Source organism: Myotis yumanensis, unplaced genomic scaffold (assembly GCF_028538775.1).
Source record: "Myotis yumanensis isolate MYYU_CA2020_CCGP unplaced genomic scaffold, mMyoYum1.0.hap1 SCAF_5, whole genome shotgun sequence".
Classification (NCBI taxonomy): domain Eukaryota; kingdom Metazoa; phylum Chordata; class Mammalia; order Chiroptera; family Vespertilionidae; genus Myotis; species Myotis yumanensis.
In genome coordinates this window covers 35055191-35199369 of record NW_027223756.1, presented here as the reverse complement: position 1 = coordinate 35199369, position 144179 = coordinate 35055191, and the positions used below count along the sequence as shown (strand labels likewise).

Genomic DNA, 144179 nt, shown 5'->3' with positions numbered 1-144179 from the left:
CCGACCACGGCTCCAGTCCATCTCTTAATTGTTGTGAAGATGAAATGCGGTAGACTGTCAAACCCTTTCCTAAACTATAGAACATTAGACACATGACGTGTACGAATAGAAATGCCTGAGCCTTTCACTGCACTTCCATTCTGTGAGCACATGTTGTGTTTTCCCCTTCATGTCTTTGTTCCTTCCATTTACTCTTCAACCCTGACTTTTTGGGATACTTAGCAACTCACTCCCACCCCCCAACTTCAGTTCTCCCATCTCACTACCCCTCCCCCCACTTCAATTTCAGTCTCATATTTTAGGGCCCAGAGCAAATGCCTGGTCTATGAAATGCCCCCAAAGCAGCCAGCTAGAAGTCATTCCCCCCTCAGGACCTCCTCAGCCTTAACTTTCATGTTGCCTTTTCGCCGCTTATCACATTATGGGTAGTGACCTTCTGGGGAACTTTGCATTTTTCCACAAGAGACCTGAGTTCCTCACACCTACAGCTGGAGGTAGCTGGGGCTTAGCTCTGGAGCAGGTGTTCACAGGATGCCTCCCATCTATACTGTCATCCTCTGAGTGTCAAATTAATGGATAGTTTTTCTGTATAAGGCCCTGGGGTTTTCTAGGCTGGCAAAAGGAGTTGACTGGCTGGCAATCAGAATGCTGGAGGCAGACCAGCCAGTGTAGCTCAGTGGTTTAGCATCAACCTATGAACTGGAGGTCATGGTTCAATTCTGGGTTAGGGCAAATGCCCAGGATTGGGGTTTGGATGGGGGGGAGGGGGTTGCGGTAGGCAGCCAATCAGTGATTCTCTCTCATCATTGATGTTTCTGTCTCTCCATCTCCCTCTCTCAAGTCAATAAAAATATATGTTTTTTAAAAAGATGCTGGAGGCAAGATCACCCTTGTGGGAGCCTCTTCCCTGATGGACCAAATTCTATCCTCAGCCTCTCAGAACACACTGTTGACGCCTGGGTGGGTCCAGTTAGTCCTGAGATGCAGGACCATTGAGGCTTTAGGTTTTTTTTGGGGGGGGGGGGGGGCGGGCGGGCAGCCCTGGGCCCTTGCTGGGCCTGCTACCAGAGAAGAGGCCACAGACCCCAAAGCAAAGGAACCCACAACAGGCAGTCCAGCTTCCAGGTCCGAGGGAGGGCTTCTCTTAGATGCTCAACGTTCCTCCCAGCTATCATCTTTATTTTCACAGCAAACCTGGGAGGCAGGCAGCCCCAAACTGTGATGTGCAGAGTACAAGTCAAACATGAACTCCTCTGAGCATCCTAAGGCTTAGCGACAGAATCCAGGCGGCTTCCCTCTTCCTGAAAAGAGCCTAGTTAGCAGAAAGGAAGAGTTTCTTAATTCATTCAACAAATGCAAATCGCACTCCTGCTCTGGGTCAACTCCAGGTTTGGCCCTGAGGATATGCGGGAGCACGAGTCTACCCCTTCTCTCTCACAGCTCTGGCAGACGTGCTGTATGACACAGCAGAATAAACGTGCAGTTATAAAATTCCTAAATGCAGAGTGGGAGGTTGCAGCTGCCTGAGAAAGCACGGGGGGTGGGGGGGCCTGCAGCGCCCTGGGCTGTTCCGGAACCCCGGAGGGGGAATAGTGTCCATGCGGGCTGCCGCTGATGCCCTGTGCAGTTTCATTTCTTATAAACACCGCGATGGGAGGAAAGAGGCCTCGGCTCCCCATCCGCCCCGTGGAGGCCCCCGGAGGCGGGGTGGGGGAAGGCGGACTCAGGGCCCAGCGGCGCGCCCGGAGCAGCGCCCTCCTCCCCCGCGCGAATGGGTCCTGCAGCGCGGCCGGCGCTCACGGTCGTTTGCCCAGAGCGCTCCTGGCAGGCTTCTTCGCCTCTGTGGGGGCAGCTGTACCCCTACTTCGCCCTGGGGAGTCCGAATTCTGGCGTGCAGCCCCTCCCCCCTTCGTTCTCCCCCTACCGCCCCTCCGAGCTGGGTGTGAGTGTATTTGCAGGGGAGGGGACACTTCCACATTCCTGCCCAGCCCGGGCTGGGGGTGACTTAGGGTGAGCGGCCGGCTCCGGTCTGGCTGGCTTCCTGGAAAGGGAGGGATGGCGGGAGGAGAGGAAAGCCTCCCCGCCGGGCCGCTCGTTGGCGGCCTGGGACCGCCCCTCCCCCCCAGCGGCTGCCCCGCCCAGGCCGGGCGGCTCACCTGCGGGAGCCCAGCCACTTCCTCCTCCTCCCCCGCCCGGCCTCCCGCTGCGAGCCGGGGGTTTGCAGCCAGCTCCGCAGCTACAGGCTGTGTGACTTCGGGCAAGGTACTCAACTTCTCTGTGCACATTGTCTAGCCGCCCCGCGCCCACCGCAAGATGAAGCCAGTAACCCTTCGGGTGCAGGGCCCTTGGTAAATGCCCCCTCCGCCCCTGCCTCTGCCTCCCGGGCCGGCGGACACACAGTAGGCGCACGGCCGTGGCGCCTCCGCCGCGGCTGCAGGGGAAGGCCGCCTTCCGTGCAGCCGGCGCGACTCAGACTCGCAGCCCTGCGGGCGGGAGTCGGCGCCGAGCCGCGCCCGGACACTCGAGCTGGCTCCCGCCTCCGCTCGGCCTGCGGGGGCAGCAGGGGGGGAGGCCCGCAGGCCACCCGACCCCGCTCCGCCCCGCCCCCGAGCCCGTTCCGCGGGGCCGCGCCGGAGGGGCGGAGCCTGGGTTTCGGTTTCTTGCAAACGCCGGGGCGACAGGGAAATCGAGGAGTTTCCGGGAACCGCGCCGGGAGTGCTGAGGTTCGCTCGGCGGGCGGGCGGGCGGCGTCCAGTGCTGCGGGCCCGTGACCCTCTGGAAGTTCCAGCGGGAGCTGGGGAAAACCGGCCCCGGAAAAGCCCCACCTGATGCACCTGCCCCAGCCCGCTCCCGGCTGGTGTTCTTAGGCAGGGGACGTGGGGGTCGGTGAGGGGGCTGAATAGGCAGGGGCGGGGGGCACTGCGCAGGCAGGTAGAGTCTAAGGTAGCGGTTCTCAACCTGTGGGTCGCGACCCCTTTGGGGGTCGAACGACCCTTTCACAGGGGTCGCCTAAGACCTTCGGAAAACATATAATTACATATTGTTTTTGTGGTTAGTCACTGTGCTTTAATTATGTTCAATTTGTAACAATGAAAATACATCCTGCATATCAGATATTTACATTGCAATTCATAACAGTAGCAAAATTTCAGTTATGAAGTAGCCACGAAAATAATTTTATGTTTGGGGGTCACCACAACATGAGGAACTGTATTAAAGGGTCGCGGCATTAGGAAGGTTGAAAACCACTTAGACTCTAAGGAATGGGGAGGCCCCCTCAAAGCACTGAAGTCCCCAGTTTTACCACCCACTGTCACCCACTGTCACATGTCTTCATAGCTCTTGCCATTGCTGAAATTATCCCATTTATGTACTTTATTTGTCGGGGGATTTCCCCTACAGGACTTGGAGCTCCTTAAGGCACGGGCCCTGCCTGCCCAGTCCAGCCTGCTGGGTCCCCATGGCCTAGAACCCAGCTAACCACTAGGACAACCTCAGTGAGTAAAGAAATGGAGCTGGAGGCATCTGGAGTGGGCCTTGCGGGGACCTCTGGAGCCCACTCCTGGCCCTCCAGCCCAGTCAGGTCCTGTGGATAACCTCAGTTGAAGGAGGCCTCAGCTCCTTTGGGGGGAGTCCTCTGGCTCCAGATGGAGTAGTTTGGGCAGGGAGCAGACTGTAGTCATCACAAAGGAATGCTGCCTGTGGGGGTCGGCCACTTCCTCCCCTCCCCAAGGCTTGCAGCTCAAGCCAGAGATGTTTGTGGGTTGAGCCTGGTTGGGAGCCAGAGAGGCTGGGAGTTTGGAATGATGAGACACAGCCCAGGACCCTTCCCTGACCTCTTCAGAATAAAGCAATAGCTGGGGCCAAGGTGGGCAGTATCACCTGCAGGCCCATGTCTCTTAAATTCTTGCTTTCAAGACACCAAATCTGTGATGGGAGTCTTCTTCCTGATAGCCCTGAGACCGTAGCTCTTAGGAAGACAAACAAGTAGAACTTCCCAGTGCAGAAGAGCTGAGGGTGGGGTAAATAGCAGTAGTAGCCACCCTGGAAGCGGCCAGCTAACCAGTGGAGGGATAGGCAGACAGACCCTCAAGCATCTCTTGTCCAGGCCAGCATTGACTTCCCCTGAACCAGGCTCAGAATCAGGTGGCTGGCGTGGGAGAGAGACAGGGAAACTCCAAATTCTGCAAGAGTAGAGCTTGTGCTGCGAGCACAGCCCCTGGTGACACTGGTGACTCAGCCTGGGAATCCCAATTCCAGGGGCTGCCCTGGAATCAGGCTCAGGACAATGAGGGGTTACCCTTGAGGGGCCTGGTGACCATGACAGCAGTTTAGTGAGGCCCCAGACCAAATAGATTGTTGTCCCCTCCTCCTCCTGTGGCCCAAGGCCTGACCCACTGATGTTAGTTCTCTGCCTAGTCCAACTAATGTCTTTGAGGCGAAGCCTAATTGTGATCCAAGCCCATATATTTGACTTGGGAGAGGACCTGGTTTTCCGAGTGTCTGTGTTGGGCTCCATTTGAAGTCACATTTCAGAAACAGTAGATGTAGCTTAAGCTAGAAAATATCAATAGGAATACGACTTTGTAGCTTGGACTCAGCAAGAGCTGAGCTATACACTGAGTGGCCAGATTATTAGGACCGCCTAACGTTTGTAGGCAAATTTCACGCTGAAGTTGCTAGAGGGCCAGACCATTATAAATAGGGACGCAGGTTGTTTACCACGACAGTAGAAGTGGTTTTTTTTTTTTGAAGATATGGGTAAACAACGTGATTTAACAGCCTTTGAACGTGGGTTATATTTGAACGTGAGTGGCCAGATTATTATGACACCTGACTTTTGTAGGCAAATTAGCCTTACACTGCATCGTGTGGGGTATGGAAGCCGAAGGCCTGTTCGAACACCTTTGCTGTCTGCAGTTACCAAGATAAAACGTCTCCAATTTGCACAGGACCACAAGGATTGGACAGTCGAGCATTGGAAAAAAGTCATGTGGTCTGATGAATCATGTTTCCAGTTGCATCATGCAGATGGCAGAGTGAGAATTTGGCAGAAACAGCATGAAAGCATGCACCCCACATGCATGAGTACAACTCTTCAAGCTGGTGGGGCAGTGTTATGGTTTGGCGCATGTTTTCCTGGCTTGATTTGGGCCCTTTAATTCGTGTGGAACAATGTCTGAATAGCACAACATACCTAAGTATCGTTGCTGATCAAGTTCATCCTATCATGTTGATGGTGTATCCCAATGAAGATGGCTTCTTCCAACAAGACAATGTGCCATGCCACAGTGCTCGTATTGTGCAGGAGTGGTTTCAAGAACATGAGAGAGACTTTACCTTGCTTAGGTGGCCCCCACAATCACCAGATCTCAATCCAATTGAGCATTTGTGGGACGAAGTTAAAAGAGCCATCAGGCAGCTGGTTCCACAACCATCAAATCTCACAGAACTGGACAGCTATTCATCAGGCATGGTGTCAGATTCCTCGCATCACCTTTCAACATCTCGTGGAGTCAATGCCAAGAAGAATCGCCGCAGTATTGAAGGCAAAAGTGGCCCAACGAAGTACTGATGGGGTGGCCACTCAGTGTGACACACACACACACACACACACACACTGATGGGGTGGTCATAATAATCTGGCCACTCAGTGTGTGTGTATATATTTATACACACACATATACACACACACACACACACACACTGAATGGCCAGATTATTATGACAACCATCAGTACTTCATTGGGTTGTGGATTTGATGGCTCTTTTAACTTCGTCCCACAAATGCTCAATTGGATTGAGATCTGGTGATTGTGGGGGCCACTTAAGCAAAGTAAAGTCTCCCTCATGTTCTTGAAACCACTCCTGCACAATACGAGCACCGTGGCATGGCGCATTGTCTTGTTGGAAGAAGCCATCTTCATTGGGATACACCATCTACATGATAGGATGAACTTGATCAGCAACGATACTTAGGTATGTTGTGCTATTCAGATGTTTATAATGGTCCGGCCCTCTAGCAACTTCAGCTCGAAATTATAGCTAATTTGCCTACAAACATCAGGTGGTCATAGTAATCTGGCCAATCAGTGTAGGTACATTCATGGAAGGAAAGCAGGACAAGAGGCAGGAGAAGAATAAGATGGCCTAGGGCCCTGGTTTGCAAACTGCGGCTCGCGAGCCACATGCAGCTCTTTGGCCCCTTGAGTGTGGCTCTTCCTAAGCCTTAGGAGTATCCTAATTAAGTTAATAACAATGTACCTACCTATATAGTTTAAGTTTAAAATATTTGGCTCTCAAAAGAAATTTCAATCATTGTACTGTTGATATTTGGCTCTGTTGACTAATGAGTTTACCGATCACTGGCCTAGGGGTACACTATCATGAGTACTGTACTCTGGCTGAGCACAGCAGGTGCCCTGTGAATCAGTGTGACATGGAGGATGGGTGGATGGATGGATTCAGATTGTCTCAGCAGTATGCACATTTTCCCTGAGATGGTCGTGGCAACAGGACAGTTTCCACAGAAACACACCTATGCCCCAAAAGGAGAGAAGGAGGGAGGTGCGTGGCTTCCCTGAGCAGCACTGCGATCATTTCTGCTGGTTCTGTCCCTCCAAGGGGACCTCTGCTCTCTTTCCCATTGCCTTGTTTACATATGTGCCCCCTCTAAGTCCCACAGAGAGATTGGGAATCCAGTGAAAGGGCTAGCCAGCTAGAGAACACGGGAAAGGGGCTGTTAGCATCAGGTGAGTGTGCTCTTCCTCTCCTGAAAGGTAGGTCCACACAGGAGATCGATTTAAAGAGGACCATAGCCAGGTGTGAGAGGTTTCAGTTCTTTCTCTGCGTGCATAAGTCTTCAGGAAAATATCTCTTCCCTGACTGACTGATAGGAGGGTTAAGGGTCAACAGTGACCCGCCTGCCTGGATGGTCCGGGAGAAAGCATGACTATCTGTCCTCCGGCTTGGCAGTTGACAAGCCACAGTGAGTGTGTTACCATGTCAGATAGCCGATGTGAAATGCTGCTCTGGGAGTATTTCAGAAGACGGAGTCCATATTGGGGGCACAATGGACCATGGTGGGTTGGGAGGAGCTCTGAGCGAGGGGACCTCTGGTGACTGGTCACCCCAGGAATCAAAAGCCATTCTCCCTTCTTCGAGAACCTTTGTGAATGTTGGGGGGGGGGGGTTCCCCCAGCCTCATGGGCTGGAGCACACGTGGATGAATGTGCTTTTCGTAGAGCAGTTACTCCAGAAGTCTGAAGACTTGGGGGCATCTGGTGATCACAGAATGTTGCTCAGCCCTGGCCCCTACCAGCCGTGTGGGGCACTTAGAAGTGAGCCGCCACAGTCCCCACCACTAATGTGGATGTGAGCTCTCTGAGAGCAGAGTATGTGACCGTTACGCTCACGGCGTCACCTCCCTGCCATCTAGCACACTTCTCAGAAACTGTAGGCACTTAGTGCGCTCTGACAGAATGACATGTGTGCCATATCTGGAGTACGAGACAAAGGGACAGAGGTCCTGGGTGTGAGGACAGCGGCAGTTTATCTCAGCCAGTGTTCAGGTGGCTGCTCTGAGGACGAAGTATTCAGCAGGGCGATGGAGTCAAAGTTTAGTAGGCTAGCAGTGGGAAAGGACATTCCAGGATAGACCAAGGAAAAGCCTGGAGGCTCAAAAGTGCACACACAGCCCGGCCGGCGTGGCTCAGTGGCTGAGCGTCATCCTGTGAACCAGGAGGTCACGGTTTGATTCCCAGTCAGGGCACATGCCCTGGTTGCGGGCTCGATCCCCAGTGTGGGGCGTGCAGGAAGCAGCTGATCAGTGGTTCTCATCATTGATGTTTCTGTCTCTCTCTCTCCCTCTCCCTTCCTCTCTGAAATAAATAAAAGTATATATATTTAAGAAAGTGCACACAGATCCTGCTTGTGGTGTGGCTGCCCCAGGAGCTAAGGCTGGACCAGCCAATGGGGGACACGCTGTGAAGAAATTTGAATGCTGTACTCAGGAGTCTGGACCTTATCCTGCCAAACAGGGAGCTCCTCAGGGCACGACCCGTGGTTCCCCCCCTTCTGGAGAGCCAGGGTCTGTCATCAGATGTTTGTTGAAGTAAATTCTAAGGCAGACCCTGTGAGGGTCACTGGGAGTCCTACCTGTGCTTTAGAACTTTCTGTGGCTGCCAGGAAGATGAGATATGTGGGGTACCGGGGAGGAACGAGGGTGAGGCAAACAGTCTCCTAGGCTACAAAACCCGAGGAGACACTCTCAGGGGCCAGCTCTGTACTCGCATGACCCTCAGAGTGAGCACCCCCTTAAATTTGCACCCTAGGCACTTACTTGTCTTACCCTAGTCTGGGACCCTGCTGCGTCCTGGGAGCAGGGTGATGGACAGGAGGCAGCTCAATGATTCAGGTGGATTAGGACTGTGGCCATAGGGGATGGGGAGAAGTGGGCCTACTTGAGAGCAGGATCGGTAGACAGAATTTGGGGATGGCCAGGATGTGGGATGGGTTGGAGCAGGACCTTTCTGAGGCCCTCTCTAGGTTCCCCATTCTGGGCGCCGTGTAGGGATACGAACCCCAACCCTGCCAAAGGGGCCTGTATGCCTGCTGCCAAGGCCAAGGCAAAACTCTGAGCCTTGGCTTCCATCCTAGGTTATGAGTCTGGGGAGTCAAGGACATTGAGCTAAAGAGAATAGGGCAGGAGGTGAGAGAGGTCACACAGCCTACCCCAGGAATGCCCAGGTCACTGGTGACTCCAGCTAGAACATGAAATATGCATCAAGACTGCTCTACCATACCCTTTGGACACTAGGTGTGTGGACACAGCAGCAGGGAAGGATGGATAAGGGTGCCCCCATTTCTGAATGGGGCATGTCTATCAGTTCATCATCCCCCTTCTGTCCAGCAGGACCAGAATCCATCTCAGGTCAACCTGTGTTCCCAGGGGATTAGCAGTTTGGCTCTTGTAGCTTCAGACTCCTGGAAGCTCTGACCCTGTGGCAGCAGCGCCCCCTGCTGGCTAACACACACCCTCTTCCCCTCTTGGGGGAGTCTAGGGGAGGGAGAAGGGCTCAAAGGGCGGGGCAAGGAACTGAGACTGGACTTTGGTTAAGGCAGATAGGCGGGTGCTGCCTGGTAAAAAGCACCTGTTTCCTGGTCAGTATCCTTTGAACAGGTGACAGAGAGTAGGAACCCAAGCAAAGGCAGGCAGAGATGGGTTTTCTAAAGTGACTGCCAAGAGAGGCCAAACGAGGACCCTGTTCTCTCCGCTGCCATGGTGGCCAGGAAGGCCTGCATCCTAGGCTCAGCACACTCCTCAGATGGGCTCAGGCGCCTCCTGGGTTCCCCCAGAGCAAGCCCCCATGGGCCCCACAGAGGATTTGGCCTGGGACTGAAGGCCAAGGGATAGACCTGTGAAGGCGCAGTGCCCTAGGCACTCTGAAAGGGGGGAGAGTCATCCCTAGACAGAATTCCTGCCCCACTCTCCAATCCAAGCTGAGGATGGAGGCAAACCTCATCTGGACTCACGCCCCTCCTGAGCCCCGGTCCATGCCTCGGGGCACAGGGGGCAGTTTGGAGTGCTGGATGAGATGGACAGAGGAGTGAGAGGACTCCGTGTGTGCTGCCTTGGTCCCTTACTTCCAAGCCAAGAAGTCCACAAACAGGGCCACATCCTGGGCAACCACTTCCCAGAAATTTCTGCCACAAAAAAAGTGGCTTTGCCTGATAAGCCCTGCCCAGACTCGGCCCTGCCATCTGGAGTCCCCACCTCAGATAAGAGGCTCTGGGAGTGTGTTTACATCATTCATGACTCTTAGTTACAGGGAAGGCTGAGGCCTCCGTGGACGCTGGGCAGGGTTCTTGACCTCAGGGAAGCTTCTCTCCCAGGCCAAAGCAGCGTGAGTGGCCACATCTCTCTTCAGGGCTCAGAGTGCTGAGTGCTCAGGAAAGCCGCTCCTCTCCACGCCCCAGGGGTGGCCCTGGATTCACCAGCGCAATGCAGCCTCCTCACAGGGACTCCTCAGACTGCTTCCCAACCACGCTCTCAGGGAGGGCTGAGGCCTACGGGAAAGTCCCCGAAGAGAAGAAGCTGGCGCTGTGTGTTACCCTGTCTGTGCAGCCCAGGTGCCATACGCAGCCAGCAGGCCTGGTGCCACAGGGTCTGGGAGAGGGTAGGAGCCAAGGGAACAACAAGCTGTCACCAGTTCCTGGGAGGGGACCACCGTGCTGAGGATTGTGGGATGGGAAGATCAACTTGCAGACACCAGGATGTGCAGGAGCACAGTGAACAGCAGATGAGGTCCAAAGGGTCTCATTTCCTGACGGGCAGGCCCTGTGAAGGTTCTTTGGGCTGCGCCGGCCAGCTGTTCCCTTGCCTCGTGTGCATTCTCTGGGGGCCTAACAGCCCCAGCAACCAAGGGAAGGCTGTCCCTTGGGTGGAAACCCACGCCAGAGCCAGGGACATGGCAACTCTGTCACAAGGTCCTAAAACACTTCTGGAGAAATTGATCCCTTTTAGGCTTCTCTGCAACTTTTCTTTTGTCATATTTCTATATGTGTGTCTTTACCCTCCCTCTTCTGGCCCAGGAATGCTTTTTTTAAAAAATTGATTTTGTAAAGAGAGGAACATTGATGAGAGAGAGAGAGAGAAACATCGATCGACTGCCTCCGGCACACCACTGGGGATTGTATCTGTAATCTGGGCATGTGCCCTGACTGGGAATCGCACCAGCAACTTTTCGGTGCATGGGATGGTGCTCAACCTACTGAGCAACACCAGCCAGGGCCCAGGGCTGCTTTTGACCGTTGGTGCCATAGGGATGGATTACCTGACAAATTCAGGCGGCAAACATTTACTCTGTGGCCAGGTGCCAGGCACAGAAGTAGGCACAGACACTCAACAAGAATTTATTGAGCCTGTGCTGCGTGCCAGGAACTGCTCTGCACATTAGGGATATAGAAATAAAGAAGACAAAGTCTCCGCTTTCATGAAACATATTCTAGTGGAGGCAGGCAATACAACAAGGGAAGTGTTGTTTTGTGATAACTATTCTGCAGAGAAATAAAATACTGTAGCACGATGTCAGAGAGAGTATGGAGGTAGCCACTCCAGATGTGTAAGGAATGTCTGTCTGAAGTGGTGACCTTTTAACTTGCTAAATGACAGAAGAGTCAGCAATGTGCAGAACAGGGCAAAGAGTACTCCAGGCAGAGGAAAGAGCTTGTGCAAAGGCCTTAGGAACAGAAGCTGGTGTGTTTGAGGAAAAGGATCATTGTGGCTGCAGCGTGGTGGGCAAGGGGTGGGGGATGATAGAAGATGGGACCAGGAAGACAGTTAGGGATCAGATAGTGAGCATTTGGGACCCATTGTCAGGGACTTGGGTTTTATGCCAAGGGAACGGGGAGCCTTTGAAGGATGTTACACTAGTACATGGAGGTGAAGTGATGCGGTGTGCATTTTTAAATAGACTGAAGTGTAGGCCAGTCCAGGTGTCCGATGGTGGGGCAAAGGTGTAATGGACACCGTAATGAGAAGGTATCGTAAAACCGACAAATGAAGCAAACAATTCAACAGATTATAACAATTTGTTATAGGGGAATTTACTTACAGGATGATTGCTTTGGAGCAGAAAAGACAGCCCAGCAGTCTACTCAGATTATTCTCTGCTGGTATTATTTTTTACAATATATCTTGAGTGCTAATGATTGACAAGACAAAGGGTCAAAAATTGCAGTAGTACCAGGGGCCATCCCTCCTGGTGGTCTTATGATAGATGATTGTTTATAATCGATACTATTACCAGTTCAATATTTATCTTGATTGCCATGCCATTTGTCTATTACTAAAAACAAATTTATGGCTACATTTTAAGGAACATGGGTAATCATCAACTAGAAAGCTTTGATATGTTTACTAAGAACAGTGAGGTTGGTCAAAGATCACAGCATGAAACCTAAAAAAAATGGAATGAAATCTGGGACACAGAAATGGAGTTAGTTTTGTTCACATGTTCATCTATACACCCAGACTTTCTGCCAGTGTGGAAGCAAGGATACCATGTGAGGCCGGAGCAGGAGAATGGTCCAGGAGAGGTGAACCAGGGTGGCGGTGATATCAATGGGAAGAACAGGGAATGGATCCAGGCAGAATATGGAGGGAAAGCCAAACAGATGAATAAAATGTGGTGGCTGTGGATTGGGAGAAAACATTGCAAATTATATATCCAATAAAGGACTTGTGTGTAGATTATATAAAGAATGCTTACAACTCAACAATAAAACAGGACAGTGTTTTAAATGGCCAGAAGATTTGTATGGATATTTCACCAAAGATAATATACAGATATGCAGGCAAATATGCAGTTCAAAAGATGCTCAACATCATTAGTCATTATGACATGCAAATTAAAACTGCGGTGAAATCCCACTACACATCCTCTTGGAAGGCTAAATGAAAAAGACTGTGCCAAGTGCGGAGCCACTGGAATGCTCCTAAGCTGTTGGCAGGAATGTAAAATAATATAACTATTTTAAAAAAACATTTTGGCAGTTTCCTTTAAAAAATGTTATTTTATATATATATATTTTATATATATAAAATGTTATTTTATATATATATAAATGTTATTTTATATATATATCTCATATATATAAAGTTATATATAATATATGGCATATAATATATATATATAATTGTGTGTATACGTATATATATATATATATATATATGGCATAAATATGTATATACATTTTTCCATTCCATACATAGTTTTTCCATTCCAAGATATTTATCCAAAACAAATGAAAGTATGTGTCCACACACAAAGACTTATACTTGAATGTTCATATACTTGAATATTCATAGCAGCTTAATTCGTAATAAGCAAAAACTGGAAACAACAAAAATGACCATCAACAAGAGAATGAATAAACAGGTTGTAGCATAATCTATACAATGCAATACCACTTGGCAATAAAAAGGAATGAACTAGGTAACACGGAGTAAACATATTCCACTCTGTCTCTTCCACTAAATGCAGCCATAAAACCTGGACGGGATGCATGGAGGACTCTGAACAGAGTAAATAGTAGCAGGTGCGTTGGGGAAGAAAATCCGTATTTGGAGGACCATTGACCAGGGGATGAGGCCCCATTGTCCCTCCAGCGCTCTCTGGGCTGGTTAAAACAGTCTGAAATCCGAACGTGGACTACAGGGCACAGACAGTGGAAACTGTAGAAGCCCTTTAGTTCTGGTTTGAAGATTGGGAAAGAAACTCCTAATGCTCTCCTCTCCTTATACATTTTCTCATGCTCCAGACCCACCCCCAACATTCCTGCTGCAGTGATATCTGAGGCTTGCAGGCACCTAAAACTCTAAGGGAGGGAGTTTGCCTGGAGGCGTCCCAGGGTTTGGGACAAACCCTATTGCTGGCCCTTGCTCTCGCTCTCTTGGCTCTCCATCCTTTTGCCACTTGGCCCTGGAAGGGGGCACAGTTGCAGGAAGTGCACTGCAGAGCAAAGGAACTAAAACTCCAGCTTTTTGACCAAAAAGAGCGGCCCCAGGGAACCCAGAACTACTAGGGAGATTGTGGAGAAGGAGGAACTCGGGAAACCAATTCGTTTGTGAACTCCTGAACTTAACTCCAAGCTGAGGATTTGGTCCTAAGCAGCATACCAAGTACTTAGAATTGAGCTAAAGGATAAACCATGCCCCGCCAGCGTGGCTCAGTGGTTGAGCATTGACCTATGAATCAGGAAGTCACAGTTCTATTCCCAGTTAGGGCACATGCTTGGGTTGTGGGTGTGGGCTCAATCCCCAGTGTGGGGCGTGCAGGAAGCAGCTGATTGGTGTTTCTTTCTCATCCATGTTTCCAACTCTCCTTCTCCTTCCTCTCTGTAAAATCAATATTTTTTAAAAAAGGATAAACCACTACCCAATTCTCAGACTGACCACTGGATGGTGCACGCATGGGACAAATCTAAACAGTACTGCAAAGGCTTCCAAAATGGAATTAACATCGAAACCACAATCCACAGAAGGCTGGTCAGAACTTGTGGCCGAATCCAATAGTCAATTCCCTGCTAAAATATAAATATCAACATTCTTCATAGTATTCAAATAAGACCAAGTCTCAAAATTTAAAATGTCTAAAATTCAAAACAAAATTACTTGGCATACAAAGATCCAGGAGCCCTAGCCGGTTTGCTCAGTGGATAGAGAGAGCATCAGCCTGCGGATCGAAGGGTCCCAGGTTTGATTCTAGTCAAGGGCATATACCAGGATTGCAGGATCCTCCCTGGTCAGGGCGCTTGCAGGAGGCAACATATTGCTTTGATACATTTATAGGTTGAGCGTCGACCTATGAACCAGGAGGTCATGGTTCGATTCCCAGTCAGGGCATATGCCTGGGTTGCAGGCTCGATCCCCAGTGTGGGGCAGCCAATCAACGATTCTCTCTCATCATTGGTGTTTCTATCTCTCCCTCTCCCTTCCTCTCTGAAATCAATAATAAAATATTTTTTTAAAAATGTTATGAGCAAACATAGTAGACTATCTTCATGACCTTGGGTTAAATGAAGATTTCTTAGCTGTGACTCCAAAAGCATAATACATGAATGAAGAATTGACAAACTCAACTTCAAATGTAAAACTTTTGCTTTTCAAATACATCTTCAAGAAAATGGAAAGTCAAGCCAGAGACTTGAACATATTTACAAATCCTGTATTGAATAAAGGACTTATAGCTAAAAGACATAAAGAACTTAGGAGACAGGGGAAAACAACAACAAATAAATGATAAATGAGAGAATGAGCAGAAAACAAAATATAAGATGGCAGGCTGAAACCATAATATATCAATAATTACATTTACGCAAATGTTTTGTATTATTAGTCATTAGGAAAATGCAATTAAAACTACGATGAGATACCACTACACATCTATTAGAATGGTTAAAATAAAAAACATTGGCAAAGCTAAGTGCTGGTGAGGGGACAGAGCAGCTGGACTCTTCATACTTTCAGATGAAAATACAAAAATGATACAGCTACTTTGGAAAACAATTCGGCAGTTTCCTTATAGGGTTAAACATGCACTTACTATACAATCCGGCAGTCCTAGTTCTAACTATTTATCCTAGAGAAATGAAGACATGTGTTCACACAAATACCTGTGCACAAATGTTTATAGCAGCTCCATTCGTAATTGTCAAATACTGGAAGCCACTCAAATATCCAACAAGTGAATGGATAAACAAACTCATACCTCCATGCAGTGGTATACTACACAAAAAAAGAAAGAGAGAAACACACAATTTAGATGAATTTCTAAGTCTTTATGCTGAGTAAAGAAGCTGGTCTCAAAAAGCTATATACCACCTGATTCCATTAATATGATGTTCTCGAAAAGACAAACTGTCAATGGAGATCTGATCAGTAGTTCCCAGGGGTTGGGGTAGAGGTAGGTGGGATTACAAAGGCATTGATAACACCAGGGAGTTTTTTATTCTGTATTCTGGTTGTGGCGGTGGTTACACAAATCTATACCTATGTTAAAATGCATAGAACTGTTCACCACAAAAGTTTTTTCTTCTTGTACATTGTGGGGAAGCACTGGACTTGGTTGGACTGTCTGTAAGGAAGATTCTCCGAGAGGTCGGGGGCCTCTGAGGGGACCGTGCCCAAGGCGGCAGCCCCCACCTTGACTTTTTCACACAAGTCCGATCCTGATCCCCCAGGGTGTTTGCTAGAATCTCTATTGTTTAGTCTTTAAAGACCTGATCTTACCTTGGCTGGTTTGGCTCAGTGGATAGAGCATTGGCCTGTGGAGTAAAGGGTCCCAGGTTCAATTCCAGTCAGCGGCATGTACCTTGGTTGTGGACACATGCACAGTAGGGGGTGTATAGGAGGCAGCATGATCGATGTTTCTGACTCTATCCCTCTCCCTTCCTCTCTGTAAAAAAAGCAATAAAATATATATATAAAAAATAAAGACCAGACCTTGCTTAAAGGACGCATATATTTTCTCAAGGATACTTACCCTGCTAATAGTATCTAATAGTTAATTTTAGTTCTAGCTTTTGTACCAATAAAAGCCAAAGGAGGCAGGCGAACAGGGCTCCTTGGCGGCGACAGCCAAGCAGTGCCTTAGCCCTCTCTTTCACGGAAACGCGTGACAGAGTAATCGCTCGGGGTCTGCCGGTCAGCCCCAGCAGTACGTTAATTTAAAAATAAAATAAATCAGCCCTAGCTGGTTTGACTCTGTGAATAAGAGCGTCGGCCTGCGGACTGAAGGGTCCCAGGTTCGATTCAGGCCAAGGGCACATGCCTAGGTTGTGGGCTCCATCCCCAGTAGGGGGTGTGCAGGAGGCAGCCGATCAATGATTTTCTCTCATCATTGATGTTTCTATCTCTCTATCCCTCTCCCTTCCTCTCTAAAATCAATAAAAATATATTTAAAAATAAAAATAAATCAAATAAGGAATGCACTATTAATACGTGCAACAATATGGATAAATATTAAAATAATTCTGCTGAGTTCAGGATATCAGGCTGAGGATGGTCCCATTTTTATAAAATTCTAGAAAATGCAGACTAATCTATAGCGGCATGAAACCGATCTGTGCCTGGCTGGTGTAGCTTAATAGCTGAGAGTTGACCTATGAACCAGGAGATCATGGTTCAATTCCTGGTCAGGGCACATGCCCGGGTTATGTGCTCGACCCCCAGTAGGGGAGACGCAAGAGGCAGCTGATCGATTATTCTCTCTCATCATTGATGTTTCCATCTCTCCCTCTCCCTTCCTCTCTCTTAAATCAATAAAAAAATACAAAAAAAAACTGATCCGTGATTGCTTGGGGGTAGGGATATGAGAAGGAGTGGAGGAAGGAATTGCTAAGTGACCGGAGGAAGCTTTCAGGTGATTGACCTGTTCACTATCTTGACTGTGGTGATGGTTTCACACGGGCATAATGGTCCAAACCTACTGAATTGTACACGTTAAGCCCAGTTTCTCCTGCATTAATTAAGCCTCGGTAAAGCTGTAAAACACAATAGAGTGGCTGTCCTCCAGCAGCACAGGATGCAGTGGCAAAGCTAAGGGCAGTTTTGTAACCCAGAGTTGCAGGAACAGAAGCTGGGGCAGCCCCTTGCCCAGCTAAGTCTCTGGTGGCTGGTCACAACTTGCACTGTTTCACTTTTGCATCCACAACCTGAGCGACAAAAGAAGAGGGCCAACTCATGATAAAGCCGAGCCTTTGAGGAAATTTCTCACTCTGTCCAGAATGCCCTCCCAGTACTTAAACTTTTGTATCCCTCATGCTGTATCCCAACCTACCATTCAAGCTGTGTGACCTTGAGCAAGTAACTGGACCTCTCTAATCCTCACTTTCCTCATCGGTGAAACACGGATAATCAAAGCGCCCACGTGGCGGGGTTGGTGTGAGGAGTGAATGACATCAAGTCTATAAAGCAGCAACAAATCCCCACCTCACAGAGAGTACTTCTGGGAGGGTTTTGATTTATTATCGTTATGAACGTGTATATATTTTTATATTATGCACAGAACACTTATAATGCTGGAGAGAGAGGAAAAAGCAACAACTCTGGGTCAGAATACCGCAGTCCTAAGTAAGGTTGGGTACCTTCCCATCCCACTTACTTCCTAGGGCGAAGAGAGCCCCATCTCAGTTTACAGATAAGGCCACAAGAGCCAAAAGAGCTCATTGATGGCAGAGCCGGGACTCCTAACTCCTAGCCCAATGCTCTGACAACAGGGCAGATTTGGGGGACCAAGGTCAGAGGAGAACCAGAGAAATCATCACTTGGGGGCTGGAGGCTGGAGAGTAGGGGAGGCAGTTGAGTGAGAAACCGTTTTAGGAGCCATATAGCAGGCTGCTCTCTAGGGTCAGGATGAGGAGGCAGGAGGGAGTGAATGAGGCACATTCATTACACTTATTCATTCCTCCATCCATTCATTCTGGCATCTGATGTTTATGGAGTGCCAGCACTGTGCTAGGATCTGAGGGATGAGTAGGACAGGCCCCTTGACCCCACAGAGCTAACACTGCTCTGGGCCTGAGAGATGAGGACATAAAAAGGGATGTTTCTTACCATTCTAATTCTGTCAGTGCCTATTGGCCAGTCACCCTTGTCCCCTGGGTTTGTTCTTGCTGCCTATCGGTCTAGTGTTTAGGGTGGGGAACAAGAACCTGTGAGGGATGTAGTGGTCAAGAGAAGGATTTGAGACCAAGGATGGTTAATCTCTTGATACTCTAGGCCAGGGGTTCTCAACCTGTGCGTTATGACCCCTTGGGGGGTCGAACGATCCTTTCACAGGGGTCGCCTAAGACCATCGGAAAACACATATATAATTACATATTGTTTTTGTGATTAATCACTATGCTTTAATTATGTTCAATTTGTAACAATGAAATTGGGGGTCACCACAACATGAGGAACTGTATTAAAGAGTCACGGCATTAGGAAGATTGGGAACCACTGCTCTAGGCCTTCCAATCTCAGGATCCCACCTGACTTCTCTCCTTTTTTTTTTAAGAAATAAAGGAAACCAGATCCAACATTTATTTTTATTGATTGATTGTTCTTTTTAATATATTTCAGAGAGGAAGGGAGAGGGGAAGAGAAATAGAAACACCAATGATGTCCCCTGCATGTCCCCTACCGTAGATCAAGCCCACAACCGAGGCATGCGCCCTGACCAGAATCGAACCTGGGCCCCTCAGTCCGCAGGCGGACGGTCTATCCACTGAGTCAAACCAGCTAGGCCCTGACCTCTCTCCTTGACTGGACTCAGGTCATGTTGAGAGTCACCTAGGTAGACAGCCCCTCCCCCTGAAATGTAATGGCTCCTGTGCAAAATACAGAACTTGGTCTAAGGATATGACTTCGCCCACACTTAATGTATGGGCTGTTGGAGATGATGCTGGGAAGGCTACTGATTTGTCTCTGAATTAACATCTGTCAACCACCAGAGGGCGGTGTTGGGGTATGTCAACACCCAGGAAACTACCTCAGCCAGAGAATGATAAACAGAGCTTATCTTCTTTCAGCCCAGGCTTCTGTGACAGACCTCATTTGTTTTTATAATATGTCTTGAGCACCCTAAACTCTTAGAACCACCGTGTGTGCAGGGGCTTTCAATGGCAGCCTTGCAGACAGTCACAGAACCCTGCTTTAGTAAGAATTCTTGGGAAATGCCTGGACCAGCCAGGAGAGGGAGGTAGGGAGCTGAGATCTTGAGTGCGCGGTGAACAATGAATGAGTTGAGGTCACTAAAGGGCTACAGAACTTGCTCTGTATTAGAAATGAACTGTAATTGAGTGAGAAGGGAGGAGGAGTTGGCAAAATGGCAAAAGGTTGGAGACAAGGAGAATGAAAAAGGGTGGAGATTAACCAATGTCATCCCAATAAATTCAATTGAAAAAAAAGGGGTGAGGGATGGAGAATTGGAAAATCCACCACAGTTGGGTGGCCATAGGACTTCAAAGAACAGGAACCCCAGAACTAAGTTTGAAGTTCTTCTGCAATCTGGGTGGCTGGTCAGCTTTGCTATGTGAACAGATTCAGTGGGAAGGGTTGCATTCTGTCGGGTGTAGGACAGGAGCAGCACTCCTGTAGAATGTTCTAGATGAACTAACTCCACAGAGAGCAGGGGCAGGGACCCAGTGGTGGTCATGCGAACACGGGCCCCTGGATCTTACAGACACCTTGACAAAGGCTTTGGACTTGCACATGGGCAAATGGGAGTTCGAGTCTCCGCACGCAGGTCTTGGGAGCCCGGGGACCCCAGTATACATCTGCGTTACAGGAGAGGGCTCCAGGACCATTAGACAGCAGGTGGGGGAAAGGAGGCAGAGACCTCAGGTCCAGGGAGCCCCACCACCTTCAGAGAGAATGGAATTCAAAGTCGGGGAGTGCTTTTCCTACAGAAAGTGGAATTCAGATATGGATACCGAAGGAAGAGGAGAAGCTGCACGGAGTGGGAGGAGACAGATCAGGTGTCCATGAGAAGCTCTGGGTCCTGCCTCCTCCAGCCCATCCCTCACCCTTCACCCCATATCACACAGAGACCCAAGTTCAAGCCACCAACCCCAGGCCAATAGCTTTCTAATTTATTTACCTGATTAAACACTAACATCCTTTCTTTGCTTTAAAGTTTCAGCGACTTCCTATTACTACGAGAAATGCAGAATCCTCTCTGTGGCCTTCATGGACACTCCCTTTTCTCCCTAGTGCCATCTGCTGCCTGCCCACTAATATGTTCCAGCCATCACTGTCTTCCTGCTACTCATCAACCACACCAAGTTCATTCCCACTTCAGGCCTTTCACACTTGCTAATTCCTTCTGGTTAACTCTCTCTTCCCCCAGCCTTTCACATAGCTGGCTCCTTTTCATCATTTAGCTAAAAAAATGTCACCTTCTCAGAGAGGACTTCCCTGACTCCCCAGCACCTCCCTCCCTAATCTCACTGTCACATCAGTCCTTATCCGTGCCGCTATCTGAAATGGCCTTTGTATCTCCAGTGACTCTTCCTCCACTATGATGTAAGCATTTGAGGTCAAGACCTGGCCTGTCATCTTCACTACTAATCCTTAGTGCCTGGCACATAGAGGTGCTCAATAAATACATATTTTAAATATATTTTTTTTAATCGATTTCAGAGGGGAAGGGAGAAGGAGAGAGAGAGAGAGATAAACATCAATGATGTGAGAGAATCATTGATCGGCTGCCTCTTGCACATCCCCTACTGGAGGATTGAGCCCGCAACCCGGGTATGTGCCCTTGACCAGAATCGAACCTGGGACCCCTCAGTCCGCAGACCGATGCTCTATCCACTGAGCCAAACCAGCTAGGGCAATACATGTTTTCTGAAAGAATAAATGTTCTATCAACTCTATTCAGCAGGTTTGATCATCGCTTCCAATTTATAGAAAGGGAAACTGAGGCCTAGAAAGGTTAAATAACTTGCCCAAAGTATAGGTGCTAGCAGCAGAACTTGAACTCAGGCTGCCTGACCTTTGTGCTTACACCTTGACAGTGGGTTATTTTACCTCTACCTTTGTTCTTTCCTGGATAGTACTTAGCACAATTTGTAGTGGTTTTGTTTGCTTGTTGTCTGGTCCCTGTGCTGGCTGTGATGTTGCTAGAGCAGGGTTGTGTCCTGCCGCCTGACGTGTTGCCAGGGCTCAGAACAGTGCCTCGCACACTGTAGGTGCTCAGTGAGTGTTTGCTGGGTGAATGGATAAACAGTTGAGTGAACAGACAAGGCAGGGCTGGAAGTGGAGGCACATGAGCGCACCGGCAGTGGCAGACTTTCCCAGCCCCAGCTGGAGTCCAGTGCCCCAGCCCAGCAGTCCCTGGGCAAAGGGCTCAGCTGAGAAGTTGCCTCTTGCTGTTGCAGGAAAGCATCTTTTGGGGTAGATGATGGTGGCCTCACTCCTCTTAGAGTGAGAGTCACCTGCTCCGTGAATCTTCCAACTTGGGGTCATTCCCTGACCAAGGGCCTGACCGTTGCTCTGACCACAGCTGAAGGCACAGCCTGTCTGGGGTGATACCCAGGGTTCCGGGTGGATCTCTGCGAGAAGCCTCCCTTCCACTCATTACATTATGTCAGCAGCTTTTTCAGCTTCTGAGAAACAGGAAAAACCATGTGGTGGGGTTTGAAAGGGTGATAAGAGACATGATCATATTTCTTTGGTTTGGGCATGGAGGGCTGGGGTTCCTGTTTGCTCTACTCTAACTCATCCCCTTTTACCCTAAAGCCAGAATTTTGGAGGATGGGGACTGTGTGGAAAAAATGCTTTAGGGGCAAAGAAAAAGGCAGGGGGGATAAGAGTTTTAAATTATTATGATGAAACATATACACACAAAAGAAAATATACCCGACATGTATGGTTTAAAACATAACAAAATAAAAATTCACGTGTTCACCTTCCCGCCCCCGTGAAAATGTTTCTTCCATAACATCACACTTCCTCCCATCACTACCTTGATGTTTGTAGTGAATCATTTTTTTTTGCTGTTCTTTAAAGTTTTATTACATACGTAAATATCCTCAAATTATATATGATTTTATTTTGCCTCATTTTGAACTCTTTATAAATGGAATCGTGTTGGATATGTTTAAGACTCACTTTTACTGCTCAGCAAAATGTTTTCGGACTGATGCAGCTGTACATTCATTTACTCTCTCTCCTGTATCTACCTTACTATATAATCCAGGGAGCGAATAAACCACAGTTTATGAATCTATTTTATCCTTATGAATATTTAGGGAATTTTTTTTCAGTTTTACTTATTAAAAACAATATTGCAAAAAGGACATGAGGTAAATACTGAGGAAATATGAATAAGGTATAGACTGTAATAATAATAATGTGTCAGTATTGGTTCATTAATGTGACAAAGGTACCACACACATGTAAGACGTACTAATAGGGAAAATTGGGTGTGGACTGTATTTTCTTCACAATTTTTTGTAAATCTAAAATTATTCTACAACAAAAAGGTTATTTAAACATTTTTTCAGTTACAGTTTACAGTCAATATTAAAAAAAAGGGTTACTTTTTAAAAACCCAATGCTGTTAGGAACATCCTTGCTTACATTTCCTGATACACATGTGCAAGAATTTCTCTGAAATGCACTCCAGATTGGAATTCTGGGTTGCAGGGTACACGCATCTTCCATTTTACTAGGCATTACATGTCAAAAGTACCAATTCATTGTCCCGGGTACAACATATAAGAATTCCTTTGGCCCTGACCGGTTTGGCTCAATGGATAGAGCATCGCCCTGCGGACTGAAGGGTCCCAGGTTCGATTCCAGTCAAGGGCATGTACCTTGGTTGCGGGCACATCGCCAGTAGGTGGTGTGCAGAAGGCAGCTGATTGATGTTTCTCTCTCACCGATGTTTCTAACTCTCTATCCCTCTCCCTTCCTCTCTGTGAAAAATCAATAAAATAAATTTAAAAAGAAAGAATTCCTTTGACTTCACCTCCTGGGCAAAATTTGTAATATCCGACTTTTTAAATTCTTTCCTGTCTGGTGGGTGTGAAATGTTATCTCACTGCGGTTTAATTTTGCATTTCCGTGACTATTAACAAGGTTGAACATCTCTTTGTATATGTTTATTGGCCATCTGTGTTTCCTGTTCTAAGAAATGCTTATTCATGTCATTTACCTTTAAAAAAAAAATCTAGTGGGTTATTTATCTTTTTCCTATTGATTAGAAGGACTTTGTTACACATCCTGGAAACCACTCTTTTGTCATTTAGAGTGACATAAATTTGTTCTCACTTGTGGCTTGTCTTCTCATTCTCCTTATAATAAATTTGATGAATGTTAAATTTGGGTGATTTATTTATAAAATCTTTCTATTTGGCTGGAGAGCTCCTGTTTGCTTCTTCAGATTTGCTCTTATTTAGCCTTGCCTGTGTCCTGGGAGGGGAGGTAGACCTGTCTGGAATACATTAATGACTTTTTTGGTCATGGGCTCCTATTGGGTTAGGCCATGAGCAGTGCTGACGGGCAAAGGTAAGTGAAGTCAGGGTATTTGTCATCCCAGCTCTCTCCTTGCCGGGTTGTTGCAGGCTGGCCGTGCCCCAACTAAAGTTTCTGGCTCCTTCCAGTGTCCCTTTCTGCACTCTGAGTCTTAGTAGCTATTCCCTGTCCTGTTATAGCTTCTATTAGCTCCAGGGGACTGCATTTTTCCTCTTGGTTTCTCTACACCCTATTCTCACTTTTATAATGGTCCCTTTATTAAATAAACTCTCATCAAATTACCCAATATGAATATTACAGCTGTTTCCAGCTGGATATGCTCACCCCAAGGTCATATATATATATATATATTTTTCTTTTTTAATTGGTCTATCTCTAACCCTAGATTTCTCAACCTTGGCACTATTGACATTTTATTTAATTTATTTTTGTTTTGTTAATCCTCAGAAGAGGATATTTTCCCATTGATTTTTAGAGTGGAAGGGAGGGGAAGAAAGAGAGAGAGAGACATCGATGTGAGAGAGACACATCGATTGGTTGCCTCCTGCTCATGCCCTGACCAGGGCTGGGGATCAAACCTACAACTGAGGTATGTGCTCTTGACCAGGAAACGAACCCAGGACACTTCAGTCCACAGGCCAACGCTCCATCCACTGAGCCAAACCAGCTAGGGCATGCCTTTGACATTTTAAATGGGATAATTTTTTGTTATGAAACTCTGCATTGTTTAGTAGCATCTCTGGCCTCTACCCACTGATGACAATAGCATCCCCTCCCTACTCTTCAGTTGTGACAACTAAAAATTGCCAAATGCTCCCCCGGAGAGGGGGGAGTCCTCCTTTGTTGAGAACCATTGCTCTACCACCATGTCAATACCACACTGACCTAATTACTAAAACTTGATATCTAGTAGCACACATTCTCCCAATTTGATCTTCTTTAGGATTGTATTGTCCATTCTTGGGTCCACATTCTTCCATGTACATTTTTTTTCCTTTTTAAAAATATATCTTTATTGATTTCAGAGAGGAAGGGAAAGGGAGAGAGAGATAAGAACATCAATGATAAGAGAGAATCATTGATCATCTGCCTCTGGCATGCCCCTTAGTGGGGATCAAGCCCACAACCTGGGCATCGAACCATGACCTCCTGGTTCATAGGTCGACTCTCAACCACTGAACCATGCCAGCCGGCCCATGTACATTTTAGTAAGCACCATGATCATTGAGGTTTTGATATGAGTTACATTAAACTTATAGATCAAATTCCAAATTGTAGTATTGGTTTTCCTATCCATGGACATAGTATAGTAGGTCTCTGCATATGTTAAAGTTCTTTGTAATGTCTTTCAATAAAGTTTAAAAATTTTCCCCATTATTTTCTTGGATTTATTTTTTTGTGGCACCTTATTTTTTGTAATTATTATAAATATCTTTAAAATTACATTGCTAATCTATAAATTCAACGCACTTCCCATTAAAATACCAATGGCCTTCTTCAAGGATCTAGAACGAACTCTCCAAAAACTCATCTGGAATAAAAAAAGACCCCGAATAGCTGCAGCGATCCTGAGAAAAAACAAAGTAGGTGGGATCTCAATGCCAGATATCAAGCTGTATTACAAAGCCACTGTTCTCAAAACTGCCTGGTACTGGCACAAGAACAGAAATATAGATCAGTGGAATAGAATAGAGAGTCCAGAAATTAGCCCAAACCAATATGCTCAATTAATTTTTGACAAAGGAGGCATGAACATACAATGGAGCCAAGATAGTCTCTTCAATAAATGGTGTTGGGAAAATTGGACAGATATATGCAAGAAAATGAAACTAGACCACCAACTTACACCATACACAAGAATAAACTCAAAATGGATAAAGGACTTAAATGTACGACAGGAAACCATAAAAATTCTAGAAGAATACAAAGGCAACAAAATCTCAGACATATGCCAAAACAATTTCTTCACTGATACAGCTCCTAGGGCAGTTGAAACTAAAGAGAAACTGAACAAATGGGACTACATCAAAATAAAAAGCTTCTGCACAGCAAAAGAAACCATAAACAAAACAACAAGAAAACCCACTTCGTGGGAAAACATATTTGCCAACGTCATATCTGATAAGGGCTTAATCTCCAAAATTTATAGGGAACTCATACAACTTAACAAAAAGAAGATAAACAATCCAATCAAAAAATGGGCAAAGGATCTAAATAGACACCTTTCAAAAGAGGACATTCAGAAAGCCAAGAGACACATGAAAACATGCTCAAAGTCACTAATCATCCGAGAGATGCAAATCAAAACAACAATGAGGTACCATCTCACACCTGTCAGAATGGCCATCATCAACAAATCAACAAACGACAAGTGCTGGAGAGGATGTGGAGAAAAAGGAACACTTGTGCACTGCTGGTGGGAATGCAGACTGGTGCAGCCACTATGGAAGGCAGTATGGAGGTTCCTCAAAAAATTGGAAATGGAACTCCCATTTGACCCTGTGATCCCACTTCTAGGAATATATCCCAAGAAACCAGAAACACCAATCAGAAAGGATATATGCACCCCGATGTTCATAGCAGCACAATTCACCATAGCTAAGATCTGGAAACAGCCTAAGTGCCCATCAGTAGATGAATGGATTAGAAAACTGTGGTACATCTACACGATGGAATACTATGCTGCTGTAAAAAAGAAGGAACTCCTACCATTTGCAACAGCATGGATGGAACTGGAGAGCATTATGCTAAGTGAAACAAGCCAGTCAATGAAGGAAAAATACCACATGATCTCACTCATTCATGGATAATAAAGACCATTACAAACTTTTGAACAATAATAGATACAGAGGCAGAGCTGCCTCAAACTGATTGTCAAACTGCAGTGGGAAGGCCAGGGAGGGTTGGGGGGGAGGAGGGAGGGGATTAAGAGATCAACCGAAGAACTTGTATGCATCCATATAAGCATAACTAATGGACATAAGACACTGGGGGGAAAGGGAGGGCAGGGGTTTGTCAAGGGCGGGGGGGGCGGGGAAGGACACTTATGTAATACCCTTTGTAATACTTTTAGCGAAAAATAAAAAAAAAATATTTTTTGAAAAAATAAAATAAAATAAAATAAAATTACATTGCTATATATAAATGACTTTGTATATGATCCATCAACTTGCTAAACTGTTTCCTTTTAATCATTTGACTGGCTCTACATTCTCTTGGGTTTTTTAAAAATATATTTTTATTGATTTCATAGAGGAAGAGAGAGAGAGAAAACATCAGTGATGACAGAGAATCATTGATCAGCTGCCTTCTGCATGCCCCCTACTGGGGATTGAGCCCACAACCCGAGCATGCGCCCTTGACCAGAACCGAACCCAGGACCCTTCAGTCCACAGGCCAACGCTCTAACCACTGAACCAAACTGGTTAGGGCACTCTTGGGTTTTATTTTTGTCATATTTTATCATCTGTGTGAATATGCATTACATATATGCATATATATATGAATTTTGTTTCTTCTGTTACAATCTTCATATTAATTAGTCCTACTTATACCATATTGGAAAGCCAGGACCTTAAGTCACAGTGTTTAATAGAAATGGAGTTAATATCCAAGGCCACCACTAGCTCATATAAAGCCTGTGTGCAAATAGGGAAAAGAAGCCTCTTCCTCAAGACACTTTACTTCCACCTGGGAAATTGTCATAATATATATTGAAATTTACAATGTCTAGCCCTGGCTAGTTTGGTTTTCTGAGGAGACCTGGGCTATGACAATTGTCCAGAAGGATGTCTCGTCTAATTAGCATATTACACTTTCATTATTATAGAAGATTGCTCACCTCTTTAAAATAACAGAAACCTATCGCTGAGGATAAGTAGGTTGGCAATAACTTTTAGCACTCGGTGGCTTTTCCATTTCTTAAGCTTTTACTAGTAACTGTTTATTTTTGGATGAAGGGCAGATGGAGAGAAACACAATGGAAGGTAAAGTGGTGGAACTTGTATAGGATAAGTAATCAAATAGAGCTGTGGCATAAATCATTTTTATATCCTGTGATTATTTTCGTAGTTCTTTACTGTATAAATAGGATAAATATTCCTAGCACCTAGGAGAACTTTCGCATGGGTTCTGGGGTCTAGAAGTAAGGGTCAAGTGGAAGGGCTTGAAGCGATCCCAACCCTGATCAAGATAGTACATCAAAGGCAATACACACCACAATACTGTGTTCCTGGGCGGTTGCCACCATGACAACTTGAACGTGCAGGAGTACTGGTCCCTCTCGCATTCCCATTCAGCGCACCTTCCTGGTCTCTGCAAAAGCCAGGACAGTCAATCCAGGCCGTGGCAGACTAGCTTGTATAGACCAGCCCTCTAGTTAAGAACAATCAGGAAAGCTTGTCAAATAGTTTTAAAAATCTGCTTGAAAGAATCAGAGAACTAACATGGCAATGAAGTCTTAAGAGACTAAGTTCTTAGACAGAAAGCATAGAAGTGAGTCTGACAGTTGGCAAAGCTTTTCGCCTTGAGGCATTTACAGGTTGAAAAGCTGTGATCTGGAGGTTGAGAAGCTGAGCAACTGAGAAGCTGAGAGAAAAGCTGTGGCTGAGGGACTGTGGATAAAGTGAGTTTGGGGGCAGTCTCATGGGTATAGAGGAACAAAAATGGGAATTCGGGGATCCCAACTAGGAGGGGTTTCTGTAAATACTGCTAAGCTTCCCATCAGGGCTCCTGAGGAGTTATACTCTAGGTTAAGAACCAAAATAGATCAGTCTTTTAAAGCAAACCCAGCTTTCCAGCAGCTGTATCTCAGATTACATTGAGATGATCTGTTCTTACCCTAATTGCATGCCAGAAGTAAGTAAAGCATTTCTGGAGGAAGATAACATCATGCTGCATAAAACAGTAACCGTGTAATTCCTTCTTGCATTCTTTCTGAGATGGTTTTTCTCCTTCCAAAAGTACCATTTATCAAAGTCCTTTTAGTGAGAGCTTGTTGATAATGTTTTTAACTGAATTTTAAAAATGGGAAAAAGACATGAACAGACACCTCCCCAAAGAAGATATACAGAGAGCAAATAAGCATATGAAAAGCTGCTCCACATCATATGTCATTATGGAACTGCAAATTAAAACAACGAGATATTGCTCACCACACACCTATTAGAGTGGCCAAAATCCAAAACACTGACAACACCAAGTGTTAGCAAGGAGGTAGAGCAACAGGAACTCTCATGCATTGCTGCTGAGAATGCCAAATGGTAGAGCCACTTTGGAAGACAGTTTAGTTTGTCAGTTTCTTAGAAAAATGAAACATACCCTTAACAATAAGCTGATAACTTATATGCACACAAAAACCTGCACATGGATGTTTATAGCTCCTTTATTTATAATTGCCAAAACATGGAAACAGCCATGATGTCCTTCAGCAGGTGAGTGGACAAATAAATTGTGATACATCCACAATAGAATATTATTCCGTGCTAGAAAGAAATGAGCTATCAAGCCATGAAAATGGAGGAATCTTAAATGCATGTTACTAAGTGAAGGAACCAATATGAAAAGGCTACATTCTGCATGACTCCAATGATATGATATTTGGAGAAGGCAAAACTATGAAGGTAGTAAAAACATTAGTGATGTCCAGGGAGGAGAGGGGAGGGAGGAATAAATAGGTGGAACACAGAGGGGTTTTAGGGCAGTGAAACTATTCTGTATGATACCATAATGGCAGAGACATGTCATTATATATTTTCCAAAGCCCATAGAATGTACAACACTAGGAGTGAACCCTAATGTGATAATGATGTGTCAGTGTAGGTCCATGGATTACAACACATGTCCCACCTTAATGCAGGGTGTTGATTATGAGGGAGGTTGTGTGTGTAGGGGCAGGAGGTATCTGGGAAATCTCTGTACTTTCTGCTCAGTTTTGCGTGAACCTAAAACTGCTCTAAAAATAAAGTCTATTTTTAAAATATATTTTATTGATTTCTTTTACAGAGAGGAAGGGAGAGAGATAGAGAGTTAGAAACATAAATGAGAAACATCGATCAGCTGCCTCCTGCACACCCCCTACTGGGAATGTGCCCGCAACCAAGGTACACACCCCTGACCAGGAATCGAACCTGGGACCCTTCAGTCTGCAGGCCGACGCTCTATCCACTGAGCCAAGCCAGTCAGGGCTGAAGTCTATTTTTTTTAAAAATGCTTTTAGTTCATCTTTATTTTTGAAAGAAATGTTCACTCTTCACAGAATGCTAAGTTAGCCATTTCCCACCCTCAGCCTTGAGATAACATTCTGCTGTCACCAGTCTTCTGTGTTTTGCTGTTGAGACGTCAGCTCTCAGTCTTATTGTATTTCCTTTGTAGGCAATCTATCTCTTCTGGCTGCTCTTAAGATTATTTTCTATGGCCCACAGGGGAGTGAAGCTCCTGGGTCTAGGTTTGGGCACTTACCAGGGTGCCATGGGGTGTACCTGCCCTGCCTCAGAGGTCCTGCAGGGGCTACCTTGTGTGACTGTCCGGGCTGCACTCTGTCAGAAAACCCTGGGCCTCCTGAGCTGGTTTTCCACACCTGTGTCAGCACTTTTTCATGAAAAAATAATTTTTTTTTAAATTGATTTCAGAGAGGAAGGGAGAGGGAGAGAGAGATAGAAACATCAATGGAGAGAGAATCATTGATTGGCTGCCTCCTGCACATCCCCCACTGGGGATCAAGTCCGAAACCCGGACATGTGCCCTGACCAGGAATAGAACGGTGACCTACTGGTCCATAGGTCAGCGCTCAACCACTGAGCCACACTGTCCTGGCAGCACTTTGTTTTCAGATGTACAACCTGCTCTTTCTAACTTCTGTGTGTTCCTAAAATAGAGAAGAAGGAGACATGTGACCTGTCTGCTCCTCATGCAGGTGGACGCCTGTGTCATCCCAAGTGCCTGGGGAAATGTTTCCTGTCAGTGTACATTATGGATGGAATTGTATTCTCCCCAAATTCATGTGTTGAAGCCCTAGCCCTCAGTACCTCAGAATGTTGACTGTATTTGGAAATAGGGCTTTTAAAGAGGTAAGTGACAATGTGGTCTCTAGGCTGGGCCCTAATCCAATCTGACTGGTGTCCTTATGAGAAGGGGAGATTAATCCATGTAGAGAGATTCCAGGGATGCGCACACACAGAGGGAAGACCATGTGAGTACACAGGGACGAGGCAGCCATCTGTCAGCCACGGAGAGAGGTGCAGAGGAAACCAACGCTGCCAGAACCGTGAGAAAATAAAGCTCTGTTGTTAAAGCCACCCAATCTGTGGGTTTGTCATGGCAGATTACCAAGTGAATACAGTGTGAACTGAACTTCAGCCCCGCTAGATTGTCAGCAAAGCAGAACTGGACTGGGCTGGGGGAAATTCGTCCTGGAGTCAGATGGCTCCATCTCAGTGTTTGTTCAGATTTCAGATGCACCTGAGCCATTTCCTCCTGGGGCATGTTTGCCAGGGCTTGGCTGACCTGGTCTAGGAGCAAATCTTACATTGTAGTGGGGAGGAAGGAAGGGAATGAGGCCATTTCCAGGCTTTGAGCATTGATTCCTCTGCTCAGAGGTAGCTAGTCCCATGGAATTTTTTGCGTGTTATCCTTGCGCAGGGGCCATGCTAATCTTCTCTGTATCGTTCCAATTTTAGTATATGTGCTGCCAAAGCGAGCACCCATGGAATTTTTTGGCTTCTGTACTTGACTCTGGGAAAAATTGTTTGGAGGAAGATTGCTTCACAAGCACTTGCTCAGGTTGTCTGAGCATCATAAGACAGAAACATCCTGGATTGCAGAGCCAACATGTGAACAGCTGCTCTGAAGGGTTGCTCAGGACCACACCACAGTAGACTCTATGTGACTAAGAAACAAACTTTGGTTGTGTCCCCCACCACTAGGATTCAGGGATGTCTGTTATTGCAGCATCAGCTGGACTATTCAGACTGATACATGTACAGTGTTGTATACGATGTACCTGGAAACACTGCAATATAAAAACAAGAACTATGATAGAGAAATGTTCAAAGTAATGCAGGACACTGAGAAGGGAGCAGCTAATACTGCTAGGCTAGGCAGGGAAGGAATCAAGAAGGAAGCATTTGAGCTGGACTGTGAGAGCTCAGGGAGAGGAATGAATGAAAACATCTAGGGGACAATTCCATGTTCCCTGTGTGGGGAAAGACTGATGTACTGAGTCAGTGTGGGCAAAGGCACACAGGTGTGAAAATTCTTGGGGTGTTACGGGAAGAATTAGACCTAGCACTTCCTCTAGAACAGCGGTTCTCAACCTGTGGGTCGCGACCCCTTTTGTGGTCAAACCACCCTTTCACAGGGGTAAGACCATCCTGCATATCAGATATTTACATTATGATTCATAACAGTAGCAACATTACAGTTATGACGTAGCAACGAAAAGAATTTTATGGTTGGGTCACAACATGAGGAACTGTATTTAAAGGGCCAGAAGGTTGAGAACCACTGCTCTAGAATGTCTCCCCAATGAATGTTTTCTGCATAAAACATTTCTTCATGGAACATATCTATCTTTCAATACCTTGCTTGTCTACCAGTATTTATATAGGGAAATATTATATGTATGTCCCCAAACTTGATGCATTTTTAACAAAGTGATGGGAGGGAACTCAGCAGAGAAAATTGGTAGGTTCACTCCAAATATAATTGGGAACATAGAAAAGTTCATAGAAGACAATTAGAAAGGCTCTGAAGGTCAACTAAGGGGATGTGTAGCATGTTATACAGACAAAGCAGCCACGTTGATGTATTCGTGATCAGAGAGTACTGCTTCAAATATTTTACATCCTTATTTTATCACAGTTTATGGAATAAATAAATAAATAAGTACACCCCCCCGCCCCAAATGTACAACCTAACATGTTAGCATCCATGCAGGCCCTCCCTCCACACTCAGCCTGTTCTCACACAGTCTGCACTCACTTCAAGAATAAGACAAAGGCCAACAACAAATTGAACCAGAGTTGTCTATTTTTGTTTTATTGGAACACAGCCTGACATGAAATAAATAGTATTTTTCCAAATTCTTAACCATTTCATAAATAACATTAAGTTAACAGACATTTTACAGAATGTTGCATTAAATAAGATAAAAAGTACACATCCATTTTGTTTGGAGCGAACTGGAGGAAAGTACTTCCCTGATTCCTGTCTTTGGAATATATCTAGAACATTGTGTTTTGATGCTTTCTGCCTAGATGAGGTAGTGAAGCAGCAGTATGCCTGAAATGCTGCTACTTTGCCTCAGAAGCTTAATTAAACTGAAGAGGAAGGCCCTGCCCTTGATTGGCCCTCATTCTCGCGGCAATAAAACATCCATTATCGCTACAACAAGCCAGTTGAGTCTCAACTTTCCATTGTCCACTCAGTGTTTATCACGCCAAGAAATACTTGCAGGTAGTCTAGGAACTTTTTTACTCTCAATCGTTCCCCTTCACACTTTTTCTGTGAAAAAGAACAGACAAGAGGTATTGTAGGAACCTGTCAATTCCTGTAAAAATAGGCACAGCCAGACAAACATGCTTAAGTTTCCACTAAATGTTTTTTACTTACTTTTTCGCCATCTATGTAGTCTTTTATTGAAGACAAGTTCTGGAAGAGTTTTTCCACGGCATCCCCTTCTGCAGTTTGATTCCTCAATGTGTCTACCCCCTGAAAGACTTCTTTAATGCATAGTTGGTACTAAATGAGGAAGATTTTCAAAATATAAGTAATCAAATCAGGATCTAAAACATTGGTCCAAAAAGCTAGACTTTGTTTTGTGGTGTTTACACGAGTTTCCTTTTCCAAAGAGTTTTTCATTGTTCCTTTTCTAGGTGGAACCAATTCATATTGGGATATAATTTCTAAAAGTAGGTGAGGTTTATTTAATTACTGAGGAGTTTTACAAGTGATATAAAATAAGTATTTAACCAAAAATACAATGTTTAAGAAGAATAATGATTGACCTCATGTCAGAGTTTCCTTTCATAGTTCTAGTTGGTAATTTTGTTCTATTCAGACTAATGAAATCATATATTTTACACTTTAGTATGACCATGACATACTCCAAATGCATACAATTCTGTTACATGTCATGATCACTTTAAAATGTGGAAATGACTGTTAATGTAGATCATTCACTGTATATTGTAATGTATACTGACTAAGATTCTAAAAGTATTACCCTAAGTTGCTAATACTTTCAAAAAGATATTAAAGTGAGGAAAGCAGTAGATTGTCAGAGTTGAATGGAGATGAGGAGGCACCTCTTAACCTGACAACATCCCCAAAGGGCCTTGTTTAATGGATTCTACTAGTTATAAATTCATTCCTAATATTTATAAGTACACACATTCACATCACACACACAAAAACAAAATATAAAACATAAATAGTTCCAATGATAACTATGGCTTTAGAGCCTAAAATATGCAATTCACTTATTCATGCTATCATAATTTAACTTACATTTGTATGTCCTGGAGTAGGAATCATCAGGTTCTGAAAAGGAAAGGAAATACATTCATTTGTAAAGCACTCTAGCATTCACCACTTAATAAAATGATTGTGAAATGGTTACCAATCATCTATTGCTAACACTCATAATTTCATTAACAGATCTTTAAAAGTTAACCGTACGGATGATTATCGATGCCTTTTAAAGACTGTAGGACTCAAAAAAGAACATTACCCCTTCGCCTATCAGCAGAGTCCGATGAGTGGAGAGCAGTGTCAAGGTCTCTGCCACCAGTCTCTTCAAGGGACTTTCTAAGGCAATGGCACCAACGTCAGCAGCTCCGAGAGCCAGGAAAGTCAAAAGCAGAAGCATTATCGTGGCTCTGAAATGTTCAGCGACTGCCTTTGGCAAAGAAAGTGCATTGTACAAGATTGTATCCCCAACCAATTTATTCTCTCTCTTTGAGGAAATGAATAATTTCCAACAATCAGATAGAGACTGTCTAATAATGGCATGTTGTGAAACCAATGTTTCCAATGCCTTGTGTCTTAAAAAAACAAGTTTACTTTTATCTTTTAATAATAAAAATCCCTGTTTTTCCCCCTTCAAAAACATTTTCTAGTATAAAAGAAAATCTCTGGGTTGATACATCACTGCCCCACATTTGCATTTCTTAAACACTGATGATGAATTTCCTCTTAAAAAGATATATATATAAAAAAGAGAAGTATGACGTAATCCACAACATCGAATTTTAGGCTAAAATACACAAATATTGGGAACTGTCTTTCCCCCTCCCCTGCCGAGGTCTACTGAATTCTATCACAGTTGTTGCTAGATTGACTTGCCTTACACGGAATTGAAAATACAGGTGGGGAGATGGTGATTAGGGCAGAGATCATCAAAACGGACGGAGCTGGCTCAAGTTGTGTTCACTGGGGTGCTGTGAGGACCCTTTGTGTCGCCAGTGACCAAAAACCAAACCCAAACTGGTCGAAGCCAAACAGGGAATTTATCAGCTCGTATCACCAAATGGTCCAGTGTGGAGGCACCTTTATATTTTGCTGGCCTCAGTGGCTCTTCTTGACTCCCTTCTCAGACAGCTCTCCCACTGTGGTCCCAAGACGATGTCAGAACTCCCGGATCTATGTGAATCCTGTTCTTGAGAAGCAGGAGAAAGCAAATTGTGCTTTTCTGATTGCTCAGTCAAAAGTTCTAGTATTCAGCCTCCTTGTGACAAGGGAGCACATACATGTTCACCCTTGCACGGTGGCCAGGGGTACGGGATATACTGATTGTCTCTCTCTGGAACTGGCAGTGGGCTTCATCCCACCCAAATGGCACACCTAAGAAATTGGGGGTCCTGGGTAGTAGTAAGAGGGATGTGGATGCTGGGAAGTTGACCAGTAAGTATCCATCACAACCACATAATATACAGGCATGGCCTCTCCTTCACGTCCGACAGGGTGGGGATGTCCTTTCGCACCCTGGGTGGGCCAGGTCTGATCAGAGGACTCAGCTGTTGTGTTCCTTAGGCTCAGACCTGTAATCCCAGAAGGGAGCTTATTAGCTTCCTACTCAACCACACACTTCCTTCCTCCCAGGCCTGAGCACACATAATGGAGCTGTAAGCCACTTGCTTTCAATGGAGGTTTTCAGTCAGTGTCCCAGAGTGGGTCTGTGTTGGTGCCTGGAAGCCTGACTTTAGAATGAACTATCTTGAGCATCTAGGGCAGATGGTACCAAATGCAAATGGCTATGTAGAACCCTTTCCCAAAGCTGGACAGAGTTCTGTAGGAGAAACAGAGGCAGCTGGGGGGTAGACAAGCCTTATACATGCATATAATCAGAGCTCTGCCCAGGTCGGTGTCGGACTTCGGGGGCAGCTTTCTGTAGCATGTCTGGTTTTGTTTGTGTGGAAGTTTGGGACTCTTGGCTAGACACGTCTGATTTGAACACTTGAAAGGCCTTGGGGCTATGGTAGCTGCAGCATGTATGACCTGTCTACAGGTGGCAGGTGCTACACAGCTCCAGCTGATTGATGCCATGTGACACCGGAGGCCTTATGTTGCCAGATCATCAACTTTTTCAAAAAAGCCAGAAATCCTGATTATTATGTATAATCTCTTGATTTTTAAATGTTGGCAAGTCATATTTTCAAAAACCATTAAGTGTGTCATTTTTCAGCCTCTGACTTACAGTATAGTTGTGGATCCCTATTGGAGGGCTAGTTGTTATTATTTTGTTAATCCTCACCCAAGGATATTTTTCCATTGATTTTTTAAAAAATATTTTTATTGATTTCAGAGAGGAAGGGAGAGGGAGAGAGAGAGAGAAACATCAATGATGAGAGAGAATCACTGACCACCTGCCTCCTGCATGCCCACACTGAGTATTAGGCCTGCAACTTAATCTCTTCAACTTGATCTCTTCATTCTCAAAGACCAGCCTATTGTAGGCACTCAATTAATGCTTGTTGAATAAATAATGTGCCCTGACTGGGGATTGAACCCTGACCTCTTGGTTCATAGGTCAACACTCAACCACTGAGCCATGCCAGTTGGGCTCCACTGACTTTTAGAGAGAGTGGCAGGGAGGGGGAGAGGCAGTCAGGGCATGAATGGAAGGCAACCCATCGATGTTTCTCCCTCACATCAACGTTCCTCTCCCCGCCCCCCCCATCAGTAATCATATTCTTGGGTGAAGATTAAAAAAATAACATTGCATGTTGAAAAAAGTTAATAATTGTTTTTTTACTATTATTATGAAAGAGACTTTGTATCCCATAAATGTCATAGACTTGGGACCTTTGCCTTCACCACTAGATTGTGAGCTCCTTAAGAATAAGGATTTTAGCCCTAATCGGTTTGGCTCAGTGGATAGAGCATCGGCCTGCGGACTGAAGGTTCCCAGGTTCGATTCCGGTCAAGGGCATGTACCTTGGTTGTGGGCACATCCCCAGTAGGAGGTGTGCAGGAGGCAACTGATTGATGTTTCTAACTCTCTATTCCTCTCCCTTCCTCTCTGTAAAAAATCAATAAAATATATTTTTAAAAAAAGAATAAGGATTTTATTTGATTGATCTCTTCATTGTCAAGGACCAGCCTATTGTAGGCACTCAATTAATGCTTGTTGAATAAATAACTGAATGAATAAGCAGGCACTTGGTTATATTAGTTGAACAAATTAATATGCATACTGTGGAAATTCAAGGAGTCTGAAGGTCTCCTAATGAAAAGATAGAGCAAAACTTTAAGGTTAAGCTAGAGACCAAGCCAATATGAACTACCATGGCATTAAAAAAAATCCACATTATTTTAGGAGAACAGAAAGAAATTAGCAACCAGTATGCAGAATTAAGAATTATGAGTAATTATATCATTTAGAAAAAAGATGTTGAATAGTGTTGAAAAGGTGTATTAGTAACATCCATCCTTTTGCCCTAAAACCTTCCAAATTGGCAACCTATTTTTTAAAATTGATACCTGTGGTTTTTACTAACTGTGTAGTCACTTAAGGTTAAATGACTTTTCTATGAACTGATTTTAATCAACCTACTGGGCATGATGCCACAAAATTTTCTTGGTGACTAAATGTAAAATGATAGTATCTCTTTCTTCTTTTTATTTTAATCTAACCTCCATCTTTTCAATCCTCAAGCATATGTTTAAAATAAATTTTTATTGAATAAATAACATTATAGGAAAATAACAGAACTTCTTCCTCTTGGCCTAGCAACTTTCAGTGTTTTTGATGACTTCTTCCAATCTTTACTAACACATAGATAGCTTTACAGAGTTGTAAACCAATGAATATATGCAATCTATGTTTATCTTTTTTGCTTAATTCTTCGCGTATCTATTTGTTTATTTTAAAGGTTACCTGCTATTAGATGAAACTGATGAATCATAATTTACTTCACCATTTGGGTTGTTTTCAGCATTCCACAATTTTATCATTTCTAAAATACTGTATAATTTATAAATATTTCCTTATGCTAAGGAATTTGTGTAATAATTTTTTAGCTTTTGTTACATTTTACCAGATAACTGCTCTGAAAATATTCAATGCACAAAAAATAAATCTCTTATATTTTAACAGTGTTTTGCAACTTATAAAGTACTTTCTAAAAAGTCCATTGTATCATTTCTAAAATATATCCTTATGTTAAGGAAGTTGTGTGATGAATTTTTTAGCTTTTATTACATTTAATAAGATCACTCCTCTGAAAATATTCAATGCACAAAAAATAAATCTCATATTTTTACAGTGTTTTGCAACTTATAATGCACTTTCAAAAAATAACTTTGTTTAATCCTGATATCAGCACTGTGGGATAGATTTCTTTCCCTGAAGTCTCTTTAGTGATAGTGTTTCATAGTTTTGCTAGTGGAGTGAGTGAAATGAACCCAGAAGGAAGGTATGATGCCAGAAGCGGTGATAATCAAAGAGATTGACAAATAAGTTGGTAAACTTAAATAAATAATGCTGGTTAAAAACAATTTATTTAGGGGTTTTCAAGGCAATGAGGAACAGACACTAAACAATGATCATGTAGGAGATAGAAAGAGTGATCAGAGTTGGTGCATTTTATGGTCTTGTATTGTTTGGGAGAATGCTAAAGATACTAACTTTAGACGTCAAAATAGGCATGTAAAGTTTTTAAGAGTAGCCGCTAAAATAACAGAAATTGAGTGTATAAGTCCCAAACCAGTGGACTAAACCATGGGAATAAAGGAAGCTTAATCAATCCAGAAACTAGGAAAGGAGAAAAAGTAAAGAAAAAGATATGAGAAATATATCCAAATTTATCAGAAACGATAGTAATTGAAAAATAGATTAAACTCACCTATTAAAAGGAAGATACTATAAAATTATATTAAAATCATTTCAGCTATTTTCAAGAGATACACTTCATGAAAAATGACATTAAAAGGTTGAAAATCATGCCGGGCTGGTGTGGCTCAGTGGTTGCGCATCGACCTATGAACCAGGAGGGACATATGTCCAGGTTTCGGGCTCAATCCCCCTGTGGGGTGTGCAAGAGGCAGCCGATCAATGATTCTTTCTCATCATTGATGTTTCTATCTCTCTCTCCCTCTTCCTTCCTCTCTGAAATCAATAAAAAAATATATTTTTTAAAAGGTTGAAAATCAAGGGATAAAAAATAGACTGATCAAATACTAATAAAAATAAAGCTGATACAGTAATACCAACACTAGAAAAATAATTTATATGAGAAAGTATTATAAGGATAAAGAGATTCACTAGCTGGTATAAGATAATATCTCATGGTAGTTTAATTTCCATTTCATTGAGTATGCTATAAGTGAAACCAAACATTTTTCAATAGTTTACTGAGAACTGGGAACCTGACTGATTTGCCTTTTTAGTTATTTTTATTTTAAGGAGTAATCATTTTTATTGCAAATCTTTTCCACCTTCCTCCTAGAGTTATCTTAGTTTTAGAGTTTCCTATTGTTACAAAGTTGAAAATTTTGGTAATGGAATTTACCTTCTCATATCCATTTTTTCCCTTTAACTCATAACTTTTCTTTTGAAGTATTTTAAATGACAGAAAGCATGACACTATCATCAACACTTCCATATGTACCTCAAAAAATGATCGTTTTCTTACATAGCAAAATATTATCACACCTAATATAATGAAATTAATAATTCTTTTTAGCATTTAATTTGCAGTCTACATTCAGAAAAAGTTTCCCCTTGTATCCCCCAAATTCCCTTCACATCTCTATGTCCAAATAAGGATCAACTCCAGGACCATGTGCTGAATATGGGTAACATGCAACTCAAGTCTTTTCATTTGCAACAGTCCTTAAAAAACAAACAAACAAACAAACAAACAAAAATCAAAACCAGCCTTTTAAAATGTCCTTGTTTTAATAACAAAGAGAACCAGGGCTAGTGTTTTGCAGTACATCCAGGTTTACCTCTTTCATCCTTGAGTATTATTAGCTTAATCCTTAATTCCTGTGAACTAGAAGTTAAATTTAAAGGTGTGATTAAAGCTTAACCTTTGAAAAAAACTGCATAGGAGGTGATGTTGGATACTTCATATTAAGATTTCAGGAGGAGACAATGTCTGGTTGCCCCAGTCATCGCTAATTTCTTGTGTTACTTTGAGTATAAAATTCTGCTTTAAAAGTGAAGGTAAAAAAAAGGGGGGGGGAAGGGTAATTACATTTCTGGATTTTTCTTTTATTGTTTTCAGAAATATCTAGCTCTTCATCAACCTAGAACTTAAGAGTGGTAAGTAAAATATAGATTTGCTTTTTTCTTCTTACTGGCATCCGAGTATTTGTCTTAAGGATGGGGAGTGTCTGTCCCATGGGCCATATAAGGCCCTCGAAATCATTTGGTTTGGCCCTGCCAAGGCATTAGGGGTAAGTTAATTAAATGTTTAACCAAATATAGCAGGCTAATTCTTAATTTTATAATTTTGTATGGCCCTCGAATGATGTTATAAATATCCAAATGGCCATTGGCAGAAAAAAAGGTTCCCCACCCCTGAAAATTGGTGGGAGGCAGTGGAGGGGAGTGGTCTTGGTGGTTACACATTTACATTTGTCAAAACTCATGGAACCGTATGCTGGAAAGAGTAAATTTTACTGTAAGTTATGCTTCCGTAAACCTGATTTTTTAAAAATGAGCTTTCATTATTTTAATACTGGGCAAGAGCATAAATCAGACTTTCTAGTTTCTTCACTGTTTATACATTTTGAGTCCTACTATGAGAATTTCCTTTCAATCAACCACAGAAAATAGGTATGAAAATAATGAACTCACCAGTAAAGTTCACTTCGAATAGTCTTCGGAGGTGCTAAACTTTCATTACTTTAGCGTCTCCTAGTAATTTTTAGGTAGAAAACATTAAAAAGTAAAAACTCTTTTTTTAAATAAAAAAAGGCTTTAATCTAGTGTCATTGTTTTATCACATTTGGTAATAAGGCATTATTGTATACATAAGGCATTATTGTATAATTTCAATCTGTTTTGTTCCATTGGTAATTTAAGATATGTACTGTAATAACTGACCCTGTCATGTTTTCACACTTGGTACTTGAAGACACTATTTACTGGCCTTCCCCACTTGCATCTTTGATGTATTTTTTAGTTAATGTATTAAGTTCTGTAAGTGACTGTCTTGGGACTATGTGATTAGAGTGTTTCCTATGCTTTCCTAGCTCAGTAGTCCAAAGTATTTACTTTGATTTTAATGTCTTCCATTACTGTTTTTGTAATTTTGTCTATACATCCTTGCATATGATATCCCTCAAATTGGTTTCCAAAAAGCAATATTCTCATTTTTAAATTTATTTTTAGAGAGAGAGGAAGGCAAAGAGAGAAATATCAACTTATTGTTCCACTTATTTATGCATTCATTGGTTGCTTTTTTTTTTTAAAGAGCATTTGCAGGAAGTTTTAATTCATTACCTTTTAAAAAATATATATATTTTATTGATCTTTTACAGAGAGGAAAGGAGAGGGATAGTTAGAAACATCGATCAGCCGCCTCCTGCACACTCCCTACTGGGTATGTGCCCACAACCAAGGTACATGCCCTTGACCAGAATCGAACCTGGGACCCTTGAGTCGGCAGGCTGATGCTCTATCCACTGAGCAAACCGGTTAGGGCATCATTGGTTGCTTCTTGTATGTGCCCTGACCAGAGATGGGACCTGCAACCTTAGCATACAGGGACAATATTCTAACCAACTGAGCTACCAGGCCAGGGCCACAATTTTCTTATTTTTGAGAAAGGTAATTCCTCTTTCCCTTATTTTACTTTAAATTTCTTTTTTTTTAATATATTTTTTTATTGATTAAGATATTACATATGTGTCCTTATACCCACGTTCCGCTCATGCACCCTCCCCGCTGTCCGTGTCCATCGGCTAGACCTACATGCTTGCATGTAAGTCCTTTGGTTGATTTTCCCCCTTACCCCCACCCTCCCCTACCTTCCCTCCAAGGCCCGACAGTCCAATCAATGCCTCTCCGTCTCTGGATCAGTCCTTGTTCATCAGTTTATGATGTTTATTATATTCCACAAATGAGTGAGATCATGTGGTATTTATCCTTCTCTGACTGGCTTATTTCACTTAGCATAATGCTCTCTAGTTCCATCCATGCTGTGGCAAATGGTAAGAGTTCCTTTTTCTTCTTCCTCTTCTTAAAGAATACCTTTCAGCATTTCATATAATGCTGGTTTGGTGGTGATGAACTCCTTTAGCTTTTTCTTATCTGTGAAGCTCTTTATCTGACCTTCAATTCTGAATGATAGCTTTGCTGGATAAAGTAATCTTGGCTGTAGGTTCTTGCTATTCATCACTTTGAATATTTCTTGCCACTCTCTTCTGGCCTGCATGGTTTCTGTTGAGAAATCAGCTGTCAATCGTATGGGTACTCCCTTATAGGTAACTGACTTTTTTTCTCTTGCTGCTTTTAAGATTCTCTCTTTGTCTTTTGCTCTTGGCATTTTAATTATGATGTGTCTTGGTGTGGTCCTCTTTGGATTCCTTTTGTTTGGGGTTCTCTGCACTTCCTGGACTTGGAAGTCTATTTCTTTCACCAGGTAGGGGAAGTTTTCTGTCATTATTTCTTCAAATAGGTTTTCAATATCTTGCCCTCTCTCTTCTTCTGGTACCCCTATAATTCTGATGTTGGTACACTTGAAGTTGTCCCAGAGGCTCCTTACACTATCTTGGTATTTTTGGATTCTTTTTTCATTTTGCTTTTCCAGATGGGTGTTTTTTGCTTCTTCGTATTTCAAATCTTTGACTTGATTCTTGCGCTCCTCTGGTCTGCTGTTGGGAGTCTGTATAATATTCTTTATTTCAGTCAGTGTATGCTTAATTTCTAGTTGGTCCTTTATCACAACATCGAGGGTCTCATTAGATTTCTTGAGGATCTCACTACATTTATCGGCTGTTTCCATAAAATTCTTGAAAAATCTTAGAACCATGGTTTGGAACTCTATATCCAGTCGTTTGCTGTCCTCCATTTCTGTCATTTGTGACCTGTTTCTTTGTCTTCGCATTTTGTCTGCTTCCCTGTGTTGGTAGAGTGGTTTTGTGTGCTAGGTGTCCTACAGGGCCCAGTGGCTCAGCCTCCCCAGTTACCTGAGGTGGACACTCTTGGTGCACCCCCTTGTGGGCCTTGTGCACAGTCTTGTTGTAGTTATGCCTTGATTGTTTTAGGTGTCACTGGGAGGAATTGACCTCCAGGCCAATTGGCAGTGAGAATCAGCTGTGTCTGCAGTGGGAGAACTTCTGTGCTGAAGACACCCTTCTGGGGAAAGACTTGCTTCAGTGGGGCTTTGGTGCTCACTGAGTCTGCCACCTGAGTGTGTTCCTTATGAATCTGAGGAGTTATAATCTGGGTGGTCCCACTCTGACCACTGGGTACACTGGCTCTTGGATCTAAGGAGGTGCTAATTAAGCCTCTTCCTGAGGTTACCCAGCAGGAGCTATGAAGAGATATGCAGATTCCCCTTCCTTTTTTGGGGGTTTAGGGGTGCCCAGATGAGGTCCAGCTGAGAAGCAATGCAAGCTGCTGTGGGGCCTTGGGCCTTCTCTTGGAAGTTCTGGGTCTGTCTGGCTCAGCTGCAATTTGTTAGGTAATTGTCAGTTTGCAAAGGACCCGGGCATTCATATGCAAAAGGCTATGCAGCAGCCTGGAATGGGCGGGTTCTCGGAATCAACAGGGCGGAGCAAGCAGCTATGGCTGATTCTCAGCCCTGCCCTAAGGGGCCGCGTCTCAGTGTCCTGGTAATTACTGCCAGCACCTCTGAGGGAAAGCCGCCCTCAAGTTCCGAGTTCTGCCTGCTGCCAGACCGTCCAGTTTCTCCCCGTATGAGCCCTGGGACCCCAGAGATTTCCCAGAACCGGAGTTCAGAGCAGTCAGGAGCTTGTGACTCCCTCCCGATTCAAAAAGACAGCCGCGTCCTCAGGTGCCCTCCCCTTTCCGCACACACCGGAGCCTCCGTACCTCTGCACTTTACTTTCGTAGCTCCTCTGAGTCTGTGTGCTCTTCTCTTTCCTTCTAGTTGTAGAATTTCCACTCAGCCAGCCTTCCTGTGGTTCTGGATGATGACCGTTCTGTCTTTTAGTTGTATTTTTGAAGTTGTTGTCGGAGGGAGCAATTTCCGGTGTTTTTCTATGCCGTCATCATTCTCTCCTACTTTAAATTTCTTGAAACATAAAAGTTGTACATGCTTCATGTATACAATGTGATGACTCTGGAGGTAAGTCTACTCCATCAATGCCACTAGTGCACCTATCACCTCCAAGTTCCCTCCCACCGTCTCTATTATTTTTTTGGTAAGAACACGTAAGATCTACCCTGTTAGCAAAATTGTAATTATACAATATAGTACTCTTAACTGTAAACACTATGGTATATAGATCTCTTACTATTCATCTTGCATAACCGAAACTTCCTTTTTTGAAAGGTGTCTATTCCTATCTTGTGTCAATACTTATGACTGGATTTCCTTCACATCATATGCCAGAGCGTTTGACTTTTAGTCTTAAACACCTCTTTACACTCTTACAAATTACTGAGGACCCCAAAGAGCTTCAACATTTTATTTTTATTAAAATAGTCGGTATGCTGTATTATATTGGTTTGAGGGGTACAACACAGTGATTCGACATTTATATACCCTATGATCGCCACTCGAAATCTAGTAACATTCCACTGGTCACCAGTGCGATGGAGTCACCACATGTCATGTGATCACCAGAAAAAAACTACATTAGTGAGCAAATGAGAGTAGAAAAGGTAAATAACAGCTACTTTTAGAAAAATAGTGGCTTTTTTTTGTGAGAGAGAATTATTGATGAGAGAGAATTATTGATCAGCTGCCTCCTCCACGACACCCACTGGGGATCAAGCCCGCAACCCCTGCATGTGCCCTTGACCGGAACCCAACCATGCCCTATCCAGCGGTTCTCAACCTGTGGGTCGCGACCCCATTGGCGGTCGAACGACCCTTTCACAGGGGTCGCCTAAGACCATCCTGCATATCAGATATTTACATTATGATTCACAACAGTAGCAACATTACAGTTATGAAGTAGCAACGAAAATAATTTTATGGTTGGGTCACAACACGAGGAACTGTATTTAAAGGGCCAGAAGGTTGAGAACCACCGCCACTGAAACAAACCGGCGAGGGCTAGGAAAATAGTTTTGACGTTAGCAAACACCGCACTCTCCTCCATTCCCGGGATCCCACTTTGAGAACCGTGGTGGTTCGCTGCAAGTCTTCGTCTCCCATTAGAGTTAGTGCCTCTCCTTTCGGCCAGGACCGCCAGCAGCAATCAGGGAGCCGGAACCGCCGCCACCGGAAACACGCAGCATCCAACCCTCTAAGTCCGCCCGGCTCCCAGAAGCCGGCGTTGCGCACGCACGCACACAGGGCGGGCCTCGCGTTCCCAGCGTGCCCCGGGCCTGCGGCGTAAAGGCGCGCAGGCCGCAGCCGCTCACGTGACCCGCGGGGCAGCTGAGGCGGGAATCTGTGAGTGGGCACGGTCGCGGGGTCCCGTGGCCCGTGTTTTGTGTCTCCCGCGGGCATCCCTGGGCGGCTCTGGCCCGCCAGCCGGGAAGAAGGCAGGCGTGGGAGGAAGGGTTCCAGCCGGAGCCTTCGCTCCCAGCGGGAGCCTGCCGGCCCGCGTTCGCCGCGCTGCTGCCTCACCGCTCAGTCTTGCTGGTGTTGAAATAAGAAACATTTACAAACATGTCCCGGATCGAAAAGATGAGCATTATGGGCGTGCGGAGTTTTGGAATAGAGGACAAAGATAAGCAAATTATCACTTTCTTCAGTCCCCTCACAATTTTGGTTGGACCCAATGGGGCAGGGAAGACGGTAAGTGCGGAGTAGTCCCCTTCAGGTTACGGGTCAAGGAACCGAGGCCTCAAATACCCGGGGAGCAGGATGCTGATGAGGAACGAGAGGCGCCCCCGTTTCTGGGGCCCCAGGAAGTGCCTGTTCTCTCCTCTTCTCCGGTGACTTCCCGGACCCGGGGCGTGGTCAGCGAGTGCAGGAGTCGCCCAGACCCAGCACCCGAGGGTGTCCGGGCCTGTGGGCAGGTTCACCGAGGAACCCCACGGGCCGAGAGCCTGTCCCGCAAGAATCCTTGTCTGTATTGGTGCTTTTTAACACCTTGCTCCCAAGCATAGCACTCACTTCTTGGTAGTTTTCTTAATACAGTAACTTCCTAAAAAGTTATAAAATAGAAATATGTGAGTTTACAAGTATGCCGACTGTTTAAGTATAATTAATAAAAAATAAATGGCTTAATTTTAAAATGAAACATGCAGTGAGGCTTAAATTGGCAAACTGCAGGCATACCTCGTTTTACTCTGCGTGGTTTATTGCTCTTAACAGGTGCTGCGTATTTTTTGTGTTTGTTTTTTTAAATAAACTTAAGGCAAACCCAGCCAAAAAAAAAAAAAAAAAAAAAATTGACTTGCTTTATTGCAGTGGTCTGGAACCAAACCTGCAATATCGTCGGGCATGCCTGTATTTTGTTGTGGGATGCTCTTCCCTAGTCAAAAAATTGAAGCACAACTTACTGTGGTTTTTTAAAACTGGGAATATTTAGAAATTTATGTTAGGCCCCGCATTGGCAAGCAGTTATGGAAAAAGGATAGCCAAAAGGCTGGATTGTGTTCTGGAAGGGTGGCTTGAGAAAACACAAAGAGTAACAGGGAGAGGAGTAACTGAAGTTTTGTTAAAAGCTAGAGGAAGAGATAAGGTTTAGTGCTGAGAACTGAATGTCTGCCTCCTGTCTACTTTTATGCAAAAATGTTGTATTTGTTGCATGCCTTTTAGGTTGCTAGCATTGTGTTAAGTGATCTACTGTAAAGGAGACTAGTATAGTGTTTATGAGCACTGGCTGTGCAAGAGTGACCTAAATGTTCTATGCCTTAGTTTTCTCATTTGTAAAATGGAGATAAAAGGTAGTTTCTAGAGCCTAGGATTAATGTGAGAATTAAAAGGTTACTCTATGTAAAAGTGGTTAATTCAATGCCTGGGACATAGTAAGGCCTATGTAACAGCCATTGGTTTTGGTGGTGTTGTTTTTTACTTTTTTAAAAATTTCAGTTTTATCAAGGTATAATTCACATAAAATTGTAAGATATTTATAACCCAGGCATGTGCCCTTGACCAGAATCGAACCCGGGACCTTTCAGTCCACAGGCCGACTTGATCAGAATCGAACCCATGACCTTTCAGTCCACAGGCCGACACTCTATCCACTGAGCCAAACCGGCTAGGGTTATTATACTTCCTTAATTGTGTAGTTTTTCTATGAACTTACAACAATTATTCTTTAATACTTAATCATACCTCTGTTGCAGGTTTTATGTCTGATTGTAGCTGATTGTATCCTTTATAGTCTCTAAGGCAGTGGTTCTCAACCTTCCTAATGCCGCGACCCTTTAATACAGTTCCTCATGTTGTGGTGACCCCCAATTTCATTGTTACAAATTGAATATAATTAAAGCATAGTGATTAATCACAAAAACAATATGTAATTATATATGTATTTTCCGATGGTCTTAGGCGACCCCCGTGAAAGGGTCGTTCGACCCCAAAGGTTCGCGACCCACAGGTTGAAAACTGCTGCTCTATGGTAAATAATATTTTTATAATGAATATTGTATGATTAACTTCTGTGGTTCTCTTATGGCTAAATGTAATTTTCTCTTTCTTTAGACCATTATTGAATGTTTAAAATATATTTGTACTGGAGATTTCCCTCCTGGAACCAAAGGAAATACATTTGTTCATGATCCCAAGGTAATGGTGCTAGTAAAATTTTGTACTTTTAAACTAAATTGTTTATAATTATAAAAGTGATAACAGCTTATTTTACTCTATGTAAAAGTGGTTAATTCAATAGAAACCTAGCAATGGCAAAGTATAAAGAGATAGGAATGTCACCCACACACAGTCTTAGCACCCAATGAAAACCATTGTTGACATTTTCATGTATTTTCTTCTCCTTTACATACTGTTTAACATAGCTGAAGACATACTCGAATTTTGTATTCTGAGGGTTTTTTTTCCACTTAACATCATAAAGTCCCATGTCATTAAAAAATTAAGTTCTTAATCTAGGTGTTTGGTATATGGGTGTTCTTTATAATCTTTATGCTTTTTTATAATGTCTGAAATATTTCTCCTTAAAACGTAACATTTGTGAATGTTTTTAATAATTGCATAATTTTCTTACATTGCTTTTAGTTTTTCATTAAAATGTACCATGACGAAAGTCTTTGCCTGAATCTTTGAATTATGGTGTTTATACTATTGGTGTTTGTCAAGGACATAGAATTTTCTGTACATATTTGGCCTGTAGGTTTTTCTTATTGCATATATAGGTGCCTCTCTCAATATCTACCCCTCACAAGAGTTTGTTGGATATTTATTCCAGGCTTTTTTTTGTGTTTATGAAAACATATTTGTGTGCATATATAAATATACTCACATACGTATTTTAACACATGGATAGAATTTTATTATGCCATTTTACAAATCAAATAATTATTTAGTGACCTACTATATATCTGTTTATATACATACTAGAGGCCCAGTGCATGGCGAGGGGAGGGGCCGAGGGAGGTTGGCTGGCTGTCCCAATCAGGGAGATGGGGCTAGCCGACCAAGGGGAGGGGCCACGGGAGGTTGGCCAGCCTGGGAGGTTGGCTGTGGGAGCGCACTGACCACCAGAGGACAGCTCCTACATTGAGTGTCTGCCCCCTGGTGGTCAGTGCACATGATAACAACCAGTCGACTGGTTGTTCGGTCACAGGCTTTTATATATATAGATATTCAAGGGTGGGCAAAAGTAGGTCTACAGTTATGAGTACACAGAGTTTTTATTGTATTAATATTTATTAATTATTGTATTCTTTTCCACCCCTATATATATTCTTATTTCGTTGTTTTACTAAGTTGAATTCTATTGAGTTTATATTCTGTAGTTGATTTAACTGACTCCCAGTTGGTCATTGAAATTTCTACTTTTATATTACTAAAAATAGCTAATAATGAAAGTATTTATTAATTTTCCACTTAGAAATAGAAATACCATTTAGTACATATACTGAGCCCTCTCTATTCACATTTTCTTCTTAAACCTGTAATCTACCCTCCTTGATTGATGATCTTGCCTTGTATTATATTGAGATAGTAGGAGGAATCAGATGAAAAGTCTCTCATTTTCCAGTCATAAAATCTTCCAAACTACTCTGTATATGTACCCATGCTATCTGTTTTCTCTCTTGTATTAAGAGTAAATTGTTTATTATTTTATCTAAAGGTCAGCCAACTCCTCTTGAAGGCTGGATCCAATCTCTCTTGTCATCTCAAGCATTTTGCTTTCCTAGTGTTCCTTCTTGCTCTTTCAGTAGCAATTTCTCCCTCTGTATAGGATCATTCACATCAGCATGCTCTGGTAGCTCCAATCTATAAACAGAAACAATTGTCTTTTTACTCCAAATCACCCCCTTGCTACTACCTCTTCTCTGTTTCAGTTTATAACAAAATTCACAAGAGTTGTATGTACTCATTGTCATCATTTCATTGCTTTCCATTTTCTCCTCAGCCTACTCAGTTTAGATTTTCTTCTTTTTTTCCTCACTGAAACTGCTCTTGTAAAGTTACCAGTAATATCTATGTTGCCAGATAAAGTGGTCATTTTCTTTTTCTTTTCCTTTTATTTAAATATATTTTTATTGATTTCAGAGAGGAAGGGAGAGGGAGAGAGTGATGGAAAATCATTGATCAGCTGCCTCCTGCATGCCCCACATTGGGGACTGAGCCCGCAACCTGGCTGGGAGTTGAACCATGACTGGTGACCAGCAGTTGATGCTCAACCACTGAACCACGCCAGCCGGGCTAAAGTGGTCATTTTCTAATTCTTATTAACTTCTCAGCAGATTTGATACAGTTGGTTAATCCATTGATTTTTGGAGAGAGTGGAAGGGAAGGGGAGAGACAGAGAGAAATATCAGTGTGAGAGAGACCCATCGATTGGTTGCCTCCCGCACTCACCCGAACCAGGGCCAGGCATTGAGCATGCAATCGTGCCCTTGACTGGAATCAAACCTGGGACCCTTTAGTCCGCAGGCTGACACTCTCCACTGAGCCAAACCTAGCCAGGCCGGTTATTCCTTTTTTTTTTTTTTTTTTTTTTAACATATTTTTATAGATTTCAGAGAGGAAGGGAGAGGGATAGAGAGATAGAAACATCACTGATGAGAGAGAATCAATAATGGGCTGCCCCCTGCACACCCCCTACTGGGGATCAAGCCCACAACCCAGGCATGTGCCCTTGGCCAGAATCAAACCCAGAACCCTTCAGTCCACAGGCCAACGCTCTATCCACTGAGCCAAACCAGCTAGGGCTGAAGCTCATTCTTTAAACGAATATAATTAATTTATCTCTAAGCAAAGTGATCAAGAAAAAGACACAAGTTACCAATAATAGGAATGAAAGAGGTGACTTCACTGCAGATCTTATAGTCAGTATATAGGTAATAAGGGAATATTGTTAGCAAACTTATGCCAATAACTTCAATTACTTAGATGAAACGGAAAAATTCTTTAAAGGACACAAGCTGTCAAAGTTCACTCAATAAGAAATTGATTCAAAGTTAAAAACCTCACAATGAGAACTTACTTTAGGCTCCAGTGGTATCACTGCTAAATTCTACCAAACATTTTAGGAAGAAATAATATTTCTATACAGATATTTGCCCAGGGGTGGGCAAAAGTAGGTCTACAGTTCTTTCAGAAGAGTGAGGGAGAGGAAAATGTCCCAACTCTTTATGAGGGTAGCATTACCCCATACCCAAATCAGACAAAGACAAGAAAACTAGATGGTACCATTCATGAACATAAATATCTCCATAAAATTTTTAGCAAAATATTAGCAAATCAAGTTCAGCAATATGCAAATAAAGATAATATTCCAGGTGTGCTCTCCCTCCAAGGAGCATGCCCGTGCCATTCCCCTTGCCCCTCTTCTCCCCCCTGCTCCCCTGCATGTGTCCCCTAATCTCTAAGGGACTGCATGAGACTTGCAACCAGGGGAGCAATGGGCAGTAGAGCTCTTCTTAGGCTATCTCCTGAACTTGTCTCCAAAGCCCCCTGTTCTCTGACTTCCCAGTGAGCTAAGGCAGCCCAGCCTAGGCTCTCCTGTTGCTTCTATGGCCTTCCTTGTTTCACTCTTCTAAGTATATTTTTGCTGCGGTCAATAAATTTTATGCTTGCTTTTCTAAAAAAAAAAACAACCACAGAGAAAACAAGATAATATTCCGTGACTAAGCAGGGTTTATCTCAGGAATGCAAGTTTTGTTTGACATTTAAAAACCAATTTGTCACATTAACTAAATAAAGAAGAAAAATATAAGCACCAGTAGGTATAAAAACAGCATATAAGTTCAATATTTGTCCAGATAAAAACTCAGCACTGTCTTTTATTCATATATACATATATATATATATATATTTGATTTTTTACAGAGAGGAAGGGAGAGGGATAGAGACTTAGAAACATCGATGAGAGAGAAACATTGATCTACTGGGGACGTACCTGCAACCAAGGTACATGCCCTTGACTGGAATCGAACCTGGGACCTTTCAGTCCGTAGGCCGATGCTCTATCCACTGAGCCAAACCAGCTAGGGCATCTTTTATTCTTAAGTAATTCAAACCAAAAGCTAGTAGGTAAGGCAGAGAGAGGAAGGCATCAACAAAAAAATAGCTGTGGCAGCGTGGTTAAGAATTGGAGTCCAAGTGAGGAATGAATGAGTCCATCATTATATATAAAATTAAACTAAAATAGGTGGGGGGAGGATGAAGCCCTTAAGTAGAATCTTAAAATTATTTTCAATTACTGTTGACGTACAATATATTAGTTTCAGGTGTACAACATAGTGATTAGACATACAACTTACAAAGTGATTACCCTGGTAAGTCTAGTACCCATCTGGCACCATACATAGTTATTACAATATTATTGACTATATCCCCATGATATAGTCAATGATACTTCTTTGGCATGCTAAAGCTCTTAAAAGGCATCCAGTAAGAGGTGCACGTGGAGTTTGTTAAGGAAAAAGCAAAACAAAATCCTAACATAATTCATTTACATTCATTAAAAAATGTTCTCTATTCAGCTCAAGTGAGAATAATAATGAGTTGCTAAAATAATACGCAATTTGTATTTCTTAATTCCTTCCCATTTTTCACTCATCCCTCCAGCCCTCCTCCCATCTGGTGACTATCAGTTTTCTGTATCTATGAGCTTGTTTCTGTTTTGTTCGTTTATTTTGTTTGTTTTTTTTAGATTTCACATATAAATGAAATCATAAGGTATTTGTGGTTCTCTGACGTATTTCACTTAGCATAATACCCTCTAGGTCCATCCATGTTGTTGAAAAAGGTAAGATTTCATTCTCTTTTATGGCTGAGTAATACTCAATTTTTTTTTTTTTAGGAATCTCCATACTGTTTTCTATAGTGGCTGCACCAATTTACATTCCCACCAACAGTGCACGAGGGTCCTCTTTTCCACGTCCTTACCAACACTTGTTGCTTGTGATTTATTGATAACATACTTAGACAGGTGTGAGGTGATATCTTGGTTTTAGTTTACATTTCCCTGATGATTAGTGACGTTGAGCATCTTTTCATATGTCTAATGGCTGTCTGTATGTCATCTTTATAGAAATACTAGAGGCCCAGTGTATGAAATTCATGCATGGATAGGGTCCCTAGGCTTGGCCAGCGATCAGGGCCAATCAGGGCCTTCCGGCCGCTAGCTGGGGCCTTCCTTCCCCAGCTGCCAGCTGCTGGCTGCCAGCCGGGGCCTTCCTTCATTCTGTGCTGCCCCCGGGTGTTCAGCACACATAATAGCAAGTAATCGAACTCCCGGTTGAACTTGTGAGGGGACACTTTGCATATTAGCCTTTTATATATAGAGAATATAGCCTATATAATAAAGAGGTAGTATGCAAATTAACCCTCATGCCCTCACAAGATGGCTGCCTATGACCAGGCCTGCAGGGGGGTTAGTGAGGCACAACCAAACAACTGAACAAGCAGGCTGCATGGGGTGACCAGGCCGGCAGGGGGGTTAGTGAGGGACGACCAAATGACTGAACAAGCAGGCTGTGTGGGGCAACCAGCTGGCGAGGGGGGTGCGGGGGGGACGTGAGGGCTGACCAGGCCGGCGGGGAGGAGACTTGGGGGCAACCAGGCCATCGGGGGGGCAATTGGGGGCGATTAGGCTGGCAGGGGGGACACTTGAGGGCAATTAGGCTGGCAGGGGGGGCAGTGAGGAGTGACTAGGCTGGCGGGGGGAAGGTAGTTGGGGGCGACCAAGCTGGCAGAGTGGGGCAGTTAGGGGCAACCAGGCCAGCAGAGGGGGGTAGTTAGGAGCGACCAGGCTGGCAGGGTGGGCAGTAAGGGGTGACCAGGCCGGCAGGGAGGGGGCAGTTAGGTGTGACCAGGCAGGTGAGCAATTAGGAGCCAGTGGTCCAGGATTGTGAGAGGGATCCCGGATTGGAGAGGGTGCATTGCTGAGGGACACACACACCCCTCCCCTGTGCATGAATTTCGTGTACGGAGCCTCTAGTATATAAAGCATAAAAACAGACACATCGATCAATGGAACAGAATACTGAGCCCAGAAATAAACCCATGCTTATTTATATCTATTCATGTCCACTGCCCATTATTTGGTTTTTATTGCTGTTAAGGTATATGAATTTCTTATATATTTTGGATACTAACACTTTTTTGGATGTATTTTTGGAAAGTATCTTCTCCCATTCAGTAGGTTGTCTTTTTGTTTTATATTTGGCCCCTCTCTTTTTCTTTCTTTTCTTTAATCAATCATGAATTTATATATATATAATTGATTTCAGAGAGGAAGGGAGAAATAGAAACATCAATGGTGAGAGAGAATCATTGATCGGTTGCCTCCTGCATGCCCCCTAGTGAGGATCGAGCCTGCAACCCGGGCATGTGCCCTTGGCTGGAATTGAACCTGGGTCCTTTTAGTCTGCAGACTGACACTCTATCCACTGAGCCAAACCAGCCAGGGCTCTCTTTTTCTTGATGTGTCTGGCAAAAGGCTTATCAGTTTTGTTTATCTTTTCAAAGAACCAGCTCTTGGTTTCATTGATATTTGTATTTTTTTTTAGCCTCTATTTTGTTTATTTCTGCTCTGATCTTGTTTCCTTCTTCCTGCTCACTTGGGCTTTGTATTTCTAGTTCCTGCAGGTGTAAGGTTAGATTGTATATTTGTGATTTTTCTTATTTCTTGAGGTAGATCTGGATTGCTGTGAACTTCCTTCTTAGAACTGCTTTGGCTATGTCCCATAGATTTGAGGTCATTATGTTTTCATTTTCATTTATCTCAGGTGTCTTTTGATTTCTTCTTTGACCTCATTGTTAACAATTCATTGTTTAGTAACTTGTTATTTAGCCTCCATGTGTTTGTGTGTTTTCAGTTTTCTTCTTGTAAATGATTTCTAATTTCATGCTATTGTCATCGGAGAACATGGTTGGCATGATTTCAGTCTTAAATTTATTGAGATTTGTTTTGTGGCCTAACGTGTTCTATCTTGGAAAATATTCCATGTACACTTGAAAAGAATGTATAGTCTCCTGCTTTTAGGTGAAATGTTCTAAAAATATTAATTAAGCCCGTCTGGTCTAATGTGTCATTTTAAGCCACTCTTTCCTTATTGATTTTCTGTTTGGATGATCTATCAGTGGGGTGTTAAAGTCCCCTCCTCTTATTGTATTACTGGTAATTTCTTCCTTTATGTCCATCAATATTTGCTTTATATATTTAATTGTTCCTATGTTGGGTGCGTAAATGTTTACAAGAGTTATATCCTCTTGTTGGTTTGATCCCTTTATCATTATGAAATGTCCTTCTTTGTCTCTGGTTACTGCCTTTGTTTTAAAGTCTATTTTTTCTCTTACAAGTATTGCAACACAGTTTACTTTTTGTTTACATTTGCACAAAATATCTTTTTTCATCCCTTTACATTCTGTGTCTATCAAGCTGAAGTGGGTCTCTTTTAGACAGCATACGTATGTATGGTTCTTGGTTTATATTCATTCAGCCATTCTATGTCTTTTGATTAGAGCATTTAGTCCACTTATATTTAAAGTAATTGATAGATATGTAGTTATTGCCATTTTATTGTTTTTTGAATGTATTTTAGTTCCCTGTTCCTTTCTTATTTTCTTGCTATCTTCTCTTGTATGTTTATGACTTTCTATAGTGTTCTGTTTGGATTCCTTTCTCTTTATTTCTAGTGTATATCTTACAGATTTTCGGTTTGTGGTTAATATATGCTTCATATATACTAAGTTATATTCGTAGCAGTCTTTTTTAAGTTGATATTTGCTTAACTTCAAACATATTACAAAATCACTACAATTTTTGCTCATTGCTTCTACGTTTATGTTTTTGTCATTTTTTACTTTTGTGTCTGTGAGTATATCCCTTAATTGATTGTTATAATTACACATTATCTTCCTACTTTGCCTTTAACATTTTTTGTAATACTGGTGTAGTGGTGATGAACTCTTTTAGGTTTTTCTTGCCTGGGAAACTCTTTTATCTCATTTGATTCTAAATGATAGCCTTGCTGGGAAGAGTAATCTTGGTTGTATTTCCTTGCTTATCACCACTTTGAATATTTCTTGTCAATCCCTTCTGGCCTGCAAAGTTTCTGTTGAGAATTAGCTGATAGTTTTATGGGAGCTTCTTTGTATATAACTAATTGCTTTTCTCTTGCTACTTTTAAAATTCTTTTTCTTTAAACCTTTTGCATTTTAATTATGAATTCTTGGTGTGGACCAGTTTGGGTTCATCTTGTTTGGGACTCTCTGTGCTTCCTGGACTCATATGTCTATTTCCTTTGCTAGGTTAGGGAAGTTTTCTGTCATTATTTCTTCAGTAGTTTTCAATCTCTTGTTCTCTCTCTTCTTCTTTTGGTACCCCTATGATGCAAATGTTGGTATGCTTGATGTTGTCCCAGAGGTCACTTAAACTGTCCTCAGTTTTTAAAATTCTTTTTTTTTCTTTTTGCTGCTCTTATTGGGTATTTTTTGCTATCTTGCGTTGCAGATCATTGATTTGATCATCTGCTTCATGTAATTTGTTGTTGATTCTTTCTAGTGTATTTTTCATTTCAGCTATTGTAATCTTTATTTCCAACCGGTTCTTTTTTTATGTTTCCACCTCACTGAGTTCATCTAATCTTCCCCTAAGTTCGTTGAGCATCCATCACACAGTGTTTTCAACTTTGTGTCTGGTAGGTTGCTTGTCTCTATATCATGTAGTTGTTTTCTGGAGTTTTGTCCTGTTCTTTTATTTAGGACATGTTTCTTCATCTCCTCATTTTGGCTGCCTCCCCGCATTTATTTCTATGTATTAGGTAGATCTGCTGTGTCTCCCAGTCTTCACAGAATGACCTTATGTAGTACATGTTCTGTGGGTCCCAGAAGCCCAGTCTCTCTAATTACCTCAGCTGGGAGTTTTAGGGTTTTCCCTTGTATGAGTTGTGTGTGCCCTTCTGTTATAGTTGAGCTTTGATTGCTGTTGGCATGTCATAGATTTGGTTGACCCTCAGACTAACTGGCTTTGAGTACTGGCTGTGACTACAGTGAGTGAGCTGTTGTGTGGGAGCTGACCCTATGAAGAGGGAATCACGTTAGTGGGCTCTGGTGCCTGTTGAGTTTGCCCTTTTGGTATGTTGTTTGTGGAGCTGGTTGGGTGGTGCTTTTGGTGTAGATTAAAGCTGGCCACCCAGTATGTTGGTTCTGGAACCTTTTGGGAGAGGTTCCAGTGTAGGCCAAGGTCAATTGCCACTTGTGCTGGGCTTGAGGTCACCGGGTAGGAGCTACAAAGTGATCTGCAGTTGATTGCTGTTTGTGCAGGGCTTGGAGGCATTTGCGTGATGGCATGGTGCAAACTGAAGCCAGCTGCTACTTGCGCTGGGCTTGGGACCCTTTAATGGGTACCTTGATGTAAGCTGAAGCCAGTGCTAACTTGTGCCTGGCTATATAGCTGCTTAGTTGGAGCTACATTTTAAACTAAGAGTGGCCACCACTTATTCCAGGCTTGTGGCCACCTGATGGGAATTACAATGCAAGTGAAGACCAGTCACTGCTTATGCTGGGCTTAGGGCTGCTTGCAGGGCATCCTGAACTCAGCTGCTGCTTGTTTGGGGTTTGTGGGCCTTTGAGAGATTTTAGGAAGGTCCACAGGCCCTCAGCAGGCCCCCTGTGTGGAGCAGCCACTGCAGGCCTGGACTTGAGTGGGGTGGGGTCTTAGGGAATCACCAGGGAGGGCTAATGCCCACTTGTGCCCACTGGCTCAGTGAGAGGAGTGTTCAACAAAGGAATAGTGATGCCTATCAGCACTTCCTCAGGGAGAGCTGCCTGGACCCCTGCTCCTTCAGCCCTTGCTGTGAAACTAATTCCTCCCTGGATGTCCCTGGCACTTTTCAAGCTGCTGTCCCTTCTCTGGACCCCAGAACAAGTGAGGTTGTCAGTGAACAAGTTCATGCACAGGACCTTTAAGAAGACAACTTGAGTTTTAGCAGTCCTCTGGATCACTGTACTCAATCCCTGCTGGTTTTCACAACCAGGTATTATGGGGACTTCTTTTCCTGGCACTGGTGCCCCTGGTTGGGACCCATTGCTCCTCAGGGGGGACCTCTGCAGCCCAGCTCTTCCTCCTTATTTTTTTTTAAAATTATTATTATTTAAGGTATTACAAATAGTAGTACACGTGTCCTTTTTTTCCCCATTGACCTCCCCCCCGGCCTCCTCTACTCCCAGCACTTGCCCTCACGCCGCCCCCCAGTGTCTTGCATCGGTGGGTTGTGCTTATATGTATGCATACAAGTCCTTCGGTTGATTCCTTTTTGTGGAGGCCTGCTGGCTAGCACCTTCGGACGTTTTTTAAATATTGTCGGCTGGACCCAGAGCTCAGGCAGAGCCATGCCCTGGGGGCGGTCCTAGTCAAGAGGTTAGGATGCCACTCAGTCTGACTTTCCTGCCCAGGTGCTAAGGGCGATGGATCCTATTAACTCAAGACCCACCCAGATGTGATGTAACTTCCTGTTACCTCGAATATATATTAAATTTACTTCTGATGCTGCGCCTCTGTCTGCCCTCCCTCTGGCCACACCCGGTCCCAGCTTTCCCTCTATTTCTATCTCAGTCTCGTTTTATTCGTTTTTCCTTAAACCTCGTCGTGTTCTAATCATGATTCATCAACCCCCGAGTTCTCTCTCTCTCTCTCTGCGCTGGTCGCGGGAAGAGAGAACTCCCCCCAATACCTCCTGATTCTTAATCACTACACTTTGGATGTGAAACCTGCTGGTTCTGTGTCTCTGCTCCTTTTACCAGTCTTGACATGGCTTCTTTATGACCTTAGTTATAGGACTTCTGTTTAGCTGATCTTCATCTGGTTTTCAATGATGGTTGTTCTGTAACTTAGTTGTAATTTTAATGTGCTCATGGGAGTAGGTAGGCATAGCGTTTAGCTCTTCTACCATCTTTACTGGAAGTTCATAGAATCTTAACTAATAAATGTAGGAGAAATAATGGAACTAGGAAATTACTATTGGATAGCTATTTAGTAATCATTCAAGTAAAAAACATTCATTACTAGATGCTAAACCTCATGGAGGAAAGCTTGATAAATATATTTGTATGATCTTAATATATTTCTCCTCCAATACTTACTAAAAGCAAAGTAGAAAAAAATAAGTTTATGGTGGAGAAGCCTGACAGATACCGCTTTTATCAAGAAACTGGTGTTAACATCCCCAGTAATGAGAAATTGAAATCAAGTTTCATCTGATAAGATTCAATGAAAGGAACATATCATCATTTCTTTAATAATCCTGCCAAAGATGCATAATCTGGTTATAGTCATAAAGAAATATTAGACAAAGACAAATATGGGGAGACATTCTGTAATTTTCAAAATTATCAGGTATGCAAATCAAGGAAAAGCTGAGGAACTGTTCCAAACTGAAAGAAACCAGAGACATGATGTGCAATTCTGAACCGTGTAAATTAACAATGTGTAATTTTGAACTAGCTTTTTTGTTATAAAAGTCATATTGGAACAATTGGCAAAACTTGAATGGAATGTGAGGACTTTATGGTATAATATATCAATATCAATTTCCTGATTTTGATGATTGAAATGTTTCCTAGGAAATACTGGTAATGGGATAGCAGATGAGCAACTTATTCTCAAGTGGTTTGGGGGCAAATTATGTATACTATATTTCTACTTTTCTGTAACCTTGTAATTTTTAAAAAACTTTTAAAAAATGTTTTTGGTACTTAAAAACTGAAATTTATTTGAAAAATCACACACCTGAGTTTTTAAAAATACATATTTTTTATTGATTTCAGAGAGGAAGGGAGAGGGAGAGAGAAATAGAAACATCAATGGTGAGAGAGAATCATTGATTGGCTGCCTCCTGCATGCCCTCAACTGGGGATCAAGGCCGCAACCCGGGCATGTGCCCTTGGCCGGAATCGAACCTGGGACCACTCAGTCCTCAGGCAGACACTCTATCCACTGAGCCAAACCAGTTAGGGCACCTAATTTCTTAATGATGCTGAATAATATAGGGGAATATATAATTTTAATAAATCAAACAGTAAAATTAAATTCTTTTGTTCACTCATTTCCAGTAAAATTGCTTGTATTTTCCTTCAGAACTAGCATTCTAATGCTTATTAAGGTAACATTTTTTTTCTATTTTACCTTGAAAGGTTGCTCAAGAAACAGATGTTAGAGCCCAGATTCGTCTGCAGTTTCGTGATGTGAATGGAGAACTTGTAGCTGTGCAGAGATCTATGGTGTGTACTCAGAAAAGCAAAAAGACAGAATTTAAGACCCTGGAAGGAGTCATTACTAGAACAAAGTAGGTGTTTATTTTATATTTGATTATCCGTTCATTTTCTGTCTTTTAGTTTTTTTATGGCTTTTCCTACTACTTTGAGTTTATTTTAGGGGAGCATATTAATTTTTTAACAGACTATTTTTTAGGGCAATTTATAGGTTCTCAGCAAACTTGAGCAGAAAGTAGCCTGTATATTCCCTGCCTCTGCATATTCACAGGCTCACCCACTGTCACCATTTAATTTTTTTACTTGGTTACAATTTATCAGTTAAACAGAATGATCCCATTAAAGATTTCTTGATAATGTTCCATTCTTTTGAGTAATTTATGAACAGTTGCTGAATTGAAGATCCATAGTCACTCAAATATAGATTGAATGAAAAAATGGTAGTATCATGTAGGGATGGGTGAGATGAGAAGTAGACAAGTAGGAGAGAGTAATAATTTGTCCATTTCAACTGAGCAGGTGTCATCTTGCATTGAGTATGGATTTTGGAATTAGGCCACCCTGGATTTAAGGCTTTATCTTTGTTGAGCAAATTACTTAACTGTAACTTTACCCCCTTCCTTTTTCATTTATTTCTTATTTGTTAAACTAGTGAAATAATCCTTTTATTTAACCAGAAATGTGTAACATCTATTATGTGTTAGAGGTACTATACTAGCCACTAGCTTCTCAAGCAGGTTCTTTTTAGTGGCTTTTAAGCACATACCTTTGATTTCAGTCCACTCCAGTACTGTTTCCATCTTCCCCTTTACAGCCAATCTTCTCAAAAGAATTGTTGATACTTACTGTTTCCATTTCTTTACTTTCTCCTCACTCCTTCTCTAGCCCCTTCCTCTACTGAAACAGCTACAACTAAGGTCACTAATAACCTCTGTACTAATTAAGATAATGCTATGGTTATATAAAATAGACCTCACAGTGAGTGAGCCTGTTTTTTTCATTTGTAAAATTGGGGTTCAGTATCACTATACATATTAAAACAGATGTAAAGATTGTGCTAGTGCATATTAAATGCTTAATATGTATTAAGAGCTCATGTATTAGTTTTCTATGACTGCTGTAACAAACCACAAACTTAGCGGCTTCAAACGACAAAATTTATTTTTTAAAAAAATATTTTTATTGATTTCAGAGAGGAAGGGAGAGGGAGAGAGAGAGAAATATCACTGATGAGAGAGAACCATTGATCTGCTGCCTCCTGCATGCCCCATACTGGAGATGGAGCCTACAACCTGGACATGTGCCCTAACTGGGAATTGAACCATGACCTCCTGGTTCATAGGTCAGCACTCAACTACTGAGCCATGCTGGCCAGGCAAAACAACACAATTTATTATCTTGCAGTTCTGTGATTTAGAAGTTTGAATTGGGTCTCACTAATCTAAAACCAAGGTGTTGGCAAGGCTGTTTCTTTTTGGAGGCTCTAGGAACAGTCTGTTTCTTTGCTCTTTCCACCTTTTATTTTATTTATTTATTTTAAATATATTTTTATTGATTTCAGAGAGGAAAGGAGAGGGAAAGAGAGATAGAAACATCAATGATGAGACAGAACCACTGATTTGGCTGCCTCCTGCATGCCTTTTACTAGGGGTTGAGCCAGCATCCTGGGCATGTGCCCTGACCAGGAATCAAACCATGACCTCCTGGTTCAAAGGTCAGCGCTCAACCAGCGAGCCATGCCGGCTGGGCACTCTCCACCTTTTAGAGGCCACCCACATTCTTTGGTTCCTGGCACTCTTCCTCCATGTTCAAAGCTAGCAACAGTGGACAGAGTTTTCACATCGCATCACTCTGACTTCCTCTTCTGCCTCTCTCTCCCAAACTTAAGGACCCTCTCCTTACCTTGGCCCACCCGTACAATCCAGTATAAGCTATTTTAAAGTCAGATAAAGGGCAACTTCAATTTCATCTGCCTTCTTAATTCCCCTTTGCCTCATAAACTAACACATTCACAAATTCCAGGGATTGTAATATAGATCTCTTTAGAAGGCCATTGTTCTATGTACTACAACGCAATAAAAAGTAGATGTTAATCACTTCTTACTTGAACATGTTTTTAGATTTCCATGACATGCCGAAACACTGTTCCCTCTTCCTTTTCCTTAAAGCCAACTTCTACCCAGCCAATAAAAGTTGGAGCTGTACAGACTTAGTCCTAGATCCCCTTTCAGTTTTGCTCTATATTCTCTTCTTAGATGATCTCATTTGTACCTATTGCTCAATTTACTGTGTATTCATAGGTAACTCACAGATTTATGTCTCCAGGTCAGACCTCTGTTTTTAGACCGATGTACTTAACTGCCTCTCTAATTTTTCTACCAGTTGTTTCAAAGATGCCTCAGATTCAACTATACCAAGTTCATGATCCTTCCCCTGACTCCCCTTGAAAAACCTCTTACAGTTCTCTTACTCTCAGTGAATGACACCACTACCTATCTAGTGACACAAGCCGAGAACCTAAGTCTGTTTTGACATCTTCCTTGCCCTTCATATTCAGTCCATTATCAAGTTGTGTGGATTTAACCTGAATGTCTTTTTAGTCTTCTTCTTTCTATCTCTATGATGACCATTCCAGTTCAAGCTACCATTATCTTTTCCTGGTCTAATATGATAACTTCCTGCTCTGTGTCCATTCAATCCCCCTACAAAACAATTCTCACTTCATTCAGTGTAATATTTGAAACATACATAAGGGAATATATAAATGACAGGAAAGATCGACACTGCTTCTGCCTACCTCATCTAGTTGTTAACAGATACTGGACAGAAGATATGAAAGAAAATGGTAGATTTGTCCTTCTGCTGAAAGATACTGAGAGATCTCTTGGAATCCAAGGACAAGGATGCTCCTCGCTCTGGGTATACTGATCTCATTTAAGAGATCCCGAAGCAGTTCTCTTTATTGTATTGCTTTGGCAGTGTGACCCTAGAACTTGAGGTCTACTGATTAAGAATCCTCCCTGGATTTGCTAGATGGTACCACTAAGGTTTGTTTGCCTTTACTCTCCTTTTACCATGTGTCTGTTATTAAACAACCCCTTATCTAAACTACACAGTCTTTACATGTTTTTGTTTAAGGCACCTTTGCCTGTCTGCTCTGGATCATCATGTTTTGTTCTATTCTCTTAAGACCCTTATTTTCCTTATTTTTAAGTTCTAGGGATGGGAGGTAGTTTTTTTCTCTATGTATTGTCTATAGGTATTTTAAATGATTGTAATTAAAAATCCAAATATGTAAAAACATATTACATAAATTCTTACATCTTTTTTTGAACCACACAGTTTTATGTACTTCTTTTCTCAGTGAACTGCTGAATTATTTCAGAATACCTTTTAACATGAGGAAGCTATTGTAAAAGGGATGAATGAAGGGACTTTTTTTTTTTTTACAAGTATAACATAAAGGATTGATTTAAGCAATAGAATAGGTACAACTGGAGGTTAGTTTACATAAATTCTTTATTTTCATTTTCTATAGGCATGGTGAAAAGGTCAGTCTCAGCTCTAAGTGTGCAGAAATTGACCGAGAGATGATAAGTTCTCTTGGGGTTTCCAAGTCTGTGCTAAATAATGTCATTTTCTGTCATCAAGAAGATTCTAATTGGCCTTTAAGTGAAGGAAAGGCTTTGAAGCAAAAATTTGATGAGATTTTTTCAGCAACAAGGTTTGTAACATTTAATTAGACTTTGTAGGCCATTAAGTTATTGATATGATTGCAATTTGGATATGTCTTTCTTAAAACAGATAAAATTTTAAAAGCAAGAAAGTCATTAATTATTACTTCTCAGTAGCAACCAGTGGGCATATTTCCTTTCAGTTTTCTTTCTGTGCATGTTAACTACCTGATTGACAGTGTATATGTAACTTTTTCACTTACCATATGTCATAAGCATTTTCCAAGTTATTAAAAACTTTTCATGACTGCATAATATTTCATTGTATGAATATATTATCATTTACTTAGCCAGAAATTTTTATTTAATATCTTCATAGGTACATTAAGGCCTTGGAAACACTTAGGCAGGTACGTCAGACACAAGGTCAGAAAGTAAAAGAATGTCAAACAGAACTAAAATATCTGAAGCAAAATAAAGAAAAAGCTTGTGAGATCCGCGATCAGATTACTAGTAAGGAAGCCCAGTTAACATCTTCAAAAGAAATTGTCAAATCCTATGAGAATGAACTTGATCCACTGAAGGTAATTTGATTTCTTATATGCTAAGGAGAAAGTCACCTTTTACCATGGTAGCACTCACCCCTTATGACTCAGTGGTTCTCAACCTTCTGGTCCTTTAAATACAGTTCCTCATGTGTGACCCAACCATAAAATTATTTTCCTTGCTACTTCATAACTGTAATGTTGCTACTGTTATGAATCGTAACGTAAATATCTGATATGCAGGATGGTCTTAGGCGACCCCTGTGAAAGGGTCGTTCGACTACCAAAGGGGTCACGAACCACAGGTTGAGAACCGCTGCATGTACTTTATTTTGTTATGAATTTGAATGATACATATATTTCTTGAAATATGTACAGTACATAATACTTGATAATGGTAATAAATTACTATGTTACTGTTTTATGTATTTACTACATTGTACTTTTTATCATTTTAGGGTGTACTCTTTTTACTTATAAAAAAATTTTTGCTATAGAACAGTATGCCTTGTTAACACCGGCAGTAGCTTCATACAACTCTTGTTCAACGTGTCTCTTGTGCTTGATTTAATCTCATGTTATTTTGTTCAGCATGTCTCCTACGTGTACAGAATCTACTGCTAATGTTGCTGGTAAGAGGTCACATTGAGGGATTGACCTGGAAATGAAATTAAAAGTAATTAAGGACTATACAGGTGGAAAATCAGTGATATTCATTGCTCTTCAGTCAGGCATGTCCCATTCTACCATAGCACAAGTCTTAAAGAACAAGAGCACAGTGATGAAAACTATTAAAGGATCTGCTTCATTGAAGGCAAGGAGACTAACAAAAATTAACCCCTAGAGTGCCGGAGAACACAATCGCGCTCCTCCTGTCTTTCGCCAAAAGTGCCGGGAGCGCTATCGCGCTTCTCTTGCAGTGTCCAGTTCTAAGTCTGCTTTTATTAGTGATGATGATATTGCTAAATATGTCAATTCTTGCTGCAAAGATGACGATTTTGTGGCAGATAATGAATATGTAACTTCATTTACTTGCGATTCATAATTTTTTTCCTAAACTGCTGTAAAATCAGCAAAAATGCCTTGGCAATTTTAGCATAGTTCCTAGGATATTGGTTGGCACTCAAGGGGTTAAAGAGGGGGCCTACATCAGACATGATCTGAATTGGAAACCAGATACAGAAGTGTATTCTTCTCAGCACCTTGATGATCACAGCCAAAGCAAAAGGATTGTGATGTTAAAAGAAAAGGCTGGACCCTACTATCATGCTGATTTTACTGCTAGCTGTGGGCGGTTTAAACTATTCAAAAATAGTTATTCATTCCATGATGTGAGAGTGAGTGGTGAGTCTGCGAGTGCTGATGTGAAAGCAGTTGAAGAATTTTTGGAAACTCTAGAGAAGTTGATTTTGGAGGAAAATTACTTGCCAGAGCAAATATTCAATATGGATGAAACCTTTCTATTCTGGAAACAGATGCCTGGAAGGACTTTTATCCATAAGAAGGCCAAGTCAATGCCAGGTTTCCAGGCTTTTAAGGACAGAATAATAGTCTCATTTTGAGACAGTATATCAGGAGCAAATTGAAACTCTTTGGATCTGGCACAGTGAAAACCCAAGGGCCTACAAGCATATCAGAGAACACAAACTGCTAGTGTATTGCAGGAGTTACAAGAAGTCATGGATGACCCAGCTGCTCTTTCAAAATGCCCTCGTGAATTGCCGTGCCCACAAAATGGAGAAGTAGTATTTGGAAAATAACGTAGACCTATCAAGATTCTGCTTATTGATGATAGTGTTCTTGCACATCCTCCTTTCATTGGTGATCTTCATTCCAGTATCAAAGTGGTGTTTTTCCTCCAAATACCACCTGTTTGATCTAACCAATGTATCAAGGAATTGTAGCTTTTAAGACCTTCTTCCTGAGGGGGACCTTTGCCCAGGCTATTGCTGCAGCTGAGAAGACACTGATGCAATTCTGGGAAAATTAGGAACCTTGCTGGAGCCTGGGGTGATGTCACTAAGGAGTGTATGAATCGCATCTGGAAGAAGACACTTAAAGGGTTCATCCATGACTTCTAAGAAGTTGCCAGGATAAGGAGGTTACAAAAATCAACAAGACTGTGGTTGAGATAGCAAACAACTTTAACGTGGATAATGGAAGAGCTCTTAGAGGTGGTTCTGGAGAAACTGACTAATGAGGAGTTGTTAGAACTGGAATAGGAACACATAGAAGAAGAGGCAAGAAAAAAGGAAACTTCAGGAGAAGAAAAAGAAGAACCCCCGCCCCCCAAGAATATTTTTAGTGAAGCCTTTAGCAGAAGCTTTTGCAGATTTCAACTGGCTCCTTAAAAAGTCTAATAACATGGACCCCAACACCGAAAGGTTTTCATTAATAGAGAGGAATATTCATGGTGCATTATCTGCTTACAAGCAAATCTGTGATGAAACCAAGCAAACCACCATGAACATATTTCTGAAAAGAGTGACACCTACTTAAGAAGATCCTCAGGCAGGTCCTTTAGGTTATCCCAGAAGAAGGGATTGCTATCATAGGTGATGACAGCTCCATGTGTGTTATTGCCTCTCAAGACCTTCCATTGGGATGAGATGTGGAAGTGGAAGACAGTGATATTAGCCTAGGCCAGTGGTCAGCAAACTATGGCTCGCGAGCCACATGCGACTCTTTGGCCCCTTGGGTGTGGCTCTTCCACAAAATACCGACCTGCGCATGGGCCACAAAGTTTCAGTCGCACTGTACGTGTGCGCCCGCATGTGGTGTTTTTTGGTATTTTGTGGAAGAGCCACACACAAGGGGCCAAAGAGCCTCATGTGGCTCGCGAGCCGCAGTTTGCCAACCACGGGCCTAGGCTAATATGTGTGTTTGTGTTTTAGGTTTTAACAATAACAACAAAAAAGGTTGAAAAAGTAAAAAAAAGTTAAAAGTTTGTATTTTAAGCTAAGTATTATCACAAAAGAATCAAAGAGTTAAAAAAAAAAAGGTTACAAAGTAAAAAAGGTTATAGTAAGCTAAAGTTAACTTGAAGAAAGAAAAATATTTTTAAATTATTTTTGTATAGGTTAAATGTACAGTGTTTACGAAGTGTACAGTAATGTGATAGGTCTTCACATTTACTCACCACTCATTCACTTACTCACCCAGAGCAACTTCCAGTCCTGCAAGCTCCATTCATGGCAAGTGGGTATATGTGGACCGATCCAATTCAAACACATGTTGTTCAAGAGTCAACTGTACTGTACCTTTTCTGTGTTTAGATATACAAATACTGTTGGGTTACGGTTGCCTTCAATATTCAGTATAGTCATATGCTATATAGGTTTTTAGCTTAGGAGCAATAGGCTATACCCTAGAGCAGTGATGGTGAACCTATGACACGCGTGTCAGAGGTGACATGAGAACTCATTTTTTTGGTTGATTTTTCTTTGTTAAATGGCATTTAAATATATAAAATAAATATCAAAAATATAAGTCTTTGTTTTACTATCGTTACAAATATCAAAAAATTTCTATATGTGACACGGCACCAGAGTTAAGTTAGGGTTTTTCAAAATGCTGACACGCCGAGCTCAAAAGGTTCGCCATCACTGCCCTAGAGCCTAGGTATGTAGTAGGTTATGCCACCTAGTTTTGTGCAAGTGTACTCTGTGATATTTGCACAGTGACAAAATCACTTAATGCATTTGTCAGAACGTATCTCCCTTGTTAAGAGAAAATATTTGCAAGCTATGTATCTGACAAGGGACTTGTATCTGGAACATAAAAATAACACATAACTCAATAATAAATGAATAATAGTTTGAAAATGGGCAAAGACTCTGAATAGATAGTTCTTCGAAGTAGATATGTGTCCAATGAACATATGAAAAGATGCTTGACAACAGTATTCATCAGGAAATGCAAATTAAAACCACAGTGAGATGCCACTTCATACTTAGTGAAATGAGTATAAATAAAAAAATAAGTGTTGGTGAGGATGTGACGAAATTGGAGCTCTTATACATGCTGGTGTGAATGTAAAATGGTGCAGCCACTTTAGAAAATAGTTCAGCAAGTTCCTCAAAATGTTGAACATGAATTCTCATATAACCTCAAAGGAAATTAAAACGTAAATCTGCATAAAAACTTGTGTAGGAATGTTCATAGCAGTATTATGCATAATAGTAAAAAATGAAAACTCAGATGTCATAAATACCTGATCAATAAAATATGGCATATCCATATATTGGATTATTATTTAGCCATAAAAAGAAATGAAGTTCTCATACATGCTAAGTGAAAGAAGCCAATCACAAAAGACCACATATTGTATGATTCCATTTATTTAAAATGGTCAGAATTGGCAAATTGATAGAGATAGAAAATAGATTAGTGATTGCCATGGGTAGGTGGTAGAGAGGAATGAATAGTGACTGCTAATGAATACAGGGTTTCTGTTTAGAAATTGAAAATGTCCTAAGAATAGAGTATGGTGATGGTTGTACAACTCTGAATACACTAAAAAACGTTGAATTGCACACTTTAAATGGATGAGTTGTAGGGTATGTAAATTATATCCCAATAGGGCTGTTTAAAAAGTGATATAAATCTTTAATTAATAAGATTTAATATAAATCTGTTGTAAGGTGTCCAGGGAAGAAGCATGGCTGAGCTGGGCCTTAAAGAATGGGAAAATTATATCAACAGATTGGAAGGCATTTTATGTATGTTTGTATTTATTCTGCATTTTTTTTCTTTAAAAGTAATCTATGCTCACAATGAAAAAAATTACAGAAGAATATTAATTTAAAGTAAGAAATGTTCTTCCCACTTATTATTTTTGACCTCCCAGACACATCCAACCAAAACCTTTTTTTGCATATATATATAATATATATGTGCATATATTCACATGTATATAAGTATATATTCACACATACAAGCTTATCAAAACAGGATTGTGTGAGAAGAGCCCGGGTTAAGTAAATCAGGTAAAAGGAGTAAGAGATTATTACAGTCAGATTATGAAGAGCTAATTGGTTTAGAGTTTAGTTCAGTAGACAGAAGAATGACAAGTATGCTGTATCTTACTAGACTAGAGGTGTAAGCTCTGAGGTGGCCAGAAAGGACTTTATGAGACTAAATTTGGGGTATGTTTTAAACCAAAAATGGGTAGGTATTTAGAGACATAGGGACAGTAAAATGCAAACTGTCTTTGAACACTATCGAGGAAATTCATATAGCTGAAATAGAGCATTTGAATAGGAAATATGTCAAGATAGGCTGGGATAATATCTGATATTTATTTGAGTGGTGCCAAGATTCCAAGATTGTAGCAAACATTGAGGTGTTTGTAAATTTCTTTGTTTAATTTGACTAGTTCTCCAAGGTTTTAATCTTATTCTCTTCAGAGCCTAGTCCAGTGCCTGGCACATAGCAGGTGGGTCAGTAGTATTTATTAAGTGGGTTATTTCCAAAGTCCTTTTTTAGCTCTAATATTTGAGAATTCTTTCCTTCATAGAACTCAGCATAAAGTTTGGATCAAGTCACCTTCCCAGCAGCCATCCAGGGATAGCTTCATTTCACTACTGCACTATAATTCATTCTTAACCATTTTTACAGATTACCTCAGTCTTTAAGAACTCTTTCATAAACTACTTTATTTTCATCCCACCACATTGGCTTATTTAGCCCTGTTTTTCTTTCTTTTTATCAGTGGAAACTGCTTGAGAAATTTGTTTTCAAGTTCAAAAACACTTATTTACTTTTACATACACACAAGTTCATAATCATCTATACTAATACAAGGGTAATATGTTAATTAGACCTGATCGACTGGACGTCTGACATTCTTCCGGACAAAGCCACGGTGGCGGGGGCCGAGGCAGAGGTGGTTAGGGGTAATCAGGCCGGTAGGGGAGGGCAGTTAAGGGTATGGGGGAGCAAGCAGTTAGGGGTGAGATCAGGCCGGCGCAAGGGAGCAAGCAGTTAGAGGAAAGATCAGGCATGCGAGTGGTTAGGAGCCAGTGGTCCCAGATTGCGAGAAGGATGTCCAACTGCCAGCAGCCAGACATCCCCCGAGGGGTCCCGGATTGGAGAGGATGCAGGCAAGGCTAAGGGACCTCCCTCCCCCCGTGCATGAATTTTGTGCACCAGACCACTAAGCCTATATAATAAAGATGTAATATGCAAATGGTCATGAAGCGTATCGGCCGACCGTGTAACGACCAGATCATGGATCAGCAGGAGCGTGGGGCAGCGAGCTACAAGCAGGTGGTGGAGAGCTACAGGAGGGGGCAGGGCAGCAAGCTATGAGGTGGGAAGGGGGGACGGGGAGCTCCTGGAGGGTGGGGCAGCGGGCAGAGAGCTACTGGAGGGCTGCAGCGAGCTATTGGCACACGGATTCGTGCACAGGGCTACTAGTTATATAATAGCCCAATTACCCTATTCATTTGTCTCATTTCACACTAATGCCTAAGCTTTAAACACTCTGCTATATTTTTTTGTTGCTTACAAATTTGCTTAGCTCCTTTTATTAGATTGTGTGCTCTGGGGATAGAGCCAAAACACAAGTGTCAAAAAAAGAATCCACAGCATCTGGTGATGGGCTAGATTTAAAAAATGAAGTAGCTAGGGATGTCACAAACAATTCAAGCCCAGATAATGTTAATGCCACCAAGAGGCAGTGAAAACACTGACTGAGGGAAGCTAAGAAGTTTTTGAGAAGTAGAGTACCATTGCGGGTTTGGTTCCAGACTACTGCAATAAAATAAGTTGTAATATTCTTGCTGGTGGATAGGCTCTCCTCCAATTTGTAAACAATGCAACTTTGTGAAGTGCAATAAAATGAAACACAATAAAATGAGGTATGCCTGTAATCAGTGTTTTAAAGATTCAATCCATTTCTCTTGGTTAGACTGTTCAAAGGGTATTCATTAAGGGCCAACTGTATGTCAGTCACTGATCAAAGTGCTTTAAAATGTATTTTGTAAGCTCCACATTAATCCTATGAGGTTTTTAGGAAAGAAAACTGAGGCACAGGTTTTCATGTTGGAAGTAAGGGATAAAGCCCGGATTTGAGTCCAGGCCTTTCTGATTCCTATGCCCATACTATTAAACGTCAGATTTATTGATGTATAATTTACATATAGTAAAATCAACCCTTTTAAAAGTATACAGCTCAGTGAGTTTGGGCAAATGCATATAGTAGCATTGCTACCACTCCAATCAAGATACAGAACATTTCCATCACCTCAAAGAGTTCTTTTAAGTCTTTCTGTAGTCAGCCTTCTCCCTCCATCCCCAGCCCTTGGTAACCACTGATTCGTTTTGTCTTTTCCAGAATTGTCACATAAATGGAATCATAGCTTATGTAGCTTTTTGCATCTGACTTCTTAGCATGTTGCTTTTTAATTAGTCTCTTGCACATTTGGGTAGTTACTCCTTTTCATTGCTGAGGTTATTTTACTGTATGGCTATATTACAGTATGTCCATCTGTTCCCTGATTGATGGACGTTAGGTTGTTTCCAGCTTTTAGCTATTACAAATCAAACTGCTATAAACTTGTGTATGGGTCTTTGTTTGTAGTATGTTTCTTTCTAGGATAACTCTCCAGGAGGGGAGTTGATAGGAAGAATGGTAAGTATATGTTTAACACTGTGAGCTGCCACTTTTCAAAGTGGCTGTACCATTTCATAGTCCTACCAAGAATGTTTACGATTGAAGTTGCTCTCCATCCCTATCAGCTCTTACATTGTTAGTCTTTTTTTATTTCAGCCATTACATTAGATAGGTTGTATCTCTTGAGTATTTTTTTTTCATTGTGCCTTTAATTTTTCTAATGTCTTTGGATGTTGAGCATCCTTTGTATGTGTTTATTTGCCATCTGAATATCGTTTTTGGTAAAGTGTCTTTGATTCTTCTGGCTATTTCCAAAAATTTTTTTAATCCTCACCCAAGGACATTTTTCTGCCATTGATTTTAAAAAAGAGTGGAAGGAAGGGAGGGAGGAGGGAAGAGAGACAGAGAAAGAGAGAAACATTGATGTGAGAGAGACGACGCTCTAACTACTTAGCAACACTGGTCAAGGCTATTTTCAAATTTTTTTGTCTTACAAGCTGAATATTAAAAATACTTCAGATATTTTGGATACAAGTCCTTATCAAATACATATTTTGCAAATATTTTGTTAACTGCTTTTCAGAGGGCAAGAGTTTAGTTTTTATGAAGTTCAGTTTATCAATTTTTCTTTTATAGTTTTTGTTTTTTATCTAGGAAATCTTTGCCTGACACAAAGATTTTTTTTCTGTATTTTCTTCTTGATATTTTATAGTTTGAGTTCTTACACTTAAGTATATGCCCTATTTCGGGTTAATTTTAAAATATGGTGTGAGGTAGGGTTGAGGTTTGCTTTTTTGCATACAGATGTTTAATTGTTCCAGCACACAAAGCCTAGGTCAGAACCATTACACAACTCTGCATCCCAGTCTCATCTCTTATTAAGTATATACGTAGCTTTATACAAGTTAAGTCCTCCAAGTCTCCTACCTAGTACATAGTCTCGTATAGCAGCAGCTAGTACAATGTCTGCAAGTTGGTAGGCATTCAGTCATGATAGCTGTAACTGTAAATATAAAATTACTTTTTTAAAATCTTTTTTCAACTAACATACTGAACACCTATTATATGTGTTAGTGATACATTAGTGAACAAAATTCCTATTTTTATAGTGATTACATGCTACTGATTAATTTACAAATCACAAGATGGTTTGATACAATTTTATTAAATGACATTAAAGTTGAGGATGCATTTTGGTGGAGCTTTGAAAGCTTACAATAAATAAGCACTGTAGTAATGTGTTAGTTTAAAAATCAGGTTCTACAAATGTCTTGTAAGAGGAATCGGTCAGCCTCGGAAATGTAATGGCAGTAGAAGAGCATCACCCAAGGAGAATGCTCTGAACCAGGTCACACATATTCCTAGGAGATGAGGCAACCAGCTATCCCAGGAAGCAGACCACTGAGGTTTATTTATCACATTTCACTTGTTCAAAGTGCTCTGTGCTTGAGCCAACTTTGAATTAAAGTATAATCTTCCATGTAAATTTGCCTACAGGCTCAGAATGCACTGGTGACTCACCCTGAGTCTCTAGCCCACTCAGTTTTCCTAACTTTTTAAAATACATTAAATAGCTAACCTTTTGAGGATTAAGTTCTTAAAATGTGGTACTTTGCATAATGTGGTTCTAAGTACTCAATGAATGACTTTTGGGGGTGTTGAAGATGAGACATGGCTTTGGAGTTAGATTTGGAATTTACTGCTTTTCTTTACTAGCTATGAGGAGTTGGGCAAGTTACTTAATGTCTCCGATCCTTAGTTTCTGTATACCCCCTTTACAGCATTGTTCACATTAAATGAGATCACTTTTACCAAGTGCCTGACCCTGGCACATCTTATGTATTTCTCTTTACCCATCTGTGTTGTAAACTATAGAGAATTTTATTTATCGTAGAGTGTTTGTTTATTTCCAGAATCGTCTCAAAGAAATTGAACACAATCTCTCTAAAATAATGAAACTTGACAATGAAATTAAAGCCTTGGAAAGCCGAAAGAAGCAAATGGAGAAAGATAATAGTGAACTGGAACAGAAAATGGAAAAGGTTTGTGGTGATAGAATTTTGTTCTTCTTCAAAATTCTGGGGTTATTATAGTGAACCTCATTTTAATCCATTTGCCACTCATTTTGAAAGAAAATCCTTATGATGTTTGCCTTACTTCCAAGTATATGTTAAGAGGAAGGATATTGAATACTTTTTTCATACTTTGTACCTCAGAGTGATATCTTCTTATACTTATTAAAGCTCTTTATTTTGGTTTTGCATAGGTTTTTCAAGGGACTGATGAGCAACTAAATGATTTATATCTCAATCACCAGAGAACAATAAGGGAGAAAGAAAGGAAATTGGTAGACTGTCAGCGTGAACTGGAAAAATTAAATAAAGAATCTAGGCTTCTCAATCAAGAAAAATCAGAACTACTTGTTGAACAGGGTAGGGTAAAGTATTTACTTGGTCTTTCTTATTGTAATATTATGCATTTTCAGCATGAATGATGAATCTCCAGGGAATTATGCTGAGTGAAAAAAAGTCAATCTCAAAATATATACAGTGTATTGCCATTTATGTAACATTTTTGAAATGCCAGAATTTTAGAAGTGGAGGACTGATTAGTGGTTGCGAGGCTTACTAAGTAGGAGGAGGGGCAGGAAAAAGATTACTGTGGGTATAGTTATAAAAGCAACAAGAGGGATTCTTGTGGTATTGAAACTGTTCGGTATCTTGACTGTTGTGGTAGATATGAGCCAGTACAGGTGATACAAATATATAGAATTTAATAAATACACATACAAATGAATACAAGTAAAACTGGGAAATCTGAATAAGTTTGAAGGATTGTATCAGTGTCTGTATCCTGGTTGATAATGACACTACAGCAGGTCCTTCGAATAACTTTTATTATAATGTTTTTGAGAGGCATAGGAACTTAACTCTTGTCTATATCAAGTAGTCTATGGTAAATTTGGTTTCATTATATGTCATTTCATTTAAAGTTGTAAAATCTATCCATAACTTTAAGTGAGGATTTACTTTATAGTTTTTCAAAATGTTACTAAAATGTTACACAGTTTTCTGCTTAAAATAATTCTAACACCAGGTGAGTGCATTTTTCCACACCAAGCAATTTTCCGATTCTTGGCAACTGGGTGTCCTGTAATTTAATTTAGTTCTGACACTAACTGTCTGGAATTAGCACAGACCCCACAGATTGAGGGCTCAGTCCTGTGAGACTGCCTTCTATTTCCAATGGCCATTGCCAAGTCCAGGTTGTCTGTCACCTGTTCTTCTGACCACTGGCTATACATCAGACATTTCTATACCCCTTCCTCAAATTCAATAATTTTCTATAATAGCTCATAGAACTCAGGGAAACACAATTTCTAGTTTATTATAAAGAATACAGCTCAGAAACAACCAAATGGAAGAGATGTATAGAGTAAGGTATGGGGAAGGGGCGTGGCACTTTCTAAGCACCTCCATGTGTTCACCAACCTGGAAGCTCTGAAGCTCCTTGTTTAGGGGTTTTATGGGATTTCCATTATGTAATCATTATTGATTAAATTATTGACCATTGACGATTGAACTGAATCTTCAACTTCTCCCCAGAGTTGGGGAGGAGAGTACTGAAAATTCCTATTCTCTAATCACATAGTAGGCTCCTCTGATAACCAGGTCTCATCCTCCAGGAGTCACTTCATTAGAATAAACTCTGGTGTGGTAGAAAGAGACTTAATAATACTAAAAGAGAAACATGTAAGTTGACCGTACCTCCATGATGCCACCAGCCAATCAGGAGTGAGCATGCAAATTAACCTGACAAAGCTGGAGGGTTAATTTGCATACACAGGCAGAGAGCAGAGTGAGAGAGCTGGAGGCTTCGGGGGATGTGGCTCCCTTGGTCGCTCCCCACAAGCCGCCTGGCAGAGAGCAGAGCAGGAGAGTCAGTGGCTTGGGGGGGCATGGCTCCTTTGGTCGCTGAGAGCAGAGAGGGAGAGCCGGTGGCTTGGAGGACTTGGCAGAGTGGGAGGCCATGGGACGGAGACAGAGCAGGAAGGGAAAACCAAGAGTGCAGGGAGCACCAGGAATGCTGGGAATCGTAGTTCTGGTGGCAGACGGATCTCCTAGAGTCTAGGACAGGGGTGGGCAAACTTTTTGACTCGAGGGCCACAATGGGTTTTTTTTTGTTTGTTTGTTTGTTGGTTTTTTTGTGTGTTTTTTTTTTTTTGCAACTGGATTTTTTTTTTTTGATATTTTATTATATTTTATTTTTTTTATTATTATTTTTTTTTATTGCTTAAAGCATTACAAAGGGTATTACATATGTGTCCTTTTTTTTTTCCCCCCGCACAATGGGTTCTTAAACTGGACCGGAGGGCCGGAACAAAAGCATGGATGGAGTGTTTGTGTGAACTAATATAAATTCAAAGTAAACATCATTACATAAAAGGATACGGTCCTTTTTTTTTTTTTTTTTTTTTTTTAGTTTTATTCATTTCAAACAGACAGGATCCGGCCCGCGGGCTGTAGTTTGCCCACGGCTAGTCTAGGACCTAGACACTAGAGCAGTGGTTCTCAACCTTGGCTGCACATTAGAATCACCTGGGGATCTTTTCAAAATCCTGATTTCTGGGCCTCATCCTCCGGAAATTCTGTTTCTTTGTTATGGGGTGGGGCCACAACATTAGTAACAAAGAAACAGAATTTCCGGAGGATGGGGCCCAGAAATCAGGATTTTAAAAAGATTCCCAGGTGATTCTAACGTGCAGCCAAGGTTGAGAACCACTGCAGTAGAGCAAAGTGAGCCTGGAGCAAGTTACTGTTGCGGTGGGGGATGGAGGGGAAGCAAAGGTGAGAGACATAAGTGAAATCAGAGTGTCTAGGAAAAATTAAAGGGAAGATATCCTAAAACTTCCAGGAAATCTCCACCAATGAAGCAAAGAAAAAAAAAAGCCTCTATAATTCTGTGAGCAGCAAACCAAACTGGGTTGGGGTCTCAGACAATTCGCTCATATGATTGCAAAGACAGACAGAAACTCCCAGATTGGGGACGGCTCCTCTGAGGGCTCCCAGATTGGAGAGGATGCAAATCGGGCTGAGGGACCCACCTTTCCCCCACCCACCTGTGCACGAATCTTTGTGCACTGTGCCCCTAGTAATGAATAACAAAAGACACTCCTCTCTTGCCCTGGCTGGTGTTGCTCAATAGTTAGACCATTGGCCCATTCACAGAAAGGTCTCTGATTTGATCCCCAGGCCTTTCTTTGTGGGGGCACATTCTGGAGGCAACCAGCTGATGTGTCTCTCTTACATCGATGTTTCTCTCTTTCTCTCCCCTTCCACTCTCTAAAAATCAGTGGAAAAAATATCCTAAGGTTTAACAACAACAACCAAACAAAGACATTCTATCCGAAATTCTAAGAGTTTTAGGAGATCAGTGCCAGGAACCAGGGACAAAGACCAAATGTGTATTTCTAATTATATTACAATATCATAGTTACTATTTGGGGAAACAGGGCACAGAATATAAGAGATCTTGCTGTATTTTTTTTACAACTACATGGTAATGTATGATTATCTCAATTTTTTAAAAATCAGCTAAAAAAAGAATTACATCTACAGCTCAGTCCGTGTGGCGCAATGGTTGAGCGTTGACCTATGAACCAGGAGGTCACGGTTTGATTCCTGGTCAGGGCACATGCCCGGGTTGTGGGCTTGATCCCCAGTGGGGGGGGGGGGGGGGGGGGGGGGGCGCAGGGTGCAGGAGGCAGCTGATCAATAATTCTCTCTCATCATTGACAATTCTATCTCTTCTTCTCCCTTTCTCTCTGAAATTAATAAAAACATATTAATAATAATAAAGGTCGTCTACAGCAACAAGCAGATCGCCATCAAGAAAATATCCGAGCTAGAGATTCATTAATTCAGTCTTTGGCATCACAGTTAGAATTGGATGGCTTTGAACATGGACCATTCAGTGAAAGACAGATTAAAAATTTTCACAAACTTGTAAGAGAGAGACAAGAAAAGGAAGAAGAAACTGCCAGCCAACTGATGGTAAATATTGTTATTTTCTTTTGTTTGTGTCCAAATCTTTAGTTATGTTGTTTTAATTTTTGGATAGACCTTATTTTCTTATATTTTGGGATTAGTGTTAGGATAGAATCAGATACAAGGTAGAAGATACTTTTATGGAAGCAAATTTTTAAATGTGGATAAGGCTAAAAATATGAAGAAATGCAGACCTATATTTTTTATTTGATTTTAAGTAATATTTCTTTTTCTTTTACCAGAAAAAGTAAAGAAAAGGTTTGCTCAGAGTTAAAAATGATTGTCTGTGGGTGCTAGCCATTCCATATTTTTAAACATTTTAATATTTACTTAGTGTGCATGTGTTACTTTGATAATGAGGAAACTGTCACTTAATGAATTATGGAGTGAAAAAATTGTTAATACTTTTTCTTATATGTATCTAGAATGACTTTGCAGAAAAAGAAACTCTGAAACAAAAACAGATAGATGAGATAAGGGATAAGAAAATTGGATTGGGAAGAATAATTGAGTTGAAATCAGAAATTCTAAGTAAGAAGCAGAATGAGCTGAAAAATGTGAAGTACGAATTACAGCAATTGGAAGGATCTTCTGACAGGATTCATGAACTGGACCAGGAACTCACAAAAGCTGTAAGACAAAATAATTTTAAGGTGTAAGACATTTAGACTCTTGCAATTTGAAGTATTTTTTTCTGTTGTTAATTCTAAGATTATGGCATGTTAATTAAAATATCTATCTTGTCTAACAATTTCATGTAAAATGAATTCATCTAAATATCTTAATCAGTTAACTGGTTCTAGAATCCAATGGATTAAAAATTAGAATCACCTAGGACGTTTTTAAAAAGTACTTATCCTTAAAAAAAACAATAAAAAGTACTTATGCTTAGACCTTACTTCAGACCTTCCAAATCAAACTCTCTAGAGTAGAGCATGGAAATGTGCATTCAGAACAAAACGAGGCTATTCTTATGAGTACCTTGGTTAAGAACCATTTACTTAAGTTAAAAAAGAAACAAGTATTTTTCCTCTAGGTTCCATACACTGTAGATCTTATAAATTTTTTGCCATACTACCACTTTTCCTATGGTGGAATCTTTCTTAGCCCACCTATTCTTTTCATGAATTTCCAAATTTTCTTCCTTCTTTCTATTTTCTTCATTTACATCCCCACCACCAAAGTAAACATCCTAAAGCTGGGAATTCCCCCTCTCAGATCCTACTTTGATAATGTAATTAAACACTGCTTTTTGCTTTCTAATTTAACATCTAGTGTACGTTTTGTCAGTTTAGCATTTTATCACAATACTAGAGGCCCAATGCATGAAATTCGTGCAAGGGCCTTGGCCCTGGCCCTGGCCCCCGCCCACCACTGCCATGGCCAGGGGCCTCTGCTGCCTTTGCGGCGGCCCCCATTTGCTGCAGCTTTGTCTGGAAGGAAGGACATCAGGTCTAATTAGCATATTATGCTTTTATTATTATAGATTGTCTTGTTGTAAAGGGGTGGTATTATTAAGGGACAGCGTTACACTGTTTTTAGAGTTCCTATGTGGCAGGAAATGTAGTGAGTTAATGGGTACTTGATAAATACTTAGGTATTGACTGAAGAGTCATGAAACTATATTCTTAGACAAATTTCTCTTAACTTTGCATTAATTCTTATCTCCCGCCCTTGTTTGACTCTTCCAGATTTATTTAATAATTCTCTAGTATTATAAGATAGTAAGGTAATTTTATAAGATTTTTTCCTTAAAAATTTTATTCCTTATGTTTTTTTTATTTCTGTTGCAGTGAGTAGTTGATTTCTAATACACTTTGTCACTATTTTAACACAAACTATATAAACCTCTGTGTTTGTTTTTATTATTGATAAGGAACATGAGCTAAGCAAGGCTGAGAAAAACAGTAATGTAGAAACTCTAAAAACAGAAGTAATAAGTCTTCAGAATGAGAAAACAGACCTAGACAGGACCCTGCGCAAATTGGACCAGGAGATGGAGCAGTTAAACCATCATACAGCAACACGCACCCAGATGGAGATGCTGACCAAAGACAAAGTATGACCTTTCTTTTTATTTTAATTACTAGAGGCTCGTGCACTGGTGGGATTCCTCAACTTGGCCTGCGGACATCCCCCGAGGGGTCCCAGATTGTGAGAGGGCGCAGGCCAGGCCAAGGGACCCCACTGATGCATGATCGGGGCTGGGGAGGAACCGTGGGAGGGCTGCAGGGTGTTTCTGGCCCATCTCGCCCAATCGTGATTGGTGCCGGCCAGGGAGGGACTGCAGAAGGGCTCCAGAGTGTGTCCGGCCCATCTTGCCCAGTCCCGCCTAGATTGGGGCCCGGAAGGGGCTGTGGGAGGGCTCCAGGGCGTGTCTGGCCCTCTCGCCCAGTCCCAATCAGCCAGACCCCACCAGCAAGCTAACCTACCAGTCGGAGCTTCTGCCCCTGGTGGTCAGTGCACATCATAGCAACTTGTTAAATGGTCGGACACTTAGCATATTAGGTTTTTATTATATAGGATAATTTTTGGTATTTTAAATAGTTTATCTTATTATGAAAAAGTTAGTCGTTATTGGCTTTATATTTTAGGGGCTGAGCTTAATACTATAAAAATAGACTTTCAAGTTTAAAAACTATTTTCTAATTACAAGAAACTAATACAGAGGTGTATACATACTAGTAAATACGTACATTGCTGTTAAATTTTATATCTTATGCAGAAGTTTTAATTTTTATATTATCAGACTTGTTACTCTTTTCTCTTATGGCTTAGGAAGGTCATCCCCACTCTTAGATTTTAGGAAATTATATATTCTCTTCTTACATTTTTATAGTTTTACTTTCTAAGCCTAGAACTTTAACCAATCTAAAATTTATATTTGTTCTTGACATAATGTGGAGATACTGAGCTTTATTTTTAAAATATTTTTTAATAGGCTGACAAAGATGAACAAATCAGAAAAATAAAATCTAGGCACAGTGATGAATTAAATTCATTATTAGGGTATTTTCCCAACAAAAAACAACTTGAAGACTGGCTTCATAGTAAATCAAGAGAAATTAATCAGACCAGGGACAGGCTTGCCAAATTGAAGTAAGTAATAGAAATGTAATAGAAATCTCTTATTTCTTGCTTTAATTTTTAATTATTCTAAAATAATTTGTCATGAAAAGGTAAGTCTTATTAATTGATTTTGGTTATACATTTTATGAATTAAGTAAAATGGTAACAGTGATTTGGGATCTCTTGTTCCTTGAAAGTTTGTAGAATTAACTGAGAGGATTAAAAGTCTCCTTTATAAAAAAAGTGAGACCTGAAACTATAAAACACCTAGAAGGAAACTTAGAGGAAAAGCTTTATTATATTGAAATGGCAATCATTTCTTGCATATGACAACAAAAGCAAAATAGACAAATGAGGCTACATCAAGCTTTAAAACTTCTACACAGCAAAAGAAACATTAAACAGAGGGAAAAGGCAGCCTATAAAATGGGAGAAAATGTTTGCAAATCGTGTATCTGGTAAGGGGTTAATATCCAGAATATATAAACTCCTACTACTCAACAACAATAACAAAATAACTGGATTTTAAAAATGGGCACAGGCCCAAGCCAGTTTGGCTCAATGGATAGAGCGTTGGCCTGCTGACCAAAGGGTCCTGGGTTCACCCCGCCTGGGCCCTAGGGCATGTGTGGGAGGCAAACAAATCGATGTGTTTCTCTCGCATCGATATTTCTCTCTGTCTTTCCCTCTCTCTTCCACTCTCAAAAAATCAATAGAAAAATGACTTCAGGATTAAAAAAAAAAATGGGCAAAGGACTTGAATAGATAATTCTCCAAAGAAGATATACAAATGGCCAATGAACATGTGAAAAGATGCCCAACATCACTAGTCATCAGGGAAATGCAGATTAAAACCACATCACTTCAGCCCTAGCCGGTTTGCTCAGTGGATAGTGTCGGCCTGCGGACTGAAGGGTCCCGGGTTTAATTCCGGTCATGGTCACATGCCCAGGTTGCTGGTTCAGTCCCCAGTAGGGGGTGTGCAAGAAGCAGCCAATCAATGATTCTCTCTCATCATTGATGTTTCTATCTTTCTCTCCCTCTCCCTCCCTCTCTGAAGTCAGCAACAACAACAACAATAACAAAACCCACATCACTTCACACTGGTTAGGATGTCCAATATCAAAAACGCAGAAAATAACAGGTGTTGGTAAGAATGTTGAGAAATTGGAACCCTTGGGCACTGTTGGTGGGAATGCAAAATGGTGCAGTTGCTATAGAAAACAATGGGAAGTATCAAGATGAAGCAGGTGTGCACTCACACATGTTTATCTGAAACAGATTTCTCAAAATAGTACCTGTCCTACCTATGTACAGTCTACTCCGATATATTCTGTTGTTTCATTTTGTTAAAATATGCTGAGATGATGCATTGAATTGATTATATGATTTGGCTCACAACCTGCAAATTAAAAAACCCTAATCTGTATGGGCATGGAGATTGACTAGGGTGAAATTTAAGAGTTGGAGTGGAGATAAATTGTACTAGTGAGCAAAGTCTTTGATGAATGAGAAGAAATGAATGATCTTAAGTAGATGATAACAATAAAGAGGGGACAAAGGAAAAGTTTACAGGAAAGGAAGGGAAGTAATATTGTGAATGGGCCCAAAGGGAATTAGGATGTTTGCCCCGCTTCCTTTCCTCCAGTAGATCCAGCAAGCACATTCTCCTTGCAAAGGCTCTTAAGCTGAGATCTGAGGCCATGAATTCCCAGAAACCAGGCAGAATTTCGCCGATATTACACATTTTTCTGGGACGGGGCCCATGACTACTGATGGCAAGTGAGTCGGTATCCGAGTGGGAGAGTTCAGGTGGAAGTGACTATTGCCTGGACTTCTAAAAAAAGTACTTGGCCGTAGCAAACTTTGTAGTATTTGTTGGCAGAATTTGTCTTATACCTATTCAAACTTTTCAAACTGATTTCTCATGTTCTAAAATTGTAATTCATGTTTTTCTTATTTTATAGCAAGGAACTAGCTTCAGCTGAGCAAAATAAAAATCATATAAATATTGAGCTAAAAAGGAAGGAAGAGCAGTTATCCAGTTATGAAGACAAGCTGTTTGATGTTTGTGGTAGCCAGGATTTTGAAAGTGATTTAGGCAGGCTTAAAGAAGAAATTGAAAAATCTTCAAAACAACGAGGTAAGTTACCTGCTTTATATTATCAAGTCACTGACACATGGATTTTCATTGACAGGTAACTAAGGATGGGAGATTTAAAAACTTGGTTCTGGATCCAGTTGGCTTAAGTTTTGGTCCTAGTTCTATAACTTAGCTTGCTGTGTGACTTTGTGCAAGTTATTGAATCTTCCTATACTTCAGATTCATCGTCTGAGGACATAATTACCTACCACCTAGGCCCATGGTTGGCAAACTACAGCTCGTGAGCCACATGCGGCTCTTTGGCCCCTTGAGTGTGGCTCTTCCACAAAATATCACGTGTAGGCTCGTGTACAGTGCGATTGAAACTTCGTGGTCCATGCACAGAAGTCGGTTTTCGGCCTGGGCGAGTCTATTTTGAAGAAGTACTGTTGATATTTGGCTCTGTTGACTAATGAGTTTGCCGACCACTGACCTAGGCCGTTAGGGAGGAGTAAATGAGATTATAGGTATAAAACTTAGAACAGTTCCTGGAACATAATAAGCTCTAAAATTTATTGTACTTTTATGTGTTATCCAAAAGACAAATCTGAATGTATTGTGGGAGCCAGAATTTTGAAAGTGATTTAGATAGAGGTTTTCAAGAAGAAATTGAAAAATTTGTAGGAATATTTAAATATCAGAATTTAAAAATTTTTAATAATGTGTTTATAAAGCAAGAAGAAAAATCATATATTTACAGAGGAGGATGTAACCATATTGACAAAACTATATTTTGTCCTGACTGGAAACACTTATTTTCTTAAAACAGCCATGCTGGCTGGAGCTACGGCCGTGTACTCCCAATTCATCACTCAGCTGACGGATGAAAGCCAGTCCTGCTGCCCCGTCTGTCAGAGAGTTTTTCAGACAGAAGCTGAATTACAAGAAGTCATCAGTGATTTGCAGTCTAAGCTGCGGCTGGCTCCAGATAAACTCAAGTCAACAGAATCAGAGCTAAAGAAAAAAGAGAAGCGGCGTGATGAAATGCTGGGGCTTGTGCCCATGAGGTGAGACTAGGGGTTTACCATTACCTACATGTAGCAGCAGCAGCAGCCCTGTAAAAGGTACCGGCCTAGTGCCTGGCATGTGGTAGCGCCTCAGTAGCATGTCTTGAATGAATAAAAGTTGAAGTCAGGATCCTAAGCCAGTGTGCCCCGTCTCATGTTAGTTACATGACAAGAAGAAACAATGATTTTCTTTTTGTTTCCTTTTTTGTTTTCTTCTAAAGGTAAATTTGCTTCTTAATCTAGTTACAGGGCAGACAGATATAATCTGTGTCTCTGTGTTAATTTCATTCCTCAGATTTGGCTTGAGGGCAGAAATTTTGACAGATTTAGAACTGTTTGCTGATAATTTAACTTTCTAAACCCAGCAAAAGAATTAAATTACTGAAAAGCTCTCCCAGCAGACAAATTTTAAACTGTATTACAGCCCTGGCTGGTGTGGCTCAGTTGGTTGGGTGTCATCCCTTGCACCAAAAGGTTGCTGGTTTGATTCCCGTTCAGGGCACATGCCTGGGTTGCGGGCTCAATCCCTGGCAGGGATCGTGCAGGAGGCAGCCGATTGATGTTTCACTGTTACATTGATGTTTCTTCCTCTCTCTCCCGGTCTCTCTAAAAATCAATAAAATATAAGAAACTGTATTATGTTTTTCCCACTCTAAAAAGGAATGAATCCTAGATGATTTCTAGTGTTTGTTTTTCCCTTGCTTGTGCAAGAAATTCAAATGATAGTCTATTTGTAAATCAAATCAGAAAGTATGTGATGATTGCCTTGTCTCCCAGAACAGAGCACAGAGCTGGTCAGAGAAACCAATGACATGACCCTCAAGGAGCTGATGCCCCAAGAAAGGAAACAAGCTTTAGAGTTAGATAAAGTACTTGGTTAGTTCAAACAAATGCATTATTTAGGAAGAGAGAAGTCAGTGGACTACAGAATGCGAATAGGATTTAGAGAACAAGGTAGGAGGGAGAATGTAAACCACAGGGAAACTGGTTAAACTCAGTTAAGAAAAGGAAAGGGGAGAGGGAATTGAGAACATGATGTATAAAAGGATGGAGAGCATGACCTGTGCTGCAATAGAAGCGTCATCTGGAGTTTAGGGAGTTATTTATAGGAATTGATTCCCATAAATTGGGAAGATAGTACTAGATTATGTTCAGGTCTAGTTATAGCTGTCTCTGATAGGTGATGAGGAGTCATTCTGAGGGATTTAATCAACAGTGTGTTTTAGGAAAATTGATCTAATGTTAATGTATTGAATAGATGAGAGTGAAAAAAAACACGCGAAAACTCTGGAAGCAGAAAAACCAAGAGGGTCTGTTGTCCTGGAAAACCAAAGAGGAATTTCAGGAAAAGCAGGAAAGGTTTAAGATGTGCTTTGTGGTAGCCAGCCTCCATGATGGCCCCCAATGATCCTGGCTTTCACAGTCTTGTTCCAGGATTGGTCTGTGTGACCAAGAAAATACGACAGAAGTGATAACATGTCCCTTCTAGGACTAGGTTATATAAGGCACTCAAGCTTCCTGCTCTCCTTTTTTCTCTCCTGGATCATCTGGATCTCGGGAAAGCCAGTTGTCATGTGGTGAGCAGAGCAGGGACCCACTTGGTGAGGACTTAAGGCCTTTGAACAACCACATGAGTGAGGGTACCATTTGGAAGCATAGTCTCTAGCAGTTACTTCTTGAGTGACTGCAGCCCTGGCCTTCAGCTTGAGTGCAACTTCAACAAGAAACCCAAATCAGAAGTATCCAGATATCTGCTCCTGATTATCTTACTGTGAGAAATAAGTGCTGTCATTTTAAGCTGCTAAATTTTGGGCTGTTTCGTTTTGCAGCAGTAAATAATATAATTATCAAGGTAAAACCAGATTATTGCCGGCTATAGAGAGAATGTGATAGGAGACAAAGGCAGTAGTTTGAGAATGAAAAGAAAGAGGAGAAGTAGATCGAAGATGGCGGCGTAGGTAAACACCGGAGACCGCTGCCGCAAACAACCATTTCAAAAATACAACTAAAAGACTGAACGGACATCACCCAGAACCACAGGAAGGCTGGCTGAAGAGAGACTCTACAACTAGAAGGAAAGAGAACAGCAAATCGAGGCTCAGAGGCGGCGCAGTGTGGAAAATACAAAGGTACCGAGGTGCGCGCGCAAAGCGGGCTGGTGGCTGAGGGCGCGGTTGTCGTTTTTGGTCGGGAGTGAGTCTCAGACTCTGGGCTCCAGATCCGGGCGAGTCTCTAGGGACCCAGACTCAAACGGGAGAAGCGGGATTATCCGGCATCAGTTGGAACCTGAGGGCAGCTTTCTCTCCGAAGTTTGCAGCGGCTGCCGGGGTTCTGAGAAGCAGAGCCTCTGGGAACGGGACTGAGCGTGGCCATAACTGCTCCCTCCGCCCGCCCTGTTGATCCCGCCCCGCCCAAAGCCTGCGCACAGCCATTTGCCGATCGCCTCAGGCAAAGGCTGGATTAGCGCCTCCCCAGAAGGCAGACGTTTTCCATACAGCTGATTCCTATAGCCAGTCGGCCTGGTGGTCAAACCCCTCTAGTGTTAACTACAACAATTAAGGTTTGGCTAGAACAAGACTGCGCACAGAGACCACAAGGGGGTGCACCAAGAAAGCATAAAAGATGCGGAGACAAAAAAACATGACAGAAATGGAGGATATGGAGCTAAGAATCGCAATTTTGAGGGCTTGCCATAAATTTGTGCAGAACCTCACGAAAACTAATGAGACCCTCGATGCTACGATAAAGAAATTAGAAAGTAAGCATACACGGACTGAAATAAAGAATATTATACCAAATAGCAGACCAGAGGAGCACAATAATCAAACAAAAGATTCGACAAAAAACACCCAATTGGAAAAGCAAAATGAAAAAAGAATCCGAAAGTGTGAAGATAGTGTAAGGAGCCTCTGGGACAGCTTTAAGCGGTCTAATATCAGAATTATTGGAGTGCCAGAAGATGAGAGACAGCAAGATATTGAAAACCTATTTCAAGAAATAATGGCAGAAAACTTCCCCCATCTGGAGAAAGAAATGGACTTACAGGTCCAAGAAGCGCAGAGAACCCCAAACAAAAGGAATCCAAAGAGGACCACACCAAGACACATCATCATTAAAATGCCAAGAGCAAAGGACAAAGAGAAAATCTTAAAAGCAGCAAGAGAAAGAGGCTCAATTACCTACAAGGGAATACCCATACGACTGTCAGCTGATTTCTCAACAGAAACTTTGCAGGCCAGAAGGGAATGGCAAGAAATATTCAAAGTGCTGAACACCAAGAACCTACACCCAAGATTACTTTATCCAGCAAAGCTATCATTCAGAATTGAAGGTCAGATAAAGAGCTTCACAGATAAGGAAAAGCTAAAGGAGTTCATCACCGCCAAACCAGTATTATATGAAATGCTGAAAGGTATCCTTTAAGAAGAGGAAGAAGAAGAAAAAGGTAAAGATACAAATTATGAACAACAAACATGCATCTATCAACAAATGAATCTAAGAATCAAGTGAATAAATAACCTGTTGTACAGAATGAACTGGTGATTATAATAGAATCAGGGACATAGAAAAGGAATAGACTGACTATTCTTGGGGGGAAAAGGGGTGTGGGAGATGCGGGAAGTGACTGGACAAAAATCATGCACCTATGGATGAACACAGTGGGTGGGGAGTGAGGGTGGAGGGTGGGATGGGAGCTGGAAGGAGGGGAGTTATGGGGGGAAAAAAGAGGAACAAATGTAATAATCTGAACAATAAAGATTTAATTAAAAAAAAACAAAAAAAAAAAAAAAAAAAAGAAAGAGGAATAAGGCAGTATCTTGAGAAGAAAAAGATCAAATAAAAGATAAAATTTAAAGTTGATAGAAATTCCATGTCAAGGAAATTTGAGCTTAATTCTTTGTCATACTGACATACTATAAATAGCAGAAATCAACATTGTGTTATATTTTGGGGCTCTTGTCATCACAGCTCCCATTTTCAGAGTAAGGTGCCTGGTGCCTACCTTATTCAATGTTGTAGTTTCATAATTCTTTGTGTATTGTAACTTTCGTAACCCATAGTTTTCAGTGTGAATTGTGTCTACACTTCTCTATTAAAACATAAAAGTGTTTAATAAAATAATGAGAGTGAAAAAAATAATATATATGTGGGGCTAGTACCTGCCATATTAGCTAGAGAAGCAACAGTAGGCTGGACTGACAGCTTTTGTACCTAAAACTCATGTAGCATTTGGCTGAGTGGTTGGTTGCTTTCCTTCTTTCCATCATTTTTTTTAAACCTTTTCTTTAGAAAAAAATTTTAGACTTATAGGAAAATTACAAAAATAGTACAGAGAATTTACATATACCCTTCACCTAGCTTCTCGTGATGATCAGAATTTATGTAACCATAATTAACATTGGTATAATGCTATTACCTAAATTACCGTATTTGAATTTCAGCAGTCTTTCCATTAATGTCCTTTTTTGTTTCAGGATCCAAACCTGGATTCCACATTGCATGTAGTTCTTATTTCTCCTTAGGCTCCTGTGGTCTGTAACAGTTCTTCAGTCTTTCTCTTTCATGGCCTTGACACTTCTAATGAGTGTGATCGGTTAATTTGTAGAATATCTGTTTGACAAACAGCACAGTAATAATTGTTGCAAGCAACATCTAACAATGGATAGTAAAATCAATGGGCAGAAGTTTGAGGAGAAACAGGATATTTACACAGTCTCAATCAGTGTATCTCCTAAGTATATTAACTATAAAAAGGAAAATAATAACTTTATAATGGATGGATCTGGCTAACACCATCTTAACCAAGTGAATAAGTTTAACATCTCCAGTAATAAGACATACTGACATGTACCCATCGATATGTGCCCTGAGAAGGATACGTGATATCACTTTTATATTATTGCCAAAAAATACATAACCTCAATCTCACAATGAGAAAACATTAGATAGCTTATTTTTAATTGTGTGTTTTCTGTTAAGGCAAAGCATAATTGATTTGAAAGAGAAGGAAATACCAGAATTAAGAAACAAACTGCAGAATGTCAATAGAGATATACAGCGCCTGAAGAATGACATAGAAGAACAGGAAACACTCTTGGGTACAATAATGCCTGAAGAAGAAAGTGCCAAAGTGTGTCTCACAGATGTTACAATTATGGAGAGATTTCAGGTATGCTGATTGTAGTTAATACTACAAAAAACTTATAGCAAGGCAGCAAAAAACTTGTTTCATGGTGGTTTGAATGTGAAGTGTGAGAGTGTTAAAAACAGTAGCTGGTGTTCAGGTACACATCATGGTTAGAGTTCCCCATTCTGAATTATTTATAAACTAGAGGCCCAGTGCACAAATTCGTGCATAGGTGGAGTCTGCCAGCCAGCCGGCGGGGAGAGGCCATGGGCAGTTGGCCGGCCAGCCCCATCCCATGGTCGAACTCATGGTCAAGGGGACAATTTGCATATTAGCCTTTTATTATATAGGATTATGAAAAATAGCCCTGTTTGTTTCCATTTTCAGTCTGCTTCCTTTTGCTTATATCATTGAAATTATTTAAAATTAATTTTATTTCCTCCTATCAAATTTTGTTCAAATTATATATGAAAGCAGTTATAAATTGCAGTAAATTTCTTAAAAGAAATAACTTTGTTTTATTCTTAAGATGGAACTTAAAGATGTTGAAAGAAAAATTGCACAACAAGCAGCTAAGCTACAAGGACTAGACTTAGATAGAACTCTTCAACAAGTAAACCAAGAAAAACAAGAAAAACAACACAAATTAGATACAGGTAATATAGCCCATTTCCTCATATTCCCATTAAAGACATCAACATTCCCAGCTTTTGCTTTTCACCCAAATTTTACACCTGTTATGTGGATAAGAACTTTCTTTCCTTCTTCCAATCCACAGTATATTCACTTTTTTCAGAAGTATCACTTCTGTTTCCTTGCTTTGTACAACAGATTTTGAATGATGAGTATCGAGTGAGCTGTACTCTTTCTCAATCATACCTGCCCTGTGAGTGGCCAGGAGGGGACAGAAAGATGGTTTGGGGGCTGGAGGGTTCTAGTGGCACTTTTGTTGCTGTGGGTGGGACCCGTAGAAACTTGCCTTTGTGAATTCCATAGACCTATAACACTGGAAGGATGCTGCTCAGAGCATTTTCTATACTCTTACATTAATCACTGTGTCCATATGTTTTTGTGCAGTTTCCAGTAAGATTGAATTGAATCGTAAGCTTATACAGGACCAGCAGGAACAGATTCAACACCTAAGAGGTGTAACAAATGAACTTAAATCAGAGAAACTTCAGATATCCACTAATTTACAACGTCGTCAGCAACTGGAGGAGCAGACTGTGGAATTATCCACTGAAGTTCAGTCCTTATACAGAGAGATAAAGGTAAGAACATTTGTATGTGTTTAATTACTTCAAATGTATGAAATGTTCTTTATTGGTATAGCGGCTAGAATTATGGATATTGTGAAGATAAAATGAAAATGGTATAATAATTCTTTGTGTGGCTCCTGGGTGACAGAACTTGTACTCATAGTACTAAAGATGTTTGGAAGAAGAATTTTGGTCATAATAAGGAAGAATTGGCTGCCTGGTTAACTTAGTAGAGAATGTCTTGTTATTGGAGGTGGTCAGGTGGTGGGTAACTAACTCCATGTAAGTATTCCTCCATGTGAAGTTCATCTTAATTCTATATCCACGGCCAACACTGCCTTAGTCATAGCACTTTCTCTATTTGATTCGAGATGTAGTCTTGGAATTCTTCCCCAAACAGTGAACATGTGGAATTGATTTGTCACATGAAATGGAACCCATTTGGAATCCCTCATCTCGAGTAATAAAATCTAAAACCCAACCCATTAAGTTTTTAAACAGTTTTAGAAACAACAATCTCATTTAGGTTTTTATACTTATACACATTCAGTAAGCACTAAATATATTATTGAGTCCTGCCTGGTTTGGCTCAGTGGATAGAGCATCGGCCTACAGACCGAAGGGCCCCAGGTTCAATTCCAGCCAATCAATGATTCCTTCTCATCATTGATGTTTCTATCTCACTCTTCCTCTCCCTTCCTCTCTGAAGTCAATAAAATATATTTAAAAATATATATGTATATATATTATTGAATCCATAATTACTGTGTTTCTTAAGTATTTTGGATTACAAATTATCAGAGGCTTATAGTATATCAAATAGTACTACCATACATTTATATAATTTTTTAGTGTTTATAAAGTAATGTGACAATAAGCTATTTAGATCTAAGTAACCCTGTTGAGATATGTGACTAAATCCCCTATTATAGAAAAAGAAATTGAGACTTTTAGATGTCCCATAACTTACCCATGTTCATGGAGCTAGTAAGAGGCAGGTTAATTTCAGATGTTAGGTCTACAGACATCAAAGACATTAGACTTCCCACCAGTGATGGCGAACCTTTTGAGCTCGGCGTGTCAGCATTTTGAAAAACCCTAACTTACTCTGGTGCCGTGTCACATATAGAAATTTTTTGATACTTGCAACCATAGTAAAACAAAGACTTATATTTTTGATATTTATTTTATATATTTAAATGCCATTTAACAAAGAAAAATCAACCAAAAAAATGAGTTCGCGTGTCACCTCTGACACGCATGTCATAGGTTCGCCATCACTGCACTACATCATACCACTTCCCAATATGATAAAATACACCTGTGTTGAAGTAATACTAAATAATCATTTCTACTTTTGTGGATTCATTATATATTTTTAGGATCTTAAAATGCTTAAGGATCATTGTTTTTTAACAGGGGTTATCATATAATTATGCTGTAGATATGTTACAAGGCCAAATAATGCAGACTTTCGATTAGTAAACTAGTTTGTTACTTGAAAGCCCTTTTCCTTCCAAAATAGGTGTGGACACATCAGTGATATCAGTGTGTACAGTACACTTTTGTTAAGATAAAACTACTTAATCTTACTTAGCAAAGTAAGCTTAAGGACAAATGTGTCCTGTCTGTAAGAGAGAAACCTGGAGTGAATGAACTTTGCTATTTTTTGGTGACACAGTTGACATGAGCCTCTGCAGACTCCTAAAAACTTATACCTGAAGCCAGCCGTTCATATAATTGGGAGTACATGGTGTAGTTTAAGAATCAAGACAATGGCTGTAGCAGTATAGCATAGTGGCTCACAGAGACTCTCGAGCTAAATGGGATTTGACTCCTGGCTCCTTTATTTACTGGCTGTTGTGATCCTGGAGAAGTCATTTCTATACCTATTTACTCATCTGAAATATGGGATGAAAATAATGGTACTTCCTCAGAGGGTTGTTAAAGAGGCAAATGAGTTTCTTTTTAAAGCCTGGCACATAGGAGAGTGCTTGTATGACTGTAAAATCTGACCCTAAAATAAGATAATGGAATGTTTTTTGTTTTTAGGATGCTAAAGAGCAGATAAGCCCTTTGGAAATAACACTGGAAAAGTTCCAGCAGGAGAAAGAAGAATTAATCTTCAAAAAAAATACAAGCAACAAAATAACACAGGATAAAGTAATATTTCCTTTCTATATTTACTTACCAATATATATATTAAACATTATGTTCAGAGCACCATATTGGACATCATTATTTCCCATGAAATTAAAAGTACAAGATAAATAGTATTTTCAGATTTGTGACATAATCTTGACATTAAAAATTCTTGTTAAAATAAGGATTAAACTTGTAACTAGTTTCTTGATCTATCATAGAAGCTGAGAAGTAAAACTATTTAATTCAATTCCATACGTGATAAAGGGAATTATCTGAGATAATAAAATGTGCTGGTGATGAAAACTAGAACCCAAAGCTCCTAACTTTCAAGCCAATGTTTCACTGTGCTCTCCTATTAAGTTTTTGTTACCTTAATACGAGGTGTACCGGTTAAAAATGCAGATTTTGTAATCAAAGAAAACACAATAATTTCAAGAGAAACATCAAAAGTGCTTCATTCAAAGTAATGTCCATCTCTCGCTACACATTTCCCCCATCTTTCAGGTTAATTTGTGGATACTGTCCCAGTAGAACTTTTCTTGTTTTGAGACAAACCATTCAGACATCCAATTTTCCACTTCTTTGTACGTTTTGAAGTGCTGCTCAGAAAGTGCGTGTGCCATCAATAGGAACAAGTGGTAGTCTGAAGGAGCAAGGTCTGGTGAATACAGCGGGTGGGTTAATACTTCCCAGGCAAGATCTTTTAACGTGTCTTTAACTGGTTTTGAAGTGTGTGATGGTGTGTCATGATGAAACAAAATTACTTTGCCGTGTCTTCTGGCCCATTCTGGTCATTTCATGATCAAATCGTGGTTCAAATTGATTATTTGTTATCAGTAGCGATTAGTATTAATGGTTTCACCTGGTTTTAGAAGCTCATAATATACCACACCTTCCTGATCCCACCAAATGCAGAGCATTGTCTTCGTTCAGAAGCGATTTGGCCTTGCAGTCGATGTTGATAGTTGACCTGGATCAGCCCATGATTTTGTGCATTTGGGATTCTCAAAATAAATCCACTTTTCATCGCCAGTCACAATTCGATGCAAAAAAGACTTTCTTTCGTGCCGTTGAAGCAACATTTTACTGATGACTTTTCGGTTTTCCACTTGTCTTTTGTTCAGTTGATATGGCAACCATTTTCCTTCCTTTAAGATCTTTTCCATTGCTTGTAAACGATTGGGAAATTGTTTGCTGAGCAACGTTTAATCTTTCTGCAAGTTGTTTTTGAGTTTCACACTCATCTTCATCCAATAATGCTTATAATTGTTGGTCTTCAAACTTTTTCAGTTGACCTGGACGTTCTTTGTCTTTCACATCGAAATCATCACTTTTAAAGCGTTTAAATCAGCGTTCACAAGTATCTTGAGATGGAGCATGTTCACCATAATCTTCCCGAAGTATACAATAACTTTTTCTTCAAAATAATGAATTAAAACTTCTCGCAAATGCTCGTTTTTAAGTGTAAAAATATCTATGATGTTAACACCTTCAGCAAATTTGACATAGAAGTTTTGAAGCTTGCTGTCAATACAACAAAATAGCATACATACCAAATCACATATATATCAACATGTGTAACTCCATCTATTGAAAAAAAATCGTCATTATTAACTGGTACACCTAGTATTTCCTTGGAAATAAATCTTAAATGCTCTGGTCCTCAATCAATGTGTTTAATAACTTTTTCTATAGATGAATGATATGAAAGAGAAGGTTAAAAATATTCACGGCTATGTGAAAAACATTGAGAATTATATTCAAGATGGGAAAGACGACTATAAGAAGGTAATTTAAAACTTAAATCTTATTTATTTATAGTATTATTTCTTGTGCTTAAAGAAATTTTCTCCGTCCAACCTCAGAGAGAAAGCGTGGGGGCCGGGGGGTAAGAGATCAATCAAAGGACTTGTATGCAAGCATATTAGCAAAACCAATGGACACGGACACTAGGGCAGTGGGGGCTTGTCCTGGAGGCGGGAGTGTGGTGGGGGGGTCAATCGCGGGGAAAAGGAGACATATGTAATACTTAAACAATTAAAATTTTCTTTTTTATAGCAAAAAGAAACTGAACTTAATAAAGTAATAGCTCAACTAAGTGAAAGCGAGAAACACAAAGAAAAGATAAATACCGATATGGGAATCATGAGACAAGATATTGATACACAGAAAGTAAGTCTTCTTTGCTTGTGTCTTAATGGTATCACTTATACCAGTGGTCGGCAAACTCATTAGTCAACAGAGCCAAATATCAACAGTACAACGATTGAAATTTCTTTTGAGAGCCAAATTTTTTAAACTTAAACTATATAGGTAGGTACATTGTTATTAACTTAATTAGGGTACTCCCAAGCGGGCCTTTGCTAAAAACGTCCTCAATCTGAAGGGTCAACCTCAGCGAATGTACCCCCACTTCTTCTAACGCCACTTCTTCAAAATAGACTCGCCCAGGCTGAAAACCAACTTCTGCACACGGGCCACGAAGTTTCAATCGCACTGTACATGCGCGCCCGCACATGGTATTTTGTGGAAGAGCCATACTCAAGGGGCCAAAGAGCCGCATGTGGCTCATGAACCGCGGTTTGCTGACCACTGACTTATACCAGTAACATTTTTTAAAACTTTTATGTTCAATAGATCCATATAGTAGAGAATATCAGTTTTTTAAAAATGGAGTTATTTTATGCAGTATTGAAAGCCAATTCCAGTGTTATGTAATACTAGATAAAAGAAAGCAATAGCATAGTCTCTTGTTCCTAATAAGGAAAAAGTACACAGATAATCTCCCATGGAAGAATCTTGGAGTGTCACAGCAGCTGCAGTGGTGCATTAAGTTGCCTTGGCAGCAAAAGGACAGTTACAACCATATCATGGTAGTCACTTTTAACTGCTTATAATGATCCCTGTAATAGATAAGTATATATTTATATTATGATTACCAGGAAAACTGATGACAGTTGGGGGGAAAACCCACAAAATAGTGATTTATAGATGGGCAGGGTTGGATATGAACACTAAACTTGAGAGAAAAATCCTTCCATGCTTCTCTCCCACCTTCAAATTCATTTTCCCTGGTGACTCTGTGCTGTTATTGTTGGTTAACAAGATATTGCCAAAGATCTGCCTCTCCCTCCCACTTCCCACATAACTCTTGAGTTTATCTCAGCAGCTAGGGTCACTGACGGAGGAACCTAGCTCCCTCTTTGAGAAGTATTGACTTTGAACTTGTGATGAGTTTTCTATATTCAGGCTTTTATGGTCCAAACCAACATTGTTTCTACAGGATATTTTTTTCTCTAAATTTCAAAGAATCAACTTATAATGTTTATCTCACAATATAGTCCATTGTAACCACTGGGAAACCTACTGAAATAATTGTGTTGGCATTGCTGCTGCTGCTAAGTGATTAGGTCTCTTTCAGGACAAAACTGCTCAATAAGAACAGCCAACTTTTAAATTTTCAGTTCAATTCAATGGCCATGGAAATCTCGTCAAGTAAATATTTACTATTTTTGTGGCACTTCTTACTGCCTTGTATGATTTGTTATTTGTTAGCTTGAAGGTAAAGATCTTATCTGACATACTTAATAGAATGAATCTAGCCAGTTTGGCTCAGTGGCTAGAGCGTCAGCCTGGGGACTGAAGGGTTCCAGGTTCAATTCTGGCCAAGGGCACATGCCTGGGTTGTGGGCTCAATCCCCAGTAGGGGGCGTGCAGGAGGCAGCCGATCAATGATTCTCTCTCATCATTGATATTTCTATCTCTCCCTCTTCCCTCTCTGAAATCAAAGAAATATATTTTTAAAAAATAGAATCTAACAGTATTGGCACATAGGCAAAAATACAAGTAGGCAAAAAAAAATTGAGTGGGGACATTAATAGTAGTATTGTTAGCTTGTGATTTTTTTTTTTCAATCAGATTTTTTATTGTGGAGTTCCTATGCAAGGTGATCCAATGGGGTACAGGTATAAAATATTTAATTAGTTACAGTTGTTATTTCATTGTGTAAATTTCTGTTCTCATTTATATGTGCAATCCAGATTAGTCCAGGTTGTAGATTCCTTCACCCTGGCTTATTCTCCCTCTATTGAGTTTAACACGATTCTAAGTAAGGCAGAATTAGTACTACCTGCCAGCAGTTGCCTGTTATGAATCGCATGTTGGTAACTTGATCATTTTTTAACTGGTTTAATATTTACATTTAGATACAAGAAAGATGGCTGCAGGATAATCTTACATTAAGAAAAAGAAATGAAGAACTAAAAGAAGTTGAAGAAGAAAGAAAACAACATTTGAAGGAAATGGGTCAAATGCAGGTCTTACAACTGAAAAAGTATGTTTTTTAAAAATAGTCTTTAGTTTAAATAAAGGACTATTATTGAATGTGAAGAATATTTAATATGTGTTTTTTTAAAATAATTTAAGCCTTTAGCCTAAATGTCCCTTGAGACTTACAGGAAGTTTTTATACAAATATATTTCATGGCCTTATGAATTAAATTATGGAAGAAGTGATACAGAATTTAAAGTTACACTACAGTGGTGGACAGAATTAAAAATGCCAAGTCCCCAGGTTTCTGTTAGTCTGCTTTACAAGATAATGGTACCAAGCAAAAACAATATATGGCCCTAACCGGTTTGGCTCAGTGGATAGAGCGTCGGCCTGCAGACTGGAGGGTCCCAGGTTCGATTCCGGTCAAGGGCATGTACCTTGGTTGCGGGCACATCCCCAGTGGGGAGTGTGTAGGAGGCAGCTGATCGATGTTTCTCTCTCATCGACATTTCTAGCTCTCTATCCCTCTCCCTTCCTCTCTGTAAAAATATCAATAAAATATATTTTAAAAAAAACAAAAAACAATATATGACCTATGAACCCTGCCTGGGTCAGAGCTTGTGCAATTTATAATACTGCCAAAGTGATTTGACATTGGAGACCCATCTTGGATGGTTTTAGTTATAATTATACTAGAGGCCTGGTACACGAATTCGTGCATGGATGTGGTCCAGCCAGTCTGCCCCTATGGGGGCCCATCAGGATGGGCTGGCCAGGGGGAGGGACCTTGGTGGTTGGCTGGCCAGCCCCGCCCCCAATTGGGGTGTTGGGGGCCCATCAGGGGCCGGGCTGGCTGGGGGGTTGGAGGTGGGGAGGATTGGGGCCGGGATCAGGCTGGTTAGCTGCCGCAGTATGTGTCATAGCCACCAGTCGTTCTGGTTGTTCTGCCATTCAGGTCGCTGGGCTTTTACTAGTGTGTATATATATATATATAGATGACAACCAGGCAGATTTGTGTGGTTTTTTTCTTAAGATTGTCCTGATTCTTCTTTCATCTAGTTTTATTGGTACTTACTGCAGTGTCTACCTTTCTGGTGCAGCAGAAAAGATTTTGTTCTTGCCTTGTCTGCCTTAGAGTCAGTTGCCTTAAGAATTCTGTAAGAACTCGGTTGATGCTAAGGCATTAGACTGGTATAAATGGCTATACTCACCAAATTGATTTTTTAACGGCCTCAGTTGATTAAATTTAGGTCTCTCATTCAGCCATTCCTTATAGATTTTTCATTTGTTTGACTTTACCCAGAAATATGAATCAAAGAATGCTTTAGGTTTTCTAAAGTATATAGTAAACTGAAATCTACACTAATAAAAGAGAAACATGGTAATTAGCGTACGACCGCTACCCTTCTGATTGGCTAATCAGCGTATCCTTATGCAAATTAACTGTCAGCCAAGATGGCGGCCGGCAGCCATGCACTGAAGCGAGCAGGGAGGCTTCCTTGCTCCAGTGACTGCAGACTGCAACGTTCCCCGCCTGACTTGCAGGCCTCTGAGCTGGCAGTTTGAAACATTCTAACAAATATAGCCGGCTGGGATCTCAGAGCTGAAGTTATACATTGTTTCGATTATAGAACGCTCAGCAGTGGAAGCCTCAGAGCTAGAGCCAGAGCTAAAGCTGGCCAAGAAGAAAAAAAGAAAAAGAAAAAAGGAGTGGTTGGGAGCTTCCCGCCAGCCTGAAAGCAGTCAAAACCGCCAGCCTGAAAGCAGCCCCCAGCCCCTCACCCAGACTGGCCAGGCACCCCAGTGGGGACCCCCACCCTGATCCAGGACACCCTTCAGGGCAAACCAGCCGGCCCCCAGGCCTCTATCCTATATAGTAAAAGGGTAATATGCCTCCCAGCACCGGGATCAGCGGAGCCGGGAGGCCTCCTGGCACCAGATCAGCATGACAGGGGGCAGCGCCCAAACCCCCTGATCGCCCTGCAGCTCTGTGTGTGACAGGGGGTGGAGCCCCAACCTCCTGATCGGCCCTGCTCTGTGTGTGACAGGGTGCGGCGCCCCAACCCTCCCCCCCCCCCCCGCTCCACGGGCCCTGCTCTGTGTGTGACAGGGTAGAGCCATAACCTCCCCATCGGCCCTGCCCTGAGTGTGACAGTGGTGGCGCCCAAACCCCCTGATCCGCCCTGCTCTGTGTGTGACAGGGGGCGGTGCCCTAACTCCCCTATCAGCCCTACTCTGTGCGTGACGGGGCGGTGCCCCAACTCCCCTATTGGCCCTACTCTGTGCGTGACAGGGAGGAGCTCCCCAACCCCCTGATGGGCCCTGCTCTGTGCGTGACGGGGGGGGGGGACAAGGGGGAGGGCAGTGCCCCAACCCCCTGATTGGCCCTGCTCTGTGAGTGACAGGGGGCAGCACCCCAACCTCCTGATTGGCCCTGCTCTGTGCGTGACAGGGGGTGGCACCACAACCTCCCCATCGACCCTGCCTTGAGTGTGACAGGGGGCGGTGCCCCAACCCCCCAATCAGCCCTACCCTGAGCCCAACCAGGGGCTGCACCTAGGGATTGGGCCTGCCCTCTGCCACCCAAGAGCAGGCCTAAGCCAGCAGGTCGTTATCTCCCGAGGGGTCCCAGACTTCGAGAGGGCACAGGCCGGGCTGAGGGACCCCCCCTTCCCCCCCGAGTGCACAAATTTTTGTGCACCGGGCCTCTAGTTTTAATTTATAAAACACTACAAGTGGTTAACCCTGTTATTGGTTTAGCTGTTTAAAATCTCTTTCCTATAATGAGGAAATCATTATAGGAAACCTTTTTAGCTGGAAGAGCTATTCATCTTTAGCTTCTTCATTTTTTATACATTAGGACATTGAGACACAGGAAAAAAATTCACAGTAAATTTTGATGAAAGCCAGGAATGTGACTCAGATATCCTCGCTCAAAGCCTCCGCTCTTTAACGCTATAATGTTAGTGCTCCCGGTTGCAAGTTGGAAAAAATAAAGCTTTTAGAAGAAACTTTTAAATGAAACAATTTATTCTTTGCTACTGAAAGCAAAACCAGATTTTTTAAAATATAATTCCTTCTGTGGTTGGTATATAACAATGCTTTTTACATCCATTCAGTCTACTAAGTACGACTGGTCTTTTGCAAACCTTTCTTCAACCGGAACACAACAGAAATATCAACAAAAGGACAATCAAGCCAATTCTGTAAGGATGTTCATAAACTTGACAGCAGTGCCTGGCACACAAGAGGGTGCTTAATAAGGAACTGTTAAATGAATGAAGATTTTTTAAATCATATATTAAAAACTGTATTATCTACTAAGTTTGGGTATTTTACTTTTTTTGGTCAGAATTATGCTTGTGTGTGAGAAATTTTTTCATAGAGGAATACAAACTTTTTTTTAGTAGGTGTTACTATAGAAATTAATAGTTTGAAATAAAATTATATTTGTCTTTGACAATGTGAACAAAATTATGACACCTGTTATTCAATAACTCCTCATTGTACACTCTCAGTTCACAGTCAGAAGTTTGTGAATTTCTAATATTAATCACTAAGAGTGCTTTATTTAGTGTCTAGAATTTTCTTATTGCTCACATGTTATGAGAGTTCTTTATTCAGCACACAAAAATTAACTGTTTAGAAACCTGGATGCTTCAGGGATTTGGAAGTAAGAAAATTTTCTTTTGTACTGAAGCCTTACATAAAAAGCAAGGAAAGACTCTGTTATCATATGCTGATTGCTAAGGAGAATGCTAAATGATATTTCTCTCTAAAGAGATCTGGCTTTTCCACTTCAAGCTGCCAAAAGCTAAAAATGGTCCTCATTTGTCATTTTTCCCTTTCATAGTGAACATCAGAACTTGGAAGAAAAAATAGAAAATATAAAAAGAAGTCACAGTTTGGCAATAGGGCGACAGAAGGGTTATGAGGAAGAAATTATTCACTTTAAGAAAGAACTTCGATCACCTCAGTTTCGAGATGCCGAGGAAAAGTATAGAGAAATGATGATTGTTATGAGAACAACAGAGCTTGTGAACAAGGATCTGGACATTTATTATAAGACCCTTGACCAGTAAGTATTGGATTGGGAATTTGGTCCCCATTGTAGTGAATATCAACTAGCATATTTTAGTCATATTTCCCTCTTTTTAATTATATGTCATACATGCCAAAGAATGGAAAATACATATATTTATGTGTATACAACAAATACTGAAGTTATAAAGGTAAGTTATAAAGCATATTAATACTAAGGACTGGTCATGATACCCCTCCTCACACACACCCAATCCAAGAACTCTACCATTGTCACTAAGTGGCATCCTCTCAAATGCCCCTCTTTATCTCGGCCTCTGTCATCCCCACTCCCTGTAACCATTGGCACCGATTTTTGTTTTATATGCTTTAAAAAAATAATTTTCTCATATGCATGTAATTTGAGCTTAAAAATATATTCTGTGTACTCTTCTAGGATTTGCTTTTTTAAATTTTTTTTTTTGCTTTTGCTTATGTTGCTTAGAGCTGTCGTTCATTCATCTTCACTGATACATAGAATTCTATTGTGGGAATAGACCACTATGTATCCATTCTCCTGTACATGGACATTCAGTTGTTTCCGGGTCTTCACTGATACCACCCTTCCTGCTGGGAACATCCTTGTTATGTGTTCTGGAGCAGAGGTGTAAGAGATTCCCTAGAGCAGTGGTCGGCAAACCTTGATTCACGAGTCACATGCGGCTTTTTGGCCCCTTGAGTGTGGCTCTTCCACAAAATACCACGTGCGGGCGCTCAAGTACAGTGCGATTGAAACTTCGTGGCCCTTCATGGCCCATGCGCAGAAGTAGGTATTTTGTGGAAGAGCCACACTCAAGGGGCCAAAGAGCTGCATGTGGATGGCGAGCCGCAGTTTGCCGACCACTGCCCTAGAGTATATGTGGGGTAAAGTTTCTGGGTTGCAGGGTATGCTCAATTTTACAAAATAATGTTAAGTTTTTTGCCAAAGTTTTTTCACTAATTTGCACCACTTGCAGAATATAAGGATTTTTTAAAACACATTTTCTGACATTGATTTTTTTCAGTTTAATTTTTGCCAATCTGAGTTTAAAATGTTAAATCATTGTGGTCTTCATCTACAGTCCCCTGATTCCTAATATTGCTGAACATCTTTTTCATGTTTGACCATTTTGCTTCCTCTTTGAAATGTTTGTGTCTTCTACCTATATTTAATGTATTATTAGTTTTGGGTTTTTTTCCTTACTCCTCACCTAAGGATATGTTTATTGATTTTAGAGAGGAAGGAAGAGAGAAACATTTCGTGGCCTCTCGTATGCTCCCCACCTGGGGCTCAAACCCACAGCCTAGGTATGCACCCCGATCAGGAATCGAACCCGCAACCTTTTGGTATATGGGACGACGCTTCAACCAATTAGGTCATCCAGCCAGTGCTTTCAGTCATCTAATTATTTGAAGGTGTTCTTTATCTCTTCTGCATTTTAATTCCTTTTAAGTTATATGTATTACAAATATTTTTTTCAAACTTTTCATGTTTATCTTTTCACTTTCTTATAGTGTCTTCTAGTGGACAGATTTGATTTCGGGGTCATTGAATTTACCAGTCTTTTCTTTATGGGGTAGTTCTTTTTTTGTCTTGTTTAAGAAATCCTTCCCTACTTTCGTGTGTCCTTCTAAAAGTTTTAAAGTTTGTCTTTTCACATTTAAGTATATAATCCTAAATGGAACTTTATGTACAGCGTCAGGTAGGACTCCAGTATCACTTTTCCCCTTGTGGCTAACCAGTCGTCCTGGCTCTGTGTAGTGAGGAGCCTACCTTTTCTTTTCTTTTTTTTAAAATATATTTTATTGATTTTTTACAGAGAGGAAGGGAGAGGGAGAGAGTTAGAAACATCGATGAGAGAGAAACATCGATCAGCTGCTTCCTGCACACCCCAAACTGGGGATGTGCCCGCAACCAAGGTACATGCCCTTGGCCGGAATCGAACCTGGGACCCTTCAGTCTGCAGGCCGACGCTCTATCCACTGAGCCAATCCGGTTAGGGCGCCTATCCTTTTCTTAATGATCTGCACTGTCACTTATGTCACACATCACAATTCCATGTGTGTATGGGTCACTGCTGGGTTTTCCATCTGTTTCATTGGTCACTTTATCTATCTCTGTGCCATTGCCTAGACTGCCTTATTTCCTACATCTGCATAATACATTCAGCATATAACAGAATTTGGTTTTTTTTCTTTCTTTATTGATTAAAGTATTACATGTGTTTTTATCCCCCCATTCCAAACCCCCCAGAATTTTTTATTCAGTCTGACCAACTTGTTCTTTTCACTAGTGGATTTAGTTCTTTCAATTCACAAATTTGTTTCTGTCTTTTTTTTTTTCTACTTTCTGCCTTCTGTGAAATTTTTCTTTATTTCTCTTTTCCCTTCTTTGGGTTGTAAATGATATGTTCCACTTTAGTTATTTAGGTGTTTACCTTTAAATTTTTAACATGCATATTTTAAAATCAGATTCATTGATTCTTAAAGTGGTTCTGGAGCAGCATTATGAGTATCATCTTGGAACTTATTAGATAGGAAGGAGGGGTGGGGACTCAGTCGCACACCTACAGGGTGGAGATTAACAAAGATAGCTCAGCTTCCAAGGTCCTCCCTGAGGAGTGGGATGTGAAAATGTGGAGAAAAAGAAACCCTCCTGCCTTTTAGGTGGGATTGCAAATTGGTGCAGCCACTGTGGAAAACAGTATGGAGGTTCCTCACTAAATTAAAAATAGAGCTGCCTGTGACCCAGCAGTCCCACTTCTGGGTATTTATCCGAAGAAGTCCAAAACACCATTTTGAAAAGATACATTCACCCCTAGGTATCCATGAATAGATGGATAAAGAGGATGTGGTACATATATACAGTGGAATATTACCTTGCCGTAAAAATAAATGAAAACTTGTATTTGCAACAACAGGGATGGACCTTGAGGGTATTATGCTGGTGAAATAAGTCAGACAGAGAAAGATAAATACCATATTTCATTTCTGTGGGGAATCTAAAAAGACAAAACAAAAAAAACTCATAAATACAGAGAATAAACTGATAGTTGTCAGATGGGAAGGGATGGGAGAGATGGGTGAGAAAGATGAAGGGAGATTAAGAATGTAATGTCTAAGCCCTGGACTGTGTGTCCAGTGGTTAGAGCCTTGGCCTGCACACCGAAGGGTCACAGGTTTGATTTCCAGTCCAGGGTATGTACCTGGGTCGGAGGTTCGATCCCCAGACCCAGTTGGGGCATGTGCAGGAGGCAACCAATCAATGTATCTCTCTGACATCGATGTGTCTCTCCTTCCCTCCCTCCCTTCTCTCTAAAAAAAAATTAATGGAAAAAGTATATCCTGATGGGAATTAACAACAAAAGAATGTAATGACCAATTGGATTAATGACCAATAATACATTTAAAATGGGTAAAAGACACAAATATTTCAAAGAGGAAACAAAATAATCAAACATGAAAAGATGTTCAGCAGCATTGGAAATCAGGGATTGCAAGTGAAGATAACAAACTGCCACTTATAAAAGTAATCATGAGGTACATAAACCATAAGGTATATAAATGGCTAATTACTATTTTGTATACCTGACACTCATATAATATTGTGTCAATATTATATAATCTTAAATAAAATTTTAAGATTTTAAAATTTAAATAAAATTTTTAAAAATCAAAAACTCACTGAAATTTAAGAAACAAAAAAAGCGACCCAACCCTTGAATTTGACAAAATGGAGGTTGTTAATGATTTTGAGGTGCAATCTTAGTGGCTCGGTTGGAACTAAAGCCTTGAAGTTGGATGAGGAAAGGATGTTTGATAAGAAATGGAGACAGCGAATATAGATACTTCTTACAAAAAGTTCTTCTGTGAAGGGGAGCAAAACAATGGGGTGATAGCTTGAAGGGCCCATTTAGGTAGAAAGGTTTGGTTTTAAATTTTACTTGCACACATTCTACTATTAGGTAGCTCCTCTACTTAGTACACTGACTGCAGACCTGGTTTCATGTGTACTGACTGAATAGAACACTACTGCTAGGGGCCTCCAGCTGTTCCGCAGACCCAGAGAGCCGTGGTAGCCACAAGAAGAGGAATGTCCTCAGAAATGCACATGTTCATTCCCAAATCCCTCTTCTGTCTTCTCGTCAAGGAAAATGGAGATACCATATTCTGTCCCTCCTGCAAACAGTCCAACAGGGGAGACCATGGTAGGTGCCCCATAGTCTGTGTTTGACCTGGGCCTTTAATAATGAAGGAAGGACATTTCAGTAGAGAAAAAAATTACAGAGGCATCACGTAGCCAAGCGATGGGGGTGAGAGAGTTTGGTGTGGCCAATCAGGGGTTTCTGGGGGTAGGGAGGTACAGGGGCTTTCCAGCAATTTGGGCTTACTGAAGGAACAAATCCAAACTGAGGTCTTTATCTGGTAATCAGATGGATTCTACTAAGTGAGAGGAAAAGAATTGGTACAAATTTCCCCAAAATTGAGTCTTTGTGGGCTTGTGCTTGCAAACAGTGGCCTTCTTAAGGTTTATACTCTAAGCATTAAATTTGCCTTCTCACCTAGAAGAGAGGTCCAAAATTTCCCTCATTGTTTCACCTCTTAGAATGAAGCATGCAGTCAGTGTAGTTGTTACATTTAGCTGTCTATTTAAGGTAACACAGGAAATTAGCAATGCATTTTCAAGAAAAGCTGATTACCATCTGTTATTAGTAATCATCTAAAAACATCACTAATTGTAAGCATTGCCAATGGTCTAAGAGACTGGCACTGGCTGAGAAGAGGGAAAACATTCATCATTTAGAATGTATTGCTCCTTGTCCCTTAGTATAATATATCAATTAGAATTAAATGATTTTAGAATATGTCAGAGTACGTTGTTCAACCTTATACCAGTCTTATAGTCATTCTTCCCCAAACCTGGAAGGTTGCATATTCTGCTGAGATTCTGTGGAAACATGTAACTTTTACAGGTTTGTATCCAAGGTAACCAACTCTCTGTGTATCTGTTGAGAGTCTGGCTACTTGAATGCATGGAGGGCTTAGTCAGGGCTCATTTTTCAACCAATATTCTTGTCTTCACTGTGGATGCAGCAGTTTTACAGCACTGGGTCCCTCCAGCATCAAGCCAAAATCAAAAGATAACCAGAGACTTTTCACACTCACTGCAGTTTTTTTTTAAACCAAATGTTTATCTTGTGATAATGGTTGAACCCTTGCTTGAATTTTAAAAGCTGTTTTGTTTTGTGGTGTGTTTTTTGAGAGTCTGGCTAAAGGAAATTAGTTCAGTAGTTTTAAGAATGTAATAGTCTTAAGGGTTTTATCTAGAAAAAGTGGTCTTTTTTCTTTTAAATGTGCAACTTAAGTTTGGCAAATTAGGGATTTTGAATTTATCTCGGTAATGAAAATCATTATTAGTTTGGAACATGGTACCATTTCCTCTATATGAGAGGGCTTCTGCTAGCCTAAATGTTGGGAGACAGGAAGTTCTCACGGTGCTAAGTACCAGGGCAGCAGAGAAGAGTATTCAATGTAATCATGAATAACAATGGTCATAGCCAATTTCTTCTTAGCAAACTATATATCTCAAAGTTTGGTACAATTTTAAATACAAGGATAGAGACAATATTGTTAGAAAATGTCCTTTGTTAAATATAATCTTTTCTACTTTTTTCCAACTTTATTTTCATTAACTTAGTTTTTCATACTTCTGAACTAACATTTTTTTTATTAGTAAGGCATATTTGTATTTGGCCCTTTTAATCAATACTCAATAAAATAGCTTGAGACAATGGGGAAATCCAGTTCAAGATTTGCCATTTTATGTGCATTAGTTCAAGTTTTGCCAAAATGGTAGCTAACCTTCCTTAGTACCTGGAGATGCTTTAAATAATGAAAGAAGCAGGGCCTAGAAGGTCTTTTCCCGGCAGGTAAGGTTTCGGACTATTTAGATGATATTTTTCCAACCCCTTAGATACCTGCTCTCTAATTACTCCTATCAGACATTCAGATCTTTGCTAATGGTTAAGTCCTGATTTAAAATGTGGCCTCAGAACGGCAACAAAACCCTGAACTATGGTCCTGGGGAGGCCTAATAGGCTTCATTTGTGACATCAAACGAGAACGTATGTCCACTTAGGAAGAAGATAATTCAGAAGCTTACAGAGCTTTTCACTAAATGTCCAAGTGTGGGAGGCAGCTGGACAGCTTAGAACAAAAAGGAAAATCATCTCATTGCCGGGGCAGAAGCCCTGGTGCAAAGAGGTACTAACGGACAGTGTAGTCAGCCTAACGTGTACAGGAGATGCTGCATAAAGAAGGAAGAGGGACATGGATAGAAACAGCTGCACCAGTTACATTGGCCCCTATTTCTATTTTTCTGTCTTTTTTAAAAAATATTTTATTGATTTTTTTACAGAGAGGAAGGGAGAGGGAGAGAGAGTTAGAAACGTCGATGAGAGAGAAACATCAATCAGCTGCCTCCTGCACACTCCCTACTGGGGATGTGCCCGCAACCAAGGTACATGCCCTTGACCGGAATCGAACCTGGGACCCTTGAGTCCACAGGTTGACGCTCTATCCACTGAGCCAAACCGGTCGCTCTATCCACTGAGGCAAACCGGTTAGGGCTCTGTCTTTTTTTTTTTTTTTTTAGTAGACTTCATTTAGAGCAGTTTTAGGTTCACCGCAAAATTGAGCAGAAAATACAGAGATTTCCCATATACCTTCCCCAACCTAATAACCAAAGCCTCTCCCACCATCAGCAGCCTTCACTAGAGTGGAACAGTTGAACCTACACTGACATGTCATAATCTCCCAAAGTCCATCGTTTACATTAGGGTTCACTCTTGTCGTAATACATCCTATGGGTTTGGACAAATGTATAATGATATGTACCTACCATTATGGTATCATATAGAATTGTTTCACTGGCGCATGTCTTTTTGTCTTTCTGGCCTCATGCTGTCCCATGCCTTCTTTCAAACAGGAAATTAGTAGGCCCTTGTCATTTGTGAGGATCATATCCTAAGACTTTCATTGATCACGAAAATTATCACTACTCTAAAGCTCTCATTTGTTCTCATAATATGACATACATTGTTACTGAAAATTTAAAGGAAATCTTTCAGATTAAATATAGGACCAAATAATTTATAGACCACCATATTCTTAGCTCTTAGACCTTTCCATTCTCTTGTGGGAACCAGTTTTCACAAAATGTACCACTTCATGTGAGTTAGTATTTGCATATAACCAAATGATATGTACACCAGGCACATGGTGGGGCTGATGCAACTAACCAGATGACCACTTACCCACAACAGTTTCCAGCCCATGAAATTCATGTCTTTGCCTCAGCAGAATGATTGTTTACTTGAGGTCATGGGCCTTCAAGGTCAATCTTAAATGTTTATTATAAAGTCCGGGTGCTTAAAGGTGTGTGTAGTTCATCTCTGGGCCTGTATTTGTTGATCAGCAGTCCACCCTCACCCAGTCCTGGGTCAGAGCTGCTTTTCTTACATAGCCCCCTCTTACGTCAGACCCTCCTTACTCTTACCTATATTATTGTAGTTTTCCCTCACTTCTTTGTCCCTCCTACCCCCCGATATACTTTCACCTGGTTAATTTTCCTAAAAGTAGTTGTCTCTATTCCCTGCTAATTTTAGGACAGACTTCCACACCTGGCCTTGCCCATTTCATCTCTCAATACTCACTGTGATCCAAGCAAACTGAATATCCCTTAGGACACCTCAGATTTTCCCATGCTATTTCGCTTCCTTGGAACGTTACCTTGATGAAGCCCTTCCCAAGCAGATGTAATTTTTCCTTCCTGTGTATTCCATAATATTTTGTACAACTTATATGAGTTAACCCATTCAGCCTTATATTATAGATATTTATGCTTCCCGGTACTCACTCCATTACTATCCAAATCACAGAACATGGTTCACATTGGACTTAGGTTTATATCCATGACAATGTCTAACATTTATTCAGCACTTAAGTATTAGTACATTGGTGACATGTTTTTATTTCCCTCACAGTGCTGTTCTAAGTATGTTTATACAAATAGATCTTTTTTGTTTTTATGTGAATAGTATCACACTATTGGCTTTTTCTGTTGGCTTTTTCTTTCACTTAACATGTAATGAAAATCTTTTATGTTCATATATGTAAGTACTTCATTTATAATGGCTGCATACTATTCTATAAAATGGATGTTGCCTACTTTATTTAACCACAGATGGACATATTAGGAAGTTTTTAAATAATTGCTACTACAGATAGTGCTACAATGCATGTCTTTGCACACTTGTACAGATACACTAGGAAGATAACTTCTTAGAAACAGAGTTAATGGGTCAGAGAGTATCTACATTTTTAAGTTGTTATTGCCAGATTGCCTTCCAAACACATTTACAAAATTTGTATTCACCAATAGTGTATGAAAGTACCCATTTCTCTGTCTTCATATTATTACCCTTTCTAATTTTTGCCAGTCTGTTACACACACAAAAAGAATGCTCATTTTAATTTACATTTCCCTATTTATTAGTGAGGTTAAACACTTTTTACATATATTGGCTATTTGTATTTCTTCTCCAAGAATTGCCTATTCATATATTTTTACCAGTTTTTCTATTAGGTTGTCTTTTTCTCAATGATTTGTACCACTTTTTAAATATATATTCTGGATATTAATCCTTTTCACATACATTGCAAGTTAGTTATTCCTAGTTTGTCATTGTCCTTTAACTTTACAGTATTGTTTGTGTCTTTTAATTTCTAGGTAGGCAAATCTTTAGTCTTTCTTTTTTTTTTTAATTAAATCTTTTTTTTTTTTAATATATTTTATTGATTTTTCACAGAGAGGAAGGGAGAGAGATTGAGAGAGTTAGAAACATCGATGAGAGAGAAACATCGATCAGCTGCCTCTTGCACATCCCCCACCGGGGATGTGCCTGCAACCCAGGTACATGCCCTTGACCGGAATCGAACCCAGGACCTCTCAGTCCGCAGGCTGACGCTCTATCCACTAAGCCAAACCGGTTTCGGCTTAATTAAATCTTTATTGTTCAGATTACATTTGTTCCTCTCCCCCCCCCCCCACCTTAACTCCCCTCCTCCCAGTTCCCGCCCCACCCTCCGCACTCACTCCCCACCCACTGTCCTCATCCATAGGTGCACGATTTTTGTCCGCATCTCCCATTCCCCTTTCCCCCCCAAGAATAGTCTGTCCATTCCCTTTCTATGTCCCTGATTATAAATCACCAGTTCATTCTGTACATCAGATTATTTATTCACTTGATTCTTAGATTCACTTGTTGATAGATGCATGTTTGTTGTTCACAATTTGTATCTTTACCTTTTTCTTCTTCCTCTTCTTAAAGGATACCTTTCAGCATTTCGTATAATACTGGTTTAGTGGTGATGAACTCCTTTAGCTTTTCCTTATCTGTGAAGCTCTTTATCTGACCTTCAATTCTGAATGATAGCTTTGCTGGATAAAGTACTCTTGGTTGTAGGTTCTTGGTATTCATCACTTTGAATATTTCTTGCCATTCCCTTCTGGCCTGCAAAGTTTCTGTTGAGAAATCAGCTGACAGTCGTATGAGTATTCCCTTGTAGGTAATTGAGTCTCTTTCTCTTGCTGCTTTTAAGATTCTCTCATGCCAAAACCGGTTTGGCTCAGTGGATAGAGCGTCGGCCTGGGGACTGGGGGGGTCCCGGGTTCGATTCCAGTCAAGGGCATGTGCGTTGGTTGCGGGCACACCCCCAGTGGGAGATGTGCAGGAGGCGGCTGGTCGATGTTTCTCTCTCATCGATGTTTCTAACTCTCTATCCCTCTCTCTTCCTCTCTGTAAAAAATCAATAAAATATATTTTTTTTAAAAAAAAAAGATTCTCTCTTTGTCTTTTGCTCTTGGCATTTTAATTATGATGTGTCTTGGTGTGGTCCTCTTTGGATTCCTTTTGTTTGGGGTTCTCTGCGCTTCTTGGACCTGTAAGTCCATTTCTTTCACCAGGTGGGGGAAGTTTTCTGCCATTATTTCTTCAAATAGGTTTTCAATATCTTGCTGTCTCTCATCTTCTGGCACCCCAATAATTCTGATATTAGTGCGCTTGAAGCTGTCCCAGAGGCTCCTTACACTATCTTCGTATTTTTGGATTCTTTTTTCATTTTGCTTTTCCGGTTGGGTGTTTTTTGCTTCTTCGAATTTCAAATCTTTGGCTTGATTCTTGCGCTCCTCTGGTCTGCTATTGGGTATAATATTCTTTATTTCAGTCTGTGTATGCTTAATTTCTAGTTTCTTTATTGTAGCATCGAGGGTCTCATTAGTTTTTGTGAGGCTCTCCACAAGTTTATTGCAAGCCCTCAAAATTGCGTTTTTTAGCTCCATATCCTCCATTTCTGTCATTTTTTTTGTCTCCGCATTTTTTATGCTTTCTTGGTGCACCCCCTTGTGGTCTTTGTGCGAAGTCTTGTTCTAGTTAAGCCTTGATTTTTTTAGTTAATACTGAGGGATTTGACCACCAGGCTGACTGGCTGTGAGAATCAGCTGTGGGAAAACTTCTGTCCTCTGGGGAGGTGCTAATCTAGCCTTTGCCTGAGGCGATCCGGCAAATGGCTCTGCGCAGGGCTTGGGCGGGGCGGGGCGGGATCAACAGGGCGGGCGGAGGGAGCAGTTATAGCTGCTCTCAGTCCCGTTCCCAGAGGCTCAGCTTCTCAGAACCCCGGCAGCCCCTGCAAACCTCGGAGAGAAAGCTGCCCTCAGATTCCAACTGATGCCAGACAATCCCGCTTCTCCCGTCTGAGTCTGAGTCCCTAGAGACTCGCCGGGATCTGGAGCCCAGAGTCTGAGACTCCCTCCTGATTATTGAAAACGACAACCGCGACCATCAGCCACCAGCCCGCTTTGTGCGCGCGCCTCAGTACCTTTGTATTTTCCACACTGCGCCTCCTCTGAGCCTCGGTTTGCTGTTCTCTTTCCTTCTAGTTGAAGAGTCTCTCCTCAGCCAGCCTTCCTGTGGTTCTGGTTGATGTCCGTTCCGTCTTTTAGTTGTATTTTTGAAGTGGTTGTTTGCGGCAGCAGTCTCCGGTGTTTACCTATGCCGCCATCTTGGTTCTCTCCCTCTTTAGTCTTTCTTTATGGCTTCTGGATTAGAAGGGCCTCCCCAATCTTAAAATTATAAAAATGTTTTCAGAAAAATTATATTTGAGGTTTGTTAAAGGGCAGTGATATAAATTTAAGTTTTTCCTTTCTCCAACACTACTGAAAGCTTTCCTACTGATTTAAAATGTCATTTATAAAACTAAAGTTCTGCAAGTATTTGGTTTTATTTCATTTCTTTTCCTATCTTACTGTGATTTATTATTTTGCATTATTCTTTTGAAATAAGAACTTTAGAGTCACCTTATGGATTTAATTTTAAAAATATTTTAATCTTTTGGGAGTTGTGTTTGGATTGCATTTGCTTTGTGGATTACTGAGGAGAGTAGACATCTTGGCAGTATTGAATCTCCCATTTTGGACTCTATAGTATGTCTCTTCTATTCAGTCAGTTCCTTTGTCCTATTGTAAAGTTCTATAGCTTTCCATTTAGAGCATGTACCTTTTTGTTAATTTTTTCCTACGTATTTATTTCATAATTTTAATTGTCACTGTGATTAGGATCCTTTTTTTCTATTGTTTTCTATTGGATTTTGCTACTAGATAATAAAACTATTAATTTTATTTCTGACCACTGTATTAGTCTTAATAGCTTTACAGTTGATTTCTTAGATTTTCTGAGTGCACAGTTATATTACTTGCAGAAACAATGACATGATTTGGGCTGCTGCTTCCTCTTCATTATCTTCCTGAATTGTTAGGGATCTCTAGGATATTATTTTAGGGTAGCCATAATAAGAGGCATCTTTTTCTTGTTACAGTTTTTAGCAGTAACACTTCTGTATATTTCAACATTAATTGAATGCTGCTGTGGATATCTGATCGAGTCATTTTGTCAAATTAAGAAATGTTCTATTTTTTTACTGAGGATTTTTATCAAAACTCAGTGTTATAACAGGTACTTTTTGGACATCTATTGAGATGATTTTTTTCCTTATAATCCATTAATACAATGAATCAATTTTTTTTTTCTGTTGTACTATTCTTGGGATAAATACTACTTGATCCTGATACATTCTTTTTAATACCTCACTACTAAATGATCTTATATAGGCTTATACATTTTTTTCCTCTTTCTACTTATATTTCTTTTTTTAAAAAAAAATGTTTTTATTGATTGCAGAGAGGAAGGGAGAGAGGATAGAAACATCAATGATGAGAGAAAAACATTGATCAGCTGCCTCCTGCACACCCCCTACTAGGGATTGAGCCCACAACCTGGGCATGTGCCCTGAACAGGAATTGAACCATGAATCCTAGTTCATGGGTCAACACTCAACCACTGAGCAACATAGGCCAGGCTCTACTTATATTTCTTTTTGCTATATAATATTTCATATACTTGAGAGTTTTAAGCGTACCAATGTACCTTGAAGAATGGAGAACATTTAGTCATAAAACTAGCTGAGCTTGGTGGTTTTAGGGATGGCATTTTGACTGCCTTTTAAAATTTTTAATTATCATATTCAAGGGCTGTTAATAGTCTACCCACTTTTCTCTGATTCTGATGAAGTTACTGACTTCATCTTCTTAATAGGAAAATGGGGATAACCAAACCTAACTCTCCCAGTATTATAAGGATTAAGTGAAATAATATGATTGTTTAAGCATATTTGTGCCTTCCATAAGTTAATGCTCCTCAATAGTAACCACTATTATTATTGTTATTCCCTCAAGTGGGGTTAAACTCAAGACTAGACAGAAGGGATACAGCCAGGTAGCCTCAGCTGTGTCTGACACAGCCCTTGGTAAATCTAGGTCTTTCTCGCAGTGCTCTCTCCAGCACACTAGCCACGGGCAGATGCCCCTCCGCGGTTGCACAGGGGGCACCTTGGACCCCCTGCCTCAGCTGGAGCTTGTGCTCTACTTTGGGAATGTTTATTTATGGAAGATTTTTAACTTGAATGGAAAGATGACTTTTTTAAAAAGTCATTTGAAAAGTCAGGATAGTAATATATAAAACTATGGCTTACAACCTGGGCCAGGTGGCTCAGCAGGTTGGGCCTTGTTCCATACACCAAATAGGTTGTGGGTTTGATTCCAGGCCAGTGCACATACCTAGGTTGCGGGTTCAATCCCCAGTCTGGGTGCATTCGTGAGGCAGCCAATCAATGTCTCTCACATTGATGTTTCTCTCCCTCTCCCTTTCTCTCTAAAATCAATTAAAAAAAACACACACATATCCTCAAGTGAGGATTAATTAAAAAACAAAAAAACTATGGATTACATGATTGATCTCAAGAACATTCCCTGAGGGTGTGTGTGTGTGTATTTTATAGCAAATATTTAGACATTTGTCTCCATCCTTTGTCTTTTTTTTTTGTTAATCCTCACTCCAAGGATATCTTTTTCTATTGATTTTTAGAGAGTGGAAGGGAGGAAGGGGATAAGGGGAGAGAGAGAGAGAAACATCGATGTGAGAGAGACACATCAATTGGTTGCCTCCCACACACACCCACAGTTGGGGCCAGGGATCAAACCTGCAACCCAGATATGTGCCCTTGACCAGAAATCAAACCCGAGACCCTTTGGCGCATGGGCCAATACTCTAACCACCTAGCCATACTGACCAGGGCTGTCTCCATCCTTTTAAAGGAGTATAAAATGTTAGCCTGAGACAGATGTATAAAGTAGAATATGGAGACCTGCATTCTCATCATCAAGCAGAATATGGTTTTTTCCAGTCAATTACTTCAAAATCCTTCATCTGATACTTAAAATGTATTTATGTTGAGTCATTTCTTTCTCTTTGGCTAGTGAACCAGAAGATCATGAAGTGATTATGAAGAGGCAGAAGCATTACGTTCAGTTTCTTTTTGTGTGTATCAGATAAGAGGCTGCAAATGGAAGTGAGGTGCCTCACATCCTCTGTGTGGCGGTGGCACCTATGTCTGCCTGTGTGTCACTGGGGCAGCACTTACAGTTCATAGGCCTCCACAGAACCCCAGCGCTTTTTGGTGAAAGATGACAATAGTAAGAACAACATTAGATTTTTAAGGCCACTTCTGTTTTTACAAACATTTCTTCTTTTTAGTGTTCAGAAACTCCTAGTTTTTTAAGAGTGTTGCGAGGGGACGGAAGGGGTGTACCTATTAGTAGGATTTCTGAATCTTTGGCGAGGAAGGGAGAATAAAAGTTTTGAGGTTCAGCTCAGTTTAAGCCTCTACATGGCCCTTTCTGTACCAAACCTTCTAATAGATAAAAAGCTCACAGATCTGAGGAATAAAAGCAGCCCAAGAGACTGACTCTTGGTAAACCTTATTAGTAATTAAAGAGGAAAACAACAGCATTGCCTATTTCCCCATAGAGCAAGGGACCCTGTACACCTCCCTCCCCTCTTGACTCTCTTCCATTCAGCAGGTCTTCCTGTAACTGGTGGCCGTCAGTGGAAACAGTCCTTCCAATAAGCCTAAGAAAGAGTCTACTAAAAAACTGTTTTCTGAAATGTTCACAGCATTTGTGGGTGTATTTAAGGGAGTGTTTGTCATAGCATACAGAGTAAAAATGGAGAAGGTAGGGACCCTGGAGCTCTGGAAATATGACGGCACTACTCATTATTAGCCAAGCAGCAAGATCTTGGTCCTGATTATTTTTTCTAGCTCTTACTATATCCTACTTTTATCACTGAAATATCCAGGGAAGTTACTTCATGATATTGTTAGGATGTTACTTACATTATTATTATACACATTATTATATATTTCACACTTTAATGTTACTGTTACATGTAATAATACGTTACCATATTATTATTCTATTAAAAGTACCACTGGCTTTTTTTTCCAGAGCAATAATGAAATTCCACAGTATGAAAATGGAAGAAATCAATAAAATCATCCGTGACCTCTGGCGAAGCACCTACCGTGGACAAGGTACTGCGTGGTGTGTCACCTGCTCCCTCCAAAGCCCTGTCCCCGCTCCCACCGCACGACTTCTCATCGTGCCGCATCCCCTCCCGGGCCCTTGCTGAACATCTCTCTGATGTGTTCTAAGAATTCTTATCTTGACAACATCTTGTAGCAAGAAGAAATGCAGAGGTTTCTATTCCAGAGCCTGGTAGGCCTTACATATTTGGCTACGATGCACATTATATTTAGCTGATGACATAATAGATTCTGTTGAGTGTCGATAGGGATAAGCCGAAATGCGATAAGAAGAAACCGTCAGGAGGAAACTCTTAGTAGAGTAGAACTAAGAAAGGCAGCGCTGAGAGGGGGTTGGGGTCTCTGGGTTGCTTCTAGCCAGGAATCCACGGGAACACTCTCAGCCAGAGGAAAGGTTCCAGACAAGCCAGGGCTTCCCCTGTGGTGTCAGCCTCACACATTACTCCTAGGCTTATTTGATAATGTTGGCAAATGACAAAGGGTACAGAGTGTAGGTTCCTCTGAAATCTTCTTCCTTCTGTGTCAGATATTGAATATATAGAAATTCGGTCTGATGCCGATGAGAACGTATCAGCTTCTGATAAACGGCGGAATTACAACTACCGCGTGGTGATGCTAAAGGGTGACACGGCCTTGGATATGCGAGGACGATGCAGTGCTGGACAAAAGGCAGGTACTAAGAACCTAGGGGCCACCTTCACCCAGAGACTCGACAGAGAGAAACAAATGTCAGTGCAGTGGAAGCCTCCAAGGCCGCCCGGGAATGGTGGGAGCTCCTACCACGCTCCTGGCTGCCACATTCAGGGTCAGGATCTGCTGCCCTCATACACTCCCCCACTTCTAACCGGCATTTCCTGCAGCAGCACATAAATTGGGCTTTTAGGAGAAGGGCCTGAACCATTCTCACAGGACAGGCTCAGTATAAAACAAGGAGCTGAAGACCATTCATTGTTCTACAGCCTTCCTTATGAGAATAAGTTACTGTGTCATTGATTGCAAGACACACCATTTTATGTGCCACTAAGAAAGAAAAAAGGCAGTTGTAATTATAAGATGCATCCTGATTTGAGAGAAGTCAAGTGGGAGCGGGAGGTGTGTTTTAGTCAGTGACAGGCAGTATTAGCAGACTAGATCCTAGGTTGAGCCAGATGAGGCGTTATAATAGATGAGCCTCTCATTGAGAAAGCAGCCCCCTTATAGGTCCGAGTCTCCCAACACCACCCAGCCTAGCCTTGGGGCCTGCAGACCCCCCGCCCCCCCCCCCTCCCCCCCCCCCCCCCCCCCACACACACACTCGGCTGCGGGGCAGGGCACCTGGTGCTACGTGAGGCTCTGGGAGGACAGCCTAGGTTGGGTATGGAGCACAGAGCAAGTTAGAGGGAAGATGTTTTAGAGTGAGGACAGTGGAGCCTGCATCCTGGGGAACAAGGCTGGGTCTTCCCTGTGCACAGGCTGGTACCCAAGACGCCACAGAGTCCTCCTTTCAGATTAGAAGCAAGAGATTAGATTGATAACATCTCTTTACCCTTGGTTTTCTTAACAAATTTTTAAAATTTTAGAAATAGATGCTCATGTTACCCAAGTTATTTTTGTAGTTTTAAATTTTGACCTAAAGACACTCCATGCATGTATGTATTTTGTTGTCAGCCCAGACAGCTATACTAGTTTAAGGCACCTGCAGATTATCATAACCGTAGTCTGCAAAAAACGACAAATTTGTGATCTATAATCAGTATCCCCTACTTGCTTTGGTGATTTTCAGTGGTAGTTATGAATGGGAAAAATATAGTTTAAAACATGTCTCTTTGGATTAAAAATACTTTAAAAAATAGTGTCTGAATAAAAGTAGATTTCCTGTAACTACTATAAATTAGAAAAATTCATTTGTAGTGATTGGGGGAGAAGACAGAGAAATGGTTTGGTAGAGGTGGGCCAGGACCTCATTAGACTCCACTCCGAGGAGTGGGGGGGAGGTGGCAGCAGTGGGTTCAGACACGGAGGAGGAAGTGTCTGTCCAAAGGGCCAAGCGCTCCATCAGAGAGACTGTCAGCTGCTCTGGAATCACGAACTCACCGACTCTCCTTCACTCACATGTTGGGGGGGCGGGGGGGGGGGGGGGGGACTTCCAGCTCACACACAGGTGGTTAGACTTCCTGAAGCGCCTGCACTCCTGTTGGTGAGCCTGTGCCCTCAGATGGTTTCAGCGGGGCCTGAGGGGTTTCTATTAGGTTTCTGTTAGCCATGGAAGTGCCTCAGTTTGGGTTGTTTGATTTCCTACAGGTAAGCTTAAATAACTCTATTTCTGTACTCCTGGTATTGTGGCCCAGGAATTCATTCATTCTGTCTCACAATGCACGAACATATTTGTGTGGGTGAGAGCATTTGTAGGTTAGGTGCCTCTTTTAGACCACAGAACAGAGAGATTTAAGGAAGAGATAAAAGGTCTCTGAGGCTCTGGGAAATGTAATGTGTCCAGGTTTCCTGATAAATCTCTATCAGGAAAATAAAACAGGTTGTGAATTTTAAGGTTGTTAATCTTATACCAGTTATTAAAATTATTAGTTAATACTAAATGGCAATGCATTTCTGATTCACGTCTGTGATTTCAAGTTTTGTTATAGCTGATGTGATTGGGGCAGGGGGTCAGCATAGCTCTTAGCATTTTATTTCATTGCACATGATACGCTGAGGTCGTGCACGTGACGGCTCACTTTCTGGAAGGCCATGTCTGGTCACAGTGCCGGGCTCTCCCAAACAGAAGAGCAGCGATTTACCTCAGGTCAGTGGCCCTGTGACCTTCCCCGTGTAGAGACCCAGCCAGGGCTGCACTTTCCCAGGTGGAAGAGAAAACGGAGTGTGCGGAAGCTCAGCTTTGGTGCTTTTTCCAGGTGTTAGCCTCCCTCATCATCCGCCTGGCCCTGGCTGAAACCTTCTGTTTGAACTGCGGCATCCTTGCCTTGGATGAGCCAACAACGAATCTTGACCGAGAAAACATTGAATCTCTTGCACATTCGCTGGTTGAGTAAGTTTCTCAAGTTTAAAGTAAGATTAAGAGAGCTCCATGGTGACCCCTCTAGATGTGTCTTCCTTGGGGAAGCTGGTTGGCTTTACCTTTTGATAGTAATTTATCAGATTTTTAAAAATGAACTAGATGGTGACCACCAGCAGCACACACCCTGCACCTCCCCATGTGTTCATAGGGGAACTGTGGTGAGTTTGCTGGTTTGGTTTGGCTTTCCTGTAAACCCACCAGAGGGGCCCACATGTTGTGTACAGGAGTTACCATGACTTGTAAAACATTCTGGGTGGTCACGGTGGTTTTGGACTGTCTCCCCAGCTTTCCACATGCGTCAGACTCTATGAGGAGTGACAGTTCTTATTCAAAAGTAGATTGGTGGTTAAGTGGAATCCAGGAAGGTAAAGTTGCACACACCTTGCAGCACAGTCACCTGTGGGAGACCCCTGGCAGACATGTTTCCTGTCCGATAGCCAGAGGGAAAATTGAGCAACCCCAGAGCCACCTCCCAGGAGACCTGTGTGACCAGCAAGTAAGGGCTAGTGCTTTTGAACCTAAGTACATCCAGCTCCGGGCAAGGGATATGTAAGTGGTTGATATAAGGAAAAGGTCTTTTAGGTCTCAGGTCTCAGCCTCGTAACCTCAGTGTATAGATAACGAGCACAGTGTCTCAGTCCACCCACTCAGGCCGTGTGTCATGCTCATGATGCATCTAGTGACTAGGCGGGCAGAATTCTAAGTAGACACAGCTCCTGAGAAGGCAGCAGGGCTTGCACACGTTATTCCCCTTGCCTGTAGTCTGTCTTTTCAAAAAGAAAAGTATTTTCTTCCAGAGAAACCTAGTCAGAGGTCAAGAAAACCCAAGGCAAAGGAAAAAGTCAGACTCCTAAAGGTGAGCAGCATAGATATTAAGGAAAACTTTAGAGCATTTCCAGCTGCTATGGTAAGAACTTTGTGTTCTTGAAGAAACTCGATCACGTATTCTTACCAGTTCGTTAGCCAGACCTACATGAAGCGTCAAGACATGCACCCCCACTGCCTGGAGAGGAGATGGGCTCCTACCTGACAGAGGCCCGGGTCCACCCCACCCCGCCCCCACTTCCTGCAGGGCTGGCAGAGGCCCTGCCACTCACGGTCATATGTCAAACAAGGTTCTCAATAGCTTTTTCAAATAAAGGAAAGAAAGGGTTACATATGTTCTTTAGTAACAAAATGTTCTAAATCTATTGTTTCAGGATAATAAAGAGTCGCTCACAGCAACGTAACTTTCAGCTTCTGGTAATCACTCATGATGAAGATTTTGTGGAGCTCTTGGGACGATCCGAGTATGTGGAGAAATTCTACAGGATTAAGAAGAACATGGACCAGTGCTCAGAGATTGTGAAGTGCAATATTAGCTCCCTGGAATCCTATGTTCACTGAGGACTCGAGATTTAGCTGCCTTAGCAATACAGGTCCTTAGGCAACTGCTTATTTCTGGTATCAGCGGAGTCAGTAAGCAAATAGATTCTTTAGAAGGAGCTCTGTGTCTAGGATTTTGAATGTCTGAGAGGTTCTAAAATGATTAAAGTTGTTTCACATGAAATTTGGACTGATTTCCTGAACTTCATCCCCCTCCGGGCAGCCTGACAGGCCTGCAGGGCTCAGCAGTTAGACTCGGTTTCCCTTCTTCCCTTCCCAGCATCCGTGATGCCCTGGCCTGACCTGCTACTCCCTTTCACTTCTCACAGCACCATTAAGAGGTCCTTACTGCCTTCAAAATTTAGGTCTTTGCATTTTAAAATTATGTGTGTTAAATGTTACCACTAAGTTTATTTGCTGAGATACGGTTTTTAAAAGCCGAGTTATCACTCTGGCCAGTGTGGCCCAGTGGGTTGGACATCATCATATGCACTGATTCCCAGATGAGGCATATGCCTGGGTTTCGGGCTCCCAGTGAGGGGCATAAAGGAGGCAGCTGATTGATGTCTTGTTCTCACATTGATGTTTCTCTCTCTCCCTTACTTTCTTCTCTCTCTAAAAATAACTTTTTTTAATTTATCCTCATCCAAGGATATTTTTTCCATTGATTTTTAGAGTGGGAGAGAGGGAGGGAGAGAGAGAGAAACATTGATGTGAGAGAGACACATTGATTGGTTGCCTCCTGCATTTGCCCTAAATGGGGCTGGAGATTGAACTTGCAACCCAGGTACATGCTCTTGACTAGGAATCCAACCCGTGACTTCATTGCAGGTGCTGAAGAGTCTAACCACTCAACCACACCAGGAAAGTGTCTAAAAATCAATTTTTAAAAAGTCTTTTAAAAAACTGAGTTATCGCCCTAACCGGTTTGGCTCAGTGGATAGGGCTTCAGCCTGCGGACTCAAGGGTCCCAGGTTCGATTCCGGTCAAGGGCATGTACCTTGGTTGCGGGCACATCCCCAGTAGGGGATGTGCAGGAGGCAGCTGATCGATGTTTCTCTCTCATCGACGTTTCTAACTCTCTATCCTTCTCCCTTCCTCTCTGTAAAAAATCAATAAAATATATTTTTTTAAAAAACTGAGTTATCAGTGACTGTTAACATCTGACGATGACCATAAATGATGATATTTTAATGTATGGCTCCACTCACTCTATAAATCCAGCCAAGTGACCTTCCTCTGAGCCTGTTTTCCAAGCTAAAATTTTACAAAGTTGAATGGGGCTTCAGGGTTTCACGGAACCGTAAGTAATCTTGTAGTCACTGTCCACCATCTTCCCTCCCCACACATCCAGCCACAGGGCTCTCTAGAGAGGAAGTTCCCCACTGTGCACATCCACCCTTGGAAACCGACAAAGAGCAAGGCCTCCCCTGCCATCACAAGTCTTTAACTCTCCTGTGTATCCTCAGCCTCACCATCAACTGGCTGCTCTCCAGGTGTGCATTCCAGGGTGGAGAAAGCAAGGCTCGCTCACAAAGTCAGGACCTGCTCCAGTGGGATCCTGCCACATCTGGAGGAGCAGGCCCCTCATTTCACTCCAGATGTCATTTCTAATAAAGGCCCAATCACACTTTTCCTTGGAATTGCCAACTGACATCTTGAAGCCTCTCACAAGCATTGCATACAGAGTGCTACCAAGCCACATGCTTTTGAGTTAGACTGGAGTTTGATCCTTCAGAGCCTCTCAGTCATGTGGCATGGTTCTGTGTCATCTGCAGACAATGGGGATATGGTCTAGACCAGTGATGGCGAACCTTTTGAGCTCGGCATGTCAGCATTTTGAAAAACCCTAACTTAACTCTGGTGCCGTGTCACATATAGAAATTTTTTGATATTTGCAACCATAGTAAAAGATTTTTTTATATTTATATATTTAAATGCCATTTAACAAAGAAAAATCAACCAAAAAAATGAATTCGCGTGTCACCTCTGACACACGTGTCATAGGTTCGCCATCTCCTGTCTAGACAGCCTTTCTCAACCCAAGTATAAAAGAGAATTAAGCTTGAAGGTCCTTAAAGGGGGAATAAATGGTGACAGAAGGAGATTAGATTTTGGGTGGTGAACACGGAATACAATATGCAGATGATGTGTTATAGAATTGTACACTTACATAATTATATAATTGAAACCTATATAATTTTATTGATCAATGTAATCCCAACAAATTTTAAAAGATGGAGGAAATAAAGAGCTCCAAGGTCCTAATGTACCTATAGTAGGTTGAATAATGGCCTCTGAAGATACCAAGGTCTTAATCCATGGAGCCTGTGAATATTATGTAGCCAAAGGGGCTTTGCAGAGGTGATTAAAGCTAAGGATCTTGAGATGGGATTACCCTGGTAAACCTAAATGTAGTCACTAGTGTCCTTATAAGGAGGCAGAGCCCAGCCGATATGGCTCAGTGGATAGAGCTCTGCCACAGACTGAAGGACCCCAATTCCCTCCCTATCCCCCCCAACCCCCACCAAGCCTCCAAAAGGAACCAGCCTCATTGGCACCTTGACTTTTAGCCCAGTAAAACGGATTTTGGATTCCTGATCTCCAGAAGTATAAGAGAATAAATTTGTATTGTTTTAAGCTGCTGGGTTTGTGGTAATTATAATTTGTTATAGCAGCAATAGGAAACTAATACAGTACCCACTGTATGTAATCAATTTCTATGTATATAAATGGATACTAGTTACGTACTATCCTTGAGAGAATTGGAAAAAATTATTCAGATTCCTTTCTGTGGTTCCCATGAAGAACCCTGGTTGAAAAGGCTGGTCTAGACCCTCACCCAGTGCCTGGATGAAAGGGCCAAGCAGCACAGCCACCTCTCCTGCCACCTTCTCATGACCATGTTAAGTCCTAATGAGCTTTGAGAAACTGAAATTACCCATATTTACCAAACTAGCATGACCTTGACAAAGGTATTATGAGAAAAAACAAACCAATTCTCACTCAGAGCACAGATCCAGGAATTTATAAATTAAGAGCAAATCAATCCCAGTCATATTAAACAATTAACCCACTGCATGGGAGAACATATTTGCCAATGATACATCCGATAAGGGGTTAATCTCCAAAATATATAGGGAACTCATACAACTTAAAAGGAAGTTAAACAATCCAATAAAAAAAAAAAAAAGGGCAAAAGACCTAAATAGACACTTTTCCAGAAAGCCAAGAGACATGAGAAAATGCTCAAAGTCACTTATACGAGAGATCAAATCAAAACAACATGAGATATCACTTCACACCTGTCAGAATGGCTACCATCAACAAGTGACAAATGTTGGCGAGGTTGTAGATAAAAGGGAACCCTCGTGCACTGCTGGTGGGAATGCAGACTGGTGCAGCCACTATGGAAAACAGTATGGAGTTTCCTCAAAAAATGAAAAATGAATCTCCCATTTGACCCAGTAATCCCACTTCTAGGAATATATCCCAAGAAATCAGAAACACCAATCAGAAAGGATATATGCACCCCTATGTTCATAGCAGCACAATTTACAATAGCCAAGATTTGGAAACAGCCTAAGTGCCCATCAGCAGATGAAAAAAAAAAACTGGTAACATTTACACAATGGAATACTACACAGCAATTAAAAAGAACTCTTACCATTTGTAGCAGCATGGATGGACCTGGAGAGCATTATGCTAAGTGAAATAAGCAAGTTGGAGAAAGGTAAGTATCATATGATCTCACTCATATATGGAATCTAATGAACCAAATAAACTGATGAACAAAAATAGACCCAGAGACATAGAAGCATGAACAGACTTGTTCATGTCATCTTCAGACAATGAACCTCAAAGGGAAGGCAGGGGAGGGGGTGTGGGAAGAGACCAACCAAGGAACTTGTATGCACATATGCAGAACCCATGGACACAGACAGTGTGGTGGTGAGAGCCTGGGTGTGGGGGCCGGGAGTGGCTGGAAGAGATTAATGGGGGAAAGGTGGACCTATGTGAAACTTTCCACAATAAGGATTTAAATAAGTAAATACACATAATTAACCAAGGTGTTTTTATCCCATGAGTGCAAGACTACTTCAGAAAATGAGAAACCCAAATCATCAACACAATAAAGCCAAAGGGGAAAATTTCTGACAGATACCTAACACTGGCCAATTATTTGATAACATTTACTATCTCCTAGCTTAGCGAACTCATAACATTGCAAAGAATAAGAGAATATATTCTTAATGTTGTCTTCAAATCAAAATTAAATTCAAGCCAACGATGAAACATTCCCATCTATCTATATAAAACTCTAATACGCAAATAGACTGAACAGCTGAACAACCGAACAACCAGTCGCTATGATGTGCACTGACCACCAGGGGACGCATGCGAACATGGCAGGGTCGGCCACAGCAGGATGGTGGAGCAGGTGAGTAGGGGCGCCAGACCAAGGCAGAGCACCAGTCACTGTCATCGGGGCGAGCCTCTGGTGGTTACTGAAAATTCTTTGCTCCTATGCACCGTGGACCTGCCCGGTGCTCACACCTGCTGCCGGCACTGGTCCCACGTGCACCCGCTCCCGGCACCAGAGCCGCCGCTCACACCTGCTGCCAGCGCCCAGCACTGGCCCCAATTGCTCGGTGCTGTCAGTGGGTGGGAGTGGTGGCTGCTGGCCCAGATCCCCCCTCAGGGCTTCTCCACCTCCCCCTGCTCCTGAGGGGCTATCAGGCCAGCAGCCTCTGCTCGCACTGCTGCTGGTGCTGACCCCAATTGCTCTGTGCCATCAGTAGGTGTGAGTGGGACCAGCGCCGTAAGTGCATGGGAGTGGCAGGAGTGGGGCTGCCAGCAGACAGGGGACCGAGGGCTGCAGCAGGAGGGGCGGGGCGGGGGTGCGGAGGATGGGCCGAGACCCTCCCCTGTGCCCACTGCATCCTCAGGGCCCACAGTTTCTTTCAAGGTGCACGAATACATGCACTGGGCCCCTAGTTAAATAATAAAACCAGTTACCTTCTAGCAACAACATGTTTCTGAAAGCTCTAGCCATTGCAATAGGAATGACCAAAAATAGCAATGCAGGACACATATAGGCAATGAAATAAAGTCAGACAGACTTCCTAGTTTGATTCTGGTTTCCCCCGAGGATGCAGCTTCCCTTGCAGCCCTGTTGAAAGTGACTGCTGCTTGCTCTCCTCTCCCCACCGCCCCCGTTCCTCTTGAATCCGTGGGCGTGGAGGTGGGGTGGGTGCCCTTCCTGCTTTTCACTGCTGCTTCTCCACACTTGGAATGAACAGGCATTACAGGATGGAGGTTAAGACTATGAGCCAGACTACTTGGGCTCAAATCTTAGCACCACCACTCACTCGTCCTGGGACCTCGGGCAAGTCATTTATATCCTCTTCTGCTTCTGTTTCCTTACTTGTAAAAGTAGGTCAAAACAGTGCCTATCGTGTAGGGTTGTTATGAGGATTAAATGACTTCACAAACTGCTTAGAATTGCCTGGCACACGGTAAGTACTGGGTGTGCAAGAAAAGCCTATTTTCAGTTTACTCTTTCTCACTGCAGTTGTCTTTAGCCACCAGCCTGGTCACCCCCCATGTTCCCTGTTTCATCATCCAGTTCACTGTCATTGTCCAACACTAATTTCACAGTCATTGTGATTTCAGTGTCCAAATGACGATCGAAGACCAACCCCTGGCTCTCTGCTCCTTGTTCTTTCCTCCAGCGAGAACACTCCCTGGTCTTGCTCCCGAGTCCAGTCCTTCCAATAATGATAACTGTGACCCCCCCCACAAGCTCGACTGGAAGCACCTCTCTCCCCAAGCCCTGGTACTTTCCAACTCACTCCTGGGGCCTCCAACCCCAGCAACTCTTTGAGCCCACCAGGGTTTTGGCCCCTTGATCCCACCACTTTTTCAGTTCTTCACTTCCCTGGCCTTCTTTCCGCACACCTGAAGTTCCACGGCCCATCCTACATCACTGTCTCATCCTCTTCTGTCCTCAAACTCTCCTGACAGCGCCAGCCCTCTCCCCTTCGCTGGTCCCCATCTCCCTCGCCTGTGAGGTTGTGGTGCTCCGTGCTCAGCCTGAATCTGCACCTCCTCTGCACTCCCTTGTTTGTTGATCTCATCCAGTCTCGGCCTTAAAGTTACTATCTTAGTTTGGGTTCTCCCAGAAGCAGAACCTAAAACAGTGATCCCAGCAGAAGTAAACAGGAGACTTCAGGAATTATATAGTGAAGACAGCCAATGAAGGTTGTGTTCTTAAACCAGCGGCCCCAGCAGGCAACAGAGGGTTGATCCCACAGCGAGACCGGGAACTTCGGCAGAATATGTTTCAGAATTATCCCACCCGAGGGGCGAGAGAGCTGGGCTTGTATGTGTATACCCACTCCTAGAGGTGCCAGCGGAGGGCTCTTCCAGGGCGAGCTGGCTGTTGGCTCGCCATGCACACCAGCAGAGCTGCCTTTTACAGGGTTTTTTTCCTTGTTGTTGTTTTAAGAAAGAAAGAAAACGCCTTTGACAGAGATACGCATAGCAGAAGATACAAGTGGGACGGAGCACAGTGGAATATTTTAGGATAGAGGTAGGACCCTGATGGCAACTTTAATAATCATGTGGATGCTACTCCTCAAACAAGTCTCTAGTCCAGATCTCTTCTAAGCTCCCGACTCACTAAGCTGCCGACTGGACATCTAGTTGCACTTGAATATGTAATAGACATTTGAAACTTCAAATGACCAAAACCAGTCTTTCCCTCAGAACCTCCCATAGGCATCCAATTAACGTCAGCTCCTTCCCATTGCTCAGGCTAAATCATGGCATCACCCTTTACTCCGTTCATCTCACATCATGCATCCAACCCATCATTTTAATGCTATGGGTTCAAATTTCAAAAAATACCCAGAACCTGGCCATGCCTGTGCATCTGACCGGCCGCTGCGCTGGCTCCGGCCGCCAGCCTGACGGTCTGAGTAAGCACCTAACTGCTCTGCCGACCCCGTCCTGCCCCTCACAGTGTGTTCTCAACACAGTAGCCAGTCCTCGTTTTAAAAGTAAACGAAATAGGTGTTTCTCACAGAGGTGAGGGTTAGCAATTCTGAAACCACTTTATATCAAAATCAAACAAATACTGTAGATAATTAGAGCTGAGTTTCTCACTGTTGAAGAGAGATGTTTGCATATCCGGAAAGGGGGAAGGCTATAAAAAGAGCCCAGTACTGTTGGATTGAATCCAAACTATCGGTGTAAACATATGGTTTCAGTATATAAAGGATTTCAACTTTCAGAAGGGAAGAGCAAAGACTGCCAAAAATATGCTTCTCCATAAAAGCAATGAGAACAAAGTCAAAATAAACTCTTTTTAGAACGTTAGAAATTAACTAAAGGCTTGCAACAGGCCAAAGAGTGCTTTTCAAGGAAAGCAGCTGAGTCTCAGTAAGAAAAGCCAGTGCATTTGAACCTGCCCTAATCCCATTCCCCTTTCCCTGTCTCTGGCAGATTTGAAAACCAACATAACCACAGTACCTGTTAAATCAGCAGCGCCTGGAGGAAGCGAAGCGGAATGGGTCTAGAGCTCCCCAAAATCTGCAGCCCAAGGAAACTGCCACTATTTGGCTTGTCCGGCAGCTCACTGAAACGCTCCACCCTCAGGGTCTATTTGGCCTGAGGCAAGCTGGTGCTGCAAACAGCGTACCTGCCGTAGCCTATTAGTGGTAATTGGTTAACTTTGTAGCTGCCTGAGGCACAGGGGCTTAAGAAAAAACTTAAAAGGAAAAAGTGGGGAAGGATATGTCCATGGGGGCTTTGACAAATTGAACATGTTCCTGGGAATCTAGACGCTCATGTGTGTGTCAGAGCTGAGAAGGCCCTAAGCTCTGACCTCTGGCTGACCTTGATACTTAGGCAAGAAGTGAAGGCTAAAGCACAGTTGTAAATTGCCTGCTAGAGCATTGATAACATGACCAAACCATCTCAATCTCCATCTCCATCTCAATCTCGCTCTCTCTCTCTTTCTCGCTTCTTCCCTCGCTCATTCACACGCACAGAGCCCTTCAACAAAGGCTTGGAAACTTATTAGTTCAAGGCATTAAAAGAAATCTCTGTCCAATCATTAATGTACTACTAAGCCTACTAAGAAGAGACTTCAATGAACACACATGACAAAGAAAACAGCTTTACTTAATTAGTCCAGGAAAGTCAATAAATAAATAGCAATAACAACAGTTACAAACCCTGGGGAGGGGGTAATCTGATTTTCTGAGTTGATACATCATATTATCTCCAGTTATCAACCAGAAATTATAAGACATGCAAACAACAGGAATATGTGGCCCATATGCAGCAAAAAAAATGCTAGGTGCACGCCCCCTCCCGGGAGCATGCGTACCTTTCCCTTCCCCTCTCCTTCCCCACAAGCGTGCCTCTCCTAAACTCGAAGGGTCCCCAGGAGACTTGCAACCGGGGAGCAATGGGCAGCAGCAGCTCGTCCCTGGCTAACCCCCTGAACTTGTCTCCAAGGCCCCCTTTTCTCTGACTTCCCAGTGAGCTAAAGCACCCCCCACCCAGGCTCTCCCCTATATGAAATATTACTATGTGAATACTAATCATATATTAATTTCAGACAGCATACTTCAGACAAAGGAAAGTTATCAGGGATAAAAAGGGGCATTATATAACAATAGTCAGTTTTTTAAAAAAGACATAACGATTCTTAACATGGATGCCTCTAATAACAATGTCAGTTTTTATTTGTTTGTTTTTAATCCTCAGGATATTTTTCCATTGATTTTTAGAAAGAGTGGAAGAGAGAGGGTAAGACAGAGAGAAATATCGATGTGAGAGAAACACATCGATTGGTTGCCTCCTGTGCAAGCCCTGACCCAGGGCCCGGGATGGGGAGGAGCCTGCAACCAAAGTACGTGCCCTTGACCAGAATCGAACCCGGGACCCCTCTGTCCACAGGACAACGCTCTGCTCTATCCACTGAGCCGAACTGGCTAGAACACAGTGTCAGTTTTGCATGAGGCAAAAACTGATAGAACTGCAAAGAGAAATAGATGATTCCATTATTACAACTGAAGACTTTAGTACCCTCTTTCAGAAATGAATACATCCACTGGGAGAAAATCAGTGAGGGAATAGTTGAATTCCACAGCACCATCAACCAACCAGGTAAAATGGACAGCTGTAGACTATTTCATTCAACAACAGCAAAATGCACATTCTTCTCAAGCTCACAGGGAAAATTCACCATTTGGGGCCCTAAAACAAACCTTAACACAGACGAATAGAAATTATACTATGTCTGCTCTCATACAATAATGGAATTAAACTAGGAATCAATAACAAGGATATCAGGAAATCTAAAAATATGTTGAGATTAAACAAAACACTACTGAACAACATGGGTCAAAGAAGAAATATTTAGGTAAATTAAACAATATTTAGAACTAACTGAAAATGAAAATAAGTTGTCAAAATTTATGGGATTTGGTGAAAGTAGTGTTAGAGGGAAATTTATAGCATTGACTATATATTAGAAAACAAGACAGATCTAAAATCAATCATCTACTAGTAAGTTTCCACCTTAGGAAACTAGAAAAAAGAGCAAATTAAATCCAACATAAACAAGAAAATAAATAATAAGAATTAGAACAGAAATCAATGAACTCTAAAACAAGAAATCAATAGAGAAAATCAAAGAAACCAAAAGCTGGTTCTTTGAAAAGATCAATAAAATCAATGAGCCTCTAACTAGGCTAAGAAAAAAAGAAAGACTACAAATTTCTAATAACATAAATGGACTAAGGGAACCACTGCAGATCCCATGGACATAAAAAGGATAATCAAGGAATACTATAAATACTATAAATAATATGAGCTATTCTATGCCTAAAAATTTGATAGCCTAGTTGAAATGGACCAATTCTTTGAAAGGCACAACCAATCCAAACTTGCACAAGAAGAAAAAAACAATCCAAATAGGTTCATATCTATTAAATAAGTTGAATAATAATAATCCTCTAAAATATAAAGCACCAGGCCCAGATGGGTTCATTCACTGGTGAATTCTGCCAAACATTTTATGAAAAAAATTATACTGATTCTCTACAACCTCTTTCAGAAGATATAAACAGAGAGAATACTTTCTAACAAGTTCCATGAGGCCAACATTATCCTAATATCAAAACAGACAAAAACATTATAAGAAAATAAAAGTACAAATCCATATAGCTCATAAACAGAGATGCAAAAATCCTCAACAAAATATTAACAAGTTAAATCTGACAATGTATAAAAAGAATTATACATCATGACCAAATGGAGTTTTTCCTAATGCAAGGCTGGTTCAACATTCAAAAATCTGTTAATGTAATCTATCACATCAACAAGCTAAAGAATAAATATTATATTATCATATCAATTAACAAAATCCATCACCCATTCATGATAAAAATTCTCTCAAAACAAACAAACAACTAAGGATAGAGGAGAGCTTCCTCAACTTGACTAAGAATCGCTACCAAAAAAAACCCTATAGCTAACATCACACTTTATGGTTAGAAACTCAAAGCTTTCCCACAAAGGTCAGGAACAAGGCAAGGATATCCCCTCTTACCACTGCTTTTCAACACTATACTGGGAATTTTATCTAATGCACTAAGACAAGACAAGGAAATAAAAGGTATATAGACTAGGAATGAAGAAATAAAACTGTCTTTGTTCACAGATGACATGGTCATCTAAATAGAAAATCTAAAAGAATCAATAAAATACTGCTAGAACTAATAAGCTATTATAACAGGGTTACAGGATACAAGGTTAATAAACAAAACTTGATCACTTTCCTATATACCAGCAGTTAACAAGGGAAATTTGCAATTAAAAACACAGCACTGTTAACATTAGCACCCCAATATGAAATATGTAGGTATCAATCTGACAAAATATGTATAAGATCTACATAAGGAAAACTACAAAACTCTGGTGACAGAACTAAATAAATGGAGAAATAGTCCATTGTTCATGGGTAATATTGTTTAAATGTCAGTTCTCCCCAACTTAATCTAGATTCAATGCAATCCCAATCAAAAAATGTCAGCAAGATATTTTGTAGATATTAACAAACTGATTCTAAAGTTTATATGGAGAGGCAAAAGACTAGCCAGCACAATATTGAAGGAAAAGAACCAAGTTGGAGGACTGACACTACCTGACTTCAAGACCTACTATAAAGCTATAGTAATCAGGACAGTGTGGTAAAAGCAAAAGAATAGACTTGTTGATATATTAGTGGAACAGAATAGAGAGCTCAGAAATAGACCACATAAATATAGTCAACTAATCTTTGACAGAGGAGCAAAGGCAATACAATCAAGCAAAGATAATCTTTCCAAAAAATGGTGCTGGAATATCTGAAAAAAAAGTGAAAACTGGACCCAGACTTTATACCCTTCACAAAAGTAACTCAAATGGATCACAGACGTAAGTGTAAAAGCCAAAACTATAAACTCCTATAAGATAACATAGGAGAAAAGGTAGATGACTTTGGGTTTATCGGTGACTTTTTACATGCAACACGTGGGCGCAATCTATGAAAGATATTAACTGATAAACTGGACTTCATTAAAGTTAAAAATTTCTGCTCTTCAAAACACTGTCAAGAGAATAAAGACAAGCTACAAGACATATCAGATAAAGGACTGTTATCCAATATATACCAACTCAAATTTTAAAAGGGCCAAAGACCTTAACAGAAATCTCATTTGAAAAAAAAGATATACAGCCAGAACCGGTTTGGCTCAGTGGATAGAGCGTCGGCCTGCAGACTGAAAGGTCCCAGGTTCGGTTCCGTTCAAGGGCATGTACCTGGGTTGCGGGCACATCCCCAGTAGGAGGTGTACAGGAGGCAGCTGAATCTATGTTTCGCTCTCATCGATGTTTCTAACTCTCTATCTCTCTCCCTTCCTCTCTGTAAAAAATCAATAAAATATATTTTTTTAAAAAGATATACAGAGGGCAAGTAAGCACATAAAAAGATACTCCACATCATATTTCTTCAGAGAAATGGTGAGATACCTATTAGAACGGCCAAAATCCAAAACACTGACAACACTAAATGCTGGCAAGTCCGTGGAGCAACAGGAACTCTCATTCTTTGCTGGTGGGAATGCAAAATGGAACAGCCACTTTGGAAGACAGTTTGACGGGTTTGGATTTTTTTTCTGGCAAAACTATACATACTCTTACCATATGATCCAGCAATCATACTCCTTGGTGTTTGTGTAAATGAACTGAAAACTTATGTCCACACAAAACTGCAGAGATGTTTGTAGCAGCTTTATTCATAATTGTCAATAGTTAGAAACAACCAAGACATCCTTGATTAGGTGAATGAGTAAACCTAGACAATGTAATATTATTCAGTACTGAAAAATAAATGAGCTATTAAGCCATGAGAAGACATGGAAAAAACTTAAATGCATATTACTAAGCGAAAGAAGCCAATCTGAAAAGACTGTGATTCCAACTATGTGACGTTCTGGAAAAGGCAAAATTATGGGGACAGTAAAAAAGATGAGTGGTTTGAGGTTAGGAGGGAGGGAGGGATGAGTAGGTGGAGCACAGAGGATTTTTAGGGCAGTGAAAATATCCTGTGGATACATGTCATTATCCACTTGTCCAAGTCCACAGAATGTACAACACCAAGAGTGAACCCTAATGAAAACTATGGACTCTGGATGACAATTACATGTGTCAGTGTAGGCACATCAGCTGTAACAAATGTTCCACTCTGGTGGGGATGCTAACGGAGGGGAGGCCATGCCTGTGTGGGGCAGGGGGCCTGTGGGGACTCTGTAATTGTTCCTCAGTTTTGCTGTGAATCTAAACTGCTCTAAAAAATAAAATCTATTTTTAAAAAAGCAATGACTTCACAAAATTTAATAAATGATAACAGAAATTTTAATTTTTCTTTTAAAAGAAAGACAGTTTCCAAGAACTTAACATGTTTCCATTTGAAAGGGCCCCCAGGGTGGCTTCCATCGTAGATGAAAACAGAACTACACACAGCACATCATTGCAAAATCTGAAACATGGGGACCAGGAAAATTTCCTACAATTTCCAGAGAGAGAGAATTAGAACAGGTCTGGATTCAAAAAAGCCTTTGCACTTCTGAACTGCAGTATTGGAGCTTAGGAGGCAACAGCACAGGCGTTCAAGATTCTGAAAGAAAATTACTTCCTGCCTGAAATTCTATGTTTATTAGAATGTGTCCTGGGATGCAAAGAACAGGGAAGTCAGATAAGAGAGGCGAGGGAGCTCCAGGGCAGTGGTGACCGCTGTGAGGAAGGGTCAGAGGGCAGCTGTCCCTGTCACGGCAGGTGAGCAGCCCTGAGGAAGACTTCTTAGGAAGGTGACATTGTGAGAATAACTCACTTACCCAAGTCTCTTGAGAAGAGATTTATTAGGTGGCCCAGAATGTAAGGTTAAAGGACTGAGATGAACATAGAAAACTAAGCCAATGGGAAAACAAGATTTTTTTTAAAAGTTTTTCTATGGTATATTTTGTATTTTTTTTCTTTTATTGAACTTATTGGGGTGACACTGGTTACAAAATTGTACATGTTTCAGGTGCAAGGCAATTTTTAATTCCAGAGGAAATGAGTTTTGAGGGAAAATAAAAATAATCATAATTAACCATGTGTCAGTGATGAATATATTAGCATAATTATGTAAATGATAGACAAGGCTTTTGACTGACCGAACGTATGATTTATGTATATTGATAGGGTACAGTGGAAGAAGAATGGTGGGGAGAAAGAGAAGTAAATATTCAGCTAAATTACACATAATGGCTACACCTGAAAATCAAGAAATTTGGAAACCTGAGGGGGTAAATACCAAGTAAAACAGTAAAAATGGTGGTTCTCCTGGAGAAGAGGCCAGGTCTGACAGGTCTGAGATCTTACCCTACTTGCTTGCTAACTAGTTCGCCACAGTTTCATGGATGCGGACAGAAGATGCAGAACTCTGGGACCAGAGACAAAGAACAGTTTATTTTCACAGCGCATTAACTTTGTGTTTGTAAGCTGGTGTCTAAAGGCCAAATTCTGTGAAGGCCACATGTTAACATAAAATTTTGTAGTTACATCAATATTGAGTAAATTTGTTCATATGTTAAATTTTAATTTCCCAGTTTCACTGGAATGTGAATTCACATTTACAAATGCTGAGGTAGTTTAAGAACCTAAAGTGAGGTTTGAATAGTATTGAGCACTGTCTTGCTGCAGTTATTGTATCCAAATTCTAGGAAAAATAAATTGATGCTGGAAGTTGAAGAAGAAAAAAAAAAAAGGTAGTAGGGATCCCAAGCTTCATGGGCGGGGAGCGTGCAAAAGGCAGCCCATTAATGATTCTGTCTGATCGTCTCTCTCTCCCTTCCTCTCTGAAATACACACACTCTCTCTAGGGAAACAAAGAGGGCAGCCAGTGTCTGACTCACAGGTGTGCAGAAATGCAAGAGAACAATGGAGAACTGATTCTCAAAACTGCTGTCATTCATCATCAACCTCCTGGAATTATTCTTTAGAATTTGCATGCACATATAACTTCCATAAAAGTCCAAACCTAAGATATTTTAAATGATTCAGACAACTCATCTAACCCCCACTCCTACCGACTAGGCATATTTTCTTTCCAACGGAGACCCACAGTTGAAGACCATCGGAAAAGGAAGTTTTCTGAAACCTTGCCCAGGGAGGGCTGGTGGGCGTGGGCGGGGCTGAGCGCTGGGCTGCACCGGACCGGACCCAGCGGCTCCAAGTGCCGGAGCAGCCCCTCTGTACTCTGTGTTGAATGGAGCGCCGCAGAAAGTCAAGAAATAGCAACACAGTCGGCCGGCCAGCGGGGCTCAGCTCCCGGGCCCTGGGTGGCGGGACGGGAGGAGGGGCGGGCCGTACCAACCGCTTATCAGCCCCATCTCCCATTACATAAGGCCGCGCCCCTATCTCCCCGGCATCGCCGCCAGCGCAGGGCCAGCGCATCTTCTCCCACACACAGCAGCCTGCCCACCGCTCCCCGCCTGGGTTCGGCTGATCCTGGGGAGTAGGCAGGCGTTGACTCATCCTGACAGGGCTCCCCGGGACTTGCACAGCCCAGGGTGGTTCCCCAAACCTTTCCCCATCCAAGACCCCAGCCAAAGATGCCCTTGGCCCTATTCTACCCATGAAGACACGGAGGCCCACAGAGGGGTCACACAGCCAGGGGTCAGCACTCCAGGCGCTGGGAACGGGGAGAGGGGTGGGTGGGGAGGGGGTACTCGAGCTGCAGGGGCTGCCTTCCGTCAGGGCCTGCAGTTGGGTGGGAGCTTAGGGTTTGGACAGAAGAGATGGTGGGACAGGGTTGCCTGTGGGAGGAGAGGGGGTAAGGCTGGGAGGCTGCAGAGCGGGAGAGAAGCTGCTGCATCCCTAAAGGCCCTTTTGAGGAGATCGGGCCCCACAGTGGGGAGGGGGTGACCGAGGGAGCCTGAGCAAGAAGGCAGAGAGGGGGCTGGAGGGGGAAGCACTGGCTTAGGGGAGGGAGGAAGTGGGTGAGGGAGAGGGTTTGACATCAGCACACAATAGGCAAATGCTGCCTCTCTGTTGTGGGGGTTTCTGGAGGAGTTCTAGAGAAATGAGGGAAGGCAGGAAACAGCTACGTGCAGTGCAGGGGTCCCTGCAGGGGGTGGGCTGTGCCAGGGACCCAGGAGCGGGCTTTACTGTGCAGAAGGGAAACGAGGTCCGCAGAGGGCACGGCCTGGTTTCCACAGAGGCTGGTGGGCAGAGGTGGGCAGGCCACTCCCTGACCTGGGACTGACCGGAGCAGTGAGGTCGCCCAGCAGGACGGGCCCACACGGAAGGCCGTGCAGGGCTCCCAGTGTCCAGGTGGCCTGTGCTCCCGTCAAAGCCACGTGGAAAAGGGAAGGTCCGGAGGGTCTGCCTGGATCTGCTGGTGGAGACCCGGAATCTGGACTTTAAAAACCCCTCACACAGCGGGGCTGCTGGGAACCAGGAGGCCGAGAGGAGTGGACCTCGCTCCGCTCCTGTCCGGTCTGTACTTTGTATCCGAAGCAGCACCCTTTGGTAACGCAACAGACCGCTTCATTAGAAAAATAAACCCCCGATTCCCATATCTGGTGGACTGGGGTCCTAGCACTGTCCGCCGAGCACACGCGGTGGCCCAAAGGGGTCTGAGGGCAGGAGCGGGGCAGGCCCTTGGGTGGCCACCAGGCAGGACCGCTGGCGCCCCAGTGGCATGGCTGACACCGGCCCCCCAGACCCTCTCACCTGCCCCTCAAGGAAACCCACCAGATCTTGGAAACTGCCCAGACCCCTGTCATTAGTAAGTCCACAAGAAATCAAACACTTTCCTTTATGCGATGCTGGATTTTCCACAAAGTAAAATCAAGATAAGTAAAATCAAGATAAGTAGATAGTGGCTGACAGCGGGGAAACCAGGATGTGAGGCTTTGCCTTGGCCTATAAAAGCTGCCACCAGACACCAAGGCCACAAGTGCTCAGCTCGGGCCAGCCTGCGCGTCTGCTCTGCTCCTGCTCCTGCTCCTGCTCCTGCTCCTGCTCCTGCTCCTGCTGGTCTGCTCGGGGCTCCATGGCGCTCTGGCTGACTCTGGTCATCATTCTTACCTGCTTTGGCGGCCTCGCCTCCCCGGGCCCTGTGCCCATCCTCACGGTCGTCAAAGAGCTCATTGAGGAGCTGGACAACATCACCCAGAAGGTGAGTGCTGGTGCTGGTGCTGATGCTGGTGCTGGTGCTGGACTCTCGGAACTGGTCATGGTCTGGGCCATGAAGGCTGGGCCTGGCGCTAAGATGCCTGTGGGTCAGGAAGAAGCCCCACGGGCCAGGGGCCGGGTCCGAGGGAGAGAGAGGGGCCGGGCTGGGGTGCCACAGAATGGGTGGACCCATGAAGAGATTCGGCAGAGCCCCAGGGACCGCCTGTTCCCTGGCCTGGCCCTGCCTGCCTAGCAAGCGCCTACCCAGCTGTTCCTGATCAGAGAAAAGCAGAGAAGGGCCAGCGCCCGCTCAGAGCCACTTGGCATTTGCCAACGGGATTTGAATGCAGTCGTGGGGCTGTTCCGAGCCTCCTCGTTGAGCCCATTCTTATGGAAGGTTCCCTGGCAGGGGCAGGTCCTCTCCTGGCGGTGGCAGCTCACGCTTTCTGAGCGCTGATCATGTGCCAGGCCTGGGGCTGGGGCTCACGTCTCAGTTCCTCCCTGTCAGCCACCTCGAGAGGCAGGTCTGATGACCCCGCTTTACTGACTGGGCCTCAGTGCACTTAGTTCACAACAAACAGATTCAACACAGAGTGCCATGCTCGGAACTGCGGCATCCACAAGGCAGGGTAGATCCCCACCGCCTCCATCCGCTTGGCCCGGCCGCCTCACCTGCTGGCGGGGCCTTCCCTGCCGGCCCCCTAGTGGCCGGTCCGGCGTCTTCTGCCCTCAGTCCTGGCTGTGGCGAGCGCCACACAAGGCAAAAGACTGCTTCATTGGAAAAGTAAGCGGTGGCAAGCGTCCCTTAGTGGTTGTGCCATTCAGTTTTTCTCCCTCAAAGGCCCCTGGAGAATGGGTCTCCCCGATGTGCGGAGAAGAAAATGGGGTTCAGGAACATTGAGGGGGCCAGGCCTGCCTCAGTGCAACACCAGGGGGTACTTGTGGGACTGATCCCCACTGAGACCTGCCTGGGCCCCGCCAGCACCCGCTCACTGTCCTTTGCTCCCCCAGGCCCCGCTCTGCAACGGCAGCATGGTGTGGAGTGTCAACCTGACAGCTGGCTCGGTAAGGACCCCTCGGGCCCCAGGACCCCAAGGCCTTGGGCTGGTCTTCTCGGAGCCCCGCTCACAGGGCTTGGGGGCTCTAGGCAAGCTTAAAGAGCTGCTCCCTCCCTCCCTCCCCCCAACCCCACCTCCACCAGACCTCTCAGTACCCCCTGGCCACGCACTGAAGGTGTGAGGCTGGGGTTGCCCACAGGCCTGACACCGCCTCCTCCCCTCCTCCCCCCCGCAGTGCTGTGCAGCCCTCGAGTCGCTGATGAACGTCTCCAACTGCCCTGCCATCCAGAGGACCCAGAGGATGCTGAACGCACTGTGCCTTCGCAAGCCCTCAGCCTGGGTGAGGCCCCTGCCCCGCACCCCACCCTGCAGCCCTGGGCTCACCCTGGGGGCCCCAGGGGGCCCGGCTGAGCATCTGAAGCACCCACCCACCTGGGGGCAGGTCCACTGTGGCAGCAGGGACATGGCCCCTGGGATGTCTAGGACCTGGGAAGGAGGGCCCACGTCTGTAAAATGAGTCAGGACAGCGGCATCCCCCCGTGGGTCTTCTCTGAGGACCCAGCACGCCCAGCCCCGGGAAACCCCTGGCGTTGCCACTGACGCACGGGCCTCTCTCCCACTGCAGCCGGTCTCCAGCCCGCCCGTCCGCGACACCAAGGTGGAAGTGACCCGGCTCGCCAAGGACCTGCTGCAGCAGCTCAGGAAGGGTGTTCGCCAAGGGATGTTCCCATGAGAGCAACAGCGGGAACCGCTGGCCTCGCTGTTGGCAGAGCTGACCCACCCATTGAAGTTGCAGAATCGTTTTCCTTTCATGTGTCAGACATTTCTTGGGGGAGGTGGGGCGAAGGGGGCGGGAGGGAGTGACATTTCCTTAGCTTAGACCTCAGCCTGTGCTGCCTGCCTTCAGCCCAGCCTGACGCAGTGGCCCATGGCCCTGGTACCCGGGGCTTGAGGCCACACATGGTGGGCCTCCTCCCTCCGGGGCTCCAAGCTCAGTGGAGGGAGGTAAAAATATGGCCCCTCATGACCTGCCCTTCCTTGGGGCAAACTAGCATTAATTGGGCACCACCCTTGCCAAGCGAGAGGGAGGGGCCTGGTTCCCAGCGGGCGACTGAGGCAGCAGCGCAGGCCTCCTTCTTCTTGGCCTTATTTATTACTGTGTGTTATTTAAACAAGTGTCTGTCCGTGCCGGGGGGAGGGAGGGAGGGACTGCTGCTGCCAGAACTCGGAGCCAAGGAGACTCGGGCTCCAGCACTAATGCAGGGGCACGAGAGCCCTGGGAACAAGTACTGTGTGCAGACCCTGCTACCTCATGGGCCCTGGGCCGAGGCTCCTGTCTGCAGCCTGCAGCCGGCCCTCAGCCAAAGAGTAATTTATTGTTTTTCCTTGTATTTAAATTTAAGTATTAAAATATGTTATCAGAGTTAATAATATATGTAAGAGCAGCCTAGAACACTGCATGTGGTATGTGTGGACTGGGGGGAGAGGTCATTAAATAAATATTTCCGATGAGATCCTCATCAGATCCTCATCAGTTCCTAACCAGAACTCCGACCAGAACTTTGGCTGGAGATCCTGGCTATAGGTCCTGACTAGGCTGCTGATCAACTGAAGGCTGTCTTCTTGTCATTCCTTCTTCGCTGACTCAGTCCACACCTTTGGGGACCTCTGGACCCGCTGGGGTTGGACTCCAGCAAGTATCTATTTAGGTCTGTTGCCCATTTTTTTATTGGGTTCTTTATCTTCCTTTTGTAAAATTGTATGAGTTCCCTGTAAATGTTGGAGATTAAACTCAAATATATTCTCCCATTGAAAATAAATAAATAAATAAATAAATAAATATTTCCATTGGCTTTGTCAAGCTGGAAGCCAGAATAAAGGTGGTAACAAGAGACTCACGGTGTTTGCCTTTTATTTTACCTGTGGGAACGCTGGCCTGTGTTCCTAAGACTCTGTGGAGCTCTCCTGGAAACCAGCTAATTGGAGGGGGGGCCTGGGATGGGCGGAGGGGAAGCGAGGGATGAGACCTCGGCAGAAAGAAAGTAAGCAAGCCCCTGGGGGAGGCCTGGCCTGCAGGAAGTGCTCTCACCTCCCCCTGCAGAGACCGGGGGGGGGGGGGGGGGGGGGGGCTTGGGCCAGGATGTCAGGGTTCAAGGAGGGCATCTGGAGCAGACATTGACCTCAGAGTCATCTCATGATCACGGCTCTCGATGAGGAGCCAGCCTGCATCTCCCGCACAACCTCTCTGAGGCTCAGAGAGGAGGAGGTGGCTTGTTCAAAGTCACACGAGGATAAATAAAGTCAGGATTTGAACCCAAAACTCAATCCAACTCCACTTAACAACACTTAACAACCCTGCCTCCCTGTCCAAGTGTCAGCTGGCCTGAATGCATGGCCTTTGTAATATTTTCATCCATCTGCTTGGGCATCTCCCCTGATGGGGCGCTCACTGCCTACTCTTCAGGGACAGCCCATTCCATTTTAAAACATTTCTCGTCACTAGTGAGTACACTCGCCACCTCTGTAAATGACGAAGCACCAATTGACTTGTGGCCCCTGTGGAGCGACTCAAGTGGAGTGCCCGGGTCACGGGTCCTGGTCAGGTCTTTCTGCTCCTCCCCTGGCCTCGGCCAGTCTGGGAGCAGCGGCCTCCGCGAGCTGGTGTCGTGGTTTCCACGGAGAACCCTTGGGCGGTGCCCTGAGCAGAGGACTGCCCCAGAGGACGGGTGCCTCTGCAGTGGGTGGTGGGTCACTGGAGACCAGTCTTAAACTCTGGCAGGCAGGTGCCCTCCCTGGGGAGCCCAGAGCCCCTGGGAGCATCTGCAGTGATGCTCAGAAGTCAGTGGAGGCGGCCGCCCAGGAGCAGGGAGAGCTTCCGCAGGCAGCAGAGGCCACGGCAGGCCGTGTCCTGGGGCGGATGACCACACAGACTGCGGTGGAGGGGACCCTCACTTGGCTCCCAGGCAGAGGTGAGGGAAGAGGTCACAACTGACGAGGCAGGATGTTAGGGATGTTCGGCCCCGAGAGGGAAGACCTGGGGAGGGGGCCTGGGAGCTGCGTGTCCCCCGGGCTGTCCGCAGCAGGGACTGGCTGGTCTCTGTGGCCCCACTACATTAGCTGAGGGCATCTTTAGACGATGGAGGGTCTGAGGAAGGCGCTCTACCCTGGAGGCTGGGGACAGGAGGCAGATCTCCACTATCCCCCTCCATCCAGAGATTCGAGAATTTTAAGGCCAGAAGGATATTTATGGGAGATTAATTATAAAATTTAGCATCTATCTGCTGGTAGCATCACTTTTGACCCATGTCCTCTCTGTCCAACCAGGGCATTGGCGTATCTGTCCAAAAGGAAGATGGAAAGTCTGCTGGTGAAATTCCATGTGAATCTCCCAACACAGAGCCTGGGATTGAGGCTGGTGTTGGGGAGGGTCCCTTAGGATTTCCAGAGGCTGTATTCTGAGCCCTGCAGTCCCAGGGCCCTGCAGCTGGGTGCACAGTCCCCAGCGGGCTTCACCACTAGGGGGCAGCCGAGTGCCACATCCTCAGCCACCCACAGCTCCCTGCCTGCACCTCTGAGCTGTCCCTAGACAGGGCCTGTGGCTGCCAGTGGTGTGCGGTGAGTCAGAGATGGCGTCCAGGGATGACGGATGCCTCACAGAGCACAGGACCAAGCTACCTCTGGCGGCAACAGGGAGGTGGGACCAGCCAGGAAAGAGAGGGAAAAAGAGAAGAAAGAGAACACAAAGGTCTGTGTCAGCCATTGTGGCTGGGAGCACCTGGGTGTTTGCTGGGAGTTTTCTCTACCCCATCCTCTTGCTTATTTTCCTGTAGGAGGCAAGGGCCGGGCCCGAGAGAAGGGGAAAGAGACATGGTGCTTGGTGAGTGGGAGGGAGATGCTGATTGTGGGGCCCAGAGAGGGAGCCCCCTGGCACCTCGGGAACCCCAAGCTTAGGAGGTTTCACTGGAAGGGGGGCTGGGGCTCAAGTGAGAAACGAGAAGCCAGTGAGTTTCCGGTGAAGTCGGCACCAAACACCTCTGTTTGCTGCTAAGATGAGATGTCAGAAACCTTCGAGTCACCTCAGGGGTTCTCCGAGGGTGGCCCCCGAACTGCTCTGGGCCTAGGAGGACAGGGCTGCCTCTTGTCCCTGTGCCCCAGCAGCTGGGAGGCCGGGGTTTACCCAGTCCATCAGCTCGTCACTGTTCATTATGACGAAGCAGGGAAGTGCCTTTTGCTTATGATCTCAATTCAGCTGGTCAGTTTGAGCAAAGTCAAACTTCTTCCCTTTGGCTCCCAGGTGAGAAGGCCTGCCGGGTCCAGGCTGGCGGTGCTCCCGGGGGGGGGGGGCGGGGGGGGTGCCCTGGCGTGGGACACGCTGGCCAGTTGGCCTTCCTGGAGGGCCGGACCAGTGTCAGAACCGGTGGCTGTATCCACGATCACCCGCCCACACACTAGGCCCACTCCTACTCTGAAAAAGAAAAGTCATACAGTCTCATTATCTTCGTTCTTTTCTTGGCTCCACCCAAAAGCAGCTGAGCAAAAGGTTTGCACCCAACGAACTTTCCCAGATCAACTGATTTCCCGGCAGCCAGGGAGGGCCCCATGACGAAGCCGGTGAGATCCCAGAAGCCGTTTCTACTTACAACCTCACTTTCTGTTACGCTCTCTCCCTTCCCCTCCGCAGTGCCTCTTATGGAAAGTAATTCTCTCAAAGCATCTCTCAGAGCTGCCCCCAGCCCCGTGCGGCGCCTGGGCAGACCTCCCTGTGGCCACTGTGACACAGACGCCCAAGTTAAACAGCCACTCTCACCAGGCCCGCTCCCGCGGCACTCAGACACGCCTGTGGCCCCACAGCTCCTCCTGAAACCCACGGGCGTCCCAGGGAGACCAGTGCCCGATGGCCTGCTGACCACGCCAGGCAGAGGGCCCGTGCCCCCTGCCCAGCCTGGGCCTGGCCAGGAGGAGCCACAGTGACACCACATTAGAATAGCAATTTCTCACGTATTATCTCTTCTTCTAATCTCTGTTTGCTCACATTTTCTATAATGAGCATGCATTCATTTCCCACTGGGAGACAAAGACAAAATTAATTGAGAACAAAAAGAACATGAAACTGATGTCATGAGAGAGCAGATCAAAACTAGGGTGGGGAAGGGGCCAGCAGCACCCCTGGGTGGGCCTGGCTCAGTTCTAGCCCCTCCCTGGGGCCCAGCTGGCTTAGGAGAGGAGCTGGGCGTTTGCAAGGGCCTGGGAGGCAAGAGGCCCAGCTGCCCTCCTCCCAGGGCTGGATCCCCAGGGCCATCAGATCGTGTCCTTGGGGGTCGTCACCCAGCCCTGGCCGACCAGGCTGGGGCAGGGAGACCAGGGGGAGCTGGGCAAGTGGCTGAAATGACATCAGTGCCCTGGGGGCACATGGAGAGGTGCTGCAGACTCCTGGACCAGCTTTCCTCTCTCAGAAAGACCTTCCACCTGCTCCTCAAAGAAAAGAGAAGCCAGGGCCATGGCCCACCATGTGCTCAGGGGAGCGGGAGTCCAAGGCCCTCCTGCCTTGGCTCCCTCCTCCCCTGGTCTCCTTGTCCCCTCGTCCCCTGGGAGGGTCCTCCCTGCACCTGTGCTCAGAATCCCATCCCCCCTGCCTTCTCCAGGGACTTGGGGCAAGGACTTCAGGGTCCAGACAGCCCTGGCTCCCAGTCCCCACTGGGCCCTGACTTCCCTGGTTACATAGGCCAAGTCTCAGCTGCCCCTCCATGGAATGGAGCTCTGACCACTCCTTCAACAGGGATCTACCGAGTGCCAGGCACTGTTCTACGCTCTGGTCAACTAAACAAGGTTGCGTCTAGTGGGGACACAGAATCCACAAACCAGAGAACACCGAGCCCTGACCGGTTTGGCTCTGTGGATAGAGTGTCAGCCTGCG

General features: G+C 42.6%; 3 protein-coding genes and 1 non-coding gene across 10 annotated transcripts; 2 read left to right on the top strand and 2 right to left on the bottom strand.

Moving 5' to 3' along the window:
- Window positions 1-31121: 31121 nt before the first annotated feature.
- Window positions 31122-31230, bottom strand: LOC139011829 (U6 spliceosomal RNA). The gene has a single exon (XR_011471660.1). It is a non-coding gene; the product is annotated as a U6 spliceosomal RNA (small nuclear RNA).
- A 1331-nt stretch (window positions 31231-32561) lies between these two features.
- Window positions 32562-45382, bottom strand: IL5 (interleukin 5). Of its 6 annotated transcripts, XM_070415030.1 has the most exons (8): window positions 45292-45375; window positions 44040-44241; window positions 40836-40895; window positions 35078-35186; window positions 34260-34423; window positions 34037-34069; window positions 33140-33268; window positions 32562-33031 (listed from the first exon to the last, which is right to left on the bottom strand). In XM_070415030.1, exons 5-8 carry the CDS (start codon window positions 34395-34397, stop codon window positions 32933-32935), a joined length of 399 nt encoding a protein of 132 aa, XP_070271131.1. In that variant the 5' UTR covers window positions 34398-34423; window positions 35078-35186; window positions 40836-40895; window positions 44040-44241; window positions 45292-45375; the 3' UTR covers window positions 32562-32932. The 6 variants fall into 6 exon arrangements, with proteins under 6 accessions (XP_070271131.1, XP_070271127.1, XP_070271126.1 ...); XM_070415026.1 differs by lacking the exon at window positions 40836-40895 and having other exon boundaries at window positions 44040-45382; XM_070415025.1 differs by lacking the exon at window positions 40836-40895 and having other exon boundaries at window positions 35078-35181; window positions 44040-45382.
- A 181-nt stretch (window positions 45383-45563) lies between these two features.
- Window positions 45564-120609, top strand: RAD50 (RAD50 double strand break repair protein). 2 transcript variants are annotated; one of them, XM_070415032.1, is made up of 25 exons: window positions 45564-45921; window positions 47779-47862; window positions 59908-60059; window positions 63524-63709; window positions 64039-64243; window positions 73736-73864; window positions 74089-74254; window positions 77682-77875; window positions 78295-78501; window positions 79746-79928; window positions 80811-80968; window positions 82906-83081; window positions 83851-84088; window positions 89069-89258; window positions 89746-89872; window positions 90294-90487; window positions 92528-92638; window positions 94316-94408; window positions 94679-94792; window positions 96826-96953; window positions 100746-100970; window positions 115911-115996; window positions 116535-116677; window positions 118897-119030; window positions 120260-120609. In XM_070415032.1, exons 1-25 carry the CDS (start codon window positions 45793-45795, stop codon window positions 120444-120446), a joined length of 3939 nt encoding a protein of 1312 aa, XP_070271133.1. In that variant the 5' UTR covers window positions 45564-45792; the 3' UTR covers window positions 120447-120609. The 2 variants fall into 2 exon arrangements, with proteins under 2 accessions (XP_070271133.1, XP_070271134.1); XM_070415033.1 differs by lacking the exon at window positions 120260-120609 and having other exon boundaries at window positions 116535-116681; window positions 118897-119015.
- A 16476-nt stretch (window positions 120610-137085) lies between these two features.
- On the top strand, window positions 137086-138998 carry IL13 (interleukin 13). Its single transcript, XM_070414211.1, has 4 exons — window positions 137086-137217; window positions 138219-138272; window positions 138501-138605; window positions 138891-138998. Exons 1-4 carry the CDS (start codon window positions 137086-137088, stop codon window positions 138996-138998), a joined length of 399 nt encoding a protein of 132 aa, XP_070270312.1.
- The last annotated feature ends 5181 nt before the right edge of the window (window positions 138999-144179 follow it).

What these genes read in the sequence shown, in the direction of transcription:
- IL5 (XM_070415026.1), bottom strand. Translation starts at nt 34,397, where the DNA reads ATGCTTCTGCTTTTGACTTTCCTGGCTCTCGGAGCTGCTGACGTTGGT. An exon ending in CTCTGCTGATAGGCGAAGGG is followed by an intron (nt 34,070 to 34,259) that starts GTAATGTTCTTT and finishes TTTCCTTTTCAG; the next exon opens with AACCTGATGATTCCTACTCC. An exon ending in ACTACATAGATGGCGAAAAA is followed by an intron (nt 33,032 to 33,139) that starts GTAAGTAAAAAA and finishes TCTTTTTCACAG; the next exon opens with AAAAAGTGTGAAGGGGAACG.
- IL13 (XM_070414211.1), top strand. Translation starts at nt 137,086, where the DNA reads ATGGCGCTCTGGCTGACTCTGGTCATCATTCTTACCTGCTTTGGCGGC. An exon ending in TCAACCTGACAGCTGGCTCG is followed by an intron (nt 138,273 to 138,500) that starts GTAAGGACCCCT and finishes TCCCCCCCGCAG; the next exon opens with TGCTGTGCAGCCCTCGAGTC. An exon ending in TTCGCAAGCCCTCAGCCTGG is followed by an intron (nt 138,606 to 138,890) that starts GTGAGGCCCCTG and finishes CTCCCACTGCAG; the next exon opens with CCGGTCTCCAGCCCGCCCGT.
- RAD50 (XM_070415032.1), top strand. Translation starts at nt 45,793, where the DNA reads ATGTCCCGGATCGAAAAGATGAGCATTATGGGCGTGCGGAGTTTTGGA. An exon ending in CAATTATGGAGAGATTTCAG is followed by an intron (nt 89,259 to 89,745) that starts GTATGCTGATTG and finishes TTTATTCTTAAG; the next exon opens with ATGGAACTTAAAGATGTTGA. An exon ending in AAGCACCTACCGTGGACAAG is followed by an intron (nt 115,997 to 116,534) that starts GTACTGCGTGGT and finishes CTTCTGTGTCAG; the next exon opens with ATATTGAATATATAGAAATT.